Source organism: Pongo pygmaeus, chromosome 8 (genome assembly GCF_028885625.2).
Source record: "Pongo pygmaeus isolate AG05252 chromosome 8, NHGRI_mPonPyg2-v2.0_pri, whole genome shotgun sequence".
NCBI classification, from domain to species: Eukaryota; Metazoa; Chordata; class Mammalia; order Primates; family Hominidae; genus Pongo; species Pongo pygmaeus.
Window position 1 is genome coordinate 127,863,592 of NC_072381.2, and position 108,602 is coordinate 127,972,193.

Genomic DNA, 108,602 nt, shown 5'->3' on the forward strand with positions numbered 1-108,602 from the left:
TGCAAGGCTGTTTCCTTGTGCAGGAAACAGAAGCACTGGCCAGGAGGACTGGGGCAGGTGAAATTGGGAAAAAAGAAAGTGTCCAGACACTAAAAGGACTTGCAGGATCTTTTAAAAGAGATGTATAGATGTAATAGGGAATTAGAAAGCATGGGAAAGCATCTGCTCTCTAAAATGTCAAAAAACCCACATAGATTTGGAACAAGCTTCTTGTATCATTTGGTGTGAAGCATGTGGTCCTCACTCAGCTATGTGGCTGACCCCCAGAAGGCAGTCACGGATGGAGCTTATAAAGGAAGGGGAGAGGCCCATATGCTGAGCTCAGAGGCAGGAGAGGATGAGTTTGAAGTGCTTGAGGAACACGGAGTGACCCCAGGAAGGAGCTGGGCCATGTTAGGTGGGGCTGAGAGAGGAGCCCCAGCTTCAAGGAGAGCGTGTCCAGGCAGTAGCTTGAACGGCTACGGATGGAAAAGGATTTGGCTTTCTTTATGTTTTCTTCCTTTGATTTTTAACTGCCCATCCCCCCAGTATTAATGGTTAGTACAGAAAAGAAAAAGGAGAAATTATCACCCATCATCCCTCCAGCCAGAATTAACCACAGTTAACACTGGGGCCCAGTTCCTTCCAGGCTGGAGTCTCGGAATCGCTTTCTTAATCAGAGGCAACGGTCTGCACAGCTTTATATCCTGCAATTTCTTGCTTAGTGTAAAAGCATTACCCTGGGATCTGATTTCCTTTTGCATCTCAAACCCAGGAAGTTTGGCCATTAGCAAGGATTTCCTGAATTTCCTTGGAATCATCACAGCGGCTGGGCTTGGTCTTCCTGGAGCTTAGGGCTATTTCTCCCTCCCCTCCTTTCAAGCTGCAGGTCTTCGTGAGAAGAAGGCGGATGCAATAGCAGAGACTTAGCTTCCAGGCCTCCTTCCTCAAGGTGGTAATTGTTCCCTTTAAAAGAAGAGAGAATTAACTGAGTGCCAGCACTGGATTAGGCCTGGGCATCCAGAAACTGCCCACAAGAAGTGGAGGCCAGTGGGAGAGACATAAGTGCTACAAGGCGAGGTGACAGAGCTCTCCGAAGGATGGAGAAGGGGCTGTGGCGGCTGGCCCAGTGGAAAAGTACCTCGACCATGATTCATCAGGGTAATGCTCCGTTGGTGCCAGGCCATCACCCCGTCTGGGAGTGCAGACAGCTGACAGCTGAAAGTCACATCAAGAATGGAATCAATTCTAAGGGAAGAAAGTAAATGAAAGTTAAGATAAAAACGCATTACTTCAGTGCTATACCTTCTGCTGCAAGCATCTGTTTAATACAAGCAACATGAGACTAGCGCCGGCTACCTGGCGGGTGCTGTCTGGGCATAGTGGGCAAGGCAGGGTCCTGTGCCAGGCAACTCCCAACCTGACTGAGGAAGACAATATGGTGGCCCACCTGGACACAGATTGGCTGATTAAATAAGGGTTATGAGTTAGACAAATAAAATACCTGGTGCTGCTGAATTTCACATCTCTAAGGACATTACTCTGGCTCTAGACTAACTGGGTGGCTTAAACGTGGATCCACATAGTGTCAGTACACAGAAATTACCTGTGTGTGGTTCTCAGCCCTGCTGCTCATTGGAGTCCCTGGGAGCTCTTCAAATTAGAGACGCTAGGGATGCTCAGTCTCTGCCCCCTCCCCCTGAGTTTTTAAAAATAGCTTTATTGCGATACAATTCAAATAAAATACAATCTACCCATTTAAAGTATACATTTCAGTGGTTTTTAGTATATTCATGGATATGGACAACCATCAACAACACAGTCAATTTTTTTTTTTTTTTTTTTGAGATGGAGTCACCCAGGCTGGAGTGCAATGGTGTGATTTTGGCTCACTGCAACTTCTGCCTCCCTGGTTCCAGTGATTCTCCTGCCTCAGCCTCTCGAGTAGCTTGGATTACAGGTGTGTGCCATCACGCCCGGCTAATTTTTGTATTTTTGGTAGAGACGGGGTGTCACCATGTTGGCCAGGCTGGTCTCGAACTCCTGACCTCAGGTGATCTGCCTGGTTTGGCCTCCCAAAGTGCTGGGATTACAGGCTTGAGCTACCGAGTCCAGCCAACACAGTCAATTTTAAAACATTTTCCTTATCTCAAAAAGAAACCCCATACTCTTTAGCTATTCTTTTTATTTTCTATTAAACATTTTTTTTTTTTTTTTTTTTTTTTTTCTGTTGAGATGGAATCTGGCTCTGTCACCCAGGCTGGAGTTCAGTGGTGCAATCTTGGCTCGCTGCAACCTCCGCCTCCTGGGTTTAAGCGATTCTTTTGCCTCAGTCTCTGGGATTACAGGCACGCGCCACCATGCCCTGCTAATTTTTGTATTTTTAGTAGAGACAGGGTTTCACCATGTTGGCCAGGCTGATCTGGAACTTCTGACCTCAAGTGATCTGCCCGCCTCGGCCTCCCAAAGTGCTGGGATTACAGGTGTGAGCCACCGCACCTGGCCAACTATTTAAAAAATTTTTAAGAGACTGAGTCTCACTCTGTCACCCAGTCTGGTGCAGTGGCACGATCATGGCTTACTTCAGCCTTAAAGTCCTGGGCTCAAGCAATCCTCCCACTTCAGCCCCCCGAGTAGCTGGGAATACAAGTGTGCACAGTCACACTAAACTAAAAAAAAAAAAAAAAAACATTTTATTTTATTTTATTTTTTATTTATTTATTTTTTGTAGGGATGGGTTTTTGCTATGTTGCCTAGGCTGGTCTCAAAGTCCTGGCCTCAAGCAATCCTTCTGCTTCATCCTCCCAAAGTGCTGTGTTTACAGGCATGAGCCACTGTGCCCAGCCTCTCCCCACTCTTCTAGCCCTAAGCAAACATGAAATCTATTTTCTGTATCTGTAGATTTTCCTGTTATACACATTTCTTATGAATGAAATCATATAATATGTTGTCTTTTGTATCTGGCTTCTTTCATTTAGCCCCATGGTTTCAGGGTTCACCATGTTGTACTGGGTATTTTATTCTTTTTTATGGCTGAATAGTATTTCATTTTATGGATATGCCATAATTTATCTGTCATCAGTTGATGGACATTTGGGTTGTTTCTACCTTTGGGCCGTTATGAATAGTGCTGCTATGAACATGTGTGTTCCAGTTTCTGTGTGGACACATGTTTTCCTTTCTCTTGGGTAGCTACCTGGGAATGGAAATGCTGAGTCATATATTCACTCTGTTTGAAGAACTGCCAGACTGTTTTCTAAAGCAGCTATACCATTTTACATTCCCACTGGCAGTGCATGAGGATTCTGATTTCTCCACATCCTTGCTGATACTCGTTATCATCTGACTTTTTGATTCTGGCTACCTTAGTAGTATCTCGATGTGGTTTTGATTTGTTGATTTGCTGATGACTAGAGATGCCAAGCATCTTCTCATGTGCTTATTTGTGCTCTTAGAGTTTTTAATTCAGTTGGTCTGGAGTCGTTTTTTTTTTTTCCTTTTATTTTTTATTTTTTTGAGACAGAGTCTTGCTCTGTCACCAGGCTGGAGTGCAGTGGCGCGATCTTGGCTCACTGCAACCTCCGACTCCCTGGTTCAAGCTATTCTCCTGCCTCAGCCTCCCGAGTAACTGGGATTATAGGCACGCACCACCATGCCCAGCTAATTTTTGTATTTTTAGTAAAGCCAGGATTTCACCATGTTAGCCATGATGGTCTCGATCTCCTGAGCTCGTGATCTGCCCACCTTGGCTTCCCAAAGTGGTGGGATGACAGGCGTGAGCCATGGCGCCCGGCTTTTTTTTTCCTTTTAAAAAAGTGTTTGGCTGGGAGAAGTGGTTCACACCTGTAATCCCAACAATTTGGGAGGCCGAGGCAGGAGGATCACTTGAGCCCAGGACTTCAAGACCTACCTGGGCAACATAGCAAGACCCCATCTCCAAAAAAAAAAAAAAAAGGTAAATTAGCCAGGCGTGGTGCTGCACACCTGTGGTCCCAGCTACTTGGGAGGCTGAGGTGGGAGGATCACCTGAGCCCAGGAGTATGAGGCTGCAGTGAGCCATGATCATGCCACTGGATTCCAGCCTGGGTGACAAAGTGAGACCCTGTCTCAGAAAATAAACAGGCTGGGGGGCCCGGGCGTGGTGGCTTATGCCTGTAATCCTAGCACTTTTGCAGGTAGATTGCTTAAGCTCAGGAGTTCGATACCAGCCTGGCAACACGGCAAAACCTGGTCTCTACAAAAAATATAGAAAATAGCTGGGCATGGTGGTACACATCTGTGGCTGTAGTCCCAGCTACTCAGGTGGCTGAGGTAGAAGGATCACCTGAGCCCGGGGATGCTGAGGCTACAGTAAGCTGTGGTCATACCACTGCACTCCAGCCTGGACAACAGAATGAGACCCCATCTCAAAACAAAAAAAGTTTTTTATTTTGAAATAATTTTAGGTTTAGAGAAAAGTTGAAAAATAGTAAAACAAACAAACAAACAAAAACCCAAAAACCCCCAAAACTCTCATTGACCCTTAACCCAGATTTCCCGAATACTTACCACCCTTGCTACATCATTCTAGTTCTTGGAAACATTTAAAGCATGTGAAACATTTAAAACATTTAAGTTGCAGGCTTTAAGTTGCATGTCCTTTATTTCTACATATTTCAGTGTGTTTTTCTTAAAAAAAAATTTTCTCATACCACAGTAACACCATCAAAATTGGAAAATCAACATTGATTCAATACTATGATCTACAATCAAGGTTTTTTTGTTTTCAAATCCCTGGGTCTCTCCATTTTTTAAAAGCTTCACAGATGATTTCAATGGATACTAGGGACCTCTGCTGCCCCCTCTGGCAGAGCAGGACTGAGGGGTGGACCCTCCCTGAGACCACCCAACAATTCAGGGTGGAGTTATCAGGGCGCCCTGACTCCTGGGGGCATTTTTTGTGTGACGGGAAAAGACAATGCTCCTGGCTGAGTGAGATGGCAGCTGGCTTGGCAAGGGGACAGCACCTTTGTCACCACGTTATGTCCCTGTACACTACCTGCTGCACCTACACCCAGGACCGATGGTAATTGAGGCGGAGGGGAAAGAAGGGCCTGAGATGGCAAGTCTGTCCTCCTTGGTGGTTCCTGCGTCCTTCATTTCCACTCTGCGAGAGTCTGTGCTGGACACTGGAGTTGGTGGAGAAGGAGCCAGTGACAGGCAGAGGAGCAAACTGTCTTTATCACACTCCATGATCCCAGCTGCTAAAATCCACATTGAGCTCTGCTTACCAGGCTTCTTCTCTCTTGCTGGAACCCAGAGGAGGTTCCAGCAGCCTCAGCACCACCTGACACTGGTAAGAAATGCAGATGATCAGGCCTTACCCCAGACCTATTGAATCAGAAATTCTGGACTGGCGCCCGGCAGCTTGCATTTTAACCAGCCTTCAGGTGCTTCTGATGCATGCTCAGGTTTGAGCACCACTGGCCACAGGGAGGCCGAGGCAGGGCCCAAGGTCAATTCAGCCCTCCTCTGGTTGAATAGCTGGAGAGTTGGGAATATCAGTAAATACTTCCAATGCACCTGCTACATGCCAGAAAAAGGAAACAAGAAGACGCAGTAGGTCTGAGAAAGTGACGGGGTGAGCAGAAACCCAAAGCTTATAGAAGGCCATCTGAGTGGCCCCTCAAGCCAGTGAATTGGCTTTAGGGTTTACTGAAGGAGGTGGAAACCTCAGCCTGCTTCTCATCCGGGTTGTTAGAGGAGTCATTTAGAAAGCTGTACCATTCTTTCAATATTCTCTCTGCTTTCCAATGCTCATTTTTCCTGCTCATTTATGGATTAAAAAAAAATGCCTCGGCTGTATGTGTAAGAAAACAACAATGCAAGTTTGTAGAGAAAGAATCTGGGCCTTCTAGGTCATGTTGGTTTAAAACTTAGACATCAAGCACCTTAGAGACCATGTTGCCAAATAAGCTTAGTAAATGCTTTCTAATGCTTACGGAACTGTGGCGCTTTGTGCTTGCTGTAGTACTATATAATTAGACAAATGAAAGAACTCAAAGGTTGAACCCCTTCCCTCTCTTAATTTTTGTTTTTTACAAGCAGATTTAAAATTCTGGCTCATAATGTCCTTGATTCAATGTTATACCATTTTGCCTAAACGGCAGCATGTTCTAAATGTGAGCGCGCTCAGCTTTTCAAGCTGCTCCCGAGTGACAGAAATTGACAAGCTGTCATTCAAGACCTTTTGGTAGCTGCCTGGGGCTCTGTTTGAATTGTATCTGTCTGATACTTTACCATGGAGAGTGAAAAATTTGATCACATGCCATGCTTTTAATTGTCTAAAGCAAATATGTTGGAAGGAGCCAATTAATGCAAAGACGGACTGCTGGTCTCATGCAACTGATTTAGGGGAAGGGTTCGCCTAAATTAATAAAAGATCTGAATTATAGATCTTAACAAATACATAGAATTTAAAGGCTTAAAAGGAAACTGAGCAGCAGCAGGCCTGGGGTTGGCTTTTAAGTATCTTTATTTAACTAATAGACATGAATGTTTTGATTTGATATTAGAAATGCTAGTACTGGAGTCTCTGAGCCTACTCTGGCTCAAGAGGCTGCCCTATCTAAAAAAAAAAAAAAAAAAAAAAAAGAAAAGAAAAAAAGAAATGCTGGTATTGTAATTCTAAAGTGCTTCAGAAATTCTCAAAAATAGGCCAGGCATGGTGGCTCATGGCTGTATACCAGCACTTTGGGAGGCCAAGGTGGGCAAATCACTTGCGGTCAGGAGTTCGAGACCAGCCTGGTGAACATGGTGAAACCCTATCTCTACTAAAAATACAGAAATTAGCTGGGCGTGGAGGCAGGCACCTGTAATCCCAGCTACTTGGGAGGCTGAGGCAGGAGAATCGCTAGAACCTGGGAGGTGGAGGTTGCAGTGAGCCAAGATCGCACCACTGCACTCCAGCCTGGGCAACAGAGTGAGACTCTGTCTCAAAAAAAAAAAAAAAGTTCTCAAAAATATTTTGAACTTCCCCACCTTTGTCCTATTTTTGAAGGAGGGGTCTTCATTGAAGAGATCATACAGAAATAAATTAATTGTTACAAAACAAATGGAATGTCTATACTTCTTACCCTATTGAGTTACATTAACCGCATCTCCAATTAAATTTAAAGTGCTCCCAACCTAAAATATAGTCATGTGTCTATATTTAAAAATGCATATTACTAAATCTATTTTTTTTTCAGTCTATCATCCACACTGCAGCAAGGTGATTCTGCTAAAACATATCTCCTTAAAAGCCATCTGGAGCTTCTCATCAGCATCAATATGAAGCCAAAAATCCTTAGGAGGACAGAGGGAGTCCCTCACAACCTAGACCGGTCCCCTTCCCTCCAGCTGCCTCAACTGTCCGCAGGACTCTCTTCCCACCTGTGGCCACACTATGCAACTTGGAATTTCCCCACCTGGGCGGACTCATTGCGTCATCACCAACTGGATGCATCTTCTGCTCTGCGAAGCCGGTGAAATCTTTCTCAACCCTTGAGATGCAGCCCACTCTCCTCCTAACATCTGGATTCCTCTCTGTCACTGCATTCCCTCCTGTCATCCTGCCTTTGTTTTCTTACCCTCCTCTCTCTCCCGTGTCATAGGCATTAACTAAAATTAAATAAAAATTCAGATCATCCTTGTACTTGCTGCATTTCAAATGCTTGGCAGTCACATGTAGTTAGTGGCTACCCTCTTGGACAGCACAGATAGAGATTATTTCCATCACTGAAGAAAATTCTAGACTTTGAGCTTCTTGAGGACAGGGGCTTGATCATTTGACACTGCTTTACAGTGTCTAGCAGTGTCTACCCTGTAGCAGGGGCTCAGGAAATTTTTCCTGAAATGAACCTAACTGAACTGATGTGGGTTTGTCATCAGGGTGTACCTGCTGTTAAAGGAGGTTATGACCTCTGATGCTGGAGTGGCCAGAGGGGATGGGAGTGGGCCTGGCAGTCTGAGGAAAGGGGGTGAAACCAGCTGAGAAGTCATCTTTTACCTGCTGGCATGGCCCCAGCCGGGGTTCTGTTGCTATGGGAGAATGGATGAGTAGGGATGGATTACACCACCCTGGATCTAGAGGACAACCTGGCTTGAGGGGCATGGGGGACGTTGGAAGTCAGGGTAAGAAGCTTGGACTTCATTCTACTGGCATGGAGAGACCCTGGAAATTACTGAGCAGTAGAGTGATAGGCTAAGCTTATAGGAGGAGCCAAAATTATTAATACAGCTCCTTAGATCTTAGATCCTGTGACTTAGGAAAGGCAATAGGAGCCCCTGAGCATTCTGGGTCCTTTGTACATTTGGGAGAACAGAGGCCCAGAGTGGGAAATCGTCCTCCTGGGCAGCACAAACATGGCTACTCCATTCCTATTCAGAAGCCTCGTTTCCTGATTAAGGCTCTGGCAGCTGTGGTGTTTCATTGTTCATTATTCATGAATAGACTTGGCCCTGTTCAAAACTAAAGCTTCAATGCTGCAAATGAGGGCTGCAGAGAGGATGTTGGGGAACTCGTCTGTTTGGCTTCAAAACTGCCCCCTTTTCTCTGGAAAAATCCTCTCTAGAATACCGTGCCAAGGCCTGGTGAGTGAGAAATGAGTTTTCATGATGTATCAAAAGAAAAATGCTTCTTTTAAGAAAACGTCTTTATAAATGGCAGCAGGTGGGGAAGAATCTAAAAGAGAGAAAGAGCAACGCTTGCAGGTTGAAAGCATTACCTCCCGATATGGAAACATTAGGACTAAGGGAAGGTCAGAGATGGGCCCACGAGGCCAGGTTTCAATGGACTTACCATTTCCTTCTTCGTGCGTCCACTGATGGACACGCGTAGGCACACACACCAACAGCCTCTCATGTGGACAGTCCAGGGTGCCCACAATCCTTCCAGCAAGACTTTGATTTCTCTGTTTCGAAGGATTTCTTGAGGCCCCTCTGTAGCGCTGCTCGTCTTCTTCATGACCCGTGACTGGGTCAGAGCAGGTGGGGTGAGCTGCACTCACAGCTGGCAGATGAGCCTGTGACCTCACTGTGCAGTGGCCCTGCCAGGTTGCTCTTTCTAAAACCTTGGGTATTGCAAATTCTGCTTCTTAGGGACCGCTCGGTCCCCCAGTCCTCCCCCTGCTGACTCCCTTCCTGATGAAGCCACCAGCGTGGCTCTCGGGGTAGTGCTGTCTTCCTTCTCTAGAACAGCCACGTGGCCCCATGGCTGGCACTTACTGGTCACCGTGATTACAAATGCCTCTTCTAGGCTGTGAACCGTCACAGGAGTGGGTCCAGTTCAGCCGACACTTCCTCAGGGGTATTAAGTGGCTGGGGGTCCCCCTGAGTCTCCATCACCCTCTTACCCATTCTCCACCCCCTCCCCCACCACACATACACTCTACTCCCGCAGTACTGAATAAGTTGCCAAAGCACTGTGCTGGCACTGGGGCATTCAGGGGTAAAGAAGACGGGAACTCTGCCCTACGGAGGAGGTGATGAGGGCAGGAACAGCAGCACAGAGGGTGAGAGGCAGAGGCAATGGCACTGAGTGGGGGCATGAGGATGGAAGAGGAGCATGCTAGATGGGATGATGGGACCCAGCACTGACCAAATAGAAGCTTGTGGGTGGCACATCAGTCACTCCAGGGACATATGCGGTCACTGCCATTTTCCTAATGAAACTCCTCCAGTTATTAAACAAAGGCCCAGAGTCATAGACTTAAGGACCAGAAGTGGGATTTGAACCCAAGTCCCCCAGATGATAGGGCTCCCACGCCTTCTCTAGGTCACATGAGCCCACGCTGGAGGGGAGGAGGGGTGTTTCAAGAAGAGGGGAGATGTGGGCAAAGAAAGGCACAGAGACCGCAAGCAGAAAGGTATGTTCCAGAAAATGCAAGTTATTCAGCACTGGGGGAGCAGAGTGTATATGTGGTGGGGGAGGGGTAGATAATGGGTGAGAGGGTGGTGGAGACTCAGTGGGACCCCCAGCTACTTAATTCCCCAACAGGGAAAGAGCCTAGAAACTCCCTCCACCTCCCGCAAAGCAGTGGGGAAGCTGCCGCCACACTGTTTTCGGTCCGCTCATTCCCTCTGCAGTCTGGCTGCTCAGGGGGATGGAGGAGGATGGGGCTTGCAGGCAGGCACAGCCGGTTTGGAAGGTGTCCTGGCTCCAGCACTCAACTTGTGGCATGACACTCAGGGGAGTCACCCTTTCTGGCCCTCAGTTTTCTCCTCTGTAAAATAAGGGAATTCGATAAAAATAAGTTATCACCAATTTATTCACCACCACGTGTCCTTTTAATTCCATCTGCCCCAGGACTGCAGTGGGGAGAGTCTTTCTTTGCTGATGGACTTCGAAAATCATCACCCCCCCGCATTTTTTGTGGTTAACCACAGCTAGCCAGGAACTCAGGGCTTCTCATCAGCAGAGGCCTCTGCCTCTCCAGTATCCAGGGCTGAATGAATTCTGGGTCAAGGCCTCCCTCCCGCAGCCATGAGGCCCTGGCTTTATGGAATATCGCTTGGAGTCCAGGGAGTCAGCATGGGGACCCCAACAGCTTTCCCATGCCCCAGGCTCCTGGGCCTTTCTGGGGGACCCCTCTGGGCCCTGGGCATTAACAAGGTTCATATTTGGAAGGTGCTTTGAGGGGGCTTATAAGTATTTGGAGTTTACTTTTTAAACTATTTGTATTGGAAAAGTAACGTGTGCACAAGGGAACAACCCAAATACAGAATATTAAAATCCCCAAGCCCCCAGCCCCCTCCCATGCTACTCTATCCCAAAGTCAGCTCTGCCGGCCCACCCAACCCTGGGTGTCTCTGGGTGGAGGTTTGAGGGTTCGGGATGAGGGCTGGACGAACTGCCTCCTCTCAGGTCCTTGGTCACGAGCTGTGCCCATCTGCTCAGTGTGGACCCAGGACTACTGCCCACAGGCCTGGTGCTGCCTGGGCACCCAGACCCACCTCCAGGGTCGCCCTCGGCCCTCCTGATGACCCTCAGACTCGCATCTGTCCCAAAGGATGCACCAAAGATTCTCCAGCGGGAAATCAAATTTTTGATAACAAAAGTGTTTTGAAATAATCACACACGTGGTGAAAAATTCAAAGAGGGGAAAACCCCTTTCCCATCTAAGACCGCTCCACCCAGTTACGAGCTTCTGAGCCGCTTCCTAGGCTTTCTGCGAATACGGCCATGCGTGCCACCCACAACAACTTTTTAAAAGAATCAGACGTGTGAAGGACTCTATACGAATTACTTCTGCTCTCTGCTTTTATCACTTCACTGTGGGTCTGGGCGCGGGCTTTCTGCCAGCTCCGCGGACGCTGCCTTCGTCCGGCCGCACAGGCCCCGCGGTCAGGGTCCCGCGTACGGGGTACCGGGGGCAGAACCAGCGCGTGACCAGGGTCAGCGGTGCCGCAACGCCCCGGGTCTGCGTAGAGGCCCCTGCAGTCCGAGCCTCCCGGGCGGGCCCCCAGTCCGGCGATTTGCAGGAACTTTCCCGGGCGCTCCCAAGCGGAGCCGCCGCAGGGCCCCCTTGCAAAGTTCCATTAGTTTGAAGGACGCGAATCTCAGCGAGAGAACCTGCGGAAGGCGAATATGTGGGGCGCGCAGACGGGGAAACTGAGTCCGACGAGAGGGCGGGCCTGTGCGCTGCCCCGCCCGCGCCCCACCAGCTCCGCCGTGCCCGGGCGCGCCCGCCCTGCCCCCTCCGCGGGCGGTCCCGGTCCAGCCGCCCGCCCTCCCGCCATCCGGCCAGCCCCCATCCCGGGCGCCGTGCCCGTCCCCAAGGCGGCTCGTCACCGCTGCGAGGCCAATGGGCTGGGCCGCGCGGCCGCGCGCACTCGCACCCGCTGCCCCCGAGGCCCTCCCGCACTCTCCCCGGCGCCGCTCTCCGGCCCTCGCCCTGTCCGCCGCCACCGCCGCCGCCGCCAGAGTCGCCATGCAGATCCCGCGCGCCGCTCTCCTCCCGCTGCTGCTGCTGCTGCTGGCGGCGCCCGCCTCGGCGCAGCTGTCCCGGGCCGGCCGCTCCGCGCCTTTGGCCGCCGGGTGCCCAGAGCGCTGCGAGCCGGCGCGCTGCCCGCCGCAGCCGGAGCACTGCGAGGGCGGCCAGGCCCGGGACGCGTGCGGCTGCTGCGAGGTGTGCGGCGCTCCCGAGGGCGCCGCGTGCGGCCTGCAGGAGGGCCCGTGCGGCGAGGGGCTGCAGTGCGTGGTGCCCTTCGGGGTGCCAGCCTCGGCCACTGTGCGGCGGCGCGCGCAGGCCGGCCTCTGTGTGTGCGCCAGCAGCGAGCCGGTGTGCGGTAGCGACGCCAACACCTACGCCAACCTGTGCCAGCTGCGCGCCGCCAGCCGCCGCTCCGAGAGGCTGCACCGGCCGCCGGTCATCGTCCTGCAGCGCGGAGCCTGCGGCCAAGGTACTCCGCCGCGCTCCTGGGCAGCTCCCCACTCTCTCCATCCCAGCTCGGACCTGCTTCTGCGGGACTGGTGGGCAGGTTGAGGGGCAGCGAAGCGTTGTGGGGTGGCCAGGGTAACTCTCGGGGACAGGCAGGTGAGCCCCGGGGTGGCGGATTTCCGCGGGCTGCCTCGGAACCGAGCTTCGCGCCCAGCCCGGGGCCGGTTCTGCGCCCAGACGATGCCGGTACGCCCGGCCTGCACTCTGGGGCTCGAGACGCCGGGCGATCGGCCATGGAGTGCCCTGAGGGCAGCCACACAGCGCGGGGACCCCAGGACGAATAAGAGGAATGGGGGCATAAAGGAAGGAGAGAAGTTCAGGACTGGGAACTGGCGCCTCGCAGAGCGGCTTCAGGACCACAAGAAGTCATTTCGGTTGCTTTTTCTTCTATTTACTTCCTCCGTCCCCTTTAAAATTCATTACTTTGGTCACGGGACCGCTCAGTGAAAACTGTATGTAACTCTTTTGGAAAGGAACAGTGTTTGCCGGCCCGCCCCGGAGTTTCCCCAAAAAGTCTACCCCGGGCAGGGAACGGTTTGGCACCGCTCTCGTTTCGGCGGCGTTGCTGCCTGTCTTGCTTTCCTCGTTTTGAGCTAGCCCTACAAAAATGAAAGTGGCTCCTTTTGAATAAGCTGAATCGGGCTTCGGATCACGAAATCTGCAGAGGCGGAGAAGGGACAGGGTTAGTGATGAGGAAGAAGTCTACCCCTCTGTTCCTCCAGCCGCACACAGGACCTATTCTGGCAGGGGAGATGGTGGTGATGGGGGAAGGAGTGGAATGGAGCAATGTCTAACTCTCTCGCGGGACCTTCCGGAGAGATGCTCCTCATCTTCAGGCAGAGGCCATGTGGAAAAATAATATCGAGTTCAGCGGCGGCCAGCCCCGCGGTGTAGGAACCAGACAGCGGGGCTTGGCAGTGCGCTTGGGCGCAGCCGTGCGGCTGCTGCCGGACCCCAGCGCTGCCTCCTCAACACGGGCAGTGCCAGGAGAGGGGCACAGGGGAGCGCAGTGCAGAGGGACTGGTCTAGAGTTTACTTTATAGGAATATGGTTCAGTGTGACCAACTAGGGCTTAGCATAGTTTGGCTTACATGGACGGGAAGGTGCCAGAGCTGAACTGGGTGAAATTCGAGATTGAGTATTTCACCAACACAGGAGCACAGCCCTCGGGAAAGTCAGCCTAGTTAGGCAGTAGAGAGTTGTCCCGGAGAGAAGTGATCCTGCAGACTCGAGAATGGGCATGATGATAGCACACGCCTGTTGAGCACCCAGTCTGTGTGCCGGGTGTGTTACCTCTGTGCCCTCATTTGGTCTCACGAGGAGGAAGTTTCTCCTCTCTCTCTCTTTTTTTTCTTAAGAGACAGGGTCTTCTTCTGTCGCCCAAGCTGGGGTGTAGTGGTGTGATCATGGCTCACTGCAGCCTCCGACCCCTGGGCTCAATGTTTCTCCTGCTTCAGCCTCCCAAGTGGCTGGGACTACAGGCGGATGCCACCACACCCAGCTTCTCATTCCTGTTTTACAGATAACGGAACTAAGGTTGAGAAACTTGCCCAAGGTCACTCAGCTGGAATTTAAACCCAGACAGCCTCATTCAGAGGAGTCAGCCCAGCACTTAACTCCAAGGGTGTGGGAGAGGGGTCAGGTGCTGTAAATTTCCTGGTGGGCTGGACGTGCAACCCCCTCAGAGCTGGGAACAGCATACACAAAGCCTAAGACTTGTTTGGAGGTGAATAGATCAGTGTGGCTGGGGAACATTTGGGGAGGGCAGCAGGAGTGAGCCAGGCTGGTGGCCCAGAGTCCCAGGGCTGAAGAGGCTGGCTGTGCCCCGTGCCCTGTGCGCAGATGTTCTTGAACTGGGGCAACTCAAAGCCTACTGTAGTGTAGGGCTGACCTAGCAGTGGAGTGCGGAATGCATCCAGGGTGGAGAGTTTAGACTACTGCAATAATCTGGGTGTGAGGCGACAACATTGAAAAAGCATGTTTTTGTCCAAAACAAGCCAGCTGTTACTGGTCTCGCTGTTTGTGGTCTCATTGCACGGGGTCCGGAGTTGCTGGCACCATGCAAGCTGCCTAATTTATTGCTAGTGAGGCAAGTTGCTTAACAAGCTTTGGAGTTGGCTGAGTCCCCGTGTGGAGGAAAACAGGTCCCCCATTGGCCATCAGGCTCACAGCGGGCTCCTGGTGTACCAGTGAGGGGACAGCCACAGAGGGATAAGCATGGTGGCTTTGAAAGGAGGAAGAGACAGAGTGGGTACAATGCTGTTTTTATCCCTCCCTCCTTCTTTTGCAAATATTTATTGAGCTCTGTAGGGTGTCTGACACCGTTTGCATGTTTGTCTGTCTGGGCACATCAGAGGCACTTGGTATGAGTGGATTACTGAATGAATAAATGAATGAATGAAGACAAACAGGAGGTGCTTGCGATACACAGCCATTCTGTTTTTCCTTAGTGGAAGGCACTGCTTTGCTGCGCCCCCTCTCTGGATCTCACACTGCACCCTTGACTTTTCGGAGGTGTTTCCGAGGACAGGCGCCTGGGAGCCAGCAGACTTCATTCAGTCCAAGCCAGGCTCCAGGACTCAGCAGCTGGTGCCCACGGGCAGGTCACTTGACGTCACTGTTAAATGAGGTGAATTGGCTGCCTGCTCTGGCTCGAAGATTGGCGGGAGAGCTACTTTAACTGCAATAGACATGAGCCTTTTCAAGGGGTGCCACTTGACTAGAGGCCTGAAGTTGGAGCAAGTCATACACGGATCTGGAGACAGAGCTATCGAGGCAGGAGCGGGTGCTGTGATTTCAAATATTATAAGGAGGCTTTGTCTGGGGCAGAGCATGCCAGGGGATGAGAGGTAGAAATGTTATTGGATCAGGGGTCCCCAGGGAGGTGACCAGCACTTTGGGTCACAGTAGATCTTTGGATAGAGGAGCATGTCACCATTCAAAGGAAAGCACTTTCATCTGTAAGCTGTTTAATGAATAGACCTCAGAGAACATCTCTGCTCACCGCTCTGGAAATGAAGGCAAATCATCTATTTCAGAAGTCAATGCACTGGCAGGGTTTGGATGGGAAAGTATACAATTAAACTAGAGAACAAAGATCTGTCATCTCCAGCTCTACTGGTCAGATGATTACAAAAAAGAAAGGAATTGAAATACTAATAGGATACTAATAATGAGGGCTAACATATATGTTGTGCTTATTCTGTGCCGGGTGCATACTAATTCATTTGATCCTCCTGACAGTCCTATGAGTGAGTGCTGTAGTCTTCCCTGGGTTACAGCTGGGCAACTAAGTTACACAGCAGTACCTTGCTTAGGACTGGTGGTCCCACACAACTGGATCCAGAACCTCATTCATAACCACCATACTGTGCTGTTGACAGAGCAACAGAGATTATAAACCAACCCCAGCTAAGCCCCAGTTAATAGCTGAAATAAACAGGGCTCCAGATGGCTGTGGCTTTGAGATGGAACAGAACACATCACAGCCTTCACTTTGCAGGCTCAGGAGCTTGAAGACAAGGTTGCCTCCAGTTGCCGTTAGTGCAGCCCTCACTAAAGAAAAGCAAAAAGAGCCAAGGGACTGTAGGAAGGCTCTTTCCAAGCCAGAGATCCAGACAAACTGCTCTTGAAGAGAGAAAGCCCTTCCAGATTCCCCCATGTCCCAAAAGACCAGCCGGGATTCCGGACCTCTGCTAAAACATGGACAAGAAGCCAAGAACGAGACCTGAAACAGACTTCCCAAACAGCAGAAGCCTCATCCATTTCTGCTCCTAGTACATCCTCCAGGAAAGCCCACCCTACTCCATACAGCAGCCCAGACAAGCTTGGAGGTCTGCAAGCTGCAGGGGTGCCCAGAAACTCCGCCCCTGGAGGCTTTTAGGATCTCCTGCTCCTGGTCTTACCCCAGAGCCTCTGAAGGCAGAGGCCGTATGTACATACCTGGTGAAGAACCAAGGGCTTAGACGGTTGCTTTACTTCTTGGAGCCCTGGACTGTTTGTAAAATTTACTTTTTTTTGAGATGGAGTCTCGCTCTGTCGCCTAGGCTGGAGTGCAGTGGCACGATCTCGGCTCACTGCAAGCTCCACCTCCCGGCTTCATGCCATTCTCCTGCCTCAGCCTCCGGAGTAGCTGAGACTACAGGCGCCCGCCACAATGCCCGGCTATTTTTTTTGTATTTTTTTAGTAGAGACGGGGTTTCACCGTGTTAGCCAGGTTGGTCTCGATCTCCTGACCTCATGATCCGCCTGCCTCGGCCTCCCAAAGTGCTGGGATTACAGGTGTGAGCCACTGCACCCGCACCAAAATGTACTTTATTTAGGTGATTCTTTCATGGGAGCCTCAAACAAGCAATCATTGTTAGCTGAGTGCCGACCCTGTGCTGAGCTCTGGGGAGACAGGGTTGAATAAAACAAATCACTGCCCACAGGTAGCTTATATTCAGTACAATGGGGGAAAATACATCACTGCTTCCCTGGGGTTGCATTTTTCCACTGTTGAAGTGGGCAGTTTGCTAGAGAGTCATTTCCACTATTGGCAATTCAAATACACCTTTTGTCAGTTAAAAAACAAGTGTGCCGGGGACCTGAGCTTCATCTTAGGGCAGGGTGGGTGGAAACATTTGTGAGTCTCCAGTTTTTAGTCACCCAAAACTTGGAAACTTGGAGGTCTTTTGAGCAGTTTATGAGTCTCTGCCTGCTCTGGTCGGCTGCCTTCTTTTATTGCTCTGTTGGTTTTGCTAAAGAGTTAAAATTCATAAAATTAGGAAGTTAACAAGCTCAAAAACCAAGTGTTTGAGTTACTTCATTCCACTGAGAGAGCTGTAAATGAGTTGCATTGGAACTTAAAATAACTGCATTGAGTAAGTGATGGTGGCGGGCACCATGAGCTAACTGTGGTCAGAAGCCTGACGGCCTCCGCTTTGGGGCTGGATTCTCCGTTTGGAGCCGTGTGATCCTGGATGAGTTTCATGCCTTGGATTCAGAAATCAGACTTTCCATGAGCTTATATTTCAAGTGAATAAATAGCTCTGGTCAGGCTTAATTTGAAGAAGAAGTAAGCTTGGCAGTGGGTGAGGGTTCCTTGGAAGGCCAACTGGGGCGGAGGGGCTGATGACAAGCGGCTCTGGTCCTTCCTGGAGTGTTACCTGACCAGGTAACGGCTCCCTCGACCTCTCGGAGCCTCGGCAGTGAGGGGATTGGGCCAGTTGATCTCTGAGGCTCCTTTTAACTAGAATGGTCTGTGATTTTTGTAAGAAAACAAGTCTCTGAGGAGGTTGTGGTCACCTCATTCCTAATTTAAACCCTGGGGAGGCTTCCTTATGCGCTACTTCTTTTTCCTAAATTATTGACGGTTAAAGCCAAGGCTGGCATCGAATGGTTGTGATCCATCTTGAGCCTGGTTGCTTTGTGTTTCAGCTTTGTACTGGCTGCTGAAAGTCCCCAGGAGACCACAGGGGTGACATGTTCATCCCCAAGAGATGAGCTTCCATGAACCTCATACCGCTTGCTCCTTCCCTGGGGCTCCAAGGCCTTCGGGTTGTCTGAAGTGAGATACCCCTGTGTCATTTCATCTTTTCCTTCTCCACCTTCTCTGCCTTTAAAAAAAAAAAGAAGAAGAAAGGAAAGAAAAATGCTATTAATAGAGAAACCGAGAAGTGTAGCTATTCTGATTGTGTTTCCAAAAGGCTCCTGGAAGTGGCACGGAAGTTAGAGTGATTCAGCACTACTTGGTGATGTGTGCCTAGAACCACAGGGGGGCATTAGCCAGGACAACACGCCTCAGGACAGAAGTAAGTGGCTGTGAAGAGGCATGTCCATCACTGCTGGAAAGGTGCAGAGTTCAGCTTTTGGAGTCAGTGCTGAGAGTTCCATTTCTAAATTCATTCAGAGCGTTTATTTAACACCTATTGTGTGCTCAGAAGTGTATCAGGTATGGGGACTCAGAGGTAAGGACTGGTGGCCCCTGATCTCAAGGTACTCGTGGTAGATAGTATGATGCTCAGCTTAAGGGCTGGGCTTCTGAAGTCGGATTGCCATTTTCTGGATGTGTGGCGTTTCTTGGGTGACTTCATCTCTAAGTCTCAGTTTCCCCATCAGTAAGATAATAGAAGTAATAGCAGATACATACATAGCTCTTAGGGCATTGCAGAGTGGAAGGACCTCCTTATATGAAACGCAAAGCACAGTGCCTGATGCATTGCTAGAACTCGGGCAATATTAGCATGTTGTCATTGTCATCATCATCATCATCATCTTCAAGGCACTGACAAAGGAGTCAGCTGTGTGGGAGGAGTGCTGGGACACTCTTGTCTCCCTGGGGATGAGGTGGGTGGGTGGGTTAGGAAACCTTCACAGAGAAGGAGGGTGATGTGAGACTTCTGTCCGGGAGCTGACTCGGAATTTGCCAACTAATATGTTGGAAAAGGTTCTCTGGGCAGAGGTATCCAAAGTTGATTTGCCTGTCACCCTCTGAGGTCCCAGTTGTTGCCTATATCATGTGACCAGTGTGTGGCTTCTCTTGAATTAAGAGCTGCGTGTCTGGACTGCCTGGGATTTTACAGATGTCATCTCGTTAACTCTCCCTGGAGCTCATGACACCCAGGAGATGGCAGTTTATAGAAGCCCTGGAACCTTCTTGAATGATGCTTCGTTTGGTTTCCATGCTCTGGGAATTCCTCACAAGGAAAGATTTGTCACATCTTAAGGAAGGAAAAAAAGGCAAATTTGGGAGTCCATGGATACCCTATTATTTTAGATTCCAGGACAAATTGTCGAATAAGCACGTTTCATAAAAACAATCCTCCGCAGCATCCCGTGACAGCAGCTGGTCCCTCGCCACAGAATAATTATGTCTCCTTGTGCACACAAAAGTCTCTGAGGGCATATTGTTGTGGCTGGAGTTTCTGATAATTTCCAAATTGAACAACCTCAGTCCTAATGAGTCAGAGGCTTGTGCAATATTTTCAAACCTCAGGAACATCTTTTTCATTAGTTGTGCAATAAAGATGGTAGGCCTATCTCTGTGATGAGCTGTTTTTTTTTTCTCAAAGTTTGATGAGATTCGCCGTAGAATTCCTTCTCACATAGTCTTGGGCAAGATTTTACCCGATCTTCCAACACATGAGTCATCATCTCATATCCTGTGACTAAGAAGAGCTGTCTCTTTGGTGCCAGTTTTCTAAGCACAGTTACCACTTGGTGGAGATGGATGGACACAGTTGGGATTGCCCAGGCAGATGGGCAATCTTGCCAGCTAGACATAGGGGAGGGAAGCCTCAATGTTCAGCAGTCACATCTGCTTTTCTGTGACACAGAGTGAGCTATACAGGAATATTGTATTCTCCAGGACAGTTAGGGCAGTGGGAAATATCACCAAACAGAACAGTGACCCAAAGAGCCGCTGCCACTGGGTTCTCTGTGGGAGCTGGGCACTGTGCTCATTGTGTTATGGGCCTTGCTTTGTTCTTACCTTGTAGCCACCCAGAGAGGCAGGGCATTATCCTTGCTTCCTAGCTGAGGCTACAGAAGAGGCTCCTAGAGGTTAGCTGTAACTTGTCCAAGGCCAGCCAGTGCAAGGAGGCGGAGCCAGGATTTGAGCCCATGTCTGTTTCACTCCCAAACTGTTCTTCAGATTTCTTTAAGTCAAGTGTTATTTAGAAATGTTTTGTTTATTCATCAAATATTTGGTTGGTGTTTCCAGCTATCTTTCTGTTATTAATTTCTAGTTTAATTCCATTGTGGGCTGAGAACATATTTTGTATGGTTTCTATTCTATTACGTTTGTTAGGGTGTATCTTCTGGTCTAGAATGTGGTCTGTCTTGGTGAGTGTTCCCTGTGTGCTTGAGAAGAATGTGTGTTCTGTCATTGTTGAATGGAGTGTTCTATAAATGTCACTTAGGTCTAGTGGATTGATAGTGCCGTTCAGGTCAACTGTATCCTTCCTGATTTTCTGCCTACTGATCTATCAGTTCCTGAAAGAGAAGTGTTGATGTCTCCTGAGTCTATTCTGAAACACTGAATTGCGGTGTCCATGATGAACCACTAGAGTTGGAAAACCTGAGTCCCCATTTGGGCCTTTGGGATGACTCCCTTCCGCCTCAGTTTCCTCATCTACAACAGGGGGACAGTGATGCTGCCCAGGAGACATCAGCAGGATACTGTGAAAGTCCAGTGGCATAAGGGGTATGAAGGAGCTTTGTCAGCTCCTAAAGCCTCAATGCTAGGAATCCTAAAGCATTGAAGTACAATGATATAAGGAAAATGAAGGAGCTCTGTCAACTCCTAAAGCCTCAATGCTAGGAATCCTAAAGCATTGAAGTCCAATGATATAACGAATATGAGGAGCTTTGTCAACTCCTAAAGCTTCAGTGCTAGGAATCCTAAAGCATTGAAGTCCAATGATATAAGGAATATGAAGGAGCTTTGTCAACTCCTAAAGCTTCAGTGCTAGGAATCCTAAAGCATTGAAGTCCAATGATATAAGGAATATGAAGGAGCTTTGTCAACTCCTAAAGCTTCAGTGCTAGGAATCCTAAAGCATTGAAGTCCAATGATATAAGGAATACGAAGGAGCTTTGTCAACTCCTAAAGCTTCAGTGCTAGGAATCCTAAAGCATTGAAGTCCAATGATATAAGGAATATGAAGGAGCTCTGTCAACTCCTAAAGCTTCAGTGCTAGGAATCCTAAAGCATTGAAGTCCAATGATATAAGGAATATGAAGGAGCTTTGTCAGCTCCTAAAGCCTCAATGCTAGGAATCCTAAAGCATTGAAGTCCAATGATATAAGGAATATGAAGGAGCTTTGTCAACTCCTAAAGCTTCAGTGCTTTAGGAGTCCTAAAGCATTGAAGCTGTAAGAGATTAGGACCTCTAGTTGGCAATTCCAGACTCTTCCAGGACTCCTGATAGAGCCAACACCAAGAATAGTGAAGCCGGAAGGATGGAAATAGTAATATGCCTCCTGGGTGTCAAAGCATGGGTCTCCTCTGGGCATGTTCTCTTGTCCTACTGAGACATGATAGCTCTTGGCCAAAGTGACTGAACTTGACCCTCTGTTTCAGGAAGGCCAAATTCAGGGTTCACCACCATCATGTCCAAGGGCAGATGCTTTGGTCCAGAACATCAGCATCCCAATCATTATACCAAGCAAACAGCCGTCTCTGCCTGCACGGTGGAGAGCACATGCTCCTCCCGGGGTGGCCTGCATCCTGTGTTCTTCTCAGGCCGACTTTCTGTTTAATGTTTGCTGGTCAGGAAATGGCCTGAGCTGAGGTTCTTCAGATCCCAGTCTGACCTTTCTCCACCAGCATTTGTGGCTCTGAAAAATATAGCCCAGTGTGGTTTAGCCCCACTGGATGAAACCCAGTAGGAAAAGTCTGATAATAGCAGAGGAGGCACAGGAGGAAGGGTGAGGATTTGAGAGCATCTGGGAAGGACCATGTGCATGGATATCGTTCTGTCTGTGGGATTCTGTGACACTTGTCATTCACAGTCTGTTCCCTTGGAATTCTCGTCATTGGCCAAACATATAGTGCTTCTGTCCTCTGAAAAATATCATTCTGCTCTGACCTTTCACACCCATCTCTGACCACATCAACTCCCTGTTTTCATGCATCTTGTGGATGAAGGACACCACCTTACCTGTAAAGACACTGGTGGCTTCCCAAAGCCACCAACTGACTTGTAGAGAAGACAGAATCCCAGAGTATGAAACCTGAGGCTGAAGGGTCCTGGCAGGTCCTAGAGCTCAACCCTTCACTTCACAGGTGGGGAAACTGAGGGAGCCAATGGGAACATGACTCTCACAAGCTGCACAGCTCATCTGTAGGGGCCAGTGTGGAGTCTGTTTGTCCTGAGACCCAGGGCTGAGCCTTTGAGCCCTCCCCATCTCAGCCGCATCCTCCTGTTGCAGCAGTTAGGTGTTTGGGAGAGGCCATGGTCCATGCTCATGGTTTTCCTGTAAGGCTGGAGAAACAGGCCTTGTTCCCTTAGTCTCTCTAATCAAAATGAGGTTGCAGAAAACCCTTCTCCCTTCTTCTCTCTAAAATAATTTCCCTGGGTTAGGAGATGACTAAAAGACTATTCATCTGATGACTGATGTCTCCCTTCAAGAGTTATAAGCACATATAAATGCCTTTGAATGGTAATTATAATAATTTTGCTGAAGGGAAAATAACAGTATAAATATCATGGTGGACACATGGAATGAGGACTGAGATGCTTTCATGTCTTTTCAGCTGTGGTTAGATTTTCTTCGAGCAGAATATACAAGTTTTTCCTCTCCTAGCATAAAGACTCTTTTTTTTGTATCTTTTCTCTGTACTTTTTAGACATGATGGAAAATGCATTTATACATTTGATGACATATTGTACTACTCAATTGTTTAAAATTATAAATGTAATTTAATCCTATGAAAAATTAAGAAAAGAAGATTCATATTTCACCATCACCATCTCCCCAGAAATATCATTTCTTTATTACTATTATTATTATTATTATTATTATTTTGAGACAGAGTCTTGCTCCGTCACCCAGGCTGGAGTCAGGGGCACGATCTTGACTTACTGCAACCTCCACCTCCCGGGTTCAAGCAGTTCTCATGCCTCAGCCTCCTCAGTAGCTGGGATTACAGACCTGCACCACCACACCCAGCTACCTTTTATATTTTTAAGTAGAGACAGTTTCGCCATGTTGGCCAGACTGGTCTCGAACTCCTGGCCTCTAGTGATTGGCCTGCTTCAGCCTCCCAAAGTGTGGGGATTACAGGCATGAGCTACCATGCCTGGCCTAATTCCATCATTTCTGTCCCAAGTGTTGCCACCATTTAGTTAACTGTTCCCCTGTTCACATCCATTTGGGCCAAAGTTGCGATGTTAAACAATCCTGAGATGGACATTTTCATGTTTATGGCTATTTCTGTATCTAGGGTCATTCTCTTAGGAGAGGTACTAAGGAGTACAAAAACTGGAAAGAAGGATATGAAATTTGTATGGATCTGGTATAAATTGCCAAATTATTTTCCAGAAGGGTTGTAGCCATATTTGTTGCCATCAGCTCTAGAATTTCAACCTCGTAAGTCACTGAAAGAAATTCTCCCAAAAGCAATCCTTCAGGAATAATGGAAGAAGATGGTGGCAAACCCCAGCCATTCTGCTCACTGTTAGATTCCTTTTTTGGTCTTACAGGTTACTTTTATTCTCAGGTTGATTGCTCCTAGAATTGAGCAGTGTTTGGGGTAGAACAACGAGCACTTTTAAAATTTGGTTCTACCTCGGGAGGGGGTGAGTTGTGATCACAGACAGTCTCACCTGGGAGGGGCTTGGGTGGTTGTCAGCTCGTCCTTCTAACACTCGTGTCTCAGGCGAGCAGCCTGGGACCAGTGAGGTGACCTGAAGGCTGGAGGTCACAAGCTAGGAGGCGACAGAGAAGCCGGGTCTCAGGAAGCCCAGCCCAGGGCTCGCTGCGCTGAGACTCTCGGATGCCAGCTCTGTCCAGGATGTGGGAGGAGGCCAGACTGATTTGGTCTGTTTTGAAAAGTGATGAAAATATTTATTCAAATGTTTTGTACACACAGGCAGAAGTATAACAGGAGCTGCATATACAAAATTATTTTCTAGTAGTCACATTAAAAAAGTAAAAAGAAACAAAGAACATTATTATTTTTGTTTTTAAAACAGCTTTATTGAGAGATAATTTACATACTATAAAATTCACCCCTTTAAAGTGTACAATTTGCTGTTCTTATGTATTCACAGTCATGCACCTATCACTACCAGCCCCAGAACACTTTCATCACCGTAAAAAGAAACCCCGTATCCATTAGCAGCCACCCCATACTTCTCCTCTGCCCAGCCCTAGGCAACCACCGGTTCATTTTCTATTTCTATGAATTTGCTTATTCTGGACATTTCATATAGATGGAATCAAACAATACGTAACTGACTTCTGTCTCTTGGCATAATGTTTTCAAGGTTATCCACATTGTAGCGTGGATCATTATTTCATTTCATTTTATGATTAAAAATATGCCTTTTTATGGATACAGGGAGACCAGACTTCTATTTTATCTCCCCTCCCTGATGGGGAATCCTAATTTCAGCCCGGAAAGTCACTGCGAAAGTCTAAACTGTGGAGGCGATCCTGACTGGTTCCACTGGAAGAAACTGTAGCACCTGACTCAGGAAGCTAGCATTAAAACCAAGAATATTCTATACGGATGGGGATTATGCACTGAAAGGAAAACATGAGGAAATGCACTTTTCAGATTTATTAGATCATAGAACTTTTTTGGAGCTGGAAAGGATGTCGGAAACCATCTAGCCTACCCCCTCATCTTACCACTGAGGTAACTGAGGCCCAGGAAGGGGAAGTGGCTTGTTTTGGGTCCAGGACCACTCTTCATTTCTTATTTGAGCCAAAGCTTCCTTCTGGCATCTGTCTCTGTTTCACAAGTTCCCCTCGCATGGGGGCTGGGTACTGCTTGGAAGAACTGGTCTCTTCCTTGATACAGGGGCTCGTTCACCATCACCTCCCTCCCTGGTGTCTCTTCTGCCTCTCTGCAGCCTCAGGCCCTCCTCCTGCACCGGGGGGCAGACTCAACCCAGGTGGGCACTGCCTCCCAGTCCGCGGCCAGAGGCTGGAGGGCTAGGGAGACTGAACAACCCCGGCAGCTCCAGACATAACAACCTATGTTGAGGAGTTGGCGCAGGAAGCGAACCCAGCTGAGAAATCTGCGAAGGTCAGGACCGGAGCCAGACGCTTATCAAGAGCAAAGTTAATGGTGTTTTTGTGAACCGAGCAGTCAGCTGTTTCCCCGAAGATAATAATAGACACATCATGTTGGGCATTCAGGAGGCATCTGAAAAAAAAATTGTGCAGTGGAATTGATTGGAAGCTTTTCTCTAATACATAAAATAGGCCAGAAAAGACTATCAAATGTAACAACACCGATCAAACCCAAGCACTCACCATAGATCCAAGCAAGGATAGATCCAAGCAAGGACTGAAAAACACGATTTCCTTTTTTTTTTTTTTTTTTTGCCAGTGAGTCTGAAAAGTGATTTTCAATGACAGGCGCCTTTAAACATAGACAACATAAACAACAACATAGTTGTTCTGGAAAAGGCATCTTTTCCCAGTAAAGCCAAAGATGCAGATCTAGGCTGTGCTTGTGACTGACAGCACAGTGAGGGGTTCACAGCCAGCTGGCCAAGTGCCCCCCAAAAGCATGTTTCAAATCTGCTCTATTTGAGAGAGACTGCCTTAGCCTTGTTTGGGTACGTCTTCCTCCTTCACTTCACCTGCCACAGACTTTTCCAGGCACCATCTGCTGTAGTCTTGGCCCAGCCCCTGCAACAGTTACTGCTCAAGGCACCCGGGACAAGCAGGACGGGGGAGCAGCCTGAGGTCTGGCGTCCGGCGAGCTTTTCCCACTTGGAGCCGTCTGGGAGACTGTCCCGGAAAGAGAGGGGCTGCCAACACTTGGAAGTGCCAATGCGTGCTGAAAGTCGAGGCCAGGCTCCCGGCTCCCCCGCCTCTTCCTCCTTGATTCATTAAAAGGAAAGAAAGAGGCCACACGAAACTCTCCTGAATTTCATTTCTTTGTTACTATACAAAAGACAGAGCGTGGTCATTCATCATTCAGATTTTAGCCTTTTTAAACAAATAATAATTCCTGCTTGTGAATTCAGTGTATTTTAACAAGAGTAGGTCTGAGGACCATTGGCCATGTCTTTCCTTAGATTTGCAGACAGCGGCCCTGATGGTGCATAGGGTTTCAGGTTTCCTTTAGACCTCAGCTGGCTGCCTGGGCCACCACTTAGCAATGCCATTGTCCTTCCTGTGCATTTTCTTTGCAGAACTCGAGGAAATCCAGTCGCACAGGCCCCTCTGTGCCCATGTCCCCAGCGCCCTGGAATGTGCAGTACCAGCAGCAGCGATTAGAATGGGGGTCTGGTTTCCCGGAATGTGCAAGGTCTCGCTTCTGTTTCTGCTGCCTCGATGCCCCAGACCAGTGCTGGGCCGGGCTCTGGGCTGGAGCCGTGGCTGACAAGTTTCCTTGGAATTTAATGGAGCGGGGCAGACAGCGTGCAGCCACTCAAACTGAAAACTTGGGAAAGAAATGAGTGTTGTGGGGCAGCTTTGCTGCATTCACTGGGTCATATATGCGTCTTTTTCTTTTCCCAGGCAACCCCTCTTGCAGACAGGAGGCCCCATCCCCTTTCCCTTCATGCCTCACTGGCATGAAGGGAACCTTTTAAAATTGATTTCTCTCCTGACCCTCTGAGAGAACATAGTCCAAGTTCCCTGGAGGAGGAGGAAGGGCTCTGTGTTTCTCTGCAGTTCACGGCTCATTTAAATGCAGCCCACGTGCTGTCTTTCCCCACTCCTCTGCCTGCTCCCATTGTGCTTCTCATGATCATTCTCAAATTCAGCGAGAAACCTCACAAAGGGAGCTTTTCTTAGGGAAGGGTCATCCTTGGCCTCCCGAACGTGGACCAGCCCCTCTCCCCAGCTGCACAGCATCAGGTTAGTTAACCACCTGCCTCCATCTGGGTCCTGTCTGGACAGGCCTACTCACACCTGCTGCAGGCATCCAACTTGCCCTCAGGTGCCTGTGGCTCGTCCAGAGGGGTGGAGCCCACATTCCAGTCCTGACAGCTAAAGTTCAGTGGTGGGGACCCTGCATTTCGTGTAAAGATCAATATTCCAGGTCCTCTCTTCCTGCCACCCAGCGACTGGCCATTTGCAGGCACTGGGTCCCAGTTGCCCTGGGCCTGCAGCCCTTGCATTCTCTGCTTTGTCTTTGCTGTTGCACCCCTGCCCCATCAGAAATGCAGGTGGGAGGGCCTTCTAGGTGGGCGCTAGAGGGATGGTTGAGCTTGCATCCAGCCCTGACTGCATTTGCTCTCCCCCGCCTCTCTGTAAAGCTGCTGAGCAGTGAGTGGAACCAAGTGGATGAGAGTGGCCCTGGGCACCTGCCGATAAGTTTCCCGGTGTGTCGTTTCCTCCTGGGAGTCCCATCTGCATTTGGGTCTGGATTTATTTATTCAGCAAGTAGCCTCTTTATAGTTACTTGTTTTGAGACGGATTCTCTGTTGCCCAGGCTGGAGTGCAGTGGCGCAATCTCGGCTCACTGCAAGCTCCGCCTCCCAGGTTCACGCCATTCTCCTGCCTCAGCCTCCCGAGTAGCTGGGACCACAGGCGCCCACCACCACGCCCAGCTAATTTTTTGTATTTTTAGTAGAGATGGGGTTTCACTGTGTTAGCCAGGATGGTCTCGATCTCCTGACCTTGTGATCCACCCACCTCGGCCTCCCAAAGTGCTGGGATTACAGGTGTGAGCCACCGTGCCCGGCCTGTAGTTACTTTTAATTTAGCCATGCTCAGGGCTGAAGGGGATGCCAAAGAAATATAAGATGAGCCCCTCAGATGTCCTAAAGATGAAGATGAGGCCTCCAGCATGTACCCCCCACATACACCCCAGGAAATTCTGGGAGTCACTGGATTCTGGACCTCCCAAAACCTGCTGGCACCTGGAGGATGAGGCCCTGAGGCTGGACCTCAATCCTGCTGGGTTGCTGGGCTGGGAAAGTACTGATGGCAGCTGAGGAGTCTGTCCCAGACTTCACTGAGCTATTCCCAAAGATTATTCCAAGTTCTCCTGACACCGCACTGGAGGCCTGCTGTGCTGGCCTTCTTTATTTACAGTTTCTGACTGGTGTCTAGCAGCCTTGCCAGAGAGAGTGGCAGTGTGTCTGCAGGCGACCAGGAGAAATGTCCCAGGCTTTAGGGCAGGACTTTGAGCATATAGCAGTGGGGGCCCAGCAGGCCATCTCCTGCGCAGTTACTTCTCCTTGTCCTTACATGGTCGAGAGGTTGCTGCCTGGCCCTTCAAGTGCGGATGGAACATGCTATCCATTGGCCTTAATTTCCAACCTCTGCATGATGCATTTTGTGCTCCTGCCTTTGAAAGAACTTTTATTTTCTTGTCACTTATGCCCAGACCCACATGGCAGAAGGAAGGGAGGCTGGGACAGGGGAGGCGGATGAGCTGCCGCTGACGGACCTGCCCAGTGTCTTAGCTCATCCCGGCCTCCATCCTGATGAGCAGACACTGGCCCAATCCAGCCATATTTTTGGCTGAGTTTCTGTCTTCACATCTCATCCTTAACCCTGAATCCTGGCAACAGTTGGTACTGGGTTGTATTCTTATTTGTAATCTTTAAAGTAGGAATACCTTTGCTGGTATTTAAAGTGGAAGAAATCAGTCGAGGAATCACAAGTGATTTGCAAACTGGAAGAGAAATTAGAATGTAAATGTGAGGAAGCGTCAGCATGAGGGGCTTGCCTGGGCTGCACAGCTTGCCTTGGCTGGAGTATGCACTGTCCTGGCATTGCAGGGAGGGTGGGTACCTTGCCTCCCTGCAGGTGGGGGACTGTGTCAGCCCCTGCAGACTGCTCCTGGGCTCCTGAGTTTGACAGATTTTTTTTTTTTTTTTTTTTTTTTTTTGAGACGGAGTCTCGCTCTGTTGCCCAGGCTGGAGTGCAGTGGTGCGATCTTGGCTCATTGCAAGCTCCGCCTCCCAGGTTCACGCCATTCTCCTGTCTCAGCCTCCGGAGTAGCTGGGACTGCAGGCACCTGCCACCACGCCCGGCTAATTTTTTGTGTTTTTAGTAGAGATGGGGTTTCACCGTGTTAGCCAGGATGGTCTCGAATTCCTGACCTCATGATCTGCCTGCTTCAGCCTCCCAAAGTGCTGAGATTACAGGCATGAGCCACCGTGCCCAGTTGAGTTTGACCAGATTAAGGCAGCATCTCCAGTAGCACCTGAGCAGCTCCTGAGATGCTTTTCTGTACTAAATCTGGATTTGGGGTATTAAATCAAATGAATTTGAAATGCAGGCACAGCTGGCCCCATGGGCATGGACCTGTGCAGTCACACATTGCCCAGTGTTCAGAAGGGTGCTGCACCTGTTTTAATGCTCTGCTGTTTAATGCTGTCTTGAGATTCTTAATAATTTTTGAACAAAGGGCCCCACATACTCATTTTGTACTGGGTACTGCATATTATGTAGCTAGTCTTGAATCTAGGACAGTGCATTAAAATGCCATTGATTGGATCAATCTGCTCTTGCAACTGATTTGAATTTTGGGAACATGCTGTTCCCTGTGAATAAAGGAGGATTCATTTCTTTTCCCTCGAATACACTGCGTTCTGTTTTCCAAATTAGCTTTACGTATCAACTCAGCTGAGAAATTGGAAGGGGGGATTGTTCTGGCTGGAAGGGAAGGTTAGATTGTTAATCCTGCGTCCTGGCCCTGATCTCCCCAAGTGTGAAGCATGTTCCCACAATGGTGTGGGCTGCGGGGGGCTGGAGGCTGGCTGAGAAGGCGGGGACCAAGGAGGGAGGCCAGCCTGGGAGCCAGACGGACGGGGTTAGGCTCTTGCTTTTGCCACTCGCCAGCTCTGAGGCTTTGGGCAACATCATTTAATTCTCTGATCCTTTTTTTTTCATCTTTCTCTAGACTGGTGATAAGATGCACCCTGCAGGCTTGCAGGCTTGCAGGAATAATTAGAGATAACATTTGTGCCTATTATTGGGCTTGACATATAGTAGATGCTCTACAATAAATAGATCCTATTATTCTTATTGATAATATTATTTTATTGCTAACATTGAAGGTTGGGTGGGATTTGACTAGCTGGAGGCGAGGAGAATGAGATCATCCAGGCCGGAAGGAAAAGAGACAGGAATGCAGAGGGATGGAGTGGAGCACTTTGGAAGTGTGGGGAGAGGTCTGCAGGGTGGGAGCGTGCATTAAGGAGTCTTGGGGAGAGTGGAGGAATCAGTGCCACATGGTGAATGAGAGGGGATCGTGGGCCCGAGGAGATGGAGATGGCTGTGGGGATCCTGCAGGAAGTTTATGCGCCCCAAAGTGGCATTGTCAGTTAGGAGGAGACACTGAAGACAGAGGTGAGGCCTACCTGAATTGGCATAGAGTGGGATTCTTGGAAGCTTCAGAAGCTTGAGAAGAGCCAGTTGGAGGTGTTGAAATGCACCTGGGAGGAATGTGGGAACCCGGCTCTGGGCTGAGAGCTGGGAGACGGAAACCCAGGTAGCCTTGGCCTTGAAGATGGGGCATGATATTTAGTGCTTTATGTACAATCTCACCTAGAACTCCCAAGCCCTGTGGAGTAGGTGATATCAGCTCTGTGTTACGGAAAGGGAGACTGAGGCTCAAGCAGGGACATTCATGGTCTGAAGTCACACAGCTGTAAGGGGCAGAAGTGGGCATGGACGCATTAACTTAGAGCCGAAAGGTGTGACCTTTCTTAGCGTGGGTGGCCCCACGGAGAACGTGTGTGGGTTGGAGTACAACTTGGTGTTCCTACCCATCCCGGATGCTCTGCGTTTGTGAACCCAAGTTGCCACATCAGGGCGGGCGAGGGCAGGAAGCTCTGCAGGGAGAAGGGACAAGGGACAGAACCAAGAACAGGGGCAGGGCCCCAGGGTCCTGTGCAGGGACAATGAAGGGAGTTGGCACACCTGGGTTAGTTGCTGGCCAGTGTGGGGAGAGAGCTGGCCTGGGAGTCTAATGGGAATGCCAGGGAAAGCTGCCTTGGTCCCCTAAAGTGAAGCCCCCATGCTGGCCGTGGAGTGTTGGTGACTGAGGGTCCCTGCTAGCTGTCTGGCCGAGGCAGCATGTCCTATAGGCATAGCTCTGGTGTCCTGCTGGCAGGCGTGAGTGCCCCTCATGCTGGGAGCCAGCCCTGTGCTCTGGAGGGAGACGGTGGGAGGACAAGGGACAGTGGGACCTGCCACCTGAGCAGGAATTGGCACCTTCTGCCACTGGCAGGTCCAGGTTTTATGGAATCTGAAACTTGTACAATTCAGGATACCCTCTTCAAGAAAAACACCCCTCAAAATTATGAATATAACATTAGGTATGAAACTATTATTGATATAGATCGAAAAAAGAAAATGCCCAAAATGACAAACTTCAGAAAATAGACAAATACTACAAACATCACAAAATCCAGAAAAATACGATTAAAAAAAGCCAACTGCTGAACACTCCTTCGTCTTGAAAATACCCCTCTCTCCTCCTCTATTTTTTGGCTGTGAACTCTTTGCTCACCTTTTCGTGTGACAATGCTTTTGTAATATTTACTACAGAGAAAATATAATAATTTATTATTACTTTTATTATTTTTGGATTATTATTATGATCAATTCAATATTTTTCTACTACCCACACACTCACTGTCTTCTGTCCACCCTCTTCCCTGCACCAGGGGAACCAGCAGAGTGGGCAGTAGGGTGTCCCTGGAGGCCACACATATAGCAAGATAGATACAGCAATTTAACTAGACACAGAAGGGACTTCAAAGCACACAAGTATATCTCATTTAACCCAAACAAAATGATTATCCAGTTTTACTTTTCCCTTAGCCTCTTCCCCCAAATGCTGGCAGCCACCCTGATGGGATAGATGTGTGACGGAGGGCAGGAGACCGTGGCCCCAACCAGCTGCAGCTTCACTCTTTCACTTCTATATACTCTCTACAAGCTGTGATGACAGCACTTTGCTAGGCCCCTCACAGGGCAGATGGAGGGCTCCACACTGAAGCTTTGTGGATGTTTGCTGTCTATCCACCTCTGCTCCTGCCTATGCAGGGATTCAGGCCCCACCACTGCAGAGAGCCCAAGAGCATCAGGCAGAGGTTCCCAAACTATCGTGGTTGGTGGCACCTTTAGTAGTGGATATGGTTTGGTTGTGTCCTCACCCAAATCTCATCTTGAATTCCCAGATGTTGTGGGAGGGACCCGGTGGGTGGTAATTGAATCATGGGGGCAGATCTTTCCTGCACTGTTCCTGTCTCCCAAGATCTGTTGGCTTTATAAAGGGGAGTTTCCTGGCACAAGCTCTCTCTCTCTGCCTGCTGCCATCCATGTAAGACATGACTTGCTCCTCCTTGCCTCCCGCCATGATTGTGAGGCTTCCCCAGCCACGTGGAACTGTAAGTCCAATAAAACCTCCTTCTTTTGTAAATCACCCAGTCTCAGGTATGTCTTTATCAGCAGTGTGAAAATGGACTAATACAGTAGTGCAGTCATTTTTTCATGGTCCCCAGTAAGGCCAAAAAATACACAACAGTTCCATTTATCAATTAGTGGGGTCCAAACAATTTGATAAGTATTTGTGTCCCTACAACACAGTGGTCATTAAAAAAAGACATTTTAATTTCATTGTTCAATAAGCATGATTACTTATGAATGGGATATGTGCACCTGTTGGGTGTCACACGACCTTTCAAATCTTGGAATCAGATTGGACACCACCATCCCCATTTCCAGTTCGACTCTGATTTTTGTGTGGTACATTCTTTTTATCACAGTGACTGCCAGAAATCCAACTTCATATGGAATCATGAAAAGGGATGTAGTGTGATCTGATTTCAAAACTATGATCGATCTAGAGCTAGTTTACAAGGTGTCTAACAGTGATCAAGTATCACTGTATTTCCCTAGAAAACCTGAAATATCGATGAATTTTCTGTGGCACTCTGGGGTCCCTTGGGGCACACTATGGGAACCATGGAATTAGGACCATAAGGACCTGATTTTGGCTTCTTCCTGCCTCAGATCTAATCTTTACCTGGCATTTTTGCCTTAAAGATGAAAGAAGCATACATTTTGATGTATTTAAAGCACATATTCGACCAGGCGCGGTGGCTCACACCTGTAGTCCCAGCACTTTGGGAGGCTGAGGCAGGCGGATCACAAGGTCGGAAGTTCAAGACCAGCCTGACCAACATGGTGAAACCCCATCTCTACTAAAAATACAAAAAATAGCTGGGTGTGTGGCATGTGCCTGTAATCCCAGCTACTCAGGAGGCTGAGGCAGGAGAATCACTTGAACCCAGGAGGCAGAGGTTGCAGTGAGCCGAGACTGCACCACTGCACTCCAGCCTGGGCTACAGAGCAAGACTCCGCCTCAAAAAAAAAAAAAAAAAAAAAAGCACATATTCATTTTGTGCTTATTCTTTTGAGAGAAACACAGATAAAAGTCTATCCTTTAATTCATACTCCCCATACTATGATTTTCATTTTTACTGCAACAAATTTTGTTCAGTGTGATAATGAATGTCAAACACTTAATGCCTTGCTCTTTTCAGTAACATGACATATTGGAGAATAATGACTGAAGCTTATCTACACTGCCTACATCTCTTTTCTTCCTCCTTGAAAGAAGTTGTTGAAAGTAGTTAAGAAGTATTATGTGTAAAACTCCAGGGATTATGTGCTTCAAGGAAGCAACATTTATGAAGTTGTGTGCTTGACTAGTAGTTTATAAAGAGGATAAGACGAATCATTTATTATCTTGGGATTGAATCCTGGCAATTTTTAAACTATAAAGTCACAGGAAATGTTGGCTACTCTTAATGGGCCATTTGTTGTGTTAAAAATCAGTAATGATAAATATTTACTAGGTAAGTGGAAAGATCCATTTCTATAAATTGTTGTAACTTATCATTTCACAAATCTTAGTTACTCAGTTTTTCTGCTTAAAAATGAAATCATGTAGCACTGTATAAGTCATTCAGTTTTTTATTTTGGAGAATTACTCTGGATTGTCTAGGCTCTGTGCTCTCCACATATATTTTTGAAACAGCTTGTGAATTTCTACAAAAACTCCTGCTCAGAATTTTCACTGAAAGTATGCTTAATCTATGGGTCAATTTGTGAGAAATTGATAGCCTAACAATAGCGAATCTTCTGATCTACAAGTGTGGTATTTCTCTCTATTTATTTAGGTCTTCTTTATTTTGATAGCGTTTTGTAGCTTTCAATGTACAGACCTTGCAAATATCTTGTTAAATATTTCCCTAATTATTTGATATTTATTTTTGATGCTGTTATATTTTAAAATTTTTGATTCCAATTGTTGCTAATACATAGAAGTGAAATTATTTATTGACCTCTTATCCTGTGACATTGATAAACGCAGTCATATATTTGTAGATTTCTAGAATTTTTCTATATAGACTATCATATATATCATCTGCAAATAAAGACAGTTTTACATTTTCCTTTCCAATCTCTATGCCTTTTGTTTCTTTCTCATTCCTCATTGTGTGGTCCATTACTGAACGGCAGCCAGTTCCAGCTTTCTGTTCAATAAAGGAGCAGTTAAAAGGGCCAGGCCTTGAACTTGCAGGGGGCTTCCCATCCTCATTGCCTTCTGCTGCCTCGGTTCTGGCTTAACAGAACAGTATGGAGAGGAGGCATGGTCCTTACCTACTAGGGCATTACATTGGCCTTCTTCAGGTTGGTTGCTTTGTCAGGTTTAAGAGCTCACCTGGGCTGCAGTGCAGGCTAGGTTATCTGCCGACCTGACCATGTCTCCTTTCTGTAGTGTCTGTGGGGTACCCTTGTAAGCCAGGGAGAAGAGATACACGTGAAGGCCAGAAAAAACAGCCTGCCACACAACTTCCCTGGATCATACCTTCACAGTGATATGACGACATCGTTAGGAGGCGCCGAGGTGGCTGTGTGGGTCTCCAGACACCTCCCTTTACCTCTCTGCTCTGCCACTGATGTGTGACGTGCTTGCACCTATGCATAGTTGCCACTGAGCAGCACCGTGGCCAGTCCTTTGGATTTTCTTCTTTCTAAATTGTGTGCCATGGCTTGATCAAGCATTTCATATACAGTAAATCATGAAATCAGCATAGAAAACACATTGAGGTAGATGGTGTTACCACATTTTATGGATGAGAGGCTAACACTTGGAGGAGTCAGGTAACACGTCCAAGGCCACACAGCTAGTGAGTACCCTGCTGAGGGTCACACTCTGGTCCATCTGAGGCCAGAGCCTGTGCCAGCCTTTTCCTCATGCTGATAGATGGGGAAACAGAAAGAAGGAGCAGTGGACGCCCCTACCCTCTGTCCCCTGATCCCCTTGGAGAGTGGGCAGTGGCAGACCCAGCCTGGGCCCATCTATGGGGATTCTCCATCGGGATTGACCCCTCTGGAAGGAAGACAGTTGACCCACAGTTGAGATCACAGCAGGTGGGCCAGCCAGGGTGTCTGTAGACCATCAGGCAGTGGCCACTCCATCTAGTTTAATGGACAAGCCTTTTTAATGGAACAGGAATCTAACACTGAACCAAGCTGCTTTTAGACAAACTTTTATTCCTCACTCTGAAACGGCGTTTGGACAAACCAAATATTTCTTCTTCTTTCAGTTGACATTTTGTCCGTCTTTGAACAGTTAGTTGATGTTTCTTCTGTTTAGTTATTTCTGTTCTATTTTCCTGTTGCCACTGGTCCACCCAGGGATGGTAAGAATGGAAGTCAATGGTTGCTTTTTCATCTGAGATGTGCCACGAAGGCTTGTCAGTCAGACTTGTCGTATGGTCTGTGCTCCCACTGCTCCTTTCTGCTTCCTCACTACAGAATTTGGAGAGTCCTGGACCTGATCTCAAATTTCGCATGTTATTTATCTTCCTGCAGCACGCTGGGGAGAGAAAGAGACAGGGATTCCATCATAGAAGGTTGGAGCTGGAACAGACTTCACATCTCATTCCAGAGGCATTTGGTCCATCTTACAGATGAGGAAATGGAGGCTGCCCAGTGGACTGAGGCTGGAACTGGGCCTTCCAGTGGCCAGGCCAGATCCTCCTTGAGCTCCCTTGCTGCTTTCCTGATGGGCAGACCCTGGAACCACTTTCTGTGGCTGTGTGAGAAGGCAACTGCCTCTCATTTTACCCAGCAAAATCCATCTTCAATCCATCTTCATTTTTGCCCCTGGTGTGGGCAAATCCTCCCATACCTAATTCAGGAAGCCAGAAAGAGGAAGTGAGTTAATGATCCTTAGTTGGAAGGCGCTGGTAATGGTCCTTCTCATGAGAGTTTCTGAAACACCACGCTGTCTCTGTGTTGCTGGCCTGGCCAGAGTTAAACCTCTTCTTGGCCTTTCCCCAGGAAGCTGGTCTGAGGAAGCCCAGATGCGTTTGTTTACAGCTGTCTGGTGACATTCGCCAGGCTCTGTGTTCAGAAGGAACATTTCCATTCCCTTATTTACACCTCCCATTGGAGTGCTCGGGGAGCACTCCAATTATTTGCAACTACCTGGAAACCTGGGAGGGTAGCAGATCTGTAGGAGGCCAGTGTTGAAGTGAGAAGCTGTAGATCTGGTGACACTGTGGGCTTGGGAGGGCTTGCCCAGATCTGTTACTTATAAGTAAGATCTGTTACTTATACTCTCTATTAAGAAACTTCAGTGTCCATGGAGAAGTTATTTAAAGTCTGTGAGCCTCAGTTTCCCCATATATAATATGGGAAGGATACCTGATTTTCCTATTCCACATGAAGGTAGAAAAAATTAAATTAAGCCAGCTGATGAAAGGGTTTTGAAAGCAAAAATAATAATATGATACTGTCCTGAATTTATTAAATTATTCTTCCTAGTAGTGCAGATCTTTTTCTGTACCTTAGAAAACCATGCTATGTAAAAGGAGATTATTCCAATCTTTAAATAAAGCAATTCAGAGGTCAGGGGCTAGGACAGAAAGTGGCCCTTTGTTCACAGAAGCGCTTTCACTTCCAAGAAAGCAAGTGTGGGAGAGGCAGGTGGTCCTCCCGATGTCCGTGTGTCCCATGGTGTCAAGTTGGGTTACTATGGCCCCTGGTGACCCAGCGCAGCAGGGATGTGGGAGCCAGTGGGTGTGAAGCTGTGATGGGTCACAAGAGGGCTGGGACGTCCCACAGCTTTTACTTACAGCCTAGAGCCTGGGGAAGGGTTGCCACTCTAGTGGTGAGAGAGGCATGTGTGTGTGTATGCGTGTGTATGTATGTGTGCGTTTGTATGTATATAATGTGTGACTGTGTGTATGTGCACATCTGTGAGTATATGAATGTGTGTGGAAGTGTGTATAGGTGTTTATGTGACGGTCTGTGTATGAGCGTGGGTGTATGTGTGTGGGTGTGTTTATGTGTGTACGTGCGTGGATGTGTATGCATAGTGTGTATGTGTGAGTTTGTGTGTGTGTGTACATGTGCATCTCTGTGTATATGTGCATGTGTGTTAGGGGCAGGCACACAGGCCTGTTGGTAAATGAGACACAGAATACCTACAAAATACAAAATATGAGACAGGAAATACAAGCCCCAGTTATTCATTTTTCAGTGCAACAGGCATAAGATTACCATGTGAAATTGCTGTGAAAGTTTCCAAAAGCTTCCTGTCAATTCGTAGCGAGCAGCTAGTAGAGGAGTGCGGGTCCCTGGAGCCTGCTTCTGCAACGCTGAGCTAGTCCAAGGGGGAAGAGTGCGGTGCATGGCTCTTAGCTGCAGACCAGCCTGGAACCCCTCCAGCCTGCTTGAGCAGAGACTTGTTAAGAGGTAGCAGCAGGTGCCACAGATTAGGAGCCGGAGTAGTAGGCTAAGCCTGCACTTCCAGGGATACACTGCCTCTGCCATCACCCGTGCCACCAAAATGGGAGCCCAGGACCCTGAATCTCTAGCAGTCCGTTTCTGAATCAGTTACCTTGGGTTTGTGCCTCTGGTTGATGGAAACTAACTTTTAGCCCTGCTGGGTGACAGCCTCACATCGGGACATGTGATAGCTTTGTTGAAAGTAGCTTTGGAAACGCCCACCACGTGGGGCCACTCACGGTAGTATAAACGGTCATGCAACTGAGCGACGGGGATACGTTCTGAGAAATGCGTCATTAGGCGATTTGATCACTGTGGGAATGTTAGAGTGCGCCTACGCAAACCTAGATGGCAGAGCCCACTCCACACCTAGGCCAGATGGCAGAGCCTGTGGTTTCTAGGCTGCATGCCTGTACAGTATGTTACTGTACTGAATACTGTAGGCAGTTGTAACAATGGTGAGTATTTGTGTATTCAAACATAGAAAAGGTACAGTAAAAACAATGGTGTTATGGTCCGCCGTTGGCTGAAATGTTATGTGGTGCATGACTGTAGGTATAAAGCATTACGGTCGTTTGATTTTTCTCTTTTTCTCACCCGCAGTCTTAAGGCACCTCTTATGCCTTTTGTCTGGGATGTCCCAGGCAGGGTTGGAAAGCGTGGTTAAGGCATGGTGGAAACTGCTTTGGGGACAGACGATGGCCTCAGCTTGCCTTGGGGTGTCAGTGGGAAAGATAGGAGCTGCCCCTTTGCCTTTGTGTTTCTTCGTAATAGTCTCAGATCTACCCGCCTGGTGGGCTTCTCCTAGAAAAAGCCCCGGTGCTCTTTGCTCCTGCGGTGTTTCTCAGGAGGGTTGTTGCTTCTTTGTAATGGTGAGGACTCAGGGAAGGGATGCAGGCAGAGGATGACGCCACATCAAAAAGGGACCCTTGGCTGGGTGCGGTGGCTCACGCCTGTAATCCTAGCACTTTGGGAGGCCGAGGCAGGTGGATCACCTGAGGTCAGGAGTTTGAGACCAGCCTGGCCAACATGGTGAAACCCTGTCTCTAGTAAAAATACAAAAATACAAAGGTGGTGGGTGCCTATAATCCCAGTTACTCAGTAGGCTGAGGCAGAAGAATCGCTTGAACCTGAGAGGTGGAGGTTGCAATGAGCCAAGATTGCGCCATTGCACTCCAGCCTGGGCGACAGAGTGCGACTCCATCTAAAAATAAATTGAAAAAAAAAAAAAAAGAAAAAAAAAAACTTGGGCCGTCAGCTTCTTGGAGAGGCTGGTGTGAGGTTGAAGCATTTGCTGGTGCCTCTGCTCAACGTTTTTGTGGTGAACCTGAGCAAAGAGGTTATTGAGGAGAGAACCCGAGCAAAGAGGTTATCATTAGTGGATTTTACTGCCTTACCTGGGTGGGCACTCCTTTGGGAGTTGGATGGACATTTGCAGCTGAGCCCAGGTGGGGGAATTGTGCTCACTCTGCCTTCAGAATTCCAAAGGCTGGGCATGCATCTTGGCTTCCTCTAACCCATGTCTTTCTCTAGGTGGCCACAGCAGAGTGTCATTAAGTATCTATTCTTTGCTTTTGTTCTCAGGGCAGGAAGATCCCAATAGTTTGCGCCATAAATATAACTTTATTGCGGATGTGGTGGAGAAGATCGCCCCTGCCGTGGTTCATATCGAATTGTTTCGCAAGTAAAGAGAGCCTTCCTTTTTCCTATAAACTCCGAAGCTTTCACTGCCACTAGCAAAACATGAGAGCTATTTTTGAGATACATTAAAGTGTCAAAGTGTCACTGAATATCTTCCTACTTTAAGATAAGTGTGTCTCCTTTAGAACATTTTCCCTATTCGACTATATAAATCTACATTCTTGACCCGTCTAAATGTTTAAAGAACCTCGGGCTCTGAAGAGATTCCCTAAGAATATTTTGTAAGTGGAATTTTTTGATGCATGCAAAAAATTGGCAGGATGTTTAGTTTTTAAATGCTAAGCCCGATATATAAAGGAGCGATGGCTAGGTGTGTGTGGCTGTTGCACAACGCATTAATCAATGTGCTCAAGCGTTCATTTTAAGGTGCTACAGGCTTAAGTGTGTACTCCTTTGGATTTTAGGCTTCCGTTTTCTAAACGAGAGGTGCCGGTGGCTAGTGGGTCTGGGTTTATTGTGTCGGAAGATGGACTGATCGTGACAAATGCCCACGTAGTGACCAACAAGCACCGGGTCAAAGTTGAGCTGAAGAATGGTGCCACCTATGAAGCCAAAATCAAGGATGTGGATGAGAAAGCAGACATTGCGCTAATCAAAATTGACCACGAGGTAAGTGTGTTCTCGCCTTTAGAGGTGAGTTCTCAGATGCCCTGGAACACCCTTGGCAAAGGCACCAGAGCTCTCTGATTGCAGCTGATTCTCGGGGGGCACTGAAGCCAGTCTGAACCAGTCACAAGAGGGCCTTGAGGAGATGCTGAGTATGGCCTGGGGGTGTGGGAGAGGAAGGGGCTCAGGAAAACTTCTATAAGGAGCCAGATAAAAGTTTTTAAAATAGTGTTTTAAATGTTTGTCAAAGAAAGCAATAGATTTGTAAAGAAATCAGTAGGTAAGTAGTGAAAATTGAGTCTCCTTCCCATTCCCAATCCTGAGGCAACTCTTGTTACAGATTTTATTTATCCTCCACAGATACGTCATGCATTCACAATGAACATAGAATTTACTGGGTTTTAGACTGAGCCATCCTTAACTTGTCAACAGTTACTTTGAAAACAAACCAGCTCTCCCGAATTGGGGTTTTGCGGGGTTATGAGATGTGTTTCAAAAGAATGTTTCATACTTTAAACATCTTGAAAACCTTGAATTAAAACAGAGCTAATGGATTTCTTCTTTCCAGACCTTCTCAGAGCTTTTAGTATGCTAGTGTGTATGTGGCTTGCCTACAAAAGGGTGTTGACTGAACTATTTGCCCAAATTATAATCATTTGAGTATATAACTTTTTGGGGGGGTGCAGAACTGAGACATACCAAAATCAGTTTGGGAAATGCTGTATTTGAAAATGCTTTCTATTTAAATATTCTCTTTGCAATCATTTTTGCTCTGTTGATTTGCTTAGCGAAGTCTTCATGTCTGGGACAATATCCATTTCTTACTGAGTCATCAAAAACCCCCACTCGACACGTTGATGAGAGAGGTTTTGTTTGCTGTGTGGCATGTTCAGTGAAAACGTGGTTTCCAGTTTCTTCACATCCTTATAATTTTCTAGACTTCAGATGGAGGGAACAATCAGAGGAGGTTGGAATCCTGCCTCTGGCCAAGGAAAAGACCAGAGGCTGAGCCAGGTGGGGTCTCTTGTCCAGCCCTCTGCTTGTCTCCCTTTACCTGGGTGTGGGCTGAGTAATTCCAGACAAGTGTGGAGTTAATCCGGCTGTTTGATGGCACGCTGGTTACACCTCCTTCTGGAAACAGCTCTGCGTGTGCTGTTTGGGTGGTAGGATTCCGGGTCTCCTTCTCCGTCTTTTTATAGCATCAAGTTGCTGCCCAGCTTAGGCTCCTTAACGGCCAGTCTTCAGAAAACCACCAGCTAACACATTTACAACCCTCCTTCCCTGATGTTCCTGTTGCTTCTCTGTGGCTGGGTGGCCAGGCATGGCCGAAGAGGCTTAGCGTAGATACAGGCTCTGTGCCTGGTGTGTGTAACTGGCCTTGAGTGAGGCTGCAGTTGTGTGTTATTTCTATTAGGTCAGTGTGGAATTTCTAGCGACAACTAATCTTTCAAAGTGTGTTTATTGGTCACAGGACTATTGGGCCAGCCTCTGCCTTTGTTCTTTTCCACCTAATCTGCATAATAGCTGTGTTATCCCAATTTTAGAGAAGAAGAAACAGGGGCTCAGAGAAGTCTAGTAACCTGTGTGAGGCCACACAGCAAATACCTCGTGACCCTGCCCTCCTAAGGCAGCCAGGCTACTGCTCCATGAGTCCAAGCCCATAGCTGATGCTGGAGGGATAGAGGCCGGCCCCGTGGCATGATGAGACAGCTTGACCTTAAACAGCCCATGGGAAGGCGGGTGCATCTGGTTTAGGAACAGGCTGCTAGAAAGGTATCCAGGATGTGGTAGTCTCACCGGAAGGAGCCAGTCAGAATAGCACAGCCTGTGGCCACACGTGGGGCCTGTTCAGCCTCATGGAGCCTTTGGGAGGCAGCCAGCAGCAGGGCATGGGCTGTGTGCAGGCGAGGCGCTGGCCTGGACACCGCCCCCACTGAGTAACTTCGTGTTTGGAATGCGTGGGCACATACCGTGCAGCTGCTTCTGGCCGGGGGATATTCTTTTCCGATTTTGAGCCAAGGTGGGGACTGTCTCCTCGTGCCATCCCTGGCGTGTCCTGGCAAGACGTGAATGATCTCAATAGATGAGCTTTGCAGAGTGTGTCTGACCTGACTCCTGCTGTCCTGGGAGTTTAGCTCTTCAGCCAGCAGCATGCTGTTTGACATGTGTTTCAAGCTCCCCACGAAAGGGTGCTTGAAATTTAAAATTGAACTGATGTGGCTTTTCAAAATGGAATTGGAAATGAAAGGATATTAAATTGCAGACACCCACACAAAAGACTGGTTTCCACTGACTAAACTGCTTTTTTTTGCTGATAGTAGTTGAAAGTAGGGAGAGTAACAGCATCTCTTCCAGCTCTTTCTCTTTTGTTCCCTTGTTTTGATGATGGGTTATTTCGGGGGAGGCTCTGGCTGGCCTTGCTTTGTGTCATCTTAGGGATAACAAAGACGATGAAAGAGATCAGGAAAACCAAGAAGGCAGAACAGAACCAGCAGAAACTGTGCTTGAGGAATGAAAATCACCTACACAGCTCCTTGTCATATGAGACTGTGGCCCAGCCTCCCCCAAAGTCGCTTAAGAGTAACCCAGTAAAGCTGGAGAGACTGCCTGCCACGTCTGTGGGGCCAGTGACTAACTTGGTGGCTTATCATCTGGGCCCAGCTCCTCCCCTGGCATCCTGATTTCACTTGGAGGGGCCTCCATTGTCCTTCATAAACATGTTTATTTTATTTTATTTTTATTTTTTGAGACAGAGTTTTACTGTTGCCCAGGCTGGAGTGCAGTGGCGCCATCTCCGCTCACTGCAGCCTCCACCTCCAGGGCTCAAGCGATTCTCCTGCCTCAGCCTCCTGAGTGGCTGGGACTACAGGTGTGCACCACCATGACTGGCTAATTTTTCTATTTTTAGTAGAGACAGGGTTTTGCCATGTCGGCCAGGCTGGTCTCAAACTCCTGACCTCAGGTGATCCACCTGCCTCAGCCTCCCAAAGTGCTGGGATTACAGGTGTGAGCCACTGCGCGCGGCTGTAAACGTGATATTCTTGAGATTTTCAGTGAAATAAAAATTACCATGGACATCTGTGGTCATCGTCCACTTGCCACCCACCTAGCCCCTTTTCTGGCAGCAGCAGCCGGCATTTCACATCTCTGTCGTCGGACAGCGTAGGTGGGACCATCGGTCATGGTGTCCTACCCTCTGTGGCCAAGGAGTGGACACATGACCCAGTTAGGGCAAGCAGAGGCTTCCCTTGGAATCGCAAAGTGAAGCTGGATGCCACCCACAGAGACTAACATGGTGAAGCTGCTGTAGCCCCTGCTCTTGAGCCCCCAGTACTGCCTGAGTTCTTGCACTTTCTGAGTCCAGTTTAATATCTGCTTTTCCTCCCATTCTTGGAGCTCCCCTCACATCTCCAGTGGCTTGAAGTTGCCAGAGATGTTTCTGGGCTTGTGACCAAATGACTCCTTTTCTGCTTCTCACTGCTGAGCAGACACATGTGCGCTCACTTTGCCTGCTGAGTCTTGGGACCCGGAAGAGCTTTTGGGAGACACTCACGGACCAGCCCCCTCTTGCCTTCCCTGCTGTCTCCCTCCAAGCAGGAGGGGAGAAGGTGTCCACCCGCAGCCCCAGCCGGGCATCCCTTTCTGTGCTTCTGCCCAAATCTGAAACTCCCCTTTTCTTGGGACCCACGACTGGGGCCAGCCTGCCTGGGGAGGGAATCCCAGCTGCAGAAAGTCGGGACAGTGTGCGTGTAAACATGTTAATAGAAAGCAGCTTTGAGGGCAAACTAGTTCAGCTTCAGTTACAAACTCTTTCCAAATGTGTTTAACATGAGCCACTGGCTGTGTGCAGCATATGTCAAGCTTTCATCCAATGGTGGCATTTTGTCCCTGCAGGGTTTTTTTTTCCTAAGCAGTTTGGGGCAGGGGTGGGGACAGGGAGAGAGAAAAGTAAAAGAGAGCAGTTTGGTTTCTTCAGGCTGGAGTACAAGGCAGAGGTAATGGGATATATTGAAGAAGGTAGGAGGGAAAGTTACTTTAGCTACAGCTATTTGTCCAGCTGTGCTGATTAAGAAACTTGGAGAAAAGCATCTTTGGAATCATGTCCTTCCCATCTTATATACAGCCTTTGCAGATTTCCTGCTGTTCTGAGAGAGATCTGAACTCCTTACCAGGACCTTGAGGGTCCCACCTGATTGGGCACCCCTCCCTCTCTCTGCCCGTCCTCCCCTTCCCCTCCTCCCCTCCTTTCTCCACCCCCCCTGCTCGGCTCAGACACCCCTTCCTTGGTTGCTTCCCACAGGCCAGGGCTCTCCCCTGGGGCCTTGGCTGTTCCCCTTCCAGGAGCGCCCCTCTCCAGCTCCTCATGCAGCCAACCTTCCCGTCCTTCAGGCTTCTGATTAAATTCTGCCTTAGACATCTCTCCCCACCCAGCTGTGTGAGGTAGCGCCCCATGCCCCAGTCCCCTCAACCCCACTGCCTCACTTTGGGGACACATCACCCCAGGGACAACTGCATTCCACTCTTGGTTTTTCCCTCCTCGTCTATTTATCACAATTTAGAGTCGCCTCACTGATTTGTCAAATGAAGTTCATCTCTGCAGCTGGACTGCGGGGTTGGGGGCACATCCGGCTGGTCAGTCCTCAGGTAGGAGGTGCTTGGCAACCTTGTTCCGAGTAGGACGTTCACACTTGTCTGCCCCGGAGGAAGCAAGGGCACCCGCCACGTGGATGGAATTGAGGGGAAGGCACCTGGGGCTCCCGCATCGAGCTTCCCTCCTATATTCAATGAGGAAATGACACTGCAGCAGGCTGGCTGCAGACGCCCCTGCCTCCCCGCTTTGCCTGCCTGGAGTTTGATGGACATGTGGTCCTGTCAGGGCTACAGCAGGTCTATGGTCTTTGGTAACGGAAAGCACTGGTGAAACAGTGAGCTTTCCTGTGAGTGCTTTTCCCTGACGCCAACAACCAGGTAAATATTTGGAAACAGCCTTGTTGAGGCTTGTGAGGTGGTTTTCCTCCCTCCCCTGTAGGCCTGCGCCACCCCCACAACCCCCTGGCCACCTTCGGGCCAGATGGCGCCCACAGACCTGTTTGAAGTGGCCAGAGAGGGAGCCCTCTGGGCGCTGGGGCCACTGTGTTTGCAGAGGGTCCTCTTACTGCTGAGGTGGCTGGTGCAGTGAGAAGGAAGGCCGACACCCCTGATCCTCATCAAGTTCAGAGGGGGGTCACTGCGGGTGAGGGGCCTGGGGCCTTGTACATGTCCTGGGAGCTGCTGAGCAGGCCACTCTTCTCCAGGCCACCAGAACTTGGCCCTGCACATGGCGAATCTTCCCTGAGTCAGCTGAGTGAGGGGGTTCACGCAGCCCCCCAGGACGTGGCGGTGGCTGGGGAGTGGAGTGGGGTGGTGCTTGCTGTGACTCACGCCGGTTCTCCTCAGGCAACCTGACGGTCAGATGCGCTGACTCAGTGGCCTGAGCTCGTCCAAAAGCGAATCAGAGAACGCAGAGCCTGGGCTCACCCGCTGCCCTCTTCTGGAGTCATCTGTCACTCATCCTCACGAAGGAAGCGCCTGGGAGCCTGGAATGCACATCGCACTGCCCCAGCTCCCCTCTTTTTTCTGTGTTTTTCCATTTTGGATTCTTTCCCCCCACTCCTTCTGTACTGGGCATTTTGTGGTCTCTTCTTTTTCTCTGAGAACTCTGAGGGCTACCATTGCATTTGCTAGTGACCCCACAGACGCTGTTGACGTTATAAGGCTTCTATTACCGTATTGATTTTTACCATTTTTAGGGGGACAGGAATCAATATTTCATGAGGGAATGTGAAGCCAGACAGTGAAGTAGAAGCTGGCTTTTATTTTGTGCCAGGCTTTGTCCAGAGGCGGGTGGGGACGTGGCTTCTAAGCTCTTGATTGCAGCTCCTTCTGGCATGGGAAACATTTCAGTTCCCCAAACTCTCAGAACTGGATCCCCTGTGTGTTCTCTGGCCCAGATTCAAGAACTTAGTTGATTGTCAAGGAAATTCTTTGGCTATATTTTTCTCTTAATATGGTAATGCCTTTTTTCACTCTGGCACTCTCTTTTCAGGGAATTGGATTAAGACTATTATTTATGGTTCTGACAAAGCAGTTCCCAAGTTGTTGGGACTGGATTTGTTTAGGAATGTCTCCTGTCCTCTTCATTGAGGGGGGAATACAAATTGCTTCCATTTGACAGTTTATCAAGTGGGTGACAGAGTGTTAGAGTCCAGGGTTGGCCAACTACAGCCAGTAGTCCAAAGCTGGCCCTCTATCTGTTGTTGTAAATAAAGTTTTATTGGGACATGGTCATGCTCACTTATTTAGGTAGAGTGTATGGCTGCTTTCACTCTGCATCAGCAGAGTTAAATAGTTGGGATGAAGACCACATGGCCTGTGAAGCCAAAAATATTTGCTTCCTGGCCCTTTACAGGAAAAAAATTGCCAGCCCCAGTGGTAGGCAATTAACACCTTGTCCTAGAGGAGCTGAAAGTGGCTGGAGGCAGGAATGCTCATAAGAACCAAGTGAAGAGAAGCACTAGGTGGCCGAGGGGAGCAGGAAGAGAAGCTGATTTTGTTTGCCCTTTCTTTTGCCAGAGTTTGTGCTTTTTTTTTGCAGAGATGAAGATTTGGTCTTGCTGCAATAAGCAGAGGGAGGCCTTATTTTTGTCCATTTCTCTGACATTGGTAGAAAGGAGTTTGTCAGAATTCCAAGCTATTTGGCAATTATCCAATTTTGAGATCCTAATGGATCTTTCGAGGTCTAGTTTGTTCATTCTTTTAGTGCTTCCTTGTTAATTCCCTGATTTTATAAATGTGTGTTGAACATCTGTCTTGGCCAAATACTTATTAGGTGCTGAGGATGCAGCAACAGTGGGCAAAGCCATGGGGCTTAAGATCTAGTGTGGGAAATGGGTGAAGTAAAGTAAATATGGCGATAAGTACAGTGCATGAAGCAAACAGGTGAAGGGGTAGAAGGTATCGGGCTGCAAAGACAGTAGATAGTGTAGGCAGGGAATCTTATCTGAGGGGGTGACATCTAAGCTGAGATGGAAAGGACGGTGAGAGCCAGCCAGGGAAACAAGTTGGGTGACAAGAGTTGCAGGTGGAGTTGCTTAATTTCCCACTTCTGCTCAGCCTGCAGAATCTGGATCTTGGACTAATTGCAAACTGTCATTTCCTCATGAGTTTATTAGAACCCTCCAGAACAAGTTTCTGGTTAGCTAGTTTCTCTGTGTGTTGTCTCATTTCTTGTTGGTTCTGGTTCTTTGGGGTTCCTACACATACTCTGGAAAGCTCCAATGTCTTAAGTAGTCAGTCTCCCAAGAGTCTGAAAGCACAAAGATTCACAATGATACGATCACCTCTCAATCATAGCAGCGTTGATGCAGTTCCGTAGCTGGTTTCCTAAAGCCATCCAGATCTCTTTCTGTGGCAAGAGAGAAATAAGACTTTCTGGTTAATTGAGGACCAATTATCCTAATAAACATGCGAATTAACAGTTCCTTTGGTTAAACAAAGCACCAGAGTCTGATAATGGGAACATGTGACTCATGGTATTTCCCTCTTTGCTTTATCTACCAGGCAGCTCACAGAAACCACTGGCCTTCCCTGTGTTCCCATTTTATGTCATAAATATATATTTAATTAACTTATTATAAAAGGCTCTTTGTCATTGAGCATATCAAATTATTCTTATATAGAAGAGGTTATACATGTTTTAAACATTTTAAAATAAATCTGAAAAGAATGCTACCTCCTGGGCAACTTCCCTGCATATGGGGCTCAAAGAAGCTCTATGTGGTTATGGGTAATGAGGAGCCAGAGTGCCTTCAGTGCAGTTCAGCAGATGCTGAGAGGCTGCTGTGTGCTGGACGCTGAGCCCACCAAACAGAGTAGGACTGAGCCCCTGTCCACCGTGACAGCTGGGAGATACAAGCTGTTCCCTTTGCCTCCCTGAGTCCTGAGCTTTATAGCCTATAGACAGCTGAAAAGCAGGCTGCATCAGTTACCCAGTCAGTTACCCAGACCCAAATGTCAGGCCTTGGCTAACCCCAGTTATTACCTAATTTTAAGATCCTAATGGATGTTTTAAGACCTAGCTGGTTCATTCTTTCATTTATTTACTTATTCATTGATTTTGTAAATATTTATGGAGCATCTGCCATGGCCACATGCTGTTGTAGCAGCATCAGCCACTCTGAAGTTGGTGGATGAAAGGGGACGGATCAAAGGGGCTGATACGTGGAGGAGACACAAGTTAGACTTGACCAAGACAATATTATTCCTCCTCTGGATGCCACGAATATATACAGTCATTAGCTGTTGGGCCCCCATGTAGCACTATTGACATTTTGTGGTTTAAACACCGAAGAGTAAGGCAATATTGGAAATGGCAAACATCTGATATAGTGTAAAGGAGACTAAATATTTTGGTGGTGTTCATAAACACCGAGGAGGAAAGTCTTTTCATTTTTTTCATTTGTGTGCTCTCTCTCTCTCTGTTTTTGCACACTGTCCTCTGTTCTCTTTCTCCTTCTCTTTTTCCTTTTTTCTCCCTTCATCTCCCCATTTATCTGATCTCTCCCACCTGAACCCCTTCTACCCTGCTGCCCTCCCATCCATCCTACCTTCCCTACTCCCCTCCCTAGACAGTAGTAATCACATGTCAGTTGGAGAAACATGATGGCGACTTGGTCACACCGTTCTTCTCAGTCTGTTTATGTCGGTGATCTCAGTGCCCATCTGGCAGATCCTTCCTGCCCTGGCTCTTCTTCTGCTCACTGCAACCACCCTTGACTTTGTGATCACTGATAACCTTCACCTTCTCTAATCTGAATCCCAAGCTTCTCACTCCTGGTCCACCACCTCCCATCCTCGTCCGTTCTGAACCCTGAACGGAAGCTGAATGGAACCCTGAATGGAAGGGTTCTGAAACTGTTGAGAACCCTGAACGGAAGTTGAATGGAACCCTGAACGGAAGGGTTCTGAAGCTGTTGAGAACCCTGAACGGAAGTTGAATGGAACCCTGAACGGAAGGGTTCTGAAGCTGTTGAGAACCCTGAACGGAAGTTGAATGGAACCCTGAACGGAAGGGTTCTGAAGCTGTTGAGAACCCTGAATGGAAGTTGAATGGAACCCTGAACGGAAGGGTTCTGAAGCTGTTGAGAACCCTGAACGGAAGTTGAATGGAATCCTGAAAGGAAGGGTTCTGAAGCTCTTCAGAACCCTGAATGGAAGCTGAAATATCAACGGGTCATTGCTTTTCACAATCTCTGTGAAAGATTACTGGCCAAGCCAGCATCTGGAGAATTCCTGGTCCACTGCCTCCCCGTCTGGAGAAGCTGGAAGAGCCAGCTGCATGGGCATGTGACCCGTGTACTCACAGGCCCTGTGCCCTGAGCTCGCTGTTTTAATTTTATCTTTGAATTTGTATTTTTGTGAATAAAGCCCTATGAGCTAATGGAGCATGCTCAGGGAACTTGGGGCTTTAGCTCAGGCTGGATTCCTCCTACTGCCTTCCCACTCCCTGGTCCCCTGAGACCTCCAGCCCCACCTGACATTCCCTTCCCTGTCTCTATGCAGGGGTCATTGCTACCCTCCATCCCTGGAAGGGGTGTAGGCACAGGGCAGTTCTAGGTTCCAGCTTGGGCACCGCATAACATCTTGGTGGTACAGGGCTCAGGCTGATGATGCCGTGGTTGTTCTGTGGGCTACTGGGCAGGGCCAACCCACTCCTACCCTGATCCAGGTATCTAATGTACCCGACACAGAAGCGGCTGTGTCCTTGGGGTCATCCATTATCTATGTGTTCAAGGAGTGGGCCCCTAGCGAAGATGCTTGGCTCGACTTCCCCACCCCCAGCCAGGGCACAATCCGAGGTCCAGGGGCTGGTGGGCGCAATGTCAAGTCATGAGGACCTCCGGTGTGTGCACTCACTGTCCCATAAATAACCACAGTAATAACAAGCAAATCAAAAACATTGTGATAGGTCGAGAGAGACAGCATGTGGAAGAAAGGAAAAAGCTTTCTATTTTAGTACCTTTAACAGTGCTTTCTGTATGCTTTATGAACAAGGAGCCTGCATTTGCATTTTGCACTGGTCCTGCCAGTGCAAAATTTTGCTAATTTTGTAGCTGGTCCTGCCCCCTAGTAGCCCAAGTCAGCAAATCTTTGGTTCATCTGAGTCCACAGTCCACTGACCCGCCCTTTTTCACAGTTCCTACCCTGCCCATGTGCTCACTTCCCTCCTTACCCAGCTTGGCTCACTCCCTCAAGCAAGTCTTTGGGTGCTGACCTCCCCCCTAAACAACCCTTCTGTGGCCTGGTTTGATTTTCCTTAGGAGGCGTGCAAGTTCTATGGCACTGTTTCTTACTGGGTATGGAGGATGTGCTATTTTGTCCATTGCATATTTTTTAAAGAAAATGAAAGGTTAGCATAACTGTTTCCAGAAGGCACATTGAATCACTCACTTGAGTCCCAGCCAATTGCTGCAATGTTAGCCTTTGAAGCAAACTGGAACCAACACAGGACCAGCCTGGAAGTCCCAGCCTCAGGAAACGATGCAGTGGATTCTGCAGATTCAGCAACAAAAATATTTTTGTAACTCAGAAGCACTTAGTAATTTTCAAAGGAGAGAAAGAAGTAATTGACTTGGCTTATTAGGTTGAAAAAGAGTTGCCAACTTTTTCTTTGGTTTTGGTGTTATTGGTTTTTTAAATTTTTCTTGTCTGCAAGCTTCAGGGAATGAGATTGAATGAGCACTCAAGTGCTACTAGGCAGAACCCTGAATGGAAGGAAGCTGAAATACCGATGGGTTATTGCTTTTCACAGTCATCTATGAAAGATTACTGGCCAAGCCAGCATCTGGAGAATTCTAGGAATCCCCCCTCCTCTTGCAGTGGTATAAGTTTGTGGGGATCATCTGACCCCACTGGGGAGTTGTATGGAAAAAGGGATTTATTAGGGACCCTGTTGCCTCTTTGGATCTTACCCATTTAACTATTGTCTGCTAATGGATTTTTTGGAAAGCAACCAGGTTTTCCGTAAAGAATAGCTAATTGTCAGAGCTGAGATGACCATTGGAGATCACTGGGCTCAACTCCCTAATTTTAGAGGTGGTAAAACCGCAACCCAGAGAAGCTAATCGAGTGGTCCAAGGTCGTAGACTGAGTTCATATAGGACCAAGACCCAGGCCAGATGTCCTGCTGTCTGGGACAGTGTTCTCCCAGCATACATGGAGCCTGAGGGGGTAATGTGTGTGCGTGTGTGTGCATGTACGCATATACACATAGGTGTTTTGCCTAAGTTTTCACTTTTGCCCCACCTTGGTTGATCTTGGAGAATGAGCCCGAGGCGCGCTGTCAGCCTGGGGGCCTCATTCAGCACAGGCCCAACTTTTCTGCCCTGGGGGAGTTCCAGCAGTTATGGTTCATCTGTGGTTCAGTTATGGAACTCACACCACACGTAGTGCCCCCAAAGCCGAGGCTGCGTGCACAGACCTCCCCTCCCTTCCCGTGGTGGGCCCCTGCTTGGGTTCTTCCTAAACTTCCCCTTTGCCCTGCTCTGTGTTATACCCACCCTGGTCCCCTGTCCCTGTGGAGTGATCCTGGGCACAAGGGCAGCTGTTTCCCCGCTGGCCTCTGTGTGCCCTGAGCATCTGGGAGATGGGGAGTGGGCTGGTGAGAAGAACACCTGGAGTGGAGGTTGGGGTCAGGGAGGGTCCCAGTCCCGGTACCACCCCCACCTGCTGTGGGACCTGCAGTCCCCTCATCAGCAGAACGGCTGTGAAGCCATCCTACCCGTCCACAGGGTGGTGGGTCGTGAAGGCTGCATACCTGGCAGAGCGGGAGAAGCTCTGGGAAGATGATGGACACGCGCCCTAGGAGTGGTTTCCCTGCCTTGCCCAGACTCTGCTCCCATCACCTGAACCTGCCTGTCACCACCATGGAACTGCTGTGACCATTGCTTTCCTCTTAAGCAGATTAGCAGACATCTCCTGCTCCACCCCGCCAAACAAACAAGCAAGCAAGCAAACAAACAAAAACATGCATGAAGGAGTGTGGACTTATAGAGTCTTTTCTAAACATTGTTAAATGCTGGTATCAGGATCTTCTCTTAAAATGAACCATATTCCCCAGGCTTTGGATGACACTCATGGTTGCCCACCCTCCAACTTCCGTCCCTGCTGGCAGAGCCCTGGGTTTGTTTAATTCCACCCCTGACCCCACTGCATTCCTGACTCAGGCAAATCCGTAGGGTCCAGTGCAGTCAGGGGGGCCACGTTCCCTCCTCCAGCGGGTGCTGAGGTCGCTGCTTGATTGGATACTGCTGATGACCTACGAGGAGGAGGGTGCCAGGGCGCTTTTGGGACTTTGCTCTTCTGAAGAGGTGCTTCCACAGCACAGTCATGGACACAGTTACATCTTGATGTGATGTCTGGAATGGTGGTGGCCATCTTGTGGCTGTGAGAACAGGCTGAGGTTGATTGGTTGGAGGGAAGGAAGGAGCCTTGTTCTTGATGCTGTCTGTGAGCCTTCGAGTTATCACCCTGGCACCACCCAGCCCTTGGACAGATGTCTACTCTACATACTGCATTTGGAGTTTTTTTTTTTGGACAGATGTCTACTCTACATACTGCATTTAGAGTTTTTTTTTTTTTTTTTTGTCACTTGCAGTTGAAAACACCCTAACTGATACACACAAACTATTTTTAGTGCTGGTCTGTGTTTGGCCCTTATGGAAGACTCTGGGCTGAGCTGCCCATGGTGAGGGAGGTGGACTTCGTGTCTTCTTACTGCTCTGTGTCCTGGTGGCTTGTTTGTGTCTCTGCCCATGAGACAAAAGCCGAGAGGGCGAGGGCGGATTTTCTTAATCGTATGTTCCCTGCACCAAGCATGTAGGAGACACTCACTGAATGGTCGTTGAGAGAGTTCTCTTTCACGGAGGCAGTGCTTTGTGAAATGATGCTGCCAGGCCTGCTTGTTGTTTGTCTGTTGGTTGTAATCTGCATGAATGCTAAGAGCCATCTTTAATCATGCTGTGGACCAGCCTCTTCCAAGGTGTAGCATTGCTCCCACTACCTGGTCAGCATCCTGCCTATGGCTAGGACTCTGTAATTTACATAGATACGGTGGGGAGACCTGGAGCCCATGGCCAGGACTCTGACACCCTCAGTGGAGCTGTTTCTACATCTACCTGGGTGGCTGTCTAGGACATTAGAGGATTCGTGTCTTCCTAAAGTCCCTCTGTTGAGAGACTTCTGGCTCTGTTAAGAGGACACAATTTAGCATTGTGAGTCCCTGCAGGCTGGCGGCCAGTGGGCGTTTTTCTTCTAGATGCCCCTTCTCTTCTTCTGGCCTCCCAGGCTCCCTGCTCCTGAGATTGTGAGAACTGGCCTGTGCTGGGCTCACTGCAGAAAGACTGTGGTCCCCAAAGGTCTTGCGCCAAACTTGAGCTACAAGCTCTTTTAGGGGGACCTGAGGTCTCCGCCTGGGCTCTGTGAGAGCAGCTGTGGATTGTTTCTGCCCCGTCACTGCTGTCATGCCCACACTTCACTTGCATTTTCTTTTCCCCCCAGCAGTGTGAGGATCTGGCATGAGGAGTGGGACTCGCGTGCCCTCTTTTTTCTCCTCTTCCCCTTGGCCTTTTCATCTGTCAGTGGGGGCCAGATGTTTGCCGCGTTTACTTCTAGGCTCACTGTGGGGCTCCGGGGAGATGGTGAAGTGGCCAAGGAGAGGAGCTGCCACCTTCAAGACGGCCTGTGGCTGGTGCTGCTTTAAAGGGAGACTCAGAGGTGCTTTGCTGTGGGTGGCGTGGGAACCAGCCTGGGGACAGCAGTGCAGAGGCCTTGGACTCAGAGTGTGTGGGCTCCGCGGGGCTTCACAGCGCCTGCGGCTGTGCACTTCCAGCCATATCTGTGCTCTGCATCTCTTCCACATTCCCCCGTGGAGCTGATGTCTAGACAGCTATGGAATTAAATGCTCAATTACTGAGTAGGAATTTGGCCAGCAGAGGTATAGCTGCTGAGCAGACAGACTCGAGGTGAGGCTCATGGCTGAGAACAGGCCCCATCTGGCTTTGGAATGAGCTGAGGGGCCTGATGCTCCTGCAGCCAGTGGGTCCTCTGGGGAGCTGGGGCAGTGACCCCCAAAAGGCGGTTTGACCTCATGGAGAGCCATAAATCTGGCCTGGTCAACATCTCTGCAACACATCATTCCCTTGCAAAGATTTCTGCCTGTGATCGGAATTCTGGGTGAACATGTACTGGGCATGTGGGTCTGACAGCTGGGAAACCTGTTCTCTTGTTTAGCCAGGCTGCCCATCAGCTGTGAGAAGTGCCCCTATCTCTGAGCCTCAGTTTCCACATCTTTAAAATGGGGGAAATATATAGCTCAACTCCTAAGGGTGCCATGAGAGTACTTTGTCACCTGCCAGGCAAAGGTTCATTCCTTTCACAGAAATCCAGGGTTTACAACGTGAGACCCCTCCGGACTCTGCCGCATGTATCTGCTTGCCTTTTTCTGTCTTAGGGTTGCCCTTCGTGAGCTAGGAAACGTCTGAGTGGATAAAAACATAAACGAGATGATCACTGGTGGTGCCCACTGGTGCAGCCTTTGCCTAAATGGCCACTTACGTAGCCACATTTCCTCGTCTGTGTTCAGGTGAGGACTGGTTCCTGGGGAGACTGCCTGGGTTCACATCATGGGTGTCCATCTTGTTGCAGCCCATGTGGTCACCCAAGTGTGACTGAGCCAGGCTTGCCCACGGGGTGCTCTGGGCCCCATTTTCGGCAGCAGGCAGCATCCCCTGGAGGCCTGGCCCTCCCCGGGAGCATGGGGAGTAGCGCCTATGGGCAAGCAGCCTGCAGACTCCATCCCTGCCCAGGGGCTCCCCCGCCCCAGCCTCACAGCTTCTCCAAAAGTGTTTGTCTCCTTGCTGCATCCTCTAGGCCTGAGCTCAGACAGTGGAAAAGAAGAGCTGGAAGGAGAGTTGCCTTTCAGTCTCTCTGCTTTCTGAGGTCTCCTGAGACATAGAGCCTGGGCCTGCCTCCCTTTCTAGGAGGCGCCAAGGGGTGGTAAGGATAGGGGATGAGTGAGATGTGAATTAGGATCCCCACAGCAAGCCCTGCCTCATAACTTTCTGATGGGTTTTCAATGTGTGGTGAAGCAGACGCCTGCTGGGCCCCCTTCCTGAGTTGAGTTTGAGCTCCTGCCTCCTGTCTGTCTCCTTGGGCAGCCAGGTCACCCCGCTTCAGCAACCTGTGACACCCCGTCCCTTTACCTGTCCCAAGCCCAGCCCCGAAGGCCTCAAAGGCCTGGTCTTCCAGCCAGTCCAGGGCCTGAAGGGATGGCAGTGTCCCTGGTGGACCTCCCCCGGCGTGGCCTAGTGCACATCCCAGCCCTGCCTCCTGCCCCGCCTGCACGCCATGAGTGCTGAAGTCATGCCTGGCAGGGGCTACTGGCCCAGGCCCAGAGTAAACACGCTGCGCTGAGCTCGCTGGTGTGCTGCTGGTTGCTGATGAGCTTGAGGAGTGTGGGAAGTGAGCGTGGGGCTGAGTAGGGATGCTGCAGGCCTGCACCTCCCTGCAGCTGCCCTGCACGCTGCAACCTCAGGCAGCCCCACAGGGAAAGGGTCACCCACTCTCAGGGCAGACCTTTACCGTGGCTGGGTGACACGGGCTGGCTGTGGAAAGGTGGTTGGTGGTTCCCGCTGTTGGATTTGCACAGGCCCAGATGCTCACAGCAAAACCAACACCTAGATGATGCTTACAGGAGCCAGAGGGTATTCAAAGAGCTGTTCAGATCTTAGGTTGCTTCATTCTCACAGTGGACCATTGAGGTAGCTGTACGTTAGTCCCATTTTCCAGATGAGAGAACTGAGGACCTGAGTGGTCATAAGCTCAGGCCCTGATCTAAATCACGCAGCCTGGCCCCAGGTGTGTGCTCTTGACCATGGACAGTGCTCTCCTGGTCCTCTTGGTATTTGTGATCTGAGGGACCTTCCTCCTCCTCAGTCTCATATAGTCAGTTTTAGGTCTTGGACTCTGTCTTCATATCCCTTTCTCCCTCCGTGAGCTTTCTCACCCAGCACCTTCCTTATTTGGTGTGTGTTGGGGGATATTTGTGGCGTGGCGTGGCACTGTGTAGTGGACGAGAGAGTCTGTTTTTCCGGTCCCAGTTCCAGATTTCAATCCCTGCTCTGTCTCAAGTCACCCAGACTCTTGGAGCCTCAGTTTCCTCATCTGTTGAATGGGCATGGTGGTCACCCCACCTCATCAGCTAGTGTCTGCTCCATCCCTGGTGGAGGAGATGACTCAAGTAACCCCGGGGTTCCACCTGCCCCACCCCACTGGTCCCCTGGCTCTTTCTTTGTTGAGATAGACAAATGTGAGGCTCTGGAGTTGCAGTTCCCACGAGGGCTGGGGTGGCTCTCTGCTTTCTGGGCCTGGTCCATGTTATTCAGGGCAGCTGCTCGTTCTAAGTGAATAAAGGCTAAAGGAACTCGGGAGGTCTGCTCAGCTCCGAGGAAAGCAGAGAGGGAAGGGGCCCCAATGCCTTCCCTGATAGAGCTAGGGAGGCCCTTATGTGGTTCCCCCCAGCTCCTTGGCCTGGGTGAACCTGGAGCTGGCTTCCGTTCCATTTTGTTGTGCAGAGTTGTTTGGGACTCCTGGCTTTGCCTGGCCTTTGTGGGACACTGGAGATCAGGGCTTCTGGAGTTGGCCAATTAGCCCGCCAGACCAGGGAGCACAGTGGCTGACGGAGGGCCGTTTCAGGAGAGGAGAGACAGCCCACCTATTGGGTTTTGCTGTCTTGGGTCCTGGAGGCCTTGCTGTCCCCATGCTCCATCCTCCTGACCAGCGTGGGCCTGTACTCAGCATAGGCGAGCACCCGAGTCAGTGCAATTCCTGCCCGCAGAGCACCCCAAATATTCCAGGCCTCAGGACGGATGTGTACATGATGAGTCGGGGCAGGTTTCACCGCCTGTAGCTTGGGATCCTTCCCTGGGGCTTGGTTCTCTAGGGCTGCCCCAGGCAGTCTCACCCCAAACCCTAAATTCATGTTGTCTTCCTCTGTCTCTTGGCCTCAAGGTTTCAGAGTGAGTCTGTGCTGATAGCTTCAAGATGTGATGAGACCCCGACTTGGCCTCCAGTTACCTCCCCACGGTTTCCTTGGTGTGTGTGTGGCTTCCGTGTTCAATGACTCCCGCACAGCTTGCAATGTGTGAATTACGGGTGGGAGGGAAATCCAGTCCTGCCCGCAGCAAAGGGATGTTAGTCGTGAGCTCAGTTCCCCACCGGGCCTGGTGTTTCCAAATGGCCTGTCACTGTCCCTGCTTGGTTTTCCATGGTATCTGTGCCTTTACCCATTTGGTTAAATTAAACCAACTCAGCAACGCCAGCCATTGTGGTTTCAGGGCAAGCTGCCTGTCCTGCTGCTTGGCCGCTCCTCAGAGCTGCGGCCGGGAGAGTTCGTGGTCGCCATCGGAAGCCCGTTTTCCCTTCAAAACACAGTCACCACTGGGATCGTGAGCACCACCCAGCGAGGTGGCAAAGAGCTGGGGCTCCGGAACTCAGACATGGACTACATCCAGACCGACGCCATCATCAACGTGAGCCTCTGTCCCTCTGCGGGTGGGGATTGGGGCAGGGTTTTACCAGGAGACAGGAGTCAGCATAGGTCTCAGCCCCTGACTTTCTTGTAGTCTGTGTGAAGGGATGGAACTAGACCAAGCCATGTGGATTCTAGTGCCAGCAGCGGGGCAGGGGTCACACGGCAGGGACAGTGACACTGGAGCAGGTGGACAGCCAGCCTCCTCCCAGGAGGAAGAAGTTGTGTTGGGTGCTTTAGGGTGATTGCAGTTGGCTTCTGGGCTTCAGAGAGAAAATCTCCCTGTTTACGCCACCTCTAAAACTTTCTGAAAATTGTTAAGGTCATTTTTTTCCGGAAAAATATTAGTTTAATGGGAATGAATCTCAGAGAAGAATCATGCCCCCCACTCTAGGCACCGTGCTCAGGAAACGGCCAGGCAGGGACATAGATTGGACCATGTTATGACACAATTTGTAACCTTTTCATTTCTGTTTAATTGCAGTATGGAAACTCGGGAGGCCCGTTAGTAAACCTGGTAAGGTCTTTTAAACCTATGTTATGTCGTTTGTTTCTAATCTATGTACACGCTGTTTTTTTGTTTGTTTGTTTTTGAGGCAGGGGTTCTTTTCAAACATAAGCTTGCCAAAGCGTGTTATCAAATTCCTTTAAAATGGCTCTGTAAATGTACTGCATGCTTGCAAATGACCCTACGGATCTTTTCTGGAAAGAGTAAGGCAGGCTGGAGGTGAGAGTTGGAAATGTTATGCCAGAGAACACACTTGTGTCTCAGAGTTACAGGTAAACGCCGTGAAATTCAGGGCCAATGCAGGAGTAAGGTGAAGGTCACCAAAAGTGCTGGCCAGTCACCGAAAGCGCCTCCTCCAAATTAAATCTCCTGGGCTGCTGAAGGAGCTGACTGGGCTCATACACATTTTCTCTTGGCCAGGAATCCTCCCTTAAGGCCTGGCTGGAATGAGGAGGAGTTACCCACCCACAAAGATATCACTTAAGTCTACCCTTAAATACTTGAGCAGAAAAAGTGAAGCCTTAGAACACAGACCATCAGAGCTAGAGGGCAGCTCCAGGGCCATTTATAGAGGGGAGCTCTGGGGCCATTTACAGAGGGGAGCTCCAGGGCCATTTATAGAGGGCAGCTCTGGGGCCGTTTATAGCGGGCAGCTCCGGGGCCATTTATAGGGGCCGTCTTTAGCAAGGCCCAGTGTGATGGCACCTCCTAGATGGTGTCTTGGCATCAGGTACTGACATCTCAGCACTCATGGGTAGTGTGCATAGAGTGATGTATCCCCGCTTGGCAGCTTTCCCTTCCCAGCAGAGGGGCAGCTGTGCTCCTAGCTCTGTCCTCTGCCTCCCCGCACAGCACCATGGGGATGGAGTGGAGATGGCTTTGCTGGTAATGAAGCATGACAGCCCTAAGCTCTAGGGTTGTTTCCCCCTGAAGTCAGCAGAGTCATCTTAAGATCATTAGACATGGGAGAAGCAGGAAGGTGTGGGCAGCCACCTAAAGGACTTTGAGCCTTTGGAAACATATTCCTTGTGAAACAGGAGCAAATACTTGTGCATTTTGAAACTATCTGTGCTTACCGTGAGGTGAGCACCCAGTGCCGACCTGGAGTGTGTGCGATTCTTCCACAGCTGCGCATGGCTCACGCTGCCTGGGTGTCCTGATGCCTCTCTCCCTGCTGCCATGGGGATCCTCTCCTTGCATCTCCCCACTTCAATCTCTGAAATAGCTCAGGGACTTCTTTCATGCATATTCTCTTTGGGTGTGTACCTGCCGGTAAAGCTTCACGATTCTGTAAGCCGTGTCCTTCTTGCTTTTCAGGACGGTGAAGTGATTGGAATTAACACTTTGAAAGTGACAGCTGGAATCTCCTTTGCAATCCCATCTGATAAGATTAAAAAGTTCCTCACGGAGTCCCATGACCGACAGGCCAAAGGTAGGCAAGGCCCACACAGCCCTGGGGACTCCAGAGATTGGGCCTGAAGCTCAGCTGCCCTTTGGGACTTGGGGAAGGGAAAAGCGGCAGCCCCTAGGACTAGCCAAGCCGTCTCCCATCCAGAAGTGAACAGGAATGCACATTACTAAATCCCTCATAGAAGGTCACAGACATTTCGCCTTTTTTCTCCTCTGATCATGGCAATGTCACTTGAGTCAGTCTAATATGTACCAGGCATGATCCTAGGTGACTTCTGTACATCATTTCGTTTTATTTATGTATGTCACTTAATTCTTTTGCCCTATCAGTTGGAATTACTAGTCCCATTTTGCTGATGAGAAAACAGGTTCAGGGAGATCATTCTACAAACGTTTATTGCCCCATCTGCACTAAGTCAAGCAGGGAGCTTGGCAGTGGACAGCTCAACTGGGGCCTGGGGCTCAACTGGGGCCTTTGCCGGTGTGACTTTTATGTTCTGTTGGGGGATGGGAAGGCTGACAGTAAATAATCAAACACATAAGATACTATTAGTGCTCCCAAGAAAATGGATCAGGGTGGCTGGCAAGGGAGCGACTGGAGGGGCAGCTGGTGGAGATGGTGTGGCCAGGAAATGCCTTCCAAGCTGAGGTCTGAGTGAGGAGGAACCAGCAGGCAGGGATGTCGGGGGAACACTCCAGAAGGAAAGACAGAGGACTCAGCATGAGTGAGCACAAGGCCCCTGAAGTGGCCTGAGGGCCGGAGCACAGTGACAGCATGGAGTTCCCCAGGGTGGAAAGCTGGCCAAGGCAGGGCGAGCAGGCTCACAGCAGGCCATGGTGAGGGGCCTGGGTTGCATCCTAACGACATTTAAGAACAGGGAAGTTCATGATCTGATTGATGTCACTGAAAGGACACTCTGATGGCTGCGGGGAGTCTGCTGAAGCAGTTGCTGGAAGTTGGGGACCGGTTAAGGGGCTCTCCCAGTCATCTGGATGAGACATGCTGGGGGCTCAGACAAGGGTGGTGGCAGTGGAGGTGGGACAGAGGAGTCACATTCCAGATATATATGGGGGGTAGAGCAAGCTTGGGGAAGGGCCAGCTGTCAGGATGCAGCCATGAGGAATTAAGGGTCATGCCCAGGTACCTGACCATTAATTGAAACAATGGGACTTTCCCAGGGTCCCCCAGAGGGGAGGGGTCCAGACCAGGATTTGAGCCGCAACCTCAGTGTACCCTTCTGTGGCCCTTCCTGCAACCTGGGGGATTGGGCCCCCGGCCCCTGGTGTCCCCAGCACACCCACCAACTGGGGCTGACCTTCTGCTGTCCCTTTGTTGTCTCACCAGGAAAAGCCATTACCAAGAAGAAGTATATTGGTATCCGAATGATGTCACTCACGTCCAGGTGGGTAAACAGGATGCGTGTCTGTGTCTTAAATTTTAATAAACCTGAACTTCAGAAGGTGCTCACGGGCACCCCTGAAAGAGAAACCTTATGCTGCCTTAAGACATCTCAGTTTCTGCTTATAATGAAGTAGCATCGGGAAAGAGGACAGGTCATTAGCCTTGGCCCCTTTGTTTGGTTTTAGCCTGTGTTTTTGCATTCTGAGCTGGTTTTCTTCATTGGCAGCAGGCCCTCCGGTGTAGAAGGTTCTGCCCTCCTCTTTGAAGGCAGGCCTGAACAGTGTGTGTGTGGTGGGGCTGTTGATTCACTCTGGCTCACGTCTTCCTTATCCCACATTCTATCGAAATCCACATTCCAGGAGGGCCCCAAGCCCCTCCCGCAGCTCTAGGCACTCTGCTTTCGTTGCTCTGCAGCTCGTGGGCTGTGGATCCAGGAATGCCAGGGCAGGCCCAGTGCAGGGAAGTGAATGACTGATGTGCTTGTTTTCCCCGAGCTGGCGGAATTGTGGCCTGTGGTTGGCACGCTCATGGCATCCTGGTGTTCTAACCTGGATCAAAAATTCTGGTGTAATCTCATGAGTCCTGGTAGTAGATTTACCTGGCATGGCTAAAACTGTCAGAGGTAAAGTAGGTAAAGACTAGAATATAGTTACAGATAGATGAATGTGTTCATTACTATGATGAATTACTGATTCACTCACTGTAAAAGTATTAATATATTTTGATACACGTTGTGAATAGTGGTCCCTTTCTCAGCACTCCAGAAGATGGAGCCTCTCGTCAAGGTTAAAATGTCCCCTCAGTTGTTTGCCTTTGGACTAGGAGGTGTAGGGAAAGATGGTAGGCCCTTGGCGCCCAGCTTCCTGGGTTCCTGTCCCTGCTCTGATACTTCCTGCCTTGTGACCTTGGGAATGATATGACCCCTGAGTGCCTCAGTTTCCTCCTCTTCAGGATGGGGATGACAGCGCAGGTGCTTCTGGTGTGTGGCCAGGCTCGGATCAGGGAGTGGTGGCAGGGGTCACCAGCCACAGTGATGCCAGCCACTATGTATCACATGTACTGGGCCAGGTGCCTTACTGGGATGACCTCATCTGATCCTCACAACTCATGTTGTAGGGTACTGTTATTATCCCCATTTTGCAGGTGAGGAAATGAAGGCACAGAGAAGCAACTGTCCGAGGTCACACAGCTAGCAAATGGCAGAGCTAGGGCTGCAAACCAGGCCAACCACTATACTTTACTGACTCCTTAGTAATAGCTACTATTAATTAAGAAATAATAACAATGATGATGGCTGGGTGAGGTGGCTCACATCTGTAATCCCAGCACTTTGGGAGGCCAAGGCGGGCAGATCACTTGAGGCCAGGAGTTCGAGAGCAGCCTGGCCAATTTGTGAAACCCTGTTTCTACTAAAAATATAAAAAATTAGCCGGGCTTGGTGGCAGGCACCTGTAATCCCAGCTACTCGGGTGGCTGAGGCAGGAGAATTGCTTGAACCCGGGAAATGGAGGTTGCGGTGAACTGAGACTGCACCATTGCACTCCAGCCTGGGCGATAGAGCAAGACTCTGTCTCAAAAAAAAAAAAAAAAAAAAGAAAAAGAAAAAAAGAAATAATAGTAATGATGAAAGCACTTTCCTTGCTGTTACCAAGTAAATCTTTCTTTGACTCTGGTAGACAGGCAATTTTAAAATAGGATCAGAACTCCTGGAGGAATTTTACATTAGACCCAGGGAGAAGACGGGAACTGGTGAGAGCTGAGTTTTGCCTGGGGAAGGCCTGGTGTTGCTTCACACTAACACGGGTGCTTTTTCTCTGGAGCAGCAAAGCCAAAGAGCTGAAGGACCGGCACCGGGACTTCCCAGACGTGATCTCAGGAGCGTATATAATTGAAGTAATTCCTGATACCCCAGCAGAAGCGTGAGTTAGAGTCATTTTCTCTTTTCCCAATATTCTTGTTGTTCCTATGGGGGTAGCAGGAAGAGGGAGCGCTGTTCCTTTTCTACTGGCTCAGATGATTGTGTTGATCCTTGACAGACGTGGTCGGACGTTGCTGGTCATTCCTGCTGGCCGGGCCTTCCGACCTGGTTCAGCTCGGGACTCATCCATAGGAGACTGCCTTCTGTCTTCAAAAGTCCTCACTCCACAAGGACCCTCCAGATGGACAGAGCAGTAGCAGACTCATAATGAGTCTCTGGAATGGCCTGGCTGGCCAGAGAGAGGGTTTCAGGAACAGTGTCCCCAAACCCTCACATGGTGGTCCTTTTCTAGGCTTTGGGACCCTTCTCCTCCTGGAGTCTTCCAGATTGTCTCTGACAGGCCCATACCAGAAAAATAACCCAAGTGATATCAAAGTGACATGACAAGAAGTAGTTCAACCATCCATCAGGGTTTGTTACCTGTACTGGCGGAATATCCAGAGAAAAGTGCTGGAGAGGGACCAGCAAATGTGCCCTGGGGGCTGGATCTGGCCCACTGCCTGCTTTTATATGGAGCTGTGGGCTAAGAATAGTTTTTGCATTTTATTTTTATTTTTACTTATTTTTTATTTTCATAGGTTTTTGGGGGAACAGGTGGTATTTGGTTACATGAGTAAATTCTTTGGTGGTGATTTGTGAGGTTTTGGTGCACCCATCACCCGAGCAGTGTACACTGAACCCAATTTGTAGTCTTTTATCCCTCATCCCTGTCCCAGCCTTTACCCTTGAGTCCCCAGAGTCCATTGTATCATTCTTATGCCTTTGTGTCCTTGTAGCTTAGCTCCCACTTATGAGTGAGAACATTTAAATGGTTGAAAAAATCCTGAAATAAGAATAGTATTTTGTGATATGTTAAATTTGTATGAAATTCAAATTTCAGTGTCCACTGAAATTTGGTTTATGACATCTGTGGTGGCTTTTGTGCTGGAACAGCAGAGTTGAGTAGCTTCAACAGAGACCATATGTACTGCAAAGCCTAAAATATTTCCTATGGAGCCCTTTACAGAAAAAGTTTGCAGACCCTTGTGCTAGCCCATGAAGGACCATGACAGCGTTTTGACGCTGAGCTATATAAGAGCTACAGTTATAGTGGCAACTACACAAAGGAAGTGCCTCTTAACAGAAGCATTCCGCCCACCCCTGTAGGAACTGCATTCTGAGTTGCAATACCCATTATAAGCAAGTTGGCCAGATAGTGGCCAACTATCTGGCAGATATCTGGCCAACTACATGGCAGATAGTACCTGGTACATCCTTCCCCACTTTGGGGTCAATCTTGACCTTTGATCTCCCTGGGGTCATAAGGCCACACAAGTGTTAGTAGGCATTTCTACAGTGGACACAATGGATGATTTAGCCTAAAAATCTCAAAAGGAGCCCAGCATCATGGCACATGCATGTAATCCCAGCTACTCAGGAGGCTGAAGCAGAAGGATCCCTTGAGCCCAGGAGTTTGAGACTAGCTTGGGCAACAATTGAGACCCCATCTCAAAAAATAAAAATTAAAAAAAGTGGGGAAAAACGAACATTATTAAAAAAAAAAACCTTAAAAAGTAAACCAATCTACTGATGGTTTATTTTTTATTTTATTTTATTTTTTTTGAGATGGAATCCCACTCTGTCGCCCAGGCTGGAGTGCAGTGGCACAATCTTGGCTCACTGCAACCTCCACCTCCTGGGTTCAAGTGAATCTCTTGCCTCAGTCTCTGAGTAGCTGGGATTACAGGTGCCCACCACCAAACCTGGCTCTTTTTTTTTTTTTTGTAATTTTAGTAGAGACGGGGCTTCACCATGTTGGCCAGGCTGGTCTTGAACTCCTAACCTCAGTTGTTCCACCTGCCTCAGCCTCCCAAAGTGCTGGGATTACAGGCATGAGCCACTGTGCCTGACCCACTGATGGTTTGAATTATTCTAAGTTCACCACCATCCAATCCTGTTTGCTCTGGGCTTTTAGGTTCTAAACTGTGCCTCTGTCCATGTAAAGTCAGACCAAGAGGAATGGAAACATGAAACATTGCCATTGTGTTTCCCTGTGTGTTGCAGTGGTGGTCTCAAGGAAAACGACGTCATAATCAGCATCAATGGACAGTCCGTGGTCTCCGCCAATGATGTCAGTGACGTCATTAAAAGGGAAAGCACCCTGAACATGGTGGTCCGCAGGGGTAATGAAGACATCATGATCACAGTGATTCCTGAAGAAATTGACCCATAGGCAGAGGCATGAGCTGGACTTCATGTTTCCCTCAAAGACTCTCCCGTGGATGACGGATGAGGACTCTGGGCTGCTGGAATAGGACTCTCAAGACTTTTGACCGCCATTTTGTTTGTTCAGTGGAGACTCCCTCGCCAACAGAATCCTCCTTGATAGTTTGCAGGCAAAACAAGTGTAATGTTGCAGATCCGCAGGCAGAAGCTCTGCCCTTCTGTATCCTATGTATGCAGTGTGCTTTTTCTTGCCAGCTTGGGCCATTCTTGCTTAGACAGTCAGCATTTGTCTCCTCCTTTAACTGAGTCATCATCTTAGTCCAACTAATGCAGTCGATACAATGCGTAGATAGAAGAAGCCCCACGGGAGCCAGGATGGGACTGGTCATGTTTGTGCTTTTCTCCAAGTCAGCACCCAAAGGTCAATGCACAGAGACCCCGGGTGGGTGAGCGCCGGCTTCTGAAATGGCCAAAGTTGCCTCTTTTAGGAATCTCTTTGGAACTGGGAGCACGATGACTCTTGAGTTTGAGCTATTAAAGTACTTCTTACACATTGCTTTCTGTAGTGCTTATTTTCCTTTCCCAAGAGCAGCTCGTTGCAGTCTTTTTGGAATGATTCTAATGTCAGTGGGCTCCTCATTAGACTGCATTGTCCACGCAGGTTTGAGCTCTTAGTCTTATGAGTTATTTCAAAATCATCCCATGGGATTTACTAGGGTTAAGAACAACTCTGCTCGGACACCCTGGCTTTATGAAGCGGGACTTGAGGACAGTTGCACTCGCATCCGGAGCTTGTCAAATGAAAGAGAGTCTGTTGACCTCATACAGCATGCAATTAGTCAACAAAGATTTTCTGGGTCTCTGCTCTGTGCCAGGCATTGTAAGTGTGTGGTCAGTGAGAGCAGGAAAGACGCAGGCTCTCCCTCTGTAGAGCTTCAGTTCAGAAGCCAAGTCTCTTTCTGAAAGGGAGACAGCTCAGGAGACCAGGATGCAACCCCAGAATGGGCCCAGAATGCACACGGCTGCAGCTGACCTCATTTGCCCTAGGTTGTGAAATGAGAACTAGGCCTTAAGCCTTGGTGAGTTTAGAGGAGGACTCCCCTTGACGTGCCCTCAAACAGGTGCAGCTAGAAGCAGCCGCAGGCACCTTTATCTCCATGAAAGCTTTCCAAAAGTTTGGGAGGCTGACCCAAGAGGACTTGCACAGTTTTAGCTTGGAAGTTTGCACAGACCTATGTCCCTGTGGGGAGCACACACCAGAGAGGATGCTGTTTACACCAAGAGCAGCGGGTCAAAGCTTTCCAACTGTCAGCAGTCAAAAGGAGGAACTTGGACCGGATGGAGGTTCAGTTCTCCCGACTGAGAGCTGAATCCTTCCTCCATCAACAGAGGCATAAGGTCCAACTCGTAACTGGGGAGGCTGCGGAAGGCCAAAGGGCCAACTTAAATGCAGGGGCAGTCCAGTTGAGCACGGCCCTCATCAGTGTTGGTGCTCGGCGGCTGGGCAGCTTGTGGCCCGTTGCAACCCTGGCATGTCTCTTTGCTCTCAGGTTGAATGACCTAGTAGAGTCAGGAAGGAGCCAGCCAGTCCTTTAGCTGTGGGAGTGTGTTTTGCATTCCCTCCCTTCTCCATTAAAGGTGATGACTCAGAATGGCTTGTGGCTTCAGGGGTTCATTCTCAGATGTTTTGTATGTGGGCCTGCTTTCCTGGGTGGTCCCCGGAGCTGAGGTGCTGCCACAGGTGGGGAGGATGCCGTGGGTGGCATTGAGGTCAGACCCAGCCCCGGCCTGAGCCTATCTGTCTTCAGCCTGTCAGGCATCTGGGAGATCACAGACAGTTCTGCTGGAAGAAACTGGCTTGGTGACAGACCGGCCTGCGGCCTCTGTAAACACTCTGCAACATCTCTGCAGGACACTGGACGGGGTTGGAGTTTTGCCTGCATATGTGGTCACACACAGGACAGAAATGGCAGCTTGCCACATTGTTGCATATTACATGTTTGGTTATATGGTTGCATTTACCCTTGAGACCCTGTGTCCCACGGGGGCTACTTGTCCTGGAACCCCCACCTCACATTTGAAGACCTCCAGAATAGTTGTTTCTTCTGCTTGCTTTAGGCTGTGATGCAGGGTCTTGCAACATAAATTAGTCTTAAAGCCTGGAGGCAGAGCACTGAGTCGAAACAGCATGGCTTTCGGAGTTATAGATGGATTTGGGTTTAAATCTAGTGTCTATATATCTTACTGGCTGTGTGACCTTGAGCAAGTCCCTTAACCTGTCTGCCTATTTTTCATCTGTAAAATGCCCTCAGTTGGGTCCATCTCTGCTTCCATGGAGCTCAGTTTCTAGTTCTTCTTGGCCGCTTCTGGTCTCTCCAAGGTCACTTTAACAGCCCTCTGGCTGGTGGGCCAGCACCTGCCCACTGTTCTGGCTCCTGGAGAACTCCTGCTCACCAAATGTGGGCTCAGCAGTGCCTCTTCCAATCCCAGCACCCCTGGCTCTAGTCCTCTGCTTCCAGCTTCTGCAAATTGTGAGCCAACCACGTGGCTGGGCTTCCCCAGCACATCTGCATTGTGTGACTGTCCCCACCCCGCCCTGCCAGATACTTCTTTTGATGCACTGGCCAGCAGAGAGGCCCTGGTGTGCAGGGGTCTCCTTGCTGTGCCTTTCAGGCTTGGCTGAGTGAATCTGAGATGGGCAGCTCTATACAGGGTCCTCTGTCTTTTTTTTTTTTTCTTGACAGGGTCTCATTCTGTTGCTCAGGCTAGAGTGCAGTGGTTTGATCATGGCTCATTGCAGTCTTGACCTCCCGGATTCACGTGATCTTCCGACCTCAGCCTCCAGGGTAGCCAGGAATACAGTGTGCACTGTCATGCCCTGCTAATTTTTGTAATTTTTGTAGAGGTAGGGTCTCATCATGTTGCCCATGCTGGTCTCAAACTCCAGAGCTCAAGCGATCTGCCCACCTCGGCCTCCCAAAGGCAGGAGCCACCACGCCTGGGGGGTCTTGTCTTTTCTGACTCCATTTCTACATCTGAAAATTAGGAAGAATGCTCCTGTCTGGTGGGCGTGGTGAGGAGCAGCACATGTTGTTATCAGAACCTGCACGGTGATTGTCTCCACCTGGTTAATATTTTAGACAGGTCTGAACCTTGGATGATAGCATTTCCATGGGCTGGCAAGGATGCTTGGCCCATTTCAGCAAATACCACTGAAGTCAGGGCCAGGCCTCGCTGAGGTTGTGTGGACATATATCTGGGTGAATGGGCCAGTCCAGTTCAAGGTTGCACCTCTGAAGGTGGTTGTAGATAAGGTCAGAGGTATGACAGCGTCAGAGTGGCTCAGTGCTGGAGGGCGATAGGTTTCTGCTGTCCATCCTGCGAATGCTGATCCATTGGTGAGAACCATCTAGAGCACTGGGTTGAGGCGGATTGTGAGGCTCAGTGTGAAGGAGCTTAAAAGAGACCTGTGGCCGGGCGTGGTGGCCTGTGCCCATAATCCCAGCACTTTGAGAGGCTGAGGCAGGTGGATCAAGGAGTTCAAGACCAGCCTGGGCATCATGGTGAAACCCTGTCTCTACAAAAAATACAAAAATTAGCCAGGCGTGGTGGTGTGTGCCTGTGGTCCCAGCTACTTGGGAGGCTTAGGTGGGAGGGTCACTTGAGCCTGGGAAGTCAAGGCTGCTATGAGCTGTGATCTCACCGTTACACTCTAGCCTGGGTGACAGAGCAAGACCCTGTCAAAAAAAAAAAAAAAAAAAAATAGGAGACCTGCTGTCTGGGCCTCCCTCTCAGCTCCCTGACCTTCTGATGAGGTCCCTGCTCTGGGTGTGTGTCCAGTATCAGCTCCCTGGTTGAGTCCGGGGAACAGCCAAGCCTGAGGAGTCTGGAGCAGGCTCATGGGAGCAGGTGGGCTGCCCTGGGGGCTGCTTTTTGCTGCACTGCCCCCACCTCCAGGGTAACTTGCTCAGGAGATGGGACTCTTTTCTATCCCTGAGGCAAGAGAACAATCAAATCTCTCTTGAAGAGCCAGTCCCATTTAGAGACACATGTTTTTGGTGACCTTTGTGAGCGTTCTAGCCTTGGAGCCCTGCTCACTGCTGCCCTGGACCAGCTGGGACAGGTGCGTGCATTGATTAGCATTCTGGAGCCCAACAGGTGGGCACTGGAGGCTTCCTTGCCATGGTAAAGGGAAACCGGTGAGAGGAGGCATCATGTCTGAGCTGCATCCGGGGGAGAAGAGTGATGTTAACAATAGAAATGGCAATGTCACGTAGTAAATGCTACCGTAGGATGAGTGTGGATGTGGCGTGCAGGGTGTGGAAGGTGGCAGCAGGTGCTGTCGCTAAGGCTTTCTGTGCCAAGCACAGTACAAGCATTTTACACACATATCTCACTTAGTCCCCTCAGTAATGCCAGGGAATAGAAACTATTATTATACCATTTTATAGGTGAAGGAATGAAGGCTCAGAGAGATTAAGTAACTTGCCCAAGGCCACTCAGCTTGTCTCTGGTGGGGGTAGGACACGCCTTTGTGGGGAAGTAGGGAGGAGAGTGGGGAGAGTGGGGGCCCCAAGTCCCTGGCCTGGTGTATCTGACCAGAGGAGACAAGTGCTCCCATGTCTGGGACAGGTCAGGAGCACACAACTCAGCCTTGCCTCGTCCCCAGTCTCCCTGGAACAAGACTAAACACCTTTCTGGGACATCTGAGCCCCTTCCTGACTTGGTCCCCACTTTCCTTCCACTCTCACCTCTCCATTCCTCTCCTGCTCTCGATTCTCTGTCATGTGGAATTCACTTCCATTCCTTGAACAGGCTGTTCTTTCTCCTGTCTCCACACCTAAATCCTAGTACCCTCCCTGCCCCGTGCATGGAAGCTCCTCCCCATCTCTTCACCATCTGCCCTACCCGGCCACCCTGCCAGGAGCTCGCACGCTGGCCATGTGCTGTCCTAACTGCCTGTTCCCTTGTCGGGACTCACTCTGGGGCTGCAGCTCCAAGGGGCCAAGTCCATCAGCCTTTCCACTGTTGAGGCCATAGGGCTGAACCCAGCCTGCAAAGCAGGTGTCAGTCAATACGGATTAGCTGACAGCTAAGGTGGGCCCACACGTCCCTGGACAGTCACATCTGCCACTGGAGGAAAGAATCCTCTTAGCATGCATTCTTTCATGGAATCCATCTTTTTGCATAACCACAGTGCACCCAGGACTGTGCTGGGCATATTGGGAGTGGGAGTGTGAGGAGGGGGTGAGGCTGGGGAGGGAGAGAGTGGGGCCCAGAACAGAAGGAGGCCAGTGGGGTGCCCAGGGGCTAAAGCGAGCGGGTCTCACTCTCAGAGTAGTGCAAGTGGGTGGTTTGTGAGGGATACACTACAGGACCTGTGAGGGCCTCACACGTTGACCTCGAAGGGAGGGGAACCTCAGGTGGAGGCGAGAAGTCTACCATTGAAGTCTCTCTCTGAGTCTACCATTGATCCCCTCTTTCAACAGCTGCTCTCAAAACCACTGCAGCCAAGGCCCAGTGGAGGGAATGCTCCTGATCGTGGGTTCAGTCCCAGCTCTGGGCTTTACTGACCATGACACTTGGGGCAATTCCCTTAATTTTGCTGAGATTCCTTGTCCTCATCTGTAAAAAGTGGCCAGTGGCCGGTGTCAGCCCCTCCTCGTGTCTGAGGCGCCGGGGAATGGTGTGTGGGCACCGGCCATGTGCTCATGCTTGGTCATAAGTGGCACCACCACGGCTGTCTTACATCATTCCTTCTAGGCACCTCGTGAGCAGATCAGATGCTCTTTGACTCAAGATGGGGTTTTGTCCCAGTAAATTCATTGTAGATGGAAAATACTGTAAGTTGAAAATGCATTTACTACACCTCACCTACCGAACGTCATTGCTCAGCGTAGCCCACCTTAAACATGCTCAGGACACTGACGTTAGCCTTCCATTGGGCAAAATCACCTCACACAAAGCCTGTTTATAATAAATTGTGGAATAGCTCATGTCATCAATTATTGAGTACTGTTCTGAACATGAAAAACGGAATGGTTGTGTTGGGACTCCTGCTGAATGCGTATTGCTCCCACACCACAAGCGTTGTAAGTTGGGGCTGTCTGTGCTGTTAGATCAAGTATTCATTTTAGCACATGGGGAAACAGAAGTGCCTGGAGCTAGTAGGGGGACATGCCAGGTTCCGTCCCACACTCACCTCTGTCTATTTTACTGTCCCTATAATTATTATCTAGCTCCTGTACTTCACAAGGCGATAAAAGTTATGGTCATTTGAGTTTAAAAACTGCTGATTTGCCAATGCCCCAAAGACTCTTCAAGGTTCCAGCACTATGTTGCCTGCCTCTCTCTTTCTCTCACCTCCTCAGTCATTATCTGATCTGATTGGATGAGCTTCCTTCATGTCCCTGAAAAAGTTCTCAAGTCACCCCGTGGTGTGTCTGGGGGTGGACTGTTCTCCCTGGGCCCCCTTCTCTCTCCACCATGCACAAGGGTCCCAGGCTCCTCTGTTGTTTGGAGATCTTGGGAAATACCTGAGGGGTGACATCACTCAGCCACGGCCCCCAGAAAGGAGTCTGACTGCCAAGGGGATGCCAGTTTTGGAATCAAATCATGTCTGCAGGTTGAAAACCCATCAGTAGGGCCCCAGTCTTTTCAGGGCACTGGGCCTGGTTCTGGGAGAGTCTATCTGGGCTGCCCACCCCCTCAGCATCCTATGTGGGGGGTCCAGCTGGGCTGACTCACTGCTGCCAGTGCCAGCTCCCAACTCGGAGGCCGAGGCCCTGCTGCTTCCGTCAGAATGTGGATGGGGCACACACATGGGAGAGGACTTCCTGCCAGTGGGCAGTTGTTTCGTTTAGAACTTTTAAAAGACATTGCCTCAGTTACGGCTCTGCCAGGAATCAGCAAAGATCAAATGAAATAAACACTAACAAATGCGTTTTTACTTTAAAAAAAGAATAAAAAGTGGCACAGACTCTGTCTGGAAACAGCGTTCAGTTAACTGTGTCTCACCTGGTCAGGTAAGCGTTTATGCACGCCAGCTGGTCCTCCTTCAGCCCATCTCCGCGCCTCACCCACCATCATTGTCAGCACCACCAACCACCATGACATGTGATGTACATACAGCATTTCACAGCTGCCCCATGAGATCTTGTTAGAATCTCCATTTTACAGATGAGGACATTGAGGAACAGAGCTGTTAAGTAACCAGCCTGAAGTCACACAGCAGGGAGGAGAGGTAGCTGACACATTGAAACCCAGTATATCTGGCCCTGGAGCCCTCTCTTTTAACCCCCATGCCATTTTCCCCTTTGTCTGATGCCCAACGTTTGTAACTGAAGACCCACTTTGCACCGTGATGTAATTTTCTACTGGTCTAACTCTGAAGTGGTGAAGCCGGCCTGACACAAGCTCAGTGGTTGATTTGTGGGAATGATTTTCTAAGACTGAAAAGTTCACACCATGTTCCATGGGCATCACCTCCTGTGAAAGGTCATCAATGCTGTAGGCAATAAGAGGGAGAGCCCGTAGGGACACCTGTCTCCCCATCTCAGATGCCTGGCTCCGTTGATTCTTGAGTATCGCGTCTGTCTTGTACATTTTCCATTGTGTTCCCTTCTGATGAGTCATTATATTCAGACACAAAGTCTGAGATGATACCCAGTGTAGAAAATAGGCACCATCACCAAAGGCCTTGCATGGATGCCGAGCATAAACAGGCTCTAGGAACCTCAACGAAGAGAAGCCCAAGGAAGTCATTTGTGTGGTATTCAAACTGCATCAGAAATTCCAACAACCAAGACTCCTCAACTTTTAAGCTATTTTCCCATTTATCACTCTTGTCCTTTCCTTCATAAATGAGTTGCACTGACTTCAGTTTAAGGACAGCAATTGAGAAAGGTGGAGTCAAGATGGAAGAATATGAGCAGCTTTCTTACATGCACGAAGGCACATCCAAGGGAAGGGAGGTTTCAAGAGAATGTTCTCTCGGGATACTGAGTTAGGGGCTTGTCACATCAGTGTCTACTTTTAACCTTGGCCATACACCCATTTTTGCTAACTTTTATCAAGCACTGGTTTTGTGCCTGGTACTGTGCTAAGTCTATACAGTCCTCAACCCATTGAATTCCCACCACACCTTAGTCAATGTTGCTACCCATCTTTTTAGAGAAGGAAACAAGCTCAGAGAGGCAGCTTTCCTTGCCAAATGACACAGAGCTACTGAAGTCAGAGCAGAGGGTGGAAACCAGGCTGTCTGCCTCTAGGGCTTGTATGCTGGTTCTCACTGCAGGGGCCACTGTGGATTGGTCAGATTGCCTGAGCACAGTCTTGTCCTGGATGGGCTAAGGGGTAAACATTTTTCAGCCACAGTGTTCTCATCAGTGGAAATTACTTAAAGTATGTTAAGCTGAAAACCCTCAAAGTATAAAAATGCTTAAAAGCATCTGGATAGAAAATTTATGTGCACACAAAAACCCAAGCATGGGTGTTTCTAGCAGCTTTATTCATAATTACCGAAAAATGGGAAGCAGCTAAATGTCCTTCAGCAGGTAATGGATAAGGAAACTTCAACACACCCAGACAATGGAATATTATTCAGTGCTAAAAAGGAATGAGCTATCAAGCCATGAAAAGGCACGGAGGAAACTTGAATGGATATTGCTAAGTGAAAGAAGCCAATCTGACAAAACTACATAGTATATGATTCCAATTATATAACATTCTGGAAAATTATAGAAACAGTAACATTCTAGAAAATTACAGAGACAGTGAAAAGATCAGCGGTTGCTAGGAGTTGGGTGGAGGGAGAGATAAAGAGGTGAAACACAGGATTTTTAGGGCAGTGCAACTATTTTGCATGATATTGTAATGATAGACACATACATTTGTCAATATCCATAGAATATACAACACCAAAAATAAACCCTAATGTAATCTATGGATTTTGTGATGATGACATGTCTGTGTAGGTTCATCATTAGGTAACTAATGTACGACTCTGGTGAGGGATGTTGATAATGGGGGCGACTGGGGGTTGGGGCAGGCAGGGGGCATAGGGGTACTATCTATACATCCTGCTCAATTTAGCTGTGAAACTAAAACTGCTCTAAAAAAGTCTATTAATTAAAATTTAAAAATGGAATAATCTGAGGCTCATTATCAAGCTCTAGAGCCAGAAGAAGCACCTGTCTGACCCAGAAAAAGACCCCCATGATGGCCCCCCAGCAGCATCCTGCATTGGCTCAGGTTGCAGATCTAAGGCAGGTGTCCTGGGCAAAGGTGAGCAGAGAGTGCTCTTCAGAGAAGAACTGTAACCACTCAATGCGTTTTTCTTGCCCACTGCTCAGAGCTAATCTATCAAGACAGGGGAATTACAATAAAGAAAGAGTTTTACACACATAGAGCTGGATTAAATGGGAGACCAGAGTTTTATTATTACTCAAATCAGCCTCCCTGAACATTTGGAGGCTAGGGTTTTTCAAAGATAGTTTGGGGATAGGGGGATGGCTAGGGAATGGGTGCTGCTGATTGGTTGGGGGGTTGCAATCTTAGGCGTGTGGGAAATGGTCCTCATGTGTGCTGAGTTTGCTTCTGGGTGGGGCCACAGGACAGGTTGGTGGGTCTGGGTGGAGCCATTGGTCATGAGAAATGCAAAAAACCTGAAAGGACATCTCAAAAGGCCAACCTTAGGTTCTGCAAGAGTGTTGTTGTCTGCAGGAGTAATTGGGGAAGTTGCAAACCTTGTGACCTCCAGAATAACGGCTGGTAATTATTTATCAATGTAATCATTATAAATTGGCTCTATCTGGGCAGTGGGCAAGAAAAACCCATTGGGCGGTTACAGTTCTTCTCTGAAGAGCACTATCTGCTCACCTTTACTCAGGACACCTGTCTACACCTTAGCAGAATTCAGGCACCTGTAATCCTCCTAACCTGGGGGAATTTCATTAGCTTTACAAAGGCGGTTTAGTTTTGGGGAAGGGCTATTATCATTTAAAGTATAAACTAAATTTCTCCCAAAGTTAATTTGGCCCAAGTCGAGGCATGACCAAAGGCAGTTTGAGGTTAAAGGCAAGATGGGGGTTGGTTAGGTCAGATCTCTTTCACTGTCATACTTTTCTCACGGTTTTGGAACTTCCCAAAGGAAGCGACTCCCCCAGCAGGTTCATGTTGTTGAATTTAAGCCTGAAATAAAAGTGAAAAATCCCATTGCAATAGCTAGAGTGTGGCAGGTGGCTCTCATTTGGCTCCCACGTGGCACTAAGGTGCATTCCTCCCGACCTTCCCTGCCAGTGCTTCCTAACCCCATTCTTTCCCCATGACAGAAACATACATTCCCATGAAAGAAAATCTGTTCTTGACTGATGAGGACTGGGAGGCTGTGACAAGATGGATACATATGCTGTGCCTTGGGTCAGTGTGACTCTGTGAGGTGCTCCAGGTAGGCTGCCTTCCCCATGCAGTCCTATGCCCTGGGCACAAAAACCCGTCTCCTGTGGTGGGGCGGGGGGCAGTGACCTGTCCTTGTGACAAAGACCTGAGCTGCCTCTCTTCCATGCAGCCACTATCACCTCCCTCCTAGGCTCTTTGGGGGTGCCTCTTGCCCCTGTGCCCTGCCCACCACCCCAGGTGCACCTGCCTGGCTAATGTGCTCTCCCTGCTTCCTTCGTTCATCTGCCAAGCCCTTTCTACAGTGCCCAGGGCTGCTATATCTGGTACAACCTGGTCCCTGCTCACACAGGGCCCCCTCCTCCCACTGGTTCATTTTATAACCGCATTACCTCCTCTTTATTTGTGGATGTGAGGGTTAATTTTATGTGTCAACTTGACTGGGCTAAGGGATGCCCTGAGGGCTGGTAAAACATTTCTGGATGTGTCTCTGAGGGTGTTTTTGGAAGAGATTAGCATTTGATTAAGCAGACCAAGTAAAGAAGATTCACCCTCTCCACTGCAGGTGGGCATCAATCAGCCAACCTGTGGAGAGCCCTGATAGAGCAAAAACATCAAGTAAGGGCAAAAATTCTCTCTCTGCTTAAGCTGGGATATCTGTCTTCTGCCCTCTGACATCAGCACCTCTGGTGCTTTAGGTTTGAACTGGAACTACACCAGCAGCTTCCCGGGGCTCTGGCTTGCAGAGAGCAGACTAGGATTCCTCAGCTTCCATAATCATGTGAGCCAATTCCCATAGTCAGTCTCTTTCTGTAGATTTCTATATGTCCTACTGGTGCTATTTCTCTGGAGAACGCTGACTAGTACAATGAGGTAGGTATATTGCATTGGAGGTCTAGAACACTTCAAATATTTATTACTGGGCTAGGAGAGAAGGCAAGGCCCTACTAAAAATTGTGGCTGTGTAGGTAAACTTGTTCAGACATATGTATCCATGAATTTAAAATAAAGATTAAATAAAAAGCAAACACCTTCTAAAAATTTTGTGATGATGGTGGAGGTATGTCCACCAGGGGGTGAGCTGGCCTCGTGAAACTCCAGGGAGGTGTCAGACGACCTGGGTGTGAAAGGGACGGATATCTGGAGGAAGTAATCGAGAGAGGATGGACACACAAGTCTGCTGGCAGGAGCGGGCAGCTTCCTCCAGCCGGACTGTGGGCAGCGCTGTCAGGCTCAGGAGAGGTGGCTCCAAGACCACCTGCCCCTGTCTGTTCTCTTCTATGCCCCAGCCATGTCTGGCACCTTCTGTACACCCCAGCCTCATTGCCTTGCTTATTCATTGCTTGTTTTTCCCGATGAGAGCAGGGACCTTGTGCACAGACTCTCCAGAGCCCTGTACGTGAACAGTTGAGGAATGAATGAAGAATGAGTGGAGGGGCTGTGGAGAGAGGTCCACAGGGACCCACAGACATTTACAGCCTCCTGCTTGCTCTGTGGGAAGCATCTGCTGCCTCTGGCTTCATGCAGTTTGAAACATGAGGCTACTTTAGGCCCTAAGGGGCAGGGGAGCATCACTTAGGGCTAGGAGCACCTTTTTGTTCCCTAATTTGGGTGGCTTCTGTCCTCTCCCGCTGTGTTCATCTTCCCTACTCATGGTTTCTTTGCTTGCTAAGCATTTCTCCCCATTTTGATGACCAGGGCTTAATCTCCCCTATTGGCACTGGGCTGTGATCTGGTTTAAACCACTCCTTGTCTGTTCATAGGGACCCACCTGGTTTGGGGTCCCACTCCACTGTGGATTCCTGACCTACCCAGGGCACAGAGGAATTCCTGCCTCAGTGGCCTGGGGTGACTTGTGGCATTCAGGCATGAGAACCCCTGACACCAAAGATCAAATCTGTTTCCATCTCATGCTGGGCCCTCTTCCTCCCAGGAAGAAATGCTGGGAACTGGTGGTGATAAGTCAGTCTTCTCTAGCGTGGCAAGAGTGTTAATTTACAGCCACCTCTGCCTTCCTCTATTCCCATCCGCCACCCAGCCCCCATGCCTCCCTACCACCAGCTGGGCTCTGATGTGCGTCACTTCTTACAGGGATGTGGAGCAAGCGGTTCACCTTCCCTCGACATCTTGAGCCTTCCCTGTTATTAAAAGTTGAAGGTGCTGGGGTTCCAGGTGATGAATGCGGGAGAGATGGCAGGCATGTGTGGAGAAGGGGTGGTCAAGCATGATGGTCCAAGTCCAGAGTGAAGTGGAGGTGGCCTCTGGGCAGCCTGGGGTCAATATCCACTGCTGTTTCGTGCACAGTCTGGCAAGTGTGTGTTAAGCAGCATCCCAGCCAATGCTGAGGAAATGATTTAATCTCTGGGGGCCTCAGTTTGTTTCTGCCTCTCAACATAGCAAACACCCATGCTCCATCTAACCAGATTTAACAATTTGCACTTCGTTATATTTGCTTTTTTATAAGTAAAAAAGAAACTCACTTTGATCATCCCCACCCAATCCCATTCTTCCTGCCTCCCCACCCTAGTGGCAACCACTGCTATTACTTTAGTGTGTTGTTTTTTTCATACGTTTATATATTACATATATATCCATGGGCAGTCCACATTGTCTTATGTAGGTCTTAAGAATTTCATAAATGATATTGTGTGTTATTCTACAACTTTGTTTTTCATTCAGCTTTACCGTGTGAGGTCTATCCTGTTGAGAGATATATGTATATGTACGTGTATGTGCGTGTGTATACATACATACATATTTATAGTTCACTCCATTGGACTTCTGCATAGTACTCTATCACATGCGTATGCCACAACCCATTTTTTCTATTTTCTGGATGATAAGCCTTTATGGTGCTGGGGTTCAGTGTGTTTATCTGTATTGGGGATCCTTACACCTTTCCCATATGTTGGGGCTATGTGAGGGGCACAGGTGATTGGCCAAGGTAATTGGCCCCAGAACCTTCTCAGGTCTTCCCACAGAGAGGGGATTTTGGTCCCCAGGATGACTACTGTTGCAGAACACCTGTGCCCCCATGTCTTCCCCAGTGTCTGGTAATGGCAGCCTCTCAGGCTGCACCCATCAAGGAGGGCTGTGACTCACAGAATAGGGCTGGCACTGGTGGCTCCATGCTAAGACTGGAGGGAATTTGGGGAGTCCTCTGACCCAGTTCCCCCAACAGCTTGCCACTGTGAGATGCTCATCCTGAGTAACACCTCCAGGAATGGGACCTGGCATCCCTCAAAGTGCTACTGTAGGCATCTGCCTCTGAACGCACACACCTAGGAAGGGAGACTCCCTGTACCCAAAGGCAACTCAGTCTTACATTGAGTTGAAAAAATCTGTGCCCTGGTAAGTTCTGTTTCTGTGGCCCAGCTGTGGCTGTGGGGCCAACCAGAACCACCAAATCCCACTTTGGCAGCAAGCCTGTTGCATACTGAAAGGCCACAGTTATGCCCATCTCAACTCCTGTCTTTAATTTTCTAGGTGAAACAGCCACCATGTAAAAACGATTTCTAGCCATTGAAACTATAGAAAACCAACAGCCACAAGAAACAAAATCAAACAAAACATAAAATAATAAAGGAATGCAGCCTTCCTAGACTGTGGGCTCCCATGCCCTCACCATTGTGTTCATCCTCTGAATGTGTTCCTGTTTCCTGTACTAGATGATAAATTCCTGCTTGGGTTGAATTCCTGCTGAAATGCTTGGGCCCGCAGTATTATGTCAGAAATAAGTCTGAGGTACCCATCCTCGGTGGAAGCTTTTTGCCTAAGTACAGACAGCTTGGTACTGAGTACCTGTTAGTTTTTCTGCCTACTTCTCTTTCCCTCATCCACAATTGTTTTTGGAGCTCTCCCTTACTCAGTTCACAAGGAAAGTGCGGTGAACACCCAGGCAACCATTTCTGCGAAGTGGCTCTGCCTCCTGGCACAGTTGATTGGACCAGGATAATGGCAGCTCTGAGAAGGGGTTAAAACCTCCACTTCTCCTTCCCAAGGCCCCTAATCTCCCTCTGGGGCCCCATTTCTTGATGTAGACAATTAGTGGCTCTCAATCTTACATAAATTGCCATTTAAATGCAGTGTCAAGCACTGATTTTCTTAGGTTGGAACTAAGAGATTCTTGGTTCAAATTTGTTGGTTTCTTAAAAGGAGCAGATACAAATTGGAGAGCTGCTGGTAGCCTGAGGTTTCCTTGCAGAGGAAACTAGTAAGAGAGAAGGGGAAGGAAGCAGTGTGAGCAAGATGGGAGTTCCAGAGTGCTGAGGGAGCAGAGACGAGGGACTGGGAGATGATGAAGGAGCCCAGGCCCCTAGTTCCCATCCACTCCCAAGGGCTGACTGCACCCTAGCCCTTGGGGACCATGAGACACCCTAGATATGCATTAAAAACACCCTTTCTGCTTGGGAGTTCCAGTTTCTGTTTCTTGCAACCACAAGAGTCTTGGTTCATGCAAACATGGAGTCACACCAACTCTATTGCTGAAGTGATCTTCTGACCCCCTCCAAAGCCAGGTCTGCCCCCTTGTGCCCCTTCTACTCCCTGTCCCCAGGCACAGCTTCTATTCTTGTGCCTTTAAATGTCCATTTTTGTAATGCGTTTTTATCCTAAGCCATCTCTATTGACTTGGAAGGCAGCAGGTCTCAGTGCTGACATAAATACAACATAGGAGCCACAGGGGAAACTGAACCAGAAGTTCAAGTAGGGCCAAGTCATTGCCCTGTACAAAAGGGTCAATCTGGACTTTGTTAGGGACCCCATTCCACCACTTCATCTGGTCCAGAGACAAGGAAATCAGCTCTCAGTGGGAAACACCTGTGCTTGTAACTTATCTTGAAGTTTAGGCAACCAGGAGAACTGTCCAACTCAAGGCTTCAGGAAATATGCCGATATCTGGGCCTGCTTCCATCAGTTTCATCTAATTGCTGGAAAAATCATGTCGCCTAAGAAGGAGGTCCACTCCCCTTCCTGCCCCACCCCCAGCAGCCCAGTATGACCAAAAGCAAGGCACTGGCAGATGTAGTGTCTGGTGGGGGTCCTCTTCCAGGTTTACAGATTGTTGTCTTGTTGCTGTGTCCTCCTGTGGGCGAGGGCTGTCTTTGGGATCCCTTTCATTAGGCAGTTAATCCTTTTTATGAGGCTCTGCCCTCATGACCTAATCGCCTTCCCAAAGCCTCACCTCCAAACCATCACCTTGGGGACTAGGTTTCAACACATGAACTTCGGGGGTAACATAAACATTCAGCAGCATCAAACCCCAACATCATTGGCTTTGCACATTTAGGAGGTGGTCACCAGGAGTCACGGTCCAGTCGGCCAGCCACCACTGGGATTATAACCAACAGTCCCTGTCAGGCTTCTTTTTCTCATGAACCCAACCCAACGTTCTAAAAGAAAACAATGTCTGAGGAAACCTGAGGAGGAGCGCTCTCTCGTGGTAGATGAGGACAATAGCCAGCTCCCCAGGCGTGGCCCAAGATGACCGCTGCTGGGCTGCTGCTTGGCACTGGGTTGTTGTGGAAACGGTTTCCTGATCGTGGTCATAAGCATTTCCTTTGGCTGGACTACACCCCAAGCATCTTTGATTCTAAACGGAAATAGCCACGTATGGTTGGCAGGAGACTGGGACCTCTGGATGTGGAGCTAACAACTTCTGGGAAGGAGAATGGCACGAAGTTTGTTTTCATGGTCACTCTTAGGACACTACATTTCCCACCCCCCCCCCACAATTTCTCTTTTGCTGTGTCCTTTTAGCCTTGAGGGCAATAGTCTGAAATGAGCAGTTAAGCTGGTTATCATCTCTGATGTTTCCGAAATCCTGTCTGCCGTTTCGTGTCCTAGATTTTAGTCACATGGCATGCTCACCACATGCCAGGCCCTTTACATACATTATCTTATTGAATCCTCAAAATGACCCTATGAAATGGACATTATACTAATATACAAATAAGGAAATCAAGGCTTCAGCTTTGCCTGACTCCAAAACTTATGCTCTTATCCCCCAATTTGATCTGTCCTTCACGGCTCACCTGGAGACCTTTCCCTCCAGAAAGCCAAGCCCTGCCATCCCGCCTGGGGGCTCTCCCTGCCCCAACCCTGTTTTCTGGATTCCTAGATTTGTGCTTGCCTGCAAGTTTGGCTGAATATTGCCCCTGCCCACAGATGTCTCTCTCCTAATTCCTGGAACCTGTGAATATGTGACCTTATATGGCAGAAGGACTTTACAGGCATCATTGAATTAAGAATCTTGAGACAGGGAGATCATTCTGGATTTTCTGGTGGGCACAGTGTAAATCACATGGGTCCTTATAAGAAGATGTCAGGAGGATCAGAAGGAAGAAGAGGAGATGGGATGACCAAAGCAGAGGTTGGAATGATGGGCTTTGAAGATGGAGGAAGGAGCCGTGAGCCTAGGAATGTGGGTGGCCTCTAGAAACTGGAAAAGGCAAGGAGATGGGTGTTCCCCTAGAGCCTCTAGGGGAGCACAGTCCTGTGACACCTTGACTTCAGCCCGTAAGACCCATTTTGGACTTCTACCCTCCAGAACTGTAAGATGATACATTTGTGTTGCTTTCAGCTACTCAGTTTGGGGTCATTTGTTATAGCAGCTGCAGGAAATTCACATAGTCTGTGTTGTGATCTCCTTTCTCTGCATCTGCATCCATCTCCCAGCCAGGAGGTGAGTTCTGGCCACGTAGACACACTTAATTCAGTTCAGTAGAAATATTTTGGACACTTGCTGTATTTCTGAGCACACTACCTGTGTGGGGAGGCAATGCAGGCATGAGTAAAGCATACCTCTGTCCTCCAGAAAACAAGTGTCTCAGATTTTGCGTGGCTAGAGGTCCCAGCTCAAAACCTTGCACAAAAAAGATGAGTAGGAATTAGCTAGTGACTACAGAGAAAACATATGGTCATATAAAACAAAACACAAATAAATATAGTAAGTTTTTATAAATGAACTAGAAGTAGGGGACTCTTGATTTTTTAAATGAATGGCCATGATGACAAACATTTTTAAAAGTTTAACTCCAAATGACGAACAACAAGGAAAAGGGGAGGCAGCCAGAGCCCAAGAGAGATGAAGGAAAGGGGAGGTTGGCAAGAAGCGGGAGGAAGGGATAAGATGAATACTGTAGGTGCCAAGGGGCTGGGAGTTTCTGGGATGAAGAAGGGCTTGGTGAACTCTAATCATGCTTACCTCTGTGAGTTATAACCTCTTATCCCGGCCTTTGAACTGCTAAGCAAACACATTAGCCACATTCTCCAAGGTTAAGGTGGCATTTATCATTACACCTTAGCTCTTAGGTCTGAAAAGGATAGTGGAAAGCAAGGGCTGGAACGATTTCAATCACTTCCCTGCACCAGCGTGTGTGTGAGCCCCAGGATATTTCTGATGGGCTTCTTGCCAGGGGAGAGATTGCCCTGTACTGAAATAGGTCAGTTATATCCCTTTAATGTGCAATTCCCCAAAATCACCTGAATTAGAATGACCTGAGCCTATATTAGGATCCTTATGCCTATTCCAGACCCCTAGATTCTGATGTCACCTAAGATTTGAGAACAGGGTAACTTTTCCCTTTATTGGACAAAAGGTTTTCAAAATATTAATAATCTTAGCAATCTTAGAAACTTAATCAACATGAAGTTTGGAGGGGCTTAGTATACCCATATTGTACCACCTGATTCTTGTGATTAATTTTCCTTCTAAATTTCTATATACTACGGAAAAGTCCGAATAAAATATTTCATAATTGCTCTCTGTTAACAATTATCAGGTGTAATAATGATAAGTATTTTATGGCATCTCCAGCATATATCAATTTCAGTAAATTAAAATGTATTATCACACCTGTTCAACACTTCATATCAGATCTTATGCAATACTTGGCATACCGTAAGTTGAGAGTATGTGGCTCTAATGAGCCTGATGTTTGAAAAATTGAAGATAGTGGACTTTGCCTAGAAAACTTTTGGTAATCAGAGTTATCCATAATAATAAAGCAACTGTTGAGATAAGGCATTTCCCCACAAACCAAGTGCTTGATAATCTAAATGCCAGTAATCTGGATGTTTTATAACATAATGGGGTCATAGAAACTAACCTTTCTGTAGATTATTTTTATGCTATACATTACTGGCATTGTCTAAGTTGTGAGAAATACTGTCAATGATTAACTGCAGTGTAAAGATGGGCTCGCTAGATAATATTCCTGCATGGGGTGACAGGAGGCAGGTACAATTTCTTATGCTTATTTTCATACAGAGGAAGCCAGCTTGATCAGCTAGTGTCACACAGCTCCTGAGGAGGGGGGCTTCTGGAACATGGGACCTGTGCTTGTTGCTGACAATGTCAGTTGCACATGAAAAGGTTGAATGCAAGTGGTGGATGGAAGACTTCTTAAAAATGACATTGAAAAGGAAGTGCGGCATGCAAACCCTAACCCTCCTGAGATCATGGGTCCATACCGCATAGTGCTCCAATCTAGAATTTAAATGTATTTCTTTTTTTTTTTTTTCTGTCACCTGGTCTGGAGTGCAGTGGCACAATCACAGCTCACTGCAGCCTTGACCTCCCTGGCTCAGGTGATCCTTCTACCTCAGCCTCCCCAGTAGCTGGGACCACAGGCGAGGACCCCTTCGCCCAGCTAATTTTTTGTATATTTTTGTAGAGATGGGGTCTCGCCATGTTGCCAAGGCTGATCTGGAACTCCTGGGCTCAAGTGATCCACCCAAGTTGGCCTCCCATAATGCTGGGATGATAGGCGTGAGCCACTGTGCCCAGCCTAAAATGTGTTTCTTATATCACTATTTTGAATTTGCTTCTTGGAAGATGAAGTAGATAAAAAAGATAAACTAGGCACTGCATTCTCCTTACAGCAAAGGGTTCTCAGCAGGAGGCCATGGGGAGGATGAGGGCTCTCCAGGCCATGAGAATTGGGCTCAGGCTCTTGCTCAGTTTCTCACTTACTAGCTGTGTGCCACCAGGCAGTTTTCTCAACTGTACATCACCTGCAGAATGGGCCGATAAAACCTCCTTCATAGAGTTGTTATAGGGTTTTGAGACACTGCATATAATATGCCAGGCCCGATGTTGTTCTTGGTCCTTGTTCTTATTCTTCAATCTGATCCCTTAGAAACATTTAAAGCAATGATTTGCACCTAATGATCAGGACTGTATCAATTATACCAAATGCATCCTGCATTCTTATTTCTTGCGAAGAAGGATATATGAAATGTTTCATTCATCTTTGTGATTCACCCTCCCTCCTACAGCTGCCTGGGGCCTATTGTCTTGTAGGTAGTAGGTACCATGCAGGTTTGGGTTGAATTGAGTTGAATTATAAACTTTGGCAAAGTAATCTTGACAGGGCATGGGGAACTTGGGTTTTTCACTTTTGAGTAGACCACAATTAAATAGTTAGACTTGAAAAGAGTCAACAGAGACTATTATACCTATCTATTTACCTGTAATTAAGATGCACAATGGCTCTTTGAAGTATATACATACCAGGCGTCAGAGCTGCTAGCATCTGTAATCTTGGGAACTTGTCTCGATTACCTTTCCTTTTTTTTTTTTTTTTTTAAAATCAGATTTTGCCAGAGACACTGTTGGGACCTTCTGGTACCAGTCTTTGGACTTGGTTTTGATAGCAAAGTGGGTAGCTAGAGGCTCTTTGTAATAATAGTGCTTTTTGGTTCCCATAAGAGATGTCAAGTGCTTCTGGCCATGGGGAAAGCCTAGGGTAGTGGTTAAGCAAGCGACGCTGCAATCATTTAGGTCTGGGATTGAATCTGAGCTGTTATTCATTCTGTTAATAGGCTAGTTACTTAACCTTCCCAAGCCTCAGTTTCTTCATATGGAAAGTGGATGTAATGATATTAGGACTTGTCTTAGAAGCCATGGGGAGGATGCATGAAATACAGCAGCTGAGACACTCAGCACAATGTGTGGAGCCTAAGAAAGCTTATTGCTATCATTATTATCTGTTTTTCCCCAATCGGTCAAATGCTCGGCTCTCCTGAGGATGACCATGACTGCAGAATGTGGATTCACTGCTCTGCATCCTGCACCTAGGCCTCTGCTCATAATGGCTGGTTAGATGAGAACATAACCTCTAAAGCTCAGGCTTCTGGCAATTGGATAAAAGCCATGTACTCTGTACCTAGGAAGTGTACACACACTCCCTGTATTTTAGGAGTTCATGGATACCTGAAGTCCATTTGTCTGCGGCACCAGATTTGGGAATCTCCGACTCAGGAAATGAATAATACAGGAATTAGGGGAGCACTTACAATGCAGCATGCTTCCAGTTCAGTAGGTTGTAAAATTGCACTGGCAGTTACTATTATACCTCTCACTTGCCCTTTACTCTCTGGAAGTTGAGTGTCCAGTGGGCTGACTCTGGTCTTCTTCCTTGAGCCACAGTTCTTTCAGGGTCATAATCTAGGTACTCAGTGGAGGGGAGCATCTCTCAGCTGTCTTCCTAGCTCCCTGGAGGAGTCTGGATGCTCAGATTAGAATACCCGTATATATTTTTTTCATATGCTTGTTGGGCACATGTATTTCTTCTTTTGAAAGGTATCTGTTCATGTCCTTTGCCCACTTTTGAATGGGGTTGTTTATTTTCTTGTAATTTTGTTTAAGTTCCTTATAGATGCTGGATATTAGACCTTTGTCAGATGCACAGTTTGTAAAAATTTCTCCCTTTCTGTAGGTTGTCTGTTTACTCTGTTGATAGTTTCTTTTACTGTCTGTTAATTTTTGCTTTTGTTGCAGTTGGTTTCGGCATCTCCTGTCTTTGCTGTTGTGAATAGTGCTGCAGTGAATGTACACATGCATGTCTCTCTAAAATAGAATGATTTATATTCCTTTGGCTGTAAACCCAATAATGGAATTGCTGGGTTGAATGGTAGTTCTGATTTTAGGTCTCTGAGGAATCGCCACACTGTTTTCCACAATGGTTGAACTAATTTATACTCTCATTAACAAAGTAAAAGCATTCCTTTTTCTCTGTAACCTTGCTAGCACCTGTTATTTTTTGACTTGTTAATAATAGTCATGCTGACTCGTGTGAGATGGTATCTCATTGTGGCTATGATTTGCATTTCTCTAATAATCAGTGATGTTGAGTTTTTTTCAAAAGTTGGGGCTAAATGATGAGAACACATGGAGACATAGAGGGGAACAACAGACACTGGGGCCTATTGGAGGAAGGAGGCTGGGAGGAATGAGAGGGTCAGGAAAAATAACTAATGGGTACTAGGCTTAATACCTGGGTGATGAAATAATCTGTACAACAAACCCCCATGACACAAGTTTACCTATATACCAAACCTGCACGTGTACCCATGAAATAAAAAGTTAAAAAACAAATACTAACGAGAGTTGCATTATGGCTGTCAACTCAATGAGCAGTTCTTTTGTAGTCATTTAAGCAAGCTAGCCCAATGAAACTCACAGGAAAGGAACCAAATCCTGAACAGCTTGCATCATTCTTTTCTGGTGGTCATTAAATGTCTAAATAAGTTACTTGGGTGACTAAATTAAGACAGGCTAAAGGGGAGAAACATTGGTTCAGTCCTTCTTTGTCAGCATGTTTACTTGTTTAATTGTTCCTCCACCAATCTGGAAGTCCCAGGAGGGCAGCGGCTCTGTGTTCTTTGTTCACTGCACAGCGCCTGGCACAGAGTAGGTACAATAAGTATTTGTGGACTAAATGATAATCTGTGATTCTCAAGCTGCTGTTCTGTAGGAGGGACTCTGTCGTCAACCAGTAGATTGTGATTCCACAGGTGTTTGGAGGACCTAGGATCCATGGAATGATTTTGACTTCTCTATTTGCTGTAGAAAAATTTATTGAGAAAAAAAGCATAGGTTCATATAGAGCATTGAGCCACCCAATATATATTCCCCAAAGTTCTTATAAATTCTAACAAGGCTGACACAGTTGATGCTAATAAAAATCATTCTTTCATGGTTATGCTCAACTGTGCTTTAATAGCATTTGGTGGATCCATGATTTACTTATTGTTCATTTCTTGGTCAAGAACACAACTTCCACATACAAAACCCAATAGCACTACTATACATTAACAATGAACTATCTGAAAAAGAAATCATGAAAACAATCACATTTACAATAGCTATAGAAAAATACCTAGGAAAAAGTTTAACCAAGGAGATAAAAGGCTTGTACACTGAAAGCTATAAAATATTGATGAAAGAAATTGAAGAAGACACAAATAGAAAAGATAGCCCATGCCCATGAATTGAAAGAATTAATATTGTTAAAATGTCCATGCTACTCTAAGCAATCTGCAGATTCAATGCAATCCGTATCAAAATTTTAATGATATTTTTACATAAATAGAAAAAAAATCTGAAATTTGTATGGAACCACAAAAGACCTCAAATAGCCAAAGCAATCCTGAGCAAAAAGAACAAAGCCGGAGGCATCACACTACCTGAATTCAAAATATACTACAAAGCTATAGTAATCCAAACAACGTGGTATTGGCATTTTAAAAAAGACATATATGTCGGGCACAGTGGCTCACGCCTGTATTCCCAGCACTTTGGGAATCCAAGGTGGGCCGATCACTTGAGGTCAGGAGTTTGAGACCAGCCTGGCCAACATGGTGAAATCCTGTCTCTACTAAAAATACAAAAATTAACCAGGTGTGATGGCAGACGCCTGTAGTCCCAGCTACTCAAGAGGCTGGGGCAGGAGAATCACCTGATGGGAGGAAGGTGAGGGATAAAAGACTACAAACTGGATTCAGTTATACTACTCAGGTGATGGGTGCACCAAAATCTCACAAATCACCACTAAAGAACTTACTCATGTAACCAAATACCACCTCTTCCTAGAACTGATAAGTGAATTCAGCAAAGTTTCAGGATACAAAATTAGTGTACACAAATCATTAGCTCTGCTATATACCAACAGTGACCAAGCTGAGAATCAAATGAAGAACTCAATCCCTTTTACGATCGCTGCAAGAATAAAATAAATACTTAGGAATATATCTAACTGAGGAGGTGAAAACTACTACAAGGAAAACTACAAAACTCAGCAGAAAGAAATCATAGACGACACAAACAAATGGAAACACATCCCATGCTCATGGATGGGTAGAATCAATATTGTAAAAGTGACAATACTGCCAAAGGCAATCTACAAATGCAATGCATTCCCCATCAAAATACCACCATCACTCTTCACAGAGCTAGAAATCTGGTAATTTTCAACAACATGGATGAATCTGGAGGACATTTCATTAAGTGAAATAAGCCAGGCACAGAAAAATACTGCGTAATTTCACTTATATGTGGAATTTAAAAAAAGCTGAACTCACAGAAGCAGTGCAGAATGGTGGTTACCAGGGGCTGGGCGTGGGGAGTGTTGGGGAGATGTTGGTCAAAGGATACAAAATTTCAGTTAGGAGGAATAAGTTCAAGAGATCTATTGTACAACGTGGTGAATGACTGTAGTTAATAACAATGTATTGTATTCTTGAAAATTGCTGAGAGTAGATTTTAAGTGTTCTCACTACCAAAAAATAAGTCTGTGAGGTTATGCATATGTCAATTAGCTCAATTTAGCCATTCCACAATGTATACATACTTTAAAATAACATGTTGTACATGACAAATATATACAATTTTCATTTATCAATGAAAATAAATAAACAAGTATTTGTTCACACACAAACACACACACACACACACATGCACACAATAAAGAAACACCACTCTGGCTGCTGTGGGGAGAGCCTACCACAGAGTACTAAGAATTGAGGCCAGGACACCAGCTTTCCAGGGGAGAAGGGAACGACTTGGACTGGGACGCTGGAAGCTGGTGGCAAAGATGGGTTGGGATATATTTTGGCTCTGGCACCACCAGGATGTGTCTATGGATTGTATATGGGAGATATGAGAAGTAGGGGAAAAGGGGAAACCCTAGTGCTATCTGCTGTACCACACTGCCTCGGATGGCCTTGGAGGTCACTTGAGCCTGTGTGTTGCTGGATGGCCTTCACATGTGGTTCCAACACTTCACGGGACTGGGAGCTTGTGCTCCACACAGCCCCCTGGAAACTCTTGACCTGGGAGAACGCACCTTCCCAGGATGCGTTGTATTTTACTTTTCTGCAGCATCCACCTGGTGTTACTTCCAGTTCTCCTCTCTGGAGGTACAACAAGGAGAATCAATTCCTTTTCCTAAGAACTTCCTCCAAAAACTTTGAGACTTCATCCTTCTTGGGCCTTTTCCTGCTTCAAGAAATGAGTGTTTCTCTCAAGGGCTAGAGGAAGGACTTCCATATCCTTCCATATCCTGGTCTTTGCAGGTGTTTCTTCTTCTTACATGTTCTTTCTTAGTCTTCCTCTCTTCCTTTACACCCCCCTTTTGACCATTCATTAAAAAGCCCCACATGTGCACACAGCCACTCACACATGCATGCACACTGATCTCTAAAATGGCAGGATTGATATTCTTTTTTTTTTTTTACTCATCTCTGTACCCCAGGTGCTGAGGTATTTGGGAGTAACAAACAACCTCCTACATCATCCAACTATGGCATCATTTTTATGAGCTTCTTGATTATTTTGCAATCAAAAACTTCAATAATTGTTTTTCTTATGAATGTATGTTGTATATGTGCCATAGATTTGAACAATACCAAAATCTATACAGAAAAAGAGGAAGGTCACCTCAAAAATGTACATTGCCACTTTCAGAGGTAAATAGTCTTCATGTTTTCCATTCAGTGACCCAAGATCTCTGGGTCACCAGGCCTGGAGATGATCTTGACAGTGGAGGAACCAGCATTAAATAGTTGGAATCTCACTGGGAGGAAGTGAGTCCTTTTCAGGTGTCCTGCACTTATCTGTTAGGTCAAGACGTCTCAGTTTGGGGTTAGCCTCTACCACTGTCTAACAACCAAGGTGCTCCCATTTAACAACGAGAGAGCACAACTCAGGCTCTGATCCATACTAACCCAACTGACTTTTTGAAATGTAGAATGTGTCTTTCAGAGCACATTCGCCACCTCCAGGAGCTCAGGACATGAGAAGTAAACATATGAGAAGAAATTGACAATGCCAGGTGGCGCATAGAAAATGCCAAATTATTGGCAAAACATTTTCTCATGCTCCACCAAAGGGGGCAGCTCGAGGTGAGTCCTGGACAGTGAATGTGGTTACAGAGGTAGAGCTAGGCTGCTGCAAGCAATTGAAAAGAGCTGGAGAAGAGTAAGTTCTGTTACTAGGACACAGGTGGGTAGGAGAAGAAAGTCTACAGAGAGGCAGGTGGGCTGCCTGGAGGAGTTGGTGTAACACCTGGAATGTCAAACTTGGAAGTCTGTGCTTTAGGCCATGGGAATCTTCCCATGGCAGCTGGAAATACAAGACAAAAGGCTAAAGAATTGATTCAAAGCCCCAAGAAGATAAGACAAAGAAGTAGGCTATTTTGAGCCTCCAGATCCATGAAGAACTGCTGTAGAGATGAAGCTAAGCCTCCTTGTAGGGCCAGGCATGTGTGTCTCTCCTTGTTCAGGGTGCACACAAGGCTGTGCGTGGTTCCTGATGGCTTCTGCCGCCTCATCTCTCACCACTCACTTCCTAGACTTTCTTCTGCACTCACAATCCTCCCAGTGTCTGGTGCTTGCTGCTATCTTTATGTCCTGCACATGCTAAACCTTCTGCCCCAATGCTGTCCCCATTGTCACTACCTGCCCCCCACCTCCTTTCTGCCTACTCTTCTTTCATGACTTGGCCCAGCTACTGCCTTCAGGACTTGATGCTCTTATTCTGTGCCACTCTCTCCAGCAAGGGGACTCGCCTAGGTGCCCTCATGGCCTCTTTGGTTACCTGATTGCACTGTGTTGTTATTACCTGCTTGCCTAGGTCTCCCCACCTGCATCATAAGCTCTTCAAGAGCAGGGACCTTATTTTATTCATGTTGACTCTCAATGCCTGGGCCAAGACCTGACATGGAGTAGGTATTCTATAATTTATTAGTGAATGGATGATGCGGATTAACTCTTCATTTCTCTTCCAGGAGCTAGTTTAAACTAAAGCAAAATGTTGTGTGTTATGAAGCATCAGAAAGGATGTAAGGATGGCGAGACCCTAGGACCGTGGTTCTCAAGTGTTGGGCCATGGCATCTTGATGTGTTATGAATTCTTCTCAAGATGGTCAATGGATTTGGATCAACGTATGAAATACCTTTTGTTAAAATAAATGATACATATTGTTCTGATAGTGTTCATCACAGGCTCATTGAATGAAGCAGGACATTTGAAGTGAAGTAGCTTTTCTCCTGACCTTTCTTCCGAGGAAGAGTTAAGAGGCTTAGTGTACAATTGAGCCTGAGCCAGATGTGAACGTGAGTATATAAAAGAGTCCAGACAGGGCAATAAACATTCCTGACCAGGGATATGCTCGTAAACAGCAGTCAAGGGAATATCACGCTAACTGTGGATGCTTTCATAGGCAGCATGAAAATTCTATCGTAATCTTTAGTGTTGTTTTGAGTCTTTTATTCTTTAAGTTCCTGCAAAAATTCTAGGCGGGAAGCCCTGCCCTAGAAAGAGTTCCTGAGTGACCAGCCCGCCAGTCAGTAGGTGGCAAGTCTTCGGCAGAGACTATGGGAGATGTTCCTTAAGCCTGATGCCATTTTTTCAAATCAATAATATGATAAAAAGCCAAGGACTGTCTTCCTCTTGTTTTTACAAAACTGTCACCCTTTGGCAAGTTTTGTAAATGTGTGTTGTAATCCAGATTATTTAATCATTTCCTGGCAGCAATAGTTTTTCAGTCATGCTATTCATGGGTAAATGATTTTCCGAGTGATAAGAGAAAGGGCGCTGACAATGGGCTTACAGTGTGAACGCTTGTGTTTTTTATAACTTGCCTAAAATTGCATCACAGGTTGGATTTCAATCATGATTTGGTGACTAGCTCCCTTTCATATATAACCTTTCTATATTTTCACGAATTTTGTGCTTGCTTGATGTATAGTGTCTGAGCTAAAATCTCCCATGATGGTTGTGGTTTTATTAATTTCTGCTTGCAATTATGTCAGGTTTTGCTCAGGATGTTTCAAGATTATTTTGGTAGATGCAACCAAATTTTGGTGCAAAGTTTCTTTTATTCTTATGTAGCCATCCTCTTTATGTCTGTTAATAATTTTTACTATAAATTCCATAATATTTTACTATAAATTAATATCACCATGCAAACTTTTGTTGAGTATTTGCATAGTACATATTTTCCCAATCTTTCTATGTCGTTTTGTTTTAGGCATAACTTTTATAGATAGGACAGAAGCAGCCTGATTGAAAAAATACATATGGATAGTCTCTTTTAAAAAGTTAGTTTAATCCATTTCTGTTTAGTGAGATTTCTTATACATTTAAACTTTATTTCAAACATCTTCTGTATTTTCTATTTACCATCCTTGTTGTTTGCATTTCTTTCCCAGCCTGTCTTTGAAGTTTATTAATGTTCCCCTTTCTATTTCCTTTGCTGATGTGGAAGCTGTAAATTGTGCATTTCTTATTTTTAATTCTTACCCTTAAATTTTACATTTTAAGTTAATACTTAACTCTAACTTTTTTCTAGAAAAACTTAAAGTTATTCAGTATCTATACCAAATGAGTGTAGTAGTTACTGGCATTTTGATAACTTCTTTGTGATGTGTTTATTATGTATAAACATGTCTTCAGGCAGCAATGTTATCATAGCTCACTACACCTACATGCAGGCTTACAAATACTTTATTGTGAGTGTCTTTTTTTTTTTTGAGACAGAATCTCGCTTTGTCACCCAGGCTGGAGTGTAGTGGCTTGATCTCGGCTCGCTGCAACCTCTGTCTCCAGGGTTCAAGCGATTCTCCTGCCTCAGGTTCCTGAGTGGCTGGGATTACAGGCGCCCACCACCATGCCTGGCTAATTATTGTGAGTGTCTATTGTTTTGAGTACTTTGTCTTCAGTTCTCTTGAGAAGAGATTTTCAATTGCTTCTGGAAACTGCTCTATCCATTTGAGGGGGCATTGCCATGTTCTTGAAGATGCCACATTTGGCCTTACTTAGCTGATTGGCTCAAGGGTAAGCATATGACCTAAATTAGCCCAATCAAAATCCTTCCCCAATTTTTTGAATAGGAACAGAAAAAAAGAGGGCTTGTCCTCTCTAGTCATGGATGCTGTGACATATGGGATGTCAGCACTATCAGCACAATTCCTCTAATCCACAGTGGAAGAGAATGAAAAAAAGAGCAAAAACTCTCCAAAAGACAAATGATTAAATGCCACCAGGCTCTTTGGGAGAGGGGCCAAGAGAAAGTGCAAGAGACTCTCCGGAGGCTGTGTGAGTGAGCACAAAGGCCCATAACTGTGACTTTTTAAGGAATACTGGAAGTGAGCATGGTCAAAAATGAAAATGTTGCTCATACATATAGCTATGCCACCATCCAAAGACAGACAAAGGAAGACGCTTAGGAATAGAAAGATGAGCTGGAGCGGGAATGAAGAAAAGTTTATGAAATCAGGAAAGGGGAAATGTTAAAACAGTTATCCTTTGAAGTCCATGAATGTGGCCCATTTAGAACGAGGAAAGGCAACATGAAGTGTGTTATGTGGCAGGAGATACATTCTTAGAATATGTGAACCTGAGCGTGCCGCTGCTGAGATATGAAGTTCAAAATGAATTTTGAAAAAAAAACCCTGAATGATAGGCTTCATTTCATATTTGGCTTCCACCTGAATCTCTTTTCGTTCTCTGGGTGTGTTTGTGCATGCACACACGTGCACATGTGCTTAATTAGGGGAGAGGCTGCAGCTTAGCCGGGTGAGAGGTGAGGGAGCATGACCATTGGTCAGTCCAGCCCAAACCTGTTTCTGCAGGTCTCAGAGGAAGAAAGAGGGGATATTGCCCCAGCAGGGCCGGGACAGAGAGAGATGAGCATTTTCCTTTCTTTATTTTGGGCAGTGGCTAACAATGTTTATCTCGTGACTTTTGTGCATTGTTCCCCATAAAAAAGGGTGACTAAGAGTTGTAGAAGCTCATGTTGTAAATGTTTGAAAACATGTAGATTTTACCATCTGGGGGTGGTTCAAGAGGTGTTTTAACTGGAAGACTGAGAGATGGATAAGTTGGCTTCTTAGCAAGTCCCTTCTTGTCAAGAGATCCTCAGATATTACAGATATGTGATCTGTGATGAAGACAGTTGTGGCTGGCAAGCCCCGGCCAGATGCCCTAACGAAGAGCATCTGAATGCACACTCTGCAGCTTTAGGCATTATTTCAGAGCTCATGGTGACAGATGGCTGCAACATTCTGGATGCCTCCCGGAGGCAAAGAGAAATAGTGGGAGTGGCATAGGAAGGCTGTGAAAGAGGTCCCGAGGGAGAATACCCACGCCAGGTGCATGCATGCCAATGGGAAAGTAGTTAGCCTGGAGACAGGCAGGGGCTAGCGTAGCAGGCAGGTCTCAGGCCTGGTAGCCATGCCAGGGACAAGATGCCCACAGCTCGTCAGCAATACCCAGTCTGAATTCTGAGACCAGGCTGCCAGGTGTGGAGTAAGCTGGTGAGAGGGTAACCAAGAAGGCCCTGAAAGAAAGCCAGGCCAAACTAGAAGGAAAGAGAAAGAGACTGACCAGGAAGAGTGCGGGAAAAGAGTAAGGCCTCATGGAGAGGAGCGATAAGTTGTGGGCACCGACTGTGTGAGGTGACAGAGCTGAGGGTGACTGAGGGGGGCTGGGTGACTTGCATTGGTAGCATGAACAGGAAGCTGCCCTCGAGTCCTTAGCCACCCCAGTCACAGTCATTGCCCCACAAAGAGAGCTGACGTAATCCGCCCCTTGCACCGGGTTTCCGGGGTGTGGTGGGGGTCCTGCTGTGGATACTCATTAATAGGCAGACAGGTGGCTCAGTCCTTCTTCTGGAACAGTCACCTGGAGATGGCCCCTTGCACAGTGTGGAAGCTGAGTGAGATGGCCCTCCTCCCATGGAGGCCATGGTGGCCTCCTGTCACTTTCCCATCCCCTTCCTGTCCATGCATCCCCCAGCTGAACTGTATTGATGCAAAGGAGGAGAAACTGGGGCCCCACAATGGGCTTCTGCCTTGGAATGACAAGCAACTCCCTGCCATGGCCCACAGAAGCCCCTTCCCTGGGAGACCTTTCCCGCGGCTGAATGATGCCATGGGTGGCAGGAAGTTGTTGCAGCCATTAGTTTGAATTTGGGCACCATGGTCTGACTTCTCTGAGCTCCGTCTTCTCATCTCTAAAATGAGGAGAGGAAGAAGGACTGGGCTTGAATATTTGCTGACGTCCTTGCTAGCTTTCAGATCCTGGGATTTAAGGGACCCTTCAACTTCAGGTGGGGCGGTTTCTAAGCAGAGAAGCAAAGGGGTCTTGAATGTGCATGAAGGAATGGGGCCTTCCTTCTTCCTGTGGGTTTAAGGCTGGGTACTCCTGCTCTCTTGTTTTAGAGACAGGGTCTCTGTTGCCCAGGCTGGAGTGCAGTGGTGCAATCTCATTGTAACCTGGAACTCCTGGGCTTAAGTGATCTTCCCACTTTAGCCTCTTGAATAGCTAAGACTGCAGGCACATGCCACCACGCCTGGCTAATTTTTAAGTTTTTTTTTTTTTCTAGAGGCAGGGTCTCATTATGGTGGCCAGGCTGGCCTTGAACTCATGCCTCAGGCCTCCCAAAGTGCTGGGACTACAGGCGTTAGCCACCACACCCAGCCTCTGTTGTTGGAAGGCCAACCCAACTGCCACTTTTATTTCCATTTTCTCAGCTAAAATGGAAAGAGAAGTTTAAAGATTTCTTTGAGCAAGCTGATGCTTAGGAAGCCAGACTAATCTCCACCTCCAAATAGCTAGGAAATGATTTTTCAATGTACAAAGGGAGTCCTCACAGCCAACCTCCCTAAGTTCCCATAAAAATAGAGTTTCATTCACAGAATGCTACATATTCTGGGACGGTTTTGTTATGTGAAGAAGAATGTAATGAAGAACCTTTCTAGGGGTGAAATGTGACCCGTAAATCCTTTGGGATTAGGTGGGTGCCTGTGTATGATGGTATGTTGTTCATTTTATTATTTTGTGCCTTATTTGAAAGTTATATTTATCCTTTAGAAATTCACTAGTATGGTTGATACATTGAATAAACATAATCCATGGTATAATCAAAATGCAAACTTACTTTTTGTCTTTGTACCTTAATTTTTTTTTTTTTTTTGAGACGGAGTCTCGCACTGTTGCCCAGGCTGGAGTGCAGTGGTGCGATCTCGGCTCACTGTAACCTCCGCCTCCCAGGTTCACGCCATTCTCCTGCCTTAGTAGTATCTTTCCCTGCTCCAGGAAGAAAACTTGCATGGGTCCTTCTTCAGTAATAGTGTGCCATGGTTACTTTAAATCACAGAACAGAGTTTTGGGGCTGGCTACCTGGGGGCCAGCAGAGGCATGGGCACTAAACCCAGATGCTTGGACACTAGAGTCACCCACCACTGCTTGAGCCAACTGGCCCGGGCAGGAAGCATGTCACACAAGATCTGCTTCTACAAGGCTGCAGTGACGGGCAGAGTGGGGAGGACCAGGATTCAATACAGCGTCAGAGAACCACAGGGAGAGACGGGGTCGGGGCTGAGGCACACGAGACCACATTTGGGACCTTGGCGTAATCTGAGGAGGCAGGAGGACCCCTGAAGATGATGGATGTGGGCCTCCTAAGCAACAATGGGGAATGGGAGGTTTGTGGCATGGTTTGATTGAATCAAGGAAGATTAATGTGGAGCTTCTTCCATCTGAATATCTCCACTGCACGTGATAAAAATACAAACATATCATCCTTCTTAAACACATTTGTTTGGAAGGGTTATTTTATAAAAAATGTAAAGTGAAAGCTTCTCTTGATATATTTTGCTCTTTAAAAATGAAACATATTATCCTTAAAAAAAAAATGGAGCCAGGCAGGCATGGTAACTCTTGCTCAGGAGGCTGAGGCAAGAGGATTGCTTGACCCCAGGGGTTCAAGACCAGCCTGGGCAACATAGCGAGACCCTTGCTTCTAAAAAAATTAGACTTTCTTTTGTTATTTCATTGTAAAATTTAAAATGGTTTGGGAATTAAATTTCAATCACTTGTTGCAGCAATTTGTTGAAGAGACCATTTTAAGTCCAAATATGAATCAAATTATACCTCATTTTAAACTCATGCTAACTGCTTTCTTGTCAAGACATTAGAATTTTCTTTCTTCTTTCTTTTCTTTCTTTTTTTTTTTGAGACAGGCTCTCACTTTGTTACCCAGGCTGCAGTGCAGTGGCACGATCTTGGCTCTTTGCAGCCTCGACCTCCTAGGCTCAAGCGATCTCTTGCTTTAGCCCCCCACAAGTAGCTGGGACTACAGGTGTGCTCCACCACGCCCAGCTAATTTTTTTGTAGAGACAAGGTTTTGTCATGTTGCCCAGGTTTTGTCATGTTGTCTCGAACTCCTGGGCTCAAGTAATTCACCTGCCTCGGCCTCCCAAAGTGCTGGGATTACAGGTGTGAGGCACCGCGCCTAGCCTGGAATTTTCTAAAGTGGTTTGTGGTCAGACGCTTGTAAGATCTGAGGACATGTTTCCCAGGAATGTGAAAGATCGCCTTGACAGCATCCCATGGGGCCCACAGTAAGCCCTACACCTGCTCTGGGAAGCCTCATCCAATCCCTCAAATCCATGCAGTCCTGGCTTCTGCCAGGCACTGGCACATGCTGCCCTCCTGATACAGCATGACAGACAACCTGGGCTCTGTTAGTGGCTTTATTTTCACCTTTAAATTTAAAAAACAATTTCTACAAGTAGTAACTCAAAACAACCAGTGGTTTTCTATTTCTAAAAAAGTAATCCATAACATAAATGAAGATTTGAACTTATGAATATCTAGGCACTGCCAGGTACTGTCTCAGAAATCTTTCACTATCGTCCATCTAACTCTTAGCTGTTCTTCAAATTCAAGCTTACAGAGGTCTTTGATTTCACCTAAGTCTTTTTTCTTAAAGTCAAGTGTCTTCTGAGGTTTGTAGTACACATCTCTAGTGCCAGTTCTGATTCACAGGTCTTGAAGTGGCTTAGTGGTTTTCATCAGTTATTTTCCAACGCACCAGTGACTTTTCTCCCCAGCTGGATTATAAATTCCTCAGGCTGGGATTGTAGCTTTCCAGACCCCTGGGACAGGCTATTTGGTGCGGTTGTGCTCAAGAAATGTGTGCATCTCCATGCATCTCAATACAGAGACACTGCCATTTCTTATTCTATCTTCTGTCTTTATAAAATTCATCTCTTACCACTACCCTCCTCAAGAACCTGCCAGAGCTCCCCATTTCCTATTGAATTAAATACAGAGTCCTCATGAGCTCTTTGAGATCACTGCTTTGCAGCCCAAACTTCCTTTCTTCTATTCCCAAATGAATATGAGACTGCATCAATGTGAATCTCCACCTGGGTTTGTAGCCAGGCAGGCGTGCTCAGCACCTGTAGGCCTCAGTTCTCACACACTTGGCCATGCATCACCAACGCCTGGGAAATGTGTCTATTTCACCACAATTAAAATCAACTGGGAAGCTTGAAAAAAATCTCTAGGCCTTATATCAACCTTAGCATATGAAAATCCATGGGGTGTGAGGCCCAGGCATGCATATTTTAAACCAACACACCTGATGATGCTTATATACTGCCCAGCACAGCTCATGACCCCGAATTTGGAATCAGTCTTGAGCAACCTGTCAGTCTACCACTGCATTTAGCAACATAGAAACACAAAAAGGACGTTTAATGGGCTCCTACTCTCTGTAAGTTTCTATGGTTCAGTTAAGACACTTTCCGGAAGGTTCTGGAACTTATCTCCTGTATCCTCAGAAAGGGCCTCCTAACCTTTGGGCCACAAAGCGATGAGAAGAAAGTAGGTTCGTAGTCTAACCAGGAAGCCAGTGTAGAAAAATCTGACTCTCTTTCCCTCTTCGTATCTTATCTTTACTCACCTACTAGCTTTCTAACAGTTGCAACTGTTAGAAACAGCAACTTTCTAACAGTTGCTACTAGAAAGGCAGTGCCTTATCAAGGAGTTACAAGGTGATAAACCATTGGAAACCGGTAAAGAGGCAGCAGGTGCCATTCGGATCTCAATTTCCTCCTCAAAAAATAAGAGACATTGATTAGGTGGCCTCTAAATTCTTGTACTGGGAAAAAAATATAAAAAGACAGCCCTTTCTAATAAATCCATTTTGCTAATTCTCATATGCATGTCTTTTATGCAATTTTTAATGTGAAATTGGGAATTGTCTCACAATTGAGATGTACTTTTAATGTGCTGTTCCCTTCCTCTCTCATTGTGGTCATTAACATGTTTTAGATATAATCCATGATGCACTATAATCAAGAACATTTGGAATATTTTATGTTGGGGACACAACCTTTCCCTCCCTGTTGAGTGTTTAGTTTTTTTCCCTTCTCTTTGCGAGGAGAAAAAAGCCCTACAGGAGAATTCTCGAGAGAATAGCAATTTTAGGAGAAAATCTACCCTCCCAGAGGCCTTGTTAGCCCAGGTAAGGCTTGAGAACATCGCCTGGGTATGCTGGGAGTGAGGAGGAGGGAGAGGAGAAGGGGACAGGGACCCAGATGTGGGCTTCCTGGGTCTCACTGAGCACTCTGCTGGCCTGGAAAAGGGAAAGGCCCCTGGGAGTCTTGGGTGCTAGAAAACGGACAGAAGAAATTTTAACAAAGTCAAAGGTGATATTTCTGGCAGCTGTGAATTGAAATGAGCAGCTGCCAGCTCTGGGCAGCATTCTAAGTGTTACCCAGAAAAGCAGAGCTGCTCTGCAGGAGCTGAGGTTGTGGGGAGGAAGAAGTCCCAGGAGCTGAGCTCATCCCTTCTCCCCGTTTCATCACTTCCAACATCTCTGGGATGTGGAAACATGATTTGAAAGCCACAGCCCTTCTCCCAGGCAAGACCTCCATGAGGCCACATGTGAAACATTTTTCCAGGCCCTGGGAACAGAAGTAACGCCTAAGAACAGCAAATGGTTAAGTCCTATAAGCACTGATCTTGTTTCTTTGTTTGCTTTGGCTGCTAGGAACCTTAGAGCCACAATTCAAGTTGATCTCTTGCAGCCAAGTCCCTCCAGTGGAAGGCCTTGTGGTATTCCTCAATTTTATGTTCTCAATGTACCCTGCCTTTGTTTCCCTAGTCTACCGTTATTTTTCCATTTATGTGGTCTTCCTAACCACTTCATTCTTTGCTGTTGCTTTGTGTGCAGTTGTGAAAATTGCATCAAATGCTTTGGAGCAAGGCAAACAAACTGCCCAATTGCCACAGTCTTGAGGAGGGCATTACTGCAGAGGTGATGGAGGGTGCAGCTGCTCCACTCCACCTGGGGGACGAGTGGCAGCTCCTTTCATGGGGCTGACACTCCCCGTTTCCAGAACTGCCGGGACCAGCTCTTTGCTGTGCTGGACCTCCTGGTTCCCCTGGTGCTGACCCCTCAGTCCCATCAAAACCACCAGCAAGGTGGCCTTGAATGCCACGAAAAAGCATGTTTGTTCATGTACATCCACTGCAGTGGGTGTTGTTTATGCATCTGTTGTGAGTTACTGCCATATGCATGGGCACAAACATACGCACTCTCACACACGTGCACACACACACACAGGTACTCCCACACAACATGTGCCCCCCTGCACGCACACACATGCAATCAGTGGTGCACACATGCATGCATGCACCCCCCACATATAAACATGTGCCCCTGTATGTGCACACACACACCCGTGCCCACGCACACATATGTGCACACCCATGCACCCATATCTATGCGCACACGCACCTGCCCACACTCGAGCACTCGCACACACAGCACACGTGCACACACACACAGAGGCACTGGCTCCTGGGCCTGGTGCTATGACGAGGAAGAAGGAAGTATAAATGGAATATTTCCCACTCAAGGAACTAGCTGAGCGCCAGTGATAGCTTCATGGAGGCCATCCATCGCGGTTTCCCTCCTCACTGGTCAGGCATAGGGACCCCATTGTGGCCATGCCCCCCTTTAGCTTTGGTGACACCAGTGGCTCTTTTGTCCTTTGGTTTGGCTGAGTGTTGTGTGCTTGTCATTGCCCTATACGTGTTTAAAGCTCTTCCTTTGTTTCAATTTCCTTAGAGTACTTGTTGTGGTTTTTAATACTACCTACCAAGCTCTCAACCACAGCTGACTTGGTAGTTGTTGACAAGTGAGCAGTGGATTTGGGCCTCTGCCTTAAACTCTATGTGAACCAGCTCTCTGGGACAGAGGGCACGGCCAGGGCTTCAGGGCCCCCAGGGCCACACCTGCCACTGAGCTCACTTTGGGACTACAGTAGGCTCTTCGGCCAACATGGGCAACAGATCCTTGCCCCCCTCCTTTTTTAAGGCTTTCCTTCTGGGTGATGGGTGTCCTCTGAGCCGCTCAACTTGGCCCACTTTGCTTGCAGTCCCGAGCCACGACCACCATCCTCAGTGTAGGAATAATAGGCTGGCAGCGACAACGTCTCCATGACTGGAGCGTGGGTGGCGTGGGCCGATGCCCTGCCCAGAGGCCCTACAAGGGCCCTACTGGGCTCCTGCTCAGGACCGGGCTCCTGTGTATCTTCCCTCCAATCCTGGGGCACAGTGAGTTGTGAAGGCACAGTGCCGTTTGTCACCAGCGTCCCCTGCCTCCTGTTGTTCATGCTGCCTTCCTCTTCTGCCCCCGTGTGGTTTCACTGACTTGAAAGGCCCATGCTTCTGGCTGAAGGTGAGAAAGAGAGGTGGATAGAGCATGCCGGGCCCCGAGGAGAAGGCAGCCTGGCTGGGCTGCAGGTCAGAGGGCAGGAGGACCGTGAGCAGGGGCCAGATGTGCACAGGAGATGACTTTGGGGGAGGTGACCACATAATATCCCAACCCAACCCGCTTGCTTGGTTAAGGGGAAGGGGGCTGAAGCAATCACTGCCTTGGGATAAGAAGCAAGACGGGCACCTGTAGTCCCAGCTACTCAGGAGGCTGAGGCAGGAGAATGGCATGAACCCGGGAGGTGGAGCTTGCAGTGAGCCAAGATCGTGCCACTGCACTCCAGCCTGGGCGACACAGCGAGACACCATCTCCAAAAAAAAAAAAAAAAGCAGGACTGGGGCCAGGCGTGGTGGTTCACACCTGTAACCCCAGCACCTTGGGAGGCCGATCACCTGAGGTTGGGAGATCAAGGCCAGCCTGACCAACATGAAGAAACCTCGTCTCTACTAAAAATACAAAATTAGCCAGGTGTGGTGGTGCATACCTGTAATCCCAGCTACTCAGGAGGCTGAGGCAGGAGAATTGCTTGAACCTGGGAGGTGGAGGTTGCGGTGAGCCAAGATTGTGCTATTGCACTCCAGCCTGGGTAACAAGAGCAAAATTCTGTCTCAAAAAAAAAAAAAAAAAAAAAAGAAAGAAAAGAAAAGAAAAAAGAAAAAGCAGCCAGACTGGGACCTGTGGCCCTAGCTAGAGGCTCTGTAATGGAGCAATCAACACACACTGGGGTTGCCACTGAAGGGTTTATTTCACAGGACAACATTGGATTTGCCTTGTGATTTTTAGGGATCTCTCCAGCTTCTGTGCCCAGGGGCCTTGTCTTTATTCCACTTTGGCTCCTTAGCCCCATGGCCATACCCTGACCATAGCAGCTTCCAGGACTGTGGTCTGATGTGCCAGTCTCCACTCAGGCCAGGGCCCCAGCCCTCCCTTCCCTGATGGCAGCCACATGGCTGGTGATGGAGGCGCATCCCATTTCCCTGGTACCTCTTACAACCATTCCCCAGCCCCGATATCACACCCATGACCCTCTGTTTGCCCGCCTTCCAGACCCTCACCCCTGGAACCACCTGGGGCTGTTTTCTTCACCCTAACCCATGAGGCCGAGTGTAGCTGCCAAAGACCCCACAGTCGAGTGGGCGTGGGCTCCTCTTATTTGTGGCCCAAACCCAGCTGCTGCTGGGCTCTTGTTAGTCCTTCTGTGTACCTTAGGTCAGGGCCCTGTCCTACCCTCTCCAGGGTTAAATGCCCTTGGTGTGCAGGTTAAGCTTTCATTTAGGTGGAGATGACCAGTGAGCAGTTGGAGGATGGACAGGAAGCAGGCACTGGGTGGAGAGGGCCAGGGTCAGTGGGAATAGCTGGAGCCCAACAGGGGTGGGAGGGAGAAGAGGGCTGCAGCAGAGCCTGGAATGCACTCACTGTCCCCAGAGCCCACCCCTCCCTCTGGGTTACCTGTCTCATATGGTGGCACCCACACTTGGTGGCAATGAATCCAATCAGACCTGGGCGTCATTTGGGCTTCTTGGTGCCCTTTGTCCCCCCTCCCCTGATATCCATTCAGCCCCCAGCTCATGTTTCTCACTGTAGTTCCCATCATCTCTGAAATATCTTCCTTCCCCACGGCCGCTGGCTCTGCTTCATCCCTGGAATGCAGGGTCCATGACTTATTCACCTGCGTGTGCCTGGATGGGGAGCTGGCCTGGCAAACAGACCAGTGTTCCTTACAGGTTTGCTTCATGCAGATGTTCTCTGTGTTGTGCAAGCCTCAGAATCCCCTGGGGGGTGTGTTAAAACACAGATTGCTGGGTCCCACTCTGCAGCCTCAGATTTTGCAGTTCCAGCAAGTTGTCAGGCGATGCTGATGCTAGTGGTCTAGGGCCTGGCTTTGAGAACCAGTGCTCTCGTGCATGGACTGATTGGCTGCAACTATGCTGGTACTCAAGGTATGGTCTGGCCCATTCAGATAGAAGTGGTTCAGGGGTCCATGCAACAATTAGAATGCCCTTAGATCCATCTGCTTTTTTTTTTTTTTCTTCTTTTCTTTTGAGATGGAGTCTCTGTGACCCAGGCTGGAGTGCAATGGTGTGATCTCAGTTCGTTGCAACCTCCACCTCCTGGGTTCAAGTGATTCTCCTGCCTCAGCCTCCTGGGTAGCTGGGATTACAGGCCACCACCATGCCAGACTAATTTTTGTATTTTTGGTAGAGACGAGGTTTCACATGTTGACAAGGCTGGTCTTGAACTACTGACCTCAGGTGATCCACCTGCCTCGGCCTCTCAAAGTGCTGGGATTACAGGCCTGAGCCACCGCACCCAGCCCGATCCATCTGCTTTTTGTGGCATCCTTATTCTACTGGACTTCCAGGCAATTCCAACCAATTGTAACTTGTTTTCATACAACTTGTTTTCACACAACTCAGTAAAACCCACCCCACTGTCCCCATTGTTCAGGAACTGTGCAGTTGTTTGCTAGGCTTAAGGACAGGTCTGATTTGGTCATGTCTGTTTGGTCACTCGTTTCAGTCTTTCTAGATTGACATGCATAATGCTGGTATCTTTGGCTTCCTATTCATCCTTCCCTCTATGTCCTTTCCAAGTCATGTGTACAAGTGTTGAAGGGGATGAGAGAATGTCCTACAGCTGGGAACATCCTTTGGGTAGACATTGACCATGATCGACCCCCTTTGAACCACAAGACTTCCTCTAAAGGAACTGAGCCCCACTCTCTTAATTCAGCAAAAAGACCAACAGATACTACCCTTCTGAAGCAACTTGAATTGAACATGAATAATTATGAAGTGAATTGAATTGGCCTCAGCCTAAGCTCATGGGTGCTCTGGCTTGGAGTTGGCCTTTTTAGGAGTCCCATATGTCTTATGTACCAGAAGTGGACTCTTTTTAAGAGTCCCATATCTCTTATGTACCAGAAGTGGACTCTTTTTAAGAGTCCCATATCTCTTATGTACCAGGCTTCATGTGTGGGATTTGGGAGGGCAGTCATGCTGATAAGCATTTAGAGGTGCCCAGAACAGTTCTTTATGCAGGAAGGACGATGACAGGTTCCATTATCTTGATAAGAGTTTCTTTTGGACACCATCCAATTTCCTTGTCCTTGTTCTTTGCTCCCCAAGCAAATTTTTGGTATATAATTTTGTCCCTCAAGCAGACTAATTCTGGAGCCAAAGTATACACCCTATTGGAAATGAATGAATTGGCCTCCTGGTTTACCAATTAGTGTTTGGTGAGTACAATTAGTGTATCTGGGTTTCCTGGAACCTGATCACTCTGGGCTGAGCAAACTCCGAAAGGCTGAGGCTTAGTGATGCTATCCCGCCTGAAATGGCTACCCCCTGGCTGGTGCTTTGTTGACTTTGTTCTTGGACCTGAAACCAGGGTTTCTTTGCTCAGTTCCAATAACCCCCTTGGAGAGGCAGCACACTGTGCTTCACCAGGCTCAAGTGCCTTAATGGGAAAGAGTTGCAAAATAACTTCGGGAGGACGGTGATGGTTGAAACAGAATGGCTCTTGGGATCTGGGGTGGAGGAATGAGGGTAGCACAGAGGATCCGGGAGTGGCAGTCACAGCTTCAATCTCCTTTTATTTTCCCCCTTTGCTGTAAGCCTCTCCTGAACTACTAGTTGCCTTTGTGATTATAACCAGGTCAGTGTAGATCTAGTGTTGTCGTTAAAAATATTCTCCCTTCACTCTTTCGGGGATAGGCCACTTACCACCTTTTGTAGGGCTTATGTCAAAAAATCTGCGCTCTTCCTGATGACCTCAGAGCTAGTTTTCCTTCTCTACCCACCCATTCTTTTGAATGGTTCTGAATAGCAAGATGTCCTTTGGTGGAGAGGACTCAAACCCACCATTTGAATGGAAACATAGTCTTTTGGTGGGAAGGGGAAAGATTCAGCGTCTTTTAGAAAAACACCAGGCTTTGGGGTCAGACATTGATTTAAGCTCTGGCTCTGCCAGTTTCTGGGTGTGTGACTTTGAGCAAGTTACTTAACCTTTCTGAGCCTCAGATTTCTCATACCAGGGGCAGTTAGTAGGTAAATGTGATGCCCTATCCAAAGTTGTCCTCCCTACCACAGCTATTCTCTATGCCATTGCCTTGTTCATTTCCTCCATAATTCTTACCACAATCTGAAACCCTCCTCCCTACTGATTGATTTCTTGTCTGTTGTCTGTTTTGCCTCCCTGTGAGGACAGGGAGCATGTCCATCTGGCATCAGGCTGCAGCCCCACCCCCTAGAGCACTCCCCAGAGCAGTGTCTGGCACATTGGAGGCATCAGCGTGTATTTGCTGAATGAGCAGATGAATGAACAGTATTATCCTTTGGCAAACACAGAACTCACTTGAACCATCTGTGCAAAGGGGCCTGGTCCCCCTCTTCCAGTTCTGCCCATGCTCATCCAGTCAATCAATCTGCAGATCTATCTATCTATCTATCTATCTATCTATCTATCTGCATATATATATATATCTATATATACAATTTTTTTTCGAGATGGAGTCTTGCTCTGCTGTCTAGGCTGGAGTGCAGTGCCGTGATCTCAGCTCACTGCAACCCTTGCCTCCTGGGTTCAAGTGATTCTTCTGCCTCAGCCTCCTGAGTAGCTGGGACTACAGGCATGTGCCACACTCCCAGCTAATTTTTTAGTATTTTTAGTAGAGACAGGGTTTGCCATGTTGGCCAGGCTGGTCACAAACTCAAGTGATCCACCCACCTTGGCCTCCCAAAGTGCTGGGATTACAGGCATGAGCCACTGCGCCTGGCCTGAATGCAGATATTTCTTGAGCGTCTACTACTATGTGTGAAGCATTGTTCTAGGTTCCGAGTATACAGCAATGGATAAAACAGACAAAAATCCCACCTTGTACAGCTTACATTTTAGTCAGATCAGACAGGCAAAAGAATAAAGAAGTGAAATAGAAGGTGGCCAGGTGGTGAGGGGTGCTGTGGGGAGAGGATGGGAGTGTTAGGGAGTGCTGGGGAGGGGCAGTTGGTAAGGCTTCATGGAGGAAGTGCTATGTTAGAAAATCTCTGGAGGAGGGGAAGGAGTGAGTTTCCAGCCATTTGGGGAAAAAGTCTTCAGGCAGAGGGAGCAGCAAGTGCAAAGGCCCTGGGGCTGGATGATGGTTACAGTGGGCAAGGGGGAGGGAGAGGCAGGGGTATCTTGTGCAGGGCCTTATAAACCATGGGAGGGCTTTGAGCCTTACTCTGAGCAAGACTGGAGGCATGCAATGAGATTTCTGTGTGTCAGGGGTCCCTAGAGGGCTGTGTTTGTTGCTGGAAGATTCCGCGGTTGGATGGCATCCTGATGAACATGGAGCTCATCTGTCCTTCAGATGGGAGGCAGCAGCTGCTGTGACTGCTGTCCTGGACACGGTCTCAGCTCTGTGTGTAATTTCCCCTCTCTGGACCTCATCGTCCCCAGCTGGAGGCTGAGTGGTGAAGGAGAACTGGCTCGTCACCAGCCCCCATTGAACCACAAAACTTCTTTCCGGGGACCTCTGGACAGCATGGGTGAGCCGCTCACAATCTCCACCTTCAAAGCCATTGCCTGCCGAGCGCCTGCTCTGCTGGGGCACTGGGATTACAGAGGGGCAGCAGGAGACAATGGGTCTCAGCTTGATCCTCAAAGCCCAGCAGGGAGGTGTAGGGCGGTGGGGGGTGGGGAGTGAGTGAAGGAGGGTAGGAAGGGGTCCCCTTATAACCCGATTGCCGGCTCTCTGAGCAACAAAAATGAGCGACATTATAAATATCAGACATACAATGTCAAAAGATTGTTACAACAGTAACAATGACTGGCAATTATGGTGTACTACTCAATGAGGGTAAAATTAGAGTTTGGGGTCAGACTGACACCTGAAGGGGAGCCCTGGTCACACAGATTACAGGATGCAGGGACGGGAAGGCAAACAGCAGCAGCCGGAAGGTGCTACAGCCCCGACCCATCCCACCAGGCTCCCTGTCCTTCTGTCTGCCTCGTCTGTCTGTCAGGTCACAGGGC

At 48.0% G+C, this 108,602-nt stretch overlaps 2 protein-coding genes across 2 annotated transcripts; both read left to right on the forward strand.

Moving 5' to 3' along the window:
* Window positions 1–4,942: 4,942 nt before the first annotated feature.
* On the forward strand, window positions 4,943–7,654 carry ARMS2 (age-related maculopathy susceptibility 2). The gene is made up of 2 exons (XM_054503997.1): window positions 4,943–5,314; window positions 7,209–7,654. Exons 1-2 carry the CDS (start codon window positions 5,042–5,044, stop codon window positions 7,233–7,235), a joined length of 300 nt encoding a protein of 99 aa, XP_054359972.1. The 5' UTR covers window positions 4,943–5,041; the 3' UTR covers window positions 7,236–7,654.
* Window positions 7,655–11,698: 4,044 nt separating this feature from the next.
* On the forward strand, window positions 11,699–65,884 carry HTRA1 (HtrA serine peptidase 1). Its single transcript, XM_054436221.2, has 9 exons — window positions 11,699–12,402; window positions 39,477–39,576; window positions 39,998–40,202; window positions 57,632–57,826; window positions 58,310–58,342; window positions 59,651–59,765; window positions 61,089–61,146; window positions 62,969–63,064; window positions 65,167–65,884. The coding sequence occupies exons 1-9, from the start codon at window positions 11,805–11,807 to the stop codon at window positions 65,333–65,335; spliced, it is 1,569 nt and encodes a 522-aa protein (XP_054292196.1). The 5' UTR covers window positions 11,699–11,804; the 3' UTR covers window positions 65,336–65,884.
* Window positions 65,885–108,602: the final 42,718 nt, after the last annotated feature.

Coding starts and splice junctions, on each gene's coding strand:
- ARMS2 (XM_054503997.1), top strand. CDS start 5,042: ATGGTAATTGAGGCGGAGGGGAAAGAAGGGCCTGAGATGGCAAGTCTG. Junction 5,315..7,208: donor CTCAGCACCACCTGACACTG/GTAAGAAATGCA, acceptor TTTTTTTTTCAG/TCTATCATCCACACTGCAGC.
- HTRA1 (XM_054436221.2), top strand. CDS start 11,805: ATGGGCTGGGCCGCGCGGCCGCGCGCACTCGCACCCGCTGCCCCCGAG. Junction 39,577..39,997: donor CATATCGAATTGTTTCGCAA/GTAAAGAGAGCC, acceptor TTTGGATTTTAG/GCTTCCGTTTTCTAAACGAG. Junction 57,827..58,309: donor AGACCGACGCCATCATCAAC/GTGAGCCTCTGT, acceptor GTTTAATTGCAG/TATGGAAACTCGGGAGGCCC.